We start from the raw sequence: 144,179 nt of genomic DNA, 5'->3' as shown, positions 1-144,179 counted from the left end.
GTAATCAGGGAGGCTGTCCATTGAACCTTAAAAGAACCTACTACATAAGGCCACTCTCCCAAGCCAAAGAGACATAGCAGCTCTATTGAACACATAGAAATCAGCACAGGGAGGCTATCAAAATGAGGAGAAAAAGAAACATGTCCCAAATAGAAGAACAAAACTCCAGAAAAAAAGAACTAAACAAAACGAAGACAAGCAATATGCCAGATTCAGAGTTCAAAATACTGCTTAGAAAGATGGTCAGCCTGACCAGGCGGTGACGTAGTGGATAGAGCATCGGACTGGGATGTGGAAGACCCAGGTCCGAGACCTGAGGTCGCCAGCTTGAGCCCAGCTCATCTGGTTTGAGCAAAAGCTCACCAGCTTGAGCCCAAGGTCGCTGGTTCGAGGAAGGGGTTACTCGGTCTGCTGAAGGCCCATGGTCAAGGCACATATGAGAAAGCAATCAATGAACAACTAAGGTGTTGCAATGCGCAATGAAAAACTAATGATTGATGCTTCTTATCTCTCCATTCCTGTCTGTCTGTCCCTCTCTATCCCTCTCTCTGACTCTCTCTGTGTCTCTGTAAAAAAAAAAAAAAAAAAAAAAGATGGTCAATCAACATAGGGGAAGAGCACACCTGTAAGGCCAGGAGCCACCATCATGGCCATTCACGTGCAGGGTCCCATTGGATTCGGGCAGATGGTTAAGAAATGGTGGAGTCGGAGGATAGTGAGCCATTCTGTTTATTGGTGTCTCACCAAGACAGGCAGACCACAAGAGAAGACAAGGGAAAAGCAGAAACCTGCTTTTCCCATGAAGGGCAAGGGATCAGGGAGGCCCCTGCAATGGTGATAGCAGGAAACGAGAGAGCGAGCCCCCGGTCTGTCCCCATTTTATAAAGTAAAATCAAAACCTTTAATCCAATATACAAATAAGGAAGTCTCTGATACAAAGTCACTTATCTGAGGCATAAGTGGGATTCCTCATAAGAGTGCACCACCCCCTATCATGCAACAGTCAAGGGTGTGGGGAAAAGCTTAGTTTTAAAACAAAGCCTTAGGCCAGGGGTCCCCAGACTTTTTACACAGGGGGCCATTTCACTGTCCCTCAGACTGTTGGAGGGCCGGACTATAAAAAAAACTATGAACAAATCCCTATGCACACTGCACATATCTTATTTTAAAGTAAAAATATAAAACGGGGACAAATACAATATTTAAAATAAAGAACAAGTAAATTTAAATCAACAAACTGACCAGTATTTCAATGGGAACTATGGGCCTGCTTTTGGCTAATGAGATGGTCAATGTCCGGTTCCATATTTGTCACTGCTAGCCGTAACAAGTGATATGACGTGCTTCCGGAGCCGTAATGTGTGCATCCAGTGTCACCGGAAGTAGTACTGTACGTGAGCAACTCAGCGCTTTGCGGCGCCGCCACATACAGTATTCCAGCAGCACAGGATGCGGATGCTCCTCTCACTGACCACCAATGAAAGAGGTGCCCCTTCCGGAAGTGCGGCGGGGGCCAGATAAATGGCCTCAGGGGGCCGCATGCGGCCCGCGGGCCATAGTTTGGGGACCCCTGCCTTAGGCTATAATAACTTTGGCAGCTTATAGTCTGTCTCCCACACCCAAAGTGAGCAAACATATATATCATATTTAAAAACTTATTTTACCAACAACACCCAATCAGAACAGCAAAAATAAAAAATAATTCCCCCAAAATGAGGATAGCATTAGGAGCGTCTGGGACAACTTCAAGTGTATCAACATTCGCATATCATGAGGTGCCGGAAAATTATAGCAAGAAACTGAAAACCTATTTTAAAAAAATAATGACAGAAATATTACCTAACTTGGTGAAGGCAATAGACATATAATTCCAGGAAGTACAGAGTCCCAAACAAAATAAATCCAAAGAGGTCCACACCAAGATACAGCATAATTAAAATGCAAAAGGTTAAAGACAAAGAGAGAATCTTAAAAGCAGCAAGAGAAAAGCAGTTAGTTATCTACAAGGGAGATCTCATAAGACTGTCAGATAACTTCTCAACAGAAACTTTACAGGCCAGAAGGGATTAACTTGAAATATTCAAAGCGACAAAAAAGCAAGGACCTACAACCAAGATTATTCCACCCAGAAAAGTTATCAGGTAGGTAGAGGACAGATAAAGAGCTTCCCAGACAAGAAAAACCTAGAGGAGTTCATCACCACCAAACTAGTATTACAAAAAATGGTAAAGGGTCTTCTTTAAAAGAAGAAGAAGAAAATATCAAAAACATGAACAAGAAAATGGCAATAAATACATATCTATCAACAATCAAATCTAAAAAACAATAAATAAATAAGCAGAACAGAAAGAGACTCATAGAAACAGAGAACAATTTGACAGTTGCCAGGTAGGAGGGCGTTGGCAGGGATGTGTGAAAAAGGTGAAGGAACTTAGAAGTAGAAACTGGTTGTTACAGAATAGCCATGGTGATGTAAGGTATAGCATAAGGACTATAGTCAACAGTATTCTAATAATTATGTATTGTGTCAGATGGGAATTAAGATTTATTGGGATGATCACTTAGTAACTTATATAATGTCTAATCACTGGTGTATACACCTGAAACTATTGTATGTCAACTCTAATTAAAAAAAATTAAAAATGATTAAAATAAACATTTTTTAAAGCATCCCAGGTGACCAAATTTAAATCTAAGCTACCCACCAAACATTTGTTTGCACAATGGTGATTACAGAAACTTTCATTCGCCAAAACCCCCCAAATCAAGCTGACAGTTCCTTGCTTTGTGCACCTAAAGGATTCTGAAGTACTGATAGATGCTTATATATAGATTCACTGGCCTCTTTTTATAGACTATAAATATGCAATTGTTAGTGTTTACAGGATAAAAAAATATTTTTTATTCATTTCACATTTTCCAAGTGCTTGGTTTAATGTTTGGCCCAAACTCTGGGTTTGAGAAAGTTTTATTATTCTTATTAACTTCTCTGTCTTCCAGAAATAAATAAGTTTCCATTAGTGTTTGGCCCAATCCCAGCAGGAAGCTGAGGTGCTGGGAAAAGTTTGGCTCTATGACATAAAATTTCTTTTCCCCAAATATTCAGAGCACCAGATTAGCTGACAACATATGGGCCAGAGATAAGAGAGCACCCATCAGGGTTTTGGTGTTTTGGTTTTATATAAAAAAAAAAAAAAAAAACCTTCAGAAATTTTTTTTTGAAGCTGATATTTTCAAAAAATATTCTTTGAATTTTTTAGAACATTTCAATCACTGTTTTTCAAGGGGAAGTTTGTGTAATTTATTTTCCCAACTGAATGGAAATCTGTGCTATTCAAACAACAAAGATTTTTTTTCTTTTGAAAGTTATTCATGTCCTGCTTCTAGGATTTCCAAGGGAATTCAATTTAAAGAATTTTTTTTTAACCAAGCAGGCAATAAGTTATACATGCTAAAGACAACTTAAACTCTGAGGTTCAGAAGGTTTATGTTTCCTTCAAAACGTGGAGCCCATTGCTTTCAGATGAGCTCCTTAAATTAACCAAATAAGTTGACCAGACCTACAGCCAAGTTTGTTTTATTTTTAAATTTATTTTTACTAGGTTTTCTTTTCTTTCTTTAGTGTCCTGTGGATAACGTACAAGGATTTGAATGCGAATGTGTCCCAAAACAGCAACAGAACAAACCCACATTTGGCATAAAGCTATCCTCACCATTTTTCAGATGTCAATTTTACTGCAATTCTTATACATTAAGAAAACTCTTCAGAGCTGCAGGTGTTATTATCCACATTTTAAATAAGAGAACACGCAGCTAAGTGTCAAACAGCTCAGTAGAGCCATGGCGACTCACATGAAGAACTGGGAAACCCAAGGCCTAACGGCACTCTACTTTGCAGCGGCTCTCAACTGTAGGTACGCAGAGCATCGCCTGGGACAGTCTCTGCAGACACGGGCTCTCAGGCTCTGCTTCTGGGCAGTGCGACTCAGTAGATCTTTCTCGGGCTCAGAAACCTGAATTTTTACCAACAATCCCAGATGGCTGTGGAGAAAATCATCCACATTGAATTAAATGAATCACATCCCCATTAAGACTACACCTGTTACTTCTCAACAGCTTCTAGAGAGGAAGCAAGATTCTATATAGCCACATCTCAGCTCCACCACCAATTACCACATGCTATAAATCAGAGTAAACCACTTTTCCTGTTTGGGTCCTGGTTTACCTGGCCTGTTAAAGGGAAGTGATTATGTTTTCCTTACTTCCAAGAATTGTTTCAAAGATCAAATTGCATGGTAGATACCATAATATTTATAACAGTAGATAGTGCTATTTAAAAAGAGAGTATTGGCCCTGGCTAGAAAGCTTAGTTGGTTAGAGGGCCGTCCCAATGCGCCAAGGTTGTGGGTTTGATCCTCAGTCAGGGCACATATAAAATCAACCAATGAGTGTATAAATAAGTGCAACAACAAAGTGATGTTTCTCCCTCTCCCTTTCTCGCTCTCTTCAATCAATAAATTAAAACATAAAAAAGAATATCAAAGCATATATTTTAACGACAAAGAACATAAAACACAAAGTTTATTTGGATGCTTTGATGTAGAGTTATCTGATTACAGTACTGCAAAGGACAGGTAGACTTCAGTCTACGTAAGCACTTCGACCTACTTAACCCTCATTCGTAACCACTGTGGAGTGTTATAAACCTTTCTTAATGCACACACACATGCATGCACACCTACTCCTCTACACACACACACACACACACACACACACACACACACACACACACGTCACATGGTTACCAATGCTAACTTTGTGGCAGGTTTCTCACTGTCTCCAATCTGAACATCACCAAAAAATAAAAGATAACATCTCTATTTAACACAATGCAGGTTTGCTAACACCCAGATACCTGCGTCAGCAGCTCTTCCACCATTCCCCATGGGCATCTCCAGACTCTAAGGTGGCTCCTTTCTCAGATATATGGACTTCCACTACTGTCTACGGTGGGAGAAAAGTCTTGAAACAATTGGTATGATAAAAGAGACTGACACCAAAAAGTCACAGCTTGATTTCATGGCACACCACATGGAATTTTTCTAAAAATAAAGAAACTTTAACATTTTCTTGTTATTTGGGGCTACAAAGCCATAAGCCTCCCACCTTGCCTGTGTCGACTTTGAAATGAGCAGACTGGCTGGAAAACAAGGACAATTTGCATGTGAAAAATAAACAAACAGAAGTCTTGCTGCGTACTGTGTCAAAAAAACTACTGATGTCTTTGTTTAGAAAGGGGCAGCAGTGAAGTGTAGCAAGTTAGAAACCCAGCACCTTTTCCTTTCTGCCTCCTAATACATACCAAGGTGGGCAAAAGTAGGTTTACAGTTGCACTGTGGCATTCTTTCAGTTATTAAAGCTAGAATAATAATCATCACCTGCATGTCTTTTTCCATACAAACAACTGTAAACCTACATTTGCCCACCCTGTATCTTACATGACAGGAACAGAGTGAAGAGTATGGCAGGGCACAGAAGGTCACTAAGATAGAAAGCTCCAGGTGCCTAGCAACAAGAAAAACTTGGAAGACAAGGATCTTGCCTCCAGGATAACCTTTCCTCCCCAAGCATATGGCTGGTCATGTGGCTTCAGACCCCCCACTTAGAGGAGAAACAAACAAGGAATCTGAAGAATAGCATTAATCACTGGGGATATCATCCAGGCCTCCATTGTGTGCCAGCTCCGGGCCCAGAAAGCAGCAAATGCAGATGGAGGATGTCATGGCTGAAATCAGGACCAGCTACATTGACTCATGACCACCTACCCTGGCAATGACCAATCAATGGAGACCAAAACCCTCAAAGAACACACCTGGAGAGCTGATGAATATTTAATTGAGATCTACCCCTGGGAGCTCCCCTAAGATTGACACCCCTCACTGTCACTAGGACTGAGGAGCAGCATGCTCTCCCTCCTGGGAGCGTGCCCAAGCCTTTCCCTCCTCCCTTCCCCTCTTCTTGTCCCACAGGCATGTAGCTCTTAAACCCTGAGGGTCCTCATGAGACTTGCAACCAAGGGACCAGTGGGCAGCAGCAGCTCCTCCTGGATTCTGTCTCCATGGCCCCCGTTACCTTGACTTTCCAGTGAGCCAGAGCAGCAACCCCACTTCATGAAGCTCTCCTTTTTTTTAAATTTTATTTTACTATTATTATTTTTTTTTTTTGTATTTTTCTGAAGCTGGAAATGGGGAGGCAGTCAGACAGACTCCCTCATGCACCTACAGGGATCGTCCCGCATGCCCACCAGGGGGCGATGCTCTGCCCATCTTGGAGCTTCGCTCTGCCGCAATCAGAGCCATTCTAGCGCCTGAGGCAGAGGCCACAGAGCCATCCTCAGCACCCAGGCAAACTTTGCTCCAGTGGAGCCTCGGCTGCGTGAGGGGAAGAGAGAGACAGAGAGGAAGGAGAGGGGGAGGGGTGGAGAAGCAGATGGGCACTTCTCCTGTGTGCCCTGGCCGGGAATTGAACCCGGAACTTCTGCACGCCAGGCCAATGCTCTACCACTGAGCCAACTGGCCAGGGCTGAAGCTCTCCTTTTGCTTCTCCTATTCTAGGTGGTTCCTTGTTTCACTGTCCCCGGCTTTAATAAACTTAATCTCAAAATCACCTGAACTCATGTTGTGAGATTTTTCCAGCACAATGTCAAGAACTCACATATTACCGGCTGGCCCTAGGCAGATCCGAAGGGCCATGTCCCCCGTCTGGTAATACCAGGACTCACTGATACTACGTTTTTAACTACTCTGATACTTATATCAGGCACACAACATCAACTTTCTTAAATAACGGTCTCGCCATATTCCCTGCACGTTATTCATTAAATCTCTTTTATATTCTATCACATCAAGTCTATATTCCTCTGTCTGGTATCCATTGCCTTATATAAACTTTTTTCTGTGTCAATTTCAATTATTCTTCAATTGTACTTCACCTCCTCATCCCCTCACCCTCATCTTTTAACGTGAACCTATTCATACACATTCACACATTCTACAAAGGTCACTCTCTTTAGTATCTCCCAATTCAGATACACTGATCTCTGCCTCCTTGTTTTCACTGACATTCAGATCAGTCAGAAAGTATCTAGTGAGACTCTGGGTGCTTAAGCAACCAGGCAAAGCTCGGTAGGGAAGGATTCTGAAATGTTAAGATTCAACATTAAGACTGGAGAAGTAACATAAGTCTCAAACGTGAATAGCAAGACATTTATTCACACACAGAGGGACACAATACATGCAGAAAAGACAGCTTATGTGGTCACGAAAGTCTGTTTTCTATTTCTCCTGCACACATATGTTTTTTGCACGTCCCAGCCTTCTTGCAGAAAGCGAGGCCATATGTCTGCATCCTGGCCAAAGAATTGGATCAGAAGTGACGTACGTCTCTTTGAGGCCTGACCCATAAAAGCTGACACTCACCTGCACTCTTTTCCATTCTCTACCTTCCACCAGATACAGAAGATCCAGACAAGATCCAACAGAACTCTCGGCAATACAATCTGATGGAAATACAATATGGTTGCATGTCAGATTTAAAATTTTCTAGTATCTATAAGATAATCAATTTAATGTGAAATTAATGTTAATAATGTGTTCTACTTAAACTAGTATATACAAAATATTGTCATTTTCCCCATATAATCAATTAAAGCTTATTAATTTAATATTTTCTATTCCTTCCATCACACTAAGTTTTCAAAATCCATATGTGTTTCACACATCCAGTACATCTCAGTTTATCAGTACATCACTTCTCAAGTGCTCAATAGCCACATGCAGGCGAGTGGTGACCATGTTGGACAGCATAGCTCTAGGGGATGGGAGAATTTCAAGATGGAAGAAGCTCTGAATCTGAATCACTTCATGAAAGGCCACCTTCAAAATACTATAAATTGTTATATGAGCAACACTCACACTTTGATTTTGTAAAGCTACTGTGATTTAAAGGTTTCTTATTACAACAGTTAGCCTACCTTACCTAATATATTCCTATAATACAAATATATCCCAGGCCATTTGGCTCAGTGAATAGAGCACTGGATCAGCGTATGGACATCTCAAGTCTGATTCCCTGTCAGGGCACACAGGAGAAGGGACCACCTGCTTTTCTCCCCCTCCCTCTCTCCCTCTTCCCCTCCCACAGCCAGTGGCTTGATTGGTTGGAATATCGGCCCCAGATGGGGGTTGCTGACTGGATCCTGGTCAGGGTGCATGTGGGAATCTGTCTCTCTATCTACCTTCCTCTCATTTTTAAAAAAGAAAACACAAATACATGTGCATGACAGTACACTTTCAGATATGGTTACCATTAAATCAATGGCACCATCAGGGAGCACTATGAGAGTCTAGAGGAGAAAAGATCACAGAAGGCTGGAGAAGCCCCGGGTGACTTAACAAAGGAAAATGGAATTTGAAAAAAGGAAAGCTAAAATAAACAAAATGGAGCAAGAAAGACATTCTGGGAATCAAAGAAAGAAAAAAAAAAAGCCTTGTGATATAGAATTGAATTTCACAACAAATTAATCAATCTAAGTAAAAGGTCCTTGGAAAAATAATGAAATTCTGGTAGAAGACATAATTTGAGAAATTACTGTGAGAAATTACTTAACTGACAGGCAAAGTGGATGTGAACTTTAAGTTTTCTATATAAAATGATCTCCTAATATCACCTTGTTATTCAAGAAATAGTTTTTTATTCCTATGCAAACTAGTCTAGTAAAACTGTTTCAATGAATTAAACCAGAGAAGACAGTTTAGAGACAGTTACAGCAGTTGTGGCAAAAGAAAACAAAGGCCTGAAGTAGAGAGTTTGAGAAACAGAAGGGTGAAGAAGAAAAGGAAGGCAGTTAGGATGTACCTATCACTCACCAAGTTCATTCACATTTAACCCTCAACATGTGATAAGGGTAATATCTACATTTTCACTAATGTAAAAGTTGGCTTAGAGAAGTGAACTAACACATTCCGTTTTCACACTAATAGGGGCTGGTCCTAGAATTTAAACCTAATTTTCTTACTCTTTCCCTTCTTGGAAGGAGAGCCATTCTGTACTGATAATCTGGCTTCAGTGGGTACCCACTTAGAAGAGAAAAAAAGTGATCAGAAAGCATAACAAGAGGAGGAACAGTTAGAAATATAAAGAAAATGGGAGAACAAAGTATTACTGGAGTCAGGGGGAGAATGAGAGCAAAGAAATAAACCTTTGGCTGTGAAGGCGAGAGGACTGAGAACAGCTTTCTTTGAACAGGCAGCAAGTGTGCTTCTTTGAAGACCCAAGGAAAATCAAGCAGAGGTCAGGGCTGATGATGTTAGGCACAAGAGGGATAATCAAGGAAAAACTCTCATGCCTTGTTTAGTCTTTATTGCTCTTTGTCTCCTGTAAACCCATCAAAGACTTCATAGTTTATGCTAGACTCAACAATCATCTATGGTGTGGTGAAAAGAGCAGAAAAGGAATAGATAACAGACACTTATAGAAGACCACAACTGCTGATAAATGGCCAGGTGAGCTTGGTCAAGTTTCCAAACTGTGCTAATCTTTAGCCAAACTGTGATAATCTTTAGGGCTTATCACATTCCATTGCTCTTTCGGCACAGGGTAGGACTTTACTTTCCTGTTTCCTCTGAGTAGAGGCATGGCCATGTGACTTATGTTAGCCAATGAAATATGAGCAAACATGACAAAGAAGCGTAAAAAGCCTCGATGTGATCCACCACATTTCCTTCCTCTGCCAAAGAAATCCTAAAAGCACGTGTTAGGATCAAGCTTCCATTAAGTTTGGTTCTTGAGTGGCAATTTTGAAAAGATTCTCCTTGCTAACCTAGACTGAGCTATAAGCATGAGCAAGAAACACATTTTTCCCATGTAAACCCTGAGATCTGAGATTGTTTGCTATTCTAGCACACCCTAACCTCTCCTGAATGCCTTAACAAACATTGTCATGTTCACTTTGAATTTCATCCTTAAGATGAGATGGTTGAAAAGGTTGGTTTTCTTTGATATTTTTAAAGCCAAGTAAGATTTAAAAATAGAATATTGCTCATTAGGTATAATACAGTGGTGAGGGAAAATGGGCTAATAATAATATAATAATTCATAAGTAAATAATAATACCAGAATAAACTCTGTGTTTCACATACTCACAACTATAAACTTCCTTTGCCAACCCCTGTATAGTAGAGGCACATTGATTTAAGCAGGGTAGGGTGCCCAGAGCATAAGAACTTCTGTTTTTACTAGGCATAGGTTCAAAATTACTGGAGTAAATAAGCTTTATACTGCTTTTAAAATCTGACAAGCTTATTCTCAATGAAAAGCATTATGTTAGGCACCATTAGAGATTCAAACATGAATATGACATCATGTCTACCACCAAAAATATTAAAATCTAATAATGAGCATTGAGCAAGAGTATAATAATAATACAAGGCAGAGTAAATATTATTACACACAATTTTCCAAACATATTTTGGCTACAGAACAATTTTAAGATGATATTGATTTGACAAGAGTACATCCAAACTAACACATGCCTGAATTTTGGTGATAGCCAAAGTGATATCATAGATAAATTCATTACTACAAGAAAATGTCAAAATGCAATTAGCTTGTTTTTAGAGGCTTATATCACAACAAATAACAAATTGGAGAAATTAATCTTTTAAAACTTTTATTAAGAATACCAGTGGCGCATTGGACAGAGCATCAGACTGGGATGCTGAGGATGCAAGTTTGAGACCCTGAGATTACCAGCTTGAATGCAGGCTCATCAAGTTTGAGCAAAGCTCACCAGCTTGGACTCAAAGTCGCTGGCTCACACAAGAGGTTACTCAATCTGCTGAAGGCCCATGGTCAAGGCACATATGAGAAAGCAATCAATGAACAACTAAGGTGTCGCAACAAAAAACTGATGATTGATGCTTCTCATCTCTCTCCATTCCTGTCTGTCTGTCCCTATCTATCCTTCTCTCTGTCTCTGTTAAAAAAAAAGAATACCATATATAATAGATTGAAATGATCAAACAAGATGTGCAACTCAGACCAATAATTATCAAATAGACATGTGCAGGCACTGGTTAGTTGGAAATTATTGCCTATAACCTATATGGTGCACAGATACAATGTCAGGTTTTCATGTGTCGACTGGTTACTCCAGAAACTTTTAATAATTACTTGGCTTAGTACAATTCTTAAGGAAAAATTACTTATAAAAATACAAAACACGCCTGACCAGGCGGTGGTGCAGTGGATAGAACGTTGGACTGGGATGCCGAGGACCCAGGTTCGAGACCCCGAGGTCGCCAGCTTGAGTGCGGGCTCATCTGGCTTGAGCAAATAAAAAATGCTCACCAGTTTAGACTCAAGGTCGCTGGCTCAAGCAAAGGGTTACTCAGTTTGCTGAAGGCCCGCAGTCAAGGCACATATGAGAAAGCAATCAATGAACAACTAAGGCGTCACAACGAAAAACTGATGATTGATGCTTCTCATCTCTCTCCATTCCTGTCTGTCTGTCCCTATCTATCCCTCTCTCTGACTCTCTCTGTCTGTCCCTGTAAATAAAAAAATAATAAAAAATAAAAAATAAATACAAAACACTTAATAAGTGCATCATTTGTCTTCCTATCTTTTAAAATATATTTTTAAGGAAAAAACATTGTTACTTGTGTTTTGGAAATCCTTCCCCATATACATGGGCTACATGAGGGTTGGGAAGAGGTAAAGATAAAATATTTATATGGAGAGAAAATGTTGCTTCATGAAGAAGGTAGCGTTTGAGCTAGGTATTAAAAGAAAAGATTTGTAAAAGACAACTACTTCTGGAAGAATAACACAGCATTATCCAAGGTACAGAGACTGGCATGGGCAGCAATGTTGTTTGGCCAGAATTTAAGACACATGAAATAGAGTGATGAGATTTAAAAGCTATAAAGATATCTTCACTTTAGAGCATAGAAGGCTATGAATGCCAAGATACAGACTTTGGACCCCATTCTGCAGACAATAGAGAGCCATTAACTATCGGTTTTGACCTGTCCAAGTGCCACTCAGCCTCGGGGGTCAAAGATCTTCAGCAGAGAAGCCTGCCAGAAAGCCAGCAAACAGCAAGTCAGACACATCAACAGTGAAGCTTGAATCATATACACTTCCTGCCTTGGCAGAAATGCCTGACTGTCCACCAGAAATCTATGCTCTTGCTTCCAGGGTGTGGAATTGTCACAGAGAGATGGTTGTCCAAGCAAAGACGACAATTCCCAGCCTCCCTTATATCAGGTGTGGCAGCAGGACGCGTTTCTGTCAATGGAATGTGAGCAAAAATGAGATGTGTCACTTTAGCCATGGTTGTTAAGAAGCAAGCACACCCCCTCTGCTGCCCACTGGCAAAAAGCAAAGGCCTCATAGTATCTAAGGGAAAGCGAAGTCACAAGGTATGAGGATCTTACGATCCCAAAGAATCAGAAAAAGGACCCCCCCCCATTAGCCAAGAATGTCTACATTGCACAGGTACCTGGAGGGGAAAGATTCTTTTACTATGTAAAGCCACTCAAATTTGGGGACATTTATTACAGAAATTAGCTTTGCTATATTTAATAGGGAAATGGTCCAGGATTCAGGAGGTTGCCATACAAAGACCTAGAGCTATTTTGCAGTGGGTTAATATTCAGGTGGTAGTTGCCACAGAGATTAATATCAGATGCTCCAAGAGGAGGTCCATGCTGTGAGGGTGCACAACATTTGGCAAAACTCTCATCGGTGAAAATGTGGGAAGCAGACAGAGTGATGACGCAGCCTTTAGGCGTGTATTAGTTATGTTATTGTGTGAGTCGGGAATAGAACGTGGTCTTCCTGGGTCTTCTGGATTAAGCTCTCTCACAGGTTGCAATTAAGGTGTCAGCCAGGGCCGCAGTGATCTGGAGGTTCAAGCTGGTCAGGGTCAGCTTCCAAACACATTTGGCGTTTCTGTAACAAAACAACACAAACTGGGTGGCTTGTAAAAAATCAAAATTTAAGGCTCTGGCCTGTTGACTCAATGTTAGAGTATTGGCACAGCTTGTTGATGTCCTGATCAGGGTTTGATTCCCAATCAGGGCACACAGGAGAAGCACCCATCTACTTCTCCACCCCTCCCCCTCTCCTTCCTCTCTGTCTCTCTCTTCCTCTCCTTCAGTCAAGGCTCCATTGGAGCAGAGTTGGCCCAGGCACTGAGGATGGCTCCTCTCTGCCTCAGGCACTAGAATGGCTTGGGTTCTAGTGGAGCAGCACCCCAGATGGGCAGAGCATCGCTCCCTGGTGGGCATGCCGGGTGGACCCTGGTCGGGCGCATCCTGGTCGGGCGCATGTGAGAGTCTCTCTGCCTCTCCACTTCTCACCTCAGAAAAATACAAAAACAAATAAATAAAAATAGAAATTTATTTCTCATAGTTCTGGAGGCTGAAAGTCCATGATCACCCCATTGTTTGTTCCATATTCTATTTTCTAGTCATAGAGTGTAGCGCATGTGTAAGAGGAGGGGATTACAGGAACTTTGGGAGCTGAGCTGCCAAGCAGAGGTATAAAGGGAGAACCTGGCAAACACAGTGTCAGCAGTGCCTTCTTCACAGTGTTACATGAAGAGCTCAGGCTTGTGTGAGCGCAGAAATGGGAAGAACTGAAGGAAGATCAGAATCTTGGGGGCTCCGTTTCCCTACTCCCAACCCTGTGCTATTGCTGCCATGCATTTACTTTATACATGTTATAACCCCACAGAGCATTGTGATTATACGTCTAAACAGTTATGTTTTAAGGTGATTTCAGTAACAAGAGAAAAAGAACTTGCGTTTATTCTTGTTGTTACCATTTCTAGTATTCTTCACTTCCTTATGTAGATGTATCTTTCACTTGATGTCGTTTCCCTTCTGCCCAAAGAACTTGCCACAATCTTCCCTCTAGAAGGGTTGACTGGTAATGAATTGTTCAACTGTTATTCTGTCTGATATATTTGGATACTCACATTAATGACCAAAGTTAATACAACACTCTCAAATGTAACTTTGTAAAAGATGCTCCTTGCTTTTGTTGTCTATAATTTTAAAGATTGGCAGTTTTTGCATTGCAAATATAGTTCTCACTGATTAAATTACCATTCTTATCACTGCTGCCATTCATTGAGCACGTACTATTTTCACAAGAGCACACTGAGAATTTAACATACAGTATCTCATCTCATTCTCGTAAGAAGGATGAGGTATTATTATTCGCACTTTACCTACAGGGAAACTGAAACTTAGATTGATTGTCATTGCACAAGTCTACAAGGCAGAGGAAACACTAAGCCTGTCTGAACTCAGGCCCCATGCTCTTAAGTCAATACCCACCACTCTCCTACTCTGTTGCCTTAAAGATTTTTCTTATTTTGATAGTTTATCAGGATGCTAATTGGGTGCGATTCTGGTTAACTGAGATATAGCATATCTTATTCATTTGTAAACATCTAAAATTTGGAATAATTGTATAATAGGTCTTCCAATTGATCTATAATTTCTGTTGGAAAGTGGATAGTCATGATGCAGCTGTAACTGCTTCTGCTTATACAACACTCTTTAATAAAATGAAATTTTGAAGAACGGGTATCTGTACTTTGAAAGAAAGTCCTGGCAACATTAGTGGGATAGTCCTTTAAGAAATACTAATCATCAAAACTTGTGTGTGTGTGTGTGTGTGTGTGTGTGTGTGTGTGTGTGTCAGAGACAGTGAGAGGGACAGACAGACAGGAAGAAAGAGAGATGACAAGAATCAATTCTTCATTGTGGCTCCTTAGTTGTTCATTGACTGCTTCCTCATATGTGCCTTGACTGGGGGGCTACAGCGGACCGAGTGACCCCTTGCTCAAGCCAGTGGCCTTGAGATCAAGCTGGTGGGAGCCTTGCTCAGTCCAAATGAGCCTGCGTTCAAGCTGGCGATGGCAGGGTTTCGAACCTGGGTCCTCTGTCTCCCAGTCCGACGCTCTATCCACGGCACCACCACCTGGTCAAGCAACTGTCACCAAAATTCTTGATGACATAGGGGACAGTATCATTTGGAAAAATACCAACATTGGCAAACCTGAGTTTAAAAGTGATTCCAAATAGAATAATAGATGCTGAGTGCAAAATAACTTTAAGAATATTTTGAACAATTCATTTTATTTATATTTTATATGCATGTCCAAGGATGATAAAATATATAAGATTTGTGTCTAAATAGATATTAAAACCTGCTTTCAATACATATAAAATATAAAATTTAAGTAATAAGTAAGTGTATTATAAATAATTAGCATTATGTTGTTCTTTCTTTGTAGTACCTGAAATGAAGGGACACTTGAATAATAAAAAATGTAGTATGTCATAGGACAAGATATTCTTTTTTTTTTTTTTTTTTTTTTATTTTATTTATTCATTTTAGAGAGAAGAGAGAGAGGGAGAGAAAGACAGAGAGAGAGAGGAGAGAGAGACAGGGGGGAGGAGCTGGAAGCATCAACTCCCATATGTGCCTTGACCAGGCAAGCCCAGGGTTTCGAACCAGCGACCTCAGCATTTCCAGGTCGACGCTTTATCCACTGCGCCACCACAGGTCAGGCACAACAAGATATTCTTTTGAGTTGTTTTTTCAAAATGTCTGTAGAGTTGATGGTAACTATATTCATTACATCCCTGAACACTTCAAGAAAGAGAACATGTTTCCCCAAGGTAAAGACTCAAGTTAGAATGTGGCCTCACCTGTGGTGGCACAGTGGATAAAGTGTTGACCTGGAATGCTGAGGTCGCTGGTTCAAGACCCTGGGCTTGCCCGATCAAGGCACATATGAGAAGCAAGGTGATGTTTCCTGTTTCCCCTTACCCCAACCTTTCTCTCTCTCTCTCTCTCTCTCTCTCTCTCTCTCTCTCTCTCTCACTCACTCCTTTCTCTAAAGTCAATAAAGGAAATCTATTTTAAAAAGAAAGAAAAAAAGAATTAATCTGTGGCTATCAAATATAACAAAGAAAATGACTGAATTAGGTCTGTTAAACTTGGCCTCATTAGAATTACACTAACCGTGATAAAAACTGTTGCTTCCCACAAAGCTGCTCTACCAAATTTGTTGTTTTTATTTTATTCTTTCTTGGTGACCTTTAAAGCAGGGAGAAAAGTGTAGACCAGGCTACTTAAATAATTGATATATTGATTCCTTTGCCCAACCAGCAGGCTTCTTAAGCATAAAATTTCCAAAACAAGAAGAAAACAAAAAAATTAGCCAAGAAAAATAAAACCCAGCTAAACGCAATTCCCTAAATAAAATACCTAACAAAGAGTGACCTATTACAATAGGTCTTTTGTCTCCATCAAAGCGGTCATCCTCGAATTGCTGAATTGAACTCCCAGAGATACACCTCAATATCTCTGGAGATATTGACCATGCAAGCTCCCAGCAGTATGTCAACAGAGAGTGGGGGGGGGGGGGGGGCTGGTGGTTTGCCCTGAGTACCAGCAATAATGATGTCTACAAAAAACCTTAAAACAATGATAAAACCAACTAAAAGTTAGTCTACTTTTTTATTATTATTATTACCATGTACCAACCACTCTAAACAATGTCAGTAATGCTCTTCCTATTAGAATGGGCTACTCCCACGTATCAACATCTCCCCTTGGTTCCCAACTGGATCATTAGAATGAAAAAAATAAAAAGAGGTTAAGCTGAAGATGTGTATGATAATAATAGATGTTTGCAGTAGGAGCTTGTCAATCATTCCAGGTACCCTCCTACAGAGACGTCGACTGATTCACAATATACAGAAATCCAAATATGCACAAGACGAGGGCTTCAAACAAGCTTTCCGTAAAGGCTTACCCAGCCACATCCAGAAGAAGAGTAATAAAATCATAATAACAAGCCTTTATGTAATGAAGGAATCAAATTAGACTTCTTCTTTCCTGCTGGACGGACACCATACCCAAAAGTGGAAGTAGATCTGTGCCTAGAGGATTGCTTGGCATCTGGATAATGAGACCAGAGCAGCAAAGCCACAGCCTTGGAGGCCATACAAATTGAAGAGCAACAAAATCATTGGTCAGGAACCAAGAAAAGTGAAAAAGCTAGTGATCTTTATACATACAATTTGTGTTCTTCCGGTCACTGGGGTTATGTATACAGTAGGCAGTCAGTGTTGAAAGCTATGTTTTATAGACTTTGTGGTGTGCCGGCTTTATTGTTGTTTTTTTCATTTGCCCCTCTGGAACCATGTGGGTAGACAGGTGTTAGGGTTAAAAATTCATATGGTATGTGATAGGATTTGGGTGAGGAAATGGAGCAGAAGGGATGGATATCTTAACAGCTTGTGGGGGTGTAGAAATGAAAAGGGAAGAGGGAGCTGTATTTTGCCTATTGAAAACAAAATTGCTGGAATATACAACTGTGCATCCTGGGGAATCCAAAAGGTCTATGTCTAAAGTTAAAAAGAAATAAGAAGTCAAAGGTAGGTTATAAGGAGGAAGAGACTGTGTAAAGTGGGGATTTTTTCATCCAAAGATTTTTCTAACTAATTAGCCCAAGGATAGATTAATTCCATTATTAATCAATAAATCAACATAAGACACAGAGAGAATGAAGGAAACAGACCCCTGTTGTAATTCTGTTTCTTACGATCCCTGCTGCATCTATTCATTTATTCAACAAACATTTATTGTGCTCTTAATATGTGCAAAAAAAATGTGCTAGGGACTGTAAAGAATGTAAACAGATTTTAAAAAATGGTATTCTCATTTAAGTAATAAGTAGGAAATGATAGAATAATAAAAACAGGTATAATTTTTGCAATCTTACATAAATATCTTTGGGTAGGTGTTTTATATAAATTTTTTTATAAAACTAATAATAATGACACAACAGGGAAGTATTTTTAATTCTCACTTGACAGGAAATTTGAGGCTCAGAGAGTTCCAAAGATCACTAAACTGGCACATAATGGAATCAAGATTGGAACTCAAATCTCCCTGCTCTTGGCTATATGAATGACAGCAAAGCACATGTAAGAAGCAGCAGCATCACAATATGAAATAATTAAAAGCTCAAAGGAAGAAGGTAAGTTCATTTTCAAACCATCTGTTTTTGCTACTTCCTTTCAAGTCTTTCTACATCACTAACATTAATTTTTCTTTTTCTACTTATTTAATCATTCATTTAACAAATATTGAGTGAGTACCTACTGTATACCTGGTGATATCTTAGTGTTGGGAAGCAGAGGCAAATACAGCACCGCCCTTGCCCTTAGGGAGCTTATATTCTAATGTGGTAGTCACACCAGCAAATATCAAACAAGTGTGATGACAGGGGTGAAATGTGCCATGAAGAAAAATAAAACAGTGTAGTGCTGACCGGTTGGCTCAGTGGTAGAGCATCAGCCCGGCATGTGGAAGTCCCAGAATTCCCAGCCAGGACATACAGGAGAAGAACCCATCTGCTTCTCCATCCTTCCCCCTCTCCTTCCTCTCTGTCTCTCTCGTCCCCTCCCACAGCCAAGGCTTCACTGGAGCAAAGTTGGCCCAGGTTCTGAGGATGGCTCCATGGTCTCCGCCTCAGGCGCTAGAATGGCTCCTGCAGCAGCAGACAATACCCCAGATGGGCAGACCATCGCCCCCTGGTGGGCATGCCAGGTGTATCCCCTTCAGGAGCATGCAGGAGTTTGTCTGCCTCCTCCACGATTCTCACTTCAAAAAAATACAAAAGAAAAAGAAAACAATGTAGAAATAGAGAAATGGTTCTATTATAGACCATTCAGGACAAATATTCAGAGGAGGTCTCTTGGATTAAATGACAGTGGAGGTGTTGTAATATAATGAATTATGCAAACAGAGGGAAACATCAGTTTAATTTTTTTATTGATTTTATAAAGAAAGAAAGGGGAGAGAGAGAGAGAAAGAGAGAGAAAGAGGAACATTGACCTGTTCCTGTATGTGCCCTGACCAGGGATTGAACCAGTAACTTTTGTGCTCAGACCGCCACTCTATTAACTGAGCTATTCAGCCAGGACAGATGAAAACACTAGTTTAAAGGTCTTGAGGCAGAACACAGAGAGTTCAGGGACTAGCAAAGGACCAGTGTGGCTACTTGAGAAGGAGAGATGAAAAGACTGGCAGAACTCGCCCTGGCCGGTTGGCTCAGTGGTAGAGCATCAGCCCGGCATGTGGAAGTCCCAGAATTCCCAGCCAGGGCACACAGGAGAAGCGCCCATCTGCTTCTCCACCCCTCCCCCTCTCCTTCCTCTCTGTCTCTCTCTTCCCCTCCCGCAGCCAAGGCTCCATTGGAACAGCGTTTGCCCTGGCGCTGAGGATGGCTCTGTGGCCTCTGCCTCAGGTGCTAGAATGGCTCTGATTGCGGCAGAGCAACGTCCCAAGATGGGCAGAGCATTGCCCCCTGGTGGGCTTGCCGGGTGGATCCCGGTGGGGCGCATGCGGGAGTCTGTCTGACTGCCTACCCGTTTCCAACTTCAGAGAAATACAAAAAAGAAAAAAAAATTACAAAAAAAAAAAAAGACTGGCAGAACAAGACGTCAAATAAAGATGGAATCAAATTAGATAGGAGCCAGATAATACATTCTTGTGGTCACAAAATTCTTTAATTTTATTTAGACCGTGATAAAAAGTTATTGGATAGTTTTGAGCATTAAAATAATATCACACAATGCACAACTTTTTTAAATCGCCATGGTTGTTACATGCAGAACAGGCTGCAGATGAGGAGGAGGCAGAATGAGAGGCAAAACTACCAGCTAGGAGATTATTGCAATTCGGGAAAGGATGACCTTTCAGTACGTGACTCTGGAATATGAGTTACTACATGGGAAAAGGGTAATTCTGGATCTCTAATTCTTATTTTTTTAAAAAAAAACTTCAGTTTGAGAAGGCTCATAAACTTCAATGTAAAAGCTTAAAAAAAGTTTTCTGGAATACAAGTAAATATAATCTTCAGATACTCAAAGATTTCTTAAAGGGAACAACAAAAAAAAAGAAACACTACCAAAAAAAACCAAAACAGTACCATAAAAGAAAAAATTAATAGTTGAGACTTTTTTAAAATTAAGAATATTAGGGCCTGACCTGTGGTGGCGCAGTGGATAAAGCGTCGACCTGGAACGCTGAGGTCGCCGGTTCGAAACCCTGGGCTTGCCCAGTCAAGGCATATATGGGAGTTGAAGCTTCCTGCTCCTCCCCTCCCTCTCTCCCCCCTTCTCTAAAATAAATAAATAAAATCTTTTTTAAAAAATTAAGAATATTAGTTCATCAAAAAGAGAAAAATAGGAGAGTGACAAGTAGATGCATGTACAAGGGTGGGCAGAAGGAGGCTTACAGTTGTCAATACTGGAAATAGAGTTAATAAAGCTATTATAATAATCATAACCTGCATGTCTTTTTCCCATATGAACAACTGTAAGCCTACTTTTGCCCGCCCCTGTATAATTCAGTAAATATAAGGAACCCCTACATAATAATAAGACAAAGAAAAATAACATAATCATAGAAGTGACATCTGATCATATTTGTCATAGTCTATTGTTTGCACACAAATCGCAGTCTCTACCAACACTCAAGATATTACACCAGGGCATAAATACCAGGAGACACAGATCACGGGGGGCTAGGGCTATTTTAGAGTCTTTCCATCACACAGTGCACTCCCGTCTTGCACAAAGGAAACACTCTAGACACACTATTCTCATATTATGTGTTTTTTTTAAGTTAATGATATATTTTGTCACTCCTTCCATAACAGGATAGAGAAATCTTTCCCATCCCGTTTTATAGCTTCAGAATACTCTTGTGTATGAATGTGCCATATTTCTTCATCAGTCCCCTATTCATGGGCATTTGGGTTATTTCCAGTCTTTTGCTATTACAAATAGTGTGGTAATGAATAGCTTTGTATATACATAATATCTATTCTTTTGTTTTGTTGAGTTTCACCAGCATATCGATGGGATAAATTTTTAGAAGTAATTTTGGGGGATTAATATATACTCAGTTTTATACTTTGGGGGTCTTTTAGGAATATCTTATAGTTTGCTATAATAATTTTTATATATTTCTTGTAAAGTTTGTGCCTAGATATTTTATTTTTGCCAGTGTAAAGGAAGTATATTTTCCCACTATTTCTTCCAAAATTATTTTTCTTCTGGTTATCTGAATAATTCCATTATTAAATTTGAATATATGTAGGTTATTGATGACTGAATGATATTTTAAATTTTTATTGCATTATGTTATTATTATTTGTAGTAGTAGTTCTATCAATTATAGTATTTTTGCTTTATCAGATAACCACATTTGTATGCAAAAAGAGAGTTTTATTTCTTCCTGTCACATTTTTATGTTTCTATTTGCTTTCACCTATGTAAAGGTATTGACTTATACTGTATTAAACAGTAGATAGAGGATATCCCTATTTTGTTTTGTTTTTTCCCCCGGCTTCAACAGAGAAAGAAAGCTCTAGTGTTATCCCATTAAGTAAGATGTTGACTCTTTAGGACTTTTTTGGACTTAGATATGTGTGTAAATAGATAAATATATAATCAAGTTAAGAAAGTAACTATGGATTTTAAGTTGATTGTGTATTTTTTACATTAATAACTTGAATTTTGTCAAATGTTTTTTTCTTGTCAAATAACATGTTTTTTCTCTCTCTTTAGCTCTATTCATATGTTGAATTGTATTAATGGTACTGCTTTTGAACAGCCCTTGCATTCCTGACATAAATTTCCCTTGGACATGATGCATTTTTAGCGCTCTTGGAATCTGTTTGCTAATATCTGCTTTATAAATTTGGCTTTGATATGCTATAGTTTTCCTTCTGGTACAATTTGGGTCAGGTTTTTGTATCAGTTTATGCTTATTTCATTAAAAGAATTAGGATGTTTTTCTACTTTTTACTATACTCAGAAAAAAGTATTGCTAGCTTTGGTATTATCTTTCCATATTGTGTCGAATTTTATACTTTGAAACTTGTAGTCATGCTTAGATTGGCAACTTGAGAAATGTGGTAGGAAAATATTACAAAGTTAGACTGTGCTGCTACTTCAATACGTGTTGTCAAAAGGGAGACTCATTAGACCGATATATCCCTTGAAAAGTAAGAAGATAACAGCAAGAATCTTTGTTACAAGAAACCTTTTTTTTTTTTTACCCTGAGCAAGAAATTCAAAAATGCTAAGGGCCATATTAATCATGCATTTTTCAGAATTTGCAAAAGCCTAGTAAGGCACTTTCAAGCCAAATAAAGGGTAAGAAAAATTAGGTGTGAGAGAGGAGGACTTGGGAGAAATTAAGTTGTGATATGGAAAGAGCCAGAGAAATGGGTGAGCATGATCTGACAGGTCTCTCCCAAACCCTTTCTGCAATGTACTGCAGCCTGACACAAGTAATCATTATCTACAGCATGAACGACGTCCACAGAATAAAAGCCCAGGGACAGGCACTAGAACCCCGTTCTTTCCTGATGATCTAAGGAACAGGCAAAGACTAAAGCCAATGTTAGGAGGATTAGGGAAATGGCAGAGTTCTGAATCCAGCTTCTAAGAAACAGAAATAACAAAAGAAAACTAGGGTGAAACTTCTGATGGCAGTCAATATTCAAGGACCATGACTAGAGAAGAACACCAAGAGTGATGGATAGCTGACAGTGTATAAAAGGAATTTGATAAACTAGCAGTTGATTAGAATTTTACAGGATTTGCATTGCCAAGGGAGTAAAAAAGAACAAAGAAAGGAAGGCCAGGTTAGGTAAACAAAGGCTTCTCCTTGTTCATTGCTCTAGCCTGGGCAATCAATTTTCCACGCGTTGCCCACCAATCCCCACAAAGCTCACAGACAGAGGCTAAAATGGTTCAGCTTCTAAAAGAGAAATTCCTCTCTATCTACTCTGTGTTCAAGGAACACCATAAACAAGGCCGAGTTTCCTGTTGGGCTCACCAAGAAACCAGTTCCCGGGCAAGGCAGGGACTCCTCATTCTTCCTGCCCTGGACGGCCTTAAGGACCATTCAATTTGTAATCAATTCACTGTCCAATCATGTGGATCTGCACCTGGACCCAATCTCAACAGAAAACATGCCGTCTGGAATTGGGACTAGATGCAGTAGCTAGAAGTGACAAGATGAGTCTCCCACTGGGGAGCAGTGAGTGCACCTTTTGCTGCAACTGGATGGTTCTTCAATCCTAAACAGAGAAAAGCACATGTGCACACCTGTCTGTGTGTCTCCACACAAGGGCTTAAGAAACCAGTAAGTCAAGTAGGGTAGATAGACTGTTATTTTATCTGTCTAGCAGCTCTTAATTCCCAAAAAGTATTATTTTTTTTTTCCAATGGAGACTCTAATAGTCTTGTTTACATAAGGCTAACCTTACCTCTTCCCTAGCCTCAGTGTTAAGAACTTAGGATACAGCAGTCAACGAAATCAACCAAATTTCTGGCTTCATGAAGCTCTCATGCTAGTCATTAGAGAAAGACAGCCAGCATGAAAACTAAGGTATATATGAAAATGATAAGTGTAAAAAAACAGGGAAAGAAACAACTATAAGGGAGATAGAAGTGATTATTTAATGAGTCAATAAATGTGTTTTTTTAAATAACATACATTGGACTTTTATGCACAATATACTCAATAATTTTGAAATAAAGATAAACACAGACAGAAAAATCATAATTACCATGAATAAGTTTTGCAAATGTGTTTCCCTCCTCTAAAGTTTTCCCCTACATCTGAAACCTAATCTAGTCAATACTAAAGATATTTTGAAGCTGATGTAATATATGCACCGAAATATGCCCTTTATTTTATCCAGAGATGTTGAAGTGATCGGCAAATATCCCAAAACTCCCTTTTCTTTGTGTGGAACTGTCAAAGCAGAATCAGTGACTTTTAAGTACCTTAAATCCATCTCTGCAGATCAGTTCTGCCTTTTCAGAAATATATTGTTCACACGTAATCATTTGGCTTCAAACCATGTGCAGAGGAAACAATAGAAGGAAAGCTTTGCCATGTAATCATTTTTAAAGAACATATTTTAATCCATATTCACAGAAGTTCATGAAGCTTTAAGAAGAAAAAAAAAAAAAGATTGTATGTCATCAGCTTAGCTCTACCAAATAAGAAAACTCATGCATTAAACATCGCAAAAGAAGTAATACAGCTTTAGTTCAATCTATAATTTGTGAGCTATCACAGAGATTCTGGCTTGGCACCACTCAGAAATGTTCGCTGAATGTCATTGTAAAGGTTTGGGAGGACTCTCCAAGGACCAATTAAAGGAAAGGAGAACTCGGCAAGATTGTTCACCAGGAGGAAAAAGCAAGGATAACGGTGCAGAATGGATATGGTTTTTTTAATTTTCGTGGTTTGCCTGTAAATAGGAAAATGCAAGCCAAACATAAATAATAGTAATAAACATCTCGTCCAGCTATTTGCTCATGATCATTAAGAAGGGATTTTAGGACACTCCATTCAGGCCTTGGCCCCTCTAATTTCCAGCAGCCTCTCCTCCCAAATACCAAGCTAAGCCATTGACTACATCATCACTGCTTCTCTACCATATGTGTGTACATTATCTATGTGTATGTATCCAACTTGTGTTCATTTCATTAACAAGCAGTATATGACAAAGACTAGAAATCAAAGATTCTTCTTTAAATACACAAACAGAAAATTCTTTTAAAAAAAACATTTTTTATCCACCTAAACTCATTACCAACCATCAAGTTTCATGTTATATGCTCTGCATGAATAATTGATGAATATTTTTAACCTCCTGTTTTAAAATTTTTTTATTGATTGATTTTAGTGAGAAAGGCAGGGAGAGAGAAACATCAATCTGTTTCTGTGTGTGCCCTGACCAGGGATTGAACTGGCAACCTTATTCTAGCCGCTCAAACAGTTCTGGGTAAATAATAGACACTCAAAGGTTAATTTAATTGTTAAATAAATGTTGACTAAATATTTAATTTTTAACTAATTGAATAATTGGACTTGTTAGACTATGTTCATGGAGGGGGGGGAGAGTCTTTCTTCTTTTTCATTATGTATTGTTTACCCAAACCTAGTTGATATTTTCAGAGATTGAAGGAGGAAGTTTCCAACTGAGTTTATTACTTATAATGCTGCTTTTACCTCATGAATTTCTGTAAGTCTGGAATATGAATGGAGAGTACCACAAAGGGAAGAAAGGCAGAATAGAAGGTAGGTGGGCTTTTTATTCCATGGATTTTAATTGTCTCAAAGATGAGGACCTTCTGTATTTTTCTATTTTCTACACAATGGCTGACAATCAACGATAAGTCTTTACTAATTCTGTGCTCTATTAAGAACAGGCAGAAATGCCTGACCTGTGGTGGTGCAGTGGATAAAGTGCATCGACCTGGAAATGCTGAGGTCGCCGGTTCGAAACCCTGGGCTTGCCTGGTCAAGGCACATATGGGAGTTGATGCTTCCAGCTCATCCCCCTTCTCTCTCTCTCTCTCTCTCTCTCTCTCTCTCTCTCTCCTCTCTAAAATGAATAAATTTAAAAAAAAAGAATTTAAAAAAAAAAAGAACAGGCAGAAATTTGGAGAGAATTTAAATCCCTTGTTGTGATTCTGTCCCCACCCTCTTTTTGCTTTTGCCTCGTTTTTTATTGCTGGGTTGCTGTTGTTCTTTCCTGGATTAACCTCTGAAATAGGCCAGAGCAATTTCTGTCCTCAAATGACAGAAGGCTGGAAAGTCACACAAAGTAGAGAAGTTCAGGACCAGAGCCTGTTAAAATACCGCCAAGTAAGAATTAGCGCAAGCCCTTGGGTTGAGTGAAGTCCTGGGCTGAAGGTGGTGCGGCGATGAAGCGGAAAGAGCCTTGGGCTGAGAGTAACCAGGCATGTCCTTCTGAGCAATTTGCCTTCCCTCTCGGAGAGCCAGCTCCCTTGTTTGCCAAATTAAGGGGTTGAATCATGTGTTTCATTCCAGCTCTGATTCCCTGTAATTCTCACCATTTCCCGAAAGCATATACTTTGCAATCATTACCAATACCGCAGGCACGCCAAATACTGGAGTAAGTCAGCAGTTTCTGAACAGATATATTTTTTCACTTTGCTGTGACCCCATTGACCGAGTTTCATTCAGTGTAAGTCATGAACACACTTTGTATGATGACTATAGAAATTGCCACAAATACTTTTTAATTATCATTTTACACGTCCTTCTAATTCAGTAGACCATGAGCTCCTCTGGGGCAGATGCTGTTTCTCAGTCATTTTTGAGTCCACAATGCACGACATTTTAGCATGAAAAACAATAAGCACTTTAAATAACTAACTTGAACAGTTTATCCAGGCTAGAGAAAAGCATGTGGAAGAAAAGCACGCTGACTGGTCTCCGCTTCTAATGTATGACCACAAGCCTCAGGAGTGGCCTCCCTGTTGTCTGGGAATCAGACTGTCTTTCCCTGGTCCATTCAGGCAACACTTGGAAATGTCTATTTCGGATTTGATTCCCTATCCTCAATCCTCCAACAGCTTCCATCTCCTGCTGGCTTCCAAAGAGAATGTCCACAAGACCCCACACGCGTTCCTATCAGCACTAGTACCCACATGATGTGTCTTCCTCCTACTATTAAGGACGAACTGTATATGCTCCTGGGCAAGTCAACCTCTCGGCTTGTACAGAAGGTGGCATTCTCTCACACCAACACAAGAACAAATCGCTCCTTCCATCATTCCTGCTCTCTGTTCAATCATGGTGTTCTCCCCCTTCCGCTGGATCTTTCGGTGTTATCTCTCTCATCTTAAACAAGAGACTATCTTTTCTTTTCTTTTTTTCTGAAGCTGGAAACGGGGAGAGACAGTCAGTCAGATTCCCGCATGCGCCCGACCAGGATCCACCCGGAACGCCCACCAGGGGCGACGCTCTGCCCACCAGGGGGCGATGAAGAGACTATCTTTTGACCCCACCGTATGCATTCATATTTTTGAATCTACTCCAATCAGACCTCCTCCTTTGCTATTGAATCTGCTCTTGTCCAAGTCAGCAATAAACTCCAAAGGCTAAAGTACAGTTGCAAATTACAGTCCTCATCCTGTGTATTTTCTGAGGTGCATAGTCTGCTGGCTACCCCCACCCCACCTCAGTGCATTCCTTCTCAAACCTCCTTTGCTGATCTCTCCTTGTCTTCCCAAACTCTAAACAGTGGTGGGCTCCCGGCTTTGGACTTCTGGTTTCTATCCCTGTATTTATATGAACCAGGCCCACAGGTTTTAAAAATCAGCAAAATGCTGATAATTCCAAAACGTATATCAAATTTATACCCAGAGGCCAACCTCTCCCCTCATATCTGAACTTGTACTTCCAATTGCTTCCTTAAATCTCCCCTCTGAGGGCTGGTAGGCTTTTCACACTCAGCATATCTCCAAAACAAAGTCAGAAACTTCTTCCTCAGTCTGTTCTTCTCTCAAGCTTTTGCATCATGAATGATCATAACTCGACAATTCCACTTGCTCAAGACAAAAACTGGAGTCATTCTTGATTTCTCTTAGAACCCTGTCTGTCATCAAATCCTATCAGATACAGCTTTAAAAGAGATCCATAACCCGAACACTTTTAACCACCTTCACCTTTGCCATCCATCGTCTCTCGCCTGAATTGCTGCAATAGCTAACTTCCTTCGCCTGTGCTTGCCTTGAGAAGCTCCCCGGCACAGCTACCACAGTGATCCTATTATGTCAAATTAGGTTTGAGTTCTGCAATTTTTTCTCATCTCACTCAAAGTAAAAGCACGAGAGAGAAAAAAAAAAGCCTCATCAAAATTATCAGGTCCCTTATAACTTCTCTGACCTACATTCCCCCTCGCTATGTGCCCTGCAGCCTCAAGGCCCCGTAGCTGTTCCCTGAGCACTTCAGATTACTTCCTAGTCAGGCCTTTGCACCTGCAGCTCCCTTTGCCTACAACACTCCTCTCCCAGGTGGCCTGCTCTCTTCCTGCTTCCTGCGGGTTTTTACTCAAATGTCAACTCAATGAGATCCTCCCTTTCCTCCCTATTTAAACTCTCAATTCCTCTCCACCAACCCCCAGCAGTCTCTAATCCCCTGTTTGGCTTGGCTCTGGGACATAGTAAGATCTTGATAAATGTATATATAATAAATGAATTGAAGAAAAAAGAGTAACAGTAACACACAGCTATACTAGAGATAATTTTTTAGAAATGGAACTTATTTTCAAATGTCTCGAATTGATTCATAAGACAATGACTAAGAGAGTCCTCTAACATCTTTCTATAATTAATAGATAAGCGTCATGGGTAATTAGACTATAAATGTTTTGGAAATAATTGGATGCTAATAACATACTTAAAATAGTTTGAAAAAGTTGCTCCTTAATAATATGAAATATTGTACATGAAAATTTTGCAGAAATAATGATTGTTCATCTTTGTCACAGACTTAAGCTAGAATTCTTTTCTCTAAGAGACATAGGAAAAAGAGGAAACATTTTTTTCTTTCAATTCCCTCAAGAGCCCTGACCAGGATCTTCTTGGCAACTCCATCTGGGGCCAATGTTCAAGTACTGAGCTATTTTTATCACCTGAGGCTGATGTGCTCCAATGGAGCTATTCTCAGTGCCCAGGCAACATGAAACCCAATCAAGCCACTGGCTGTGGGAGGGGAAGAGGGATAGAAAAGGAAAAGGGAGGGGTGAGAAGCAAATGATCACTTCTCCTGTGTATCCTGACCAGGAATAGAACCTGGGGCATGCATATGCTTGGTCAATGCTCTGTCCATTGAACCAACAACCAGGGCTAAGAGAAAGCAATTTATTTATTTATTTATTTATTTATTTATTTATTTATTTATTTATTTACAGAGACAGAAAGAGAGTCAGAGAGAGGAATAGATAGGGACAAACAGGAATAAAGAGAGATGAGAAACATCAATCATTAGTTTTTTGTTGTGACACCTTAGTTGTTCATTGATTGCTTTCTCATATGTGCCTTGATGGGGGGGGGGGGGCTACAGCAGACCAAGTAAACCCTTGCTTAGGCCAGCGACCTTGGGTCCAAGCTGGTGAGCTTTGCTCAAACCAGATGAGCCTGCGCTCAAGCTGGCAATGTCGGGGTCTCGAACCTGGGTCCTCCGCATCTCAGTTTGATGTTCTATCCACTGCACCACCACCTGGTCAGGCAAGAGAAAGCAATTTAAATGTAGTTTGAATTTACCAAATAAAGAGAAAAAGAAAAAATTATATAGCAATTCACTATCCAAACCATTTGTTATGTCATGATCAAAATACTTTCCTAAGAAATTTTTTTACGTGGGGGGGGCAGATAGACAGGGAGGGAGATAGATGAGAAGCATCAATTTTTCTTTGCAGCACCTTAGTTGTTCATTGATTGATTTCTCATATGTGCCTTGAAGGGGAGAGGCCTCTAGTCAAGCCAGTGACTCCTTGCTCAAGCCAGCGACCTTGGTCTTCAAGCCAGCAACCTTGGACTTCAAGCCAGTGACCATAGGGTCATGTTGATATTCCCACACTCAAGTCAGCAACCCTGCACTCAAGCTGCTGAGCTCACACTTGAGCTGGATAAACCGATGCTCAAGCCGGTGACCTTGGGGTTTTAAACCTGGGTCCTCAGCATTCCAGGCCAATGCTCTATCCTCTGTGCCACCACTTGATCAGGGTCCTAAGCAATTTTAAATGCTTATCCCAATTATATAACTTTTTTCAAGAAAGGGATTTGGTTAATAAGAAAAATACATCTTAAGACGTTCTTTTTTTCTTATTTTACTGTCTTTTAAGAAAGGAGATTTGATACTTTGGCATTGCCTTCATGAATTATCTTATTTAACTGCTTTTGCAGATGTTTAGTGTTTTACAGCATGGAGGATTTGAATAATAAAAGTCAGGAGCACAAAAACAGTTGAATTCCATTTTCTGCATCCTGGATATTAAAGAGTGACAGGGTGGTGACTCTGTTAACAACATCTTATTGCATCAGTAAACATTAAGTGAGAAGAAACACAATTATTTTTTTTAAAGGAAGAAGATGTTTGGCCACCTTCTGATGATTTATTAGCCTGGAGGGAAGCTTCTGAATAGAAACTGCTAGAATGACAGTGAAGAACTCAAGTTCATCAGAGTCTGGAGAGATTTCGGAAAACAAAGAAAGAGAGTTAAAAAAAAAAAAAAAAGAAAGAAAAGAACTCTGAAATTAGTTTGGAATCCAGAGGACTGAACTCTCCTGGTTTCAAATGAGTTATTGAACTGTCGTTGAGTTGCTCAAAATGAGGGTTGCTGGTTGAAATTTGGGGGAAACAGAAAGTGATGTGCTACTTTTGTTTGTTCCGGTGATTTACCCTTCCTCCACACAGTGTGTTACTTTCTTTCAAAGACGCTGCTGAATCTATTGTCTAGTAGATGGTTTTTCATCAAAGCCCCCTCCTCCTTCTTTTCAGAGTATTGTCCAGGGCTGTGTACAGGAAGATGAAAGGAAGGATATAAGGTCGATGGTCACAGGCAGAAATTAGCCACAGTTACAAAAATAAATTGTAGATGTCCAGTGGTTTTGACTTTTCTACTCTTTGAAGGTCTCCCTGGAGAGATGGGGAAGGGAGAAGAATGTCCCTTTAGTTCCTACAAGGTTTTCCTCTCTAGTTAGTTAAAAACCTGAGTGACAGAGAAGAGATGATCGAAGGCCCCTGCTGCGCCTACAAAAAAGAAATCAGTATAAGAACACTTTTACATAACCTTGCACAAAAACCATCATTATGTGTATATAACCTCTAGCTCCACCCAAAACCAGTTCCAATTAAAGTGGCAACGATTCTAAAAATCATGCTGAGGATCATTTATTATATCTTCAACCTCTGCAATAGTCCTTTTTCTGGATAGAAGAAATATAATTTCTCCTCTCTTCTTTCGGTTTTATTCCTGTGCATTTCCCCTGGTGGCTGAGGTAAAAGCCTTGAACTGTTGTATCAGCCTCCATTCCATGACAAACTGCCACATAATGACTGTCACATCCCATGTATTTTCATAGAAGGCTTAGAGCCTTTCTTAAGGATATAGAATATAAAATGTAAAAGTTATATTTGCCATCAGGATGCATGAAAATTGATTTTGCGAACTTATTAGTTTATTCTGTTTGTATTTGTGATAAGCCAAGAAAGGGGATGAAAATAAAATCGATCTAGCATGATGTTATGATAACATGACTGGTGTTAAACCCCCAGAGCCCAAACACAAGTTTATAAAAACTAGGCTGAAGGGACTAAACATATATAAGTAGTCGAGTTGACAAGGAAGACAGGCCAAGTGTGTTTGATGGTGGATGGGGAAGAAAGTTTGTATATATCTTGCTACTTTCTACTCATAACCTTTGGAAAGCCTACTTCATCACTTTGCAAACTATCCAACACATTCCCACTGAAACAGTGGGAAGTCAGATAAAACATAATTAACAGAACCTATCTTGAACTAAATTCCAGTCCCAACCCAATCTATATCTTAGATTTTCTCTGTTTTAGATTTTCTATAATTGTTAATAGGCCTGAATAAACATGAATTTCACATGACTACTGCCATGATATTTGCAGGTCCTCTCTTGTTTCTCTTGTGGCTGAAAGATGATTGTAGCTAAGCAGAAACACAACACACTTTCATTTGACAATTCACCGCCGCCACCAAACATCCACTCTAGCAAGGATATGCTTACAATCCACTTATTACATGACATTTGTCAGGGGTATTTCAAAAGCACCTATAATAGAGAGAGACACTCTCTCAATATGTCTTTGCATTGCCAAGCCAACAAAACCTTATTTTACTCTGAGTATCTTTACCATGGAGAGAACCTCAATTGATGCACTGTAATTTGACAGAAAACTTATTTTAAGAAAAAGTAAAGTCTCATTGAAGTACTGTGGCCTAAGCGCTACTGAATATTTCAGGTCAGCCAGAGTTCCTCTGAAGAGTGCACATCCCCAAAGAGGAGAAGGTCAAGGCCTGAGGTTTCAGAATAATTTTGGAGATTTTCCAAAAAGAGAGTTGGAAGCGAAAGTGAAAGTAGTATTTAACTCTGGTGTAGAATAGGAATTTCTCCCTGAAGAAAGGGTTTGGAGGAAATTTAACAATAATAATAATAATAATTGAAGTAATTAGAGAGATGGGAAAACCTTAAAAGAATAAAATTGAAGATGGCATCAAGGTTTGCAATTTATATGAAAGCTATAAACAAGGCTGATTAGACTTTTCACTGAGTCCAAACATTTTACAACCAGACCTAAACTGTGAAAGGAGATAGCTTTAGCCCTGTCCTCGTAGCTCAATTCATTAGAGCATCATTCAGATATGTCAAATTTGAGGGTTTGATCCCCAGTCAGGGCACCTACAACAGCCAAGCAATGAATATGTAAATGAGTGGAAAAATAAATCAATGTTTCTCTTTCTCTTTCTTCCTCTCTCTCTAAAATCCATAAGAAAATTTTTTTTTAATAATTTTGAAAAAATCAAAATAAAAGATATTTTTAGGATAAACAAATCACCAACATGACTGGTAAATTTATGATGCAGATCACATCGAGGAGTGGCATAAACTGGAACTTTCAATTATACATTGAAAAGATATTAAAATAATAAACCTTTAGCTAAAGAAAACCTCATATGTTTCTTAGCGTTTTAAAGTAAAACTAAATAAATATAATGATATTTTTACACCAAATACTATTTTACATTTCTGTCAGAGTGTCAGCACAGAGCACAATGGACTGTTTGTCTCACGCAAAGAGACATTTCTTTATTATATCAATGTCAAGAACAATGTCTGCCCATCTCTGAATCCTGAATCCAGCTAAGTCATTGTGGTCAAGTTACATAACCTCTCTAGCCCTTCATTTTCTTAGCTTTAAATTGGTAATAACTTGGTCTACCAAGTTATTGTGAAGCTTAAATAAGATACTCCATGTAAAGCATTTAGCACATTTTAGAAAATAGTGCTGAGTATCAACTGGTTTTAAGTATCATTCATAATAATGTAAAATAAGCAATTTATTCTCAAAATATCAGGAATAAGCCCAGTGTCTTTATTTTTATATGTTGTACAGTTTTATTTTTTCTTTATGCCTTTACTTTTTTTATTTTATTTTTTTATTACAGTTTTTGCATTAATGCCAGTTTGTATTTGTTTCAGGTGTACAGCACGGAGAATAGACATTCATACAGGTTACAAAGTATTCCCTCTGATAATTCAAGTGTCCACCTAGCACCATAGATAATTATTATAATATTGTTAACTATATTCCTTATGCTGTATTTTATATCCTCATGCCTACATTGTAACTGTCAGTTAGTCCTAGTGTTTTCATAATGATTCAATTATACTCTGGGATCAATGACTTTATCCATTTGTATAATCAGTCAGTGCCACAATAACGCTGCATAACAAAAAAATCTTGGTGGCTTAAATCAACAAATACTTATGTCTCTTATTTATGGAAATTGGATTTTGTTGGTCCCCAGGCAGAATCAGCCAGGCTTGGGTCTAATTTGGGGGCAAAGCTGAAGGGGCAATAGCCGCCAGGACACGTTCTCATGGTAACGGCAGAAAGTTCAAGAACAGAGCTATGAACAAGGGAAGCACATTTTAGTCTTCTATAACACTCCATGGGCCAACGCAAGCCAAAGCCAACGTTAAATAGGGCAGTAAAATGGACTCTGCTTTCAGTGGAAAAAGAGAGTGATTATGTTGAACAATAATCCTATCACACCAAATGATATCGACGGTGAGAAGCTTGAAAAAAGAAAGAGTATGAGAAGGGAGTCTTGCTATTGGGGACAAAATGGATAGACCTTGAGGGCATTATACTAAGTGAGATACCTCAGACAAAGGTAAATACCATATGATATCACTTATATGTGGAATGTAAAAAGCCAAACTTATAAAAACAGAGAATACAATGGTAATTATCAGGACCTGAGGAGTGGGGAAATGGGAGAGATGTTATGTAAGGATACAAAATTGTGTCCGGTAGATAAAAAGTTCTGGAGATCCGATGCACAGGATAGTGATTATAGTCAACGATATTATATTATAAACTTTAAAATGGCGAAGAGATTAGATCTTAATTGTTCTTACCCCCAAAAGATAAAAAGAATGATAATTACATGATAGAGGTGCTAGCTAATGCTAAGACAGTAATTATACTGTGATACGCAAATGTATCAAATCAACACGCAGACTCAACTTAAACTTACACAATGCTAATTATATTTTAATTTTTTTTTTAATGTGGGTAAAATATTCTTATTGTAAAGAAGATAGCCAGAAATTATACTTAAGATTTATTTTTTTACTTTAAAATGAACAAAGTCAAGTTTGACAAATTCAGAGAGAAAATAGGATGGGAACATCAAGCTATTCCCAAGATCCACTAGGCTCCAGCACCTAAAGCTTCTGGAAGGCAAATGGCATGATCTCAAAAGTCCACATCGCACTGACACATGAAAGTGGTCACATTGTGAATCACTCAAGGAATATGCTTTATCCACTAGTGTTCGTATGACTTTAATATTTATTAAAGCAAGGATCTGTGCTATCCAAGTCAATAGAGCCTGTTAGAACTGTGGCACGGCCTAATTTGCCTTGACTATAAAATACCATTCTAGAGTCTGTATATCAATAACAGCAACAACAGAAAACAACATCTCATCTGTTACCCTCTTCCCCGCCCCTGCCTCATTAAAAACTATTGGAAAGAAACAAAGTACTGAAGAAGATAAAAAGATGGAGGGATCCTATGCGCAGAAGCAAATGTATTGTGAGGGCTCTGGTCAATGACATCAGTTACTCTGTAAATGAATGGGAAGTCCTAATTCTGTTTTAGCTTAGAAATCTGATTATACTAGAGCTTGTAAGAAATCAGCTTTAATCCTCTTTTAAATGGCATTCAACAAGTTTGCTGCTGTACATGGGATGCATATAAATGTTCCTAATCAGATCCTTTCTAACTCACTTTCCTTCCACTGGACATTCTCAGAAATAATTCAAGACTGAACTCTGAAAATTGTTCCAATCTCGAATAACATATGTTTGAAGCATATTGTCTCTCTAACCAACAAATCACTCCCGAATCATTATTCAAAAGCAGATATCCTTGTAATTTAACAAAAAATTAAACATGAATTTTTTCCAACTTCTTATGTCGCATCTAAGCTACTCTCTGTATGTATCAGTGTCAGCTCAAAATGAAATTTAAATCCTCAGCATTGTCTACCCTAAAGAAGTGAGTTTTTCTTACTATTGTATGATCATAGCCAAGATTGCAAGGGTTGGGGCATAACTCAAGTTTTATTTTCTTCATATAGAGAAAAACTAACAGTTACTCCTCAAGCAGAACATCAGAAAAATGAAGATTGAAATAGAGTCCAACACCCCCTATTTCAGTCACAGATACCAGGAAAACATGGGAAAACCTACATCTTCATAAATTAGAGTTGAAAAACAAATAAGGCCCTGGCCGGTTGGCTCAGCGGTAGAGCGTCGGCCTGGCATGCAGGACTCCCGAGTTCGATTCCCGGCCAGGGCACACAGGAGAAGCGCCCATCTGCTTCTCCACCCCTCCCCCTCTCCTTCCTCTCTGCCTCTCTCTTCCCCTCCCCCAGCGAGGCTCCATTGGAGCAAATATGGCCCGGGCGCTGGGGTTGGCTCTGTGGCCTCTGCCTCAGGTGCTAGAATGGCTCTGGATGCAACAGAGCGACGCCCCCTGGTGGGCATGCCGGGTGGATCCCGGTCGGGTGCATGCGGAAGTCTGTCTGACTGCCTCCCCGTTTCCAGCTTTGGAAAATGGAAAAAAAAAAAGAAAAGAAAAGAAAAACAAATAATATTTTGCTGGTGCATTGATAAGCCTTTCTAAGAGGTTTTGCTGTTGGAATGTGCCTTTAAGCAGTATGAAATATATAATGAGTATGGCCTAAACTAAATCTATACAAGTGGTTGAATCCATGACTTGGAGATTTAAGGTGAAATATATACAAATTTATTAACCGTGTGTGGACCTTCTGAGACTTGAAACACCATTAATTTGTATTTATCTCTTTAATTAGACATAGACACTTATTTTAAGTGTTAAATGTTTTCATTTGCTCTACACCAGTATTAATTTTTTATCTTTTTAAAAAGATCAAGCTTATCACTGACAAATCAGTATTATGCTTAGAGTTGTCAGAACATCAATCATTGTTTTTTACTCCTAAGTATATATTTATATTTATATACATTATATATTATATATAGGACATAGATATGAAACATGTATCATGAAAAGTTAAAATGTGTGACTCCCAGTACTTTAATCTCATTCTTATATTTTAAGAACTCCTCACTCTGTAGGACTTGGTAGATCTGTGTTTCAGGGGAAGAAAAATAAAAGTCTAGATAAATGGCTTTCATGGCCTCTCTTATAGCTAAGCAAGACACACAAACCAGGTTTGGCCAGTCAGAGATTGCTGCTCCATGTTGATTCCTGGAGCCACTGAAACAAAACTCACAGGTGGTGGAAGATCAGTTGGAGGCAGTAACAATGATTCAGGATAGCTTCCAGTGCTCAGCCAGTAGAGATGCAGACTCAGCCTTGCCAGAATGGTTCTAAGGGGTCATTTATGCCTCAGATTCACACTTCTTTACCTTGCCTGTACTCCAAGCCAAATCATCCAATCTCTTGGCAATTCAGTGAGCCACTCAAAATCTATTCAATAACTTCCCTTCCTGCATAATCAACCAAAAGCAGTTTGGGTTGCTTATAACAATGAATCCTGACTAGTGCAGCATTTTATGAAGGATGGACACTAAGGTTTTGCAGGTCAGATATCAAGTTGTGAAATATACTAACTATAGTGTATGACAATCTTGGGGGTAACCATGGCATCTAATCTCCTAGTCAGAATTACCTAAACAAAAAAAAATAATAGCTGGTCACTCAAAATTAAAGTAAGTAAATAATGGACAGCTTTCTCTCGACATGCTTCTTCCACCATGACTCCCCTATTGACTCAATGGGCAACCTAGAGCTTGCTTACTTCTATTTAGTAATACAGAGCATAGATTTTGGGTTATGAGCGTAGATCTAATAGACTTAAAATCCATTCCTAAGATTATATTCTGTCTGCCCAGACATGTGGTCCCTGCAAACAGACTATAGCCTTCTTATGCTGGTAAATCTCAGCGAGCTTCCTCTAGGATCAAAAAGATTATTCTCCACCCTCTGCTCCCTTCCCTATGTCCCAGGAGGCTAAACCTGTAGACTATCATTTGGACTTCACAGCTATTTATTTCTCCCCTTGGATTTGTCAGGGGATGGCAACAATGATATAATGTTTTTGGTTGAAGCTGTGTTTCACCTTGTTTCTCCTTTTTAGGGACCCTTCGTTCTAACTGAGCTCCCAGCATTTTCTGATAATACTATTTCCTTGATTTTCTCCTTCAATCTTTGCAGTGGTCTTTTGCTGTTACTTTTTCTATGGTGTCTTATGATTGTTGTTCCTTAAGCAATTTAACATCCTTCTTTCTTTCAACCCTAGCCACATCTCTCTAAATAGTCCCTTTATGAAAACCTTATTATGTATGTCATCTAAGCTAGACTTTCTTTCCTGCCATAACCTTACTGACTGACATGGTAGTCCAAGGACAGGGGCTGAATCTTACTCATCTTTTAATTTCAGTGATTAACAAAGTTCACATCACACAAAAAGTTCTCAGATTACAATGGGACTGAACTCAGTATAAAATGAATGCTCCCAGACAGCTTCCATCTTCGAACTATAGACATCTGGTTTTCAATGAGCTCCCAAAACTCAATTTCACTGTAGTTCTTAGGACCCTTAGCATTGTGCCTGTAACTGGCATTACATAAAACAAGTGTGGAAATAAAAGACTAGCATATCTGTATACCTTAGACTAATCATTTCATTTCTCTAGGTTTTCTTTCCCTTGACAACAAAATTGACCTTAGAAAACTGAACTGATTATTTTATAGGCTAAACCATGGTACCAAAAAAATATAAGAACACAAAAGCTTCAGTGAGAGAGTAGTTTACTTCTCTCACATATAATAGTCCTGATAAAAAGTGGCTCACACCAGTGAGCAAGGCTGTTCAGTTTCATTTTTAACATTCCAAGTTCTTGCCATCTTGTTGCTCTTTTCCCTCTGGGGTAGTATCGTACTCTTCTTGGTCGAAGTTCAGTGATGACCACCATAGAAATAAGTAATCAAATGCACTGAAAATTCATAATTTCCTTTAAATTCTTTTCGATCTTTTCTTGTGGTAAAATGCACATAACATAAATTTTAATATCTTAATTTTTAGCATATATGTATGCAAGCATAACTATCATCCCTTTTCAGAATACAATTCATCTTGCAAAACTGAACTTCTGTACCTATCAAACCATAACGCCTTATGATCTCCTTATGCTGGGCTCTGATCACTGAGGAACAATTTTTTTTCCATTTTTCCGTTGCATGAGGTTTTAGAACTTTTTCTATATATTTCTGCATCGCTGATTCCAAATCTGAAATCCAGTTTTTGGTGCATGCTCTGGTTTTTATGCAATTTTAATTTCTTTTTTTTACAGTTAATGGCATGCATTGGTTTTTATTTATTTATTTTTTATTTTTATTTTTTACAGTTAATGGCATGCATTGGTTTTTAAATTGGAGTTAAAGGACAATGACTCTTGGATTGAACATAACAAGGCAATTAATGTTCTACAAACATCACTTTTACATAATTGTAGTTGTTTTTAAATGTAAAAAATAATTATCTGATAAAAACCCTCTTACTTTGTTTTAAGATTGAATCATGGCTTCTTCGAGTAGGCGTAAATGTAAGAATAGTCTTGACACCTTCTGTTATATATGTGGCTGTTACACACTTCAACGTCAAAGGCGCAATATTTCATCATTTGTGACACATGAATATATTACCTATTTTCAAGTTCCCCTTGGCAATCAAGACAAGAATTAGGCTCCTCATATTGTTTATCATAATTGTGAGGAAAAACTTTATGACTGGACAAAAGGAAAACGCAAAGGAATACCTTTTGGTATTCCCATGGTTTGGCATGAACCTAAGGACCACAGCAGTGACTGTTATTTCTGTCTGATCCATACAAAGGGCATCAGCAAGAAAAAAAGGCATATGATTGTATATCCTAATATTCCTTCAGCAATATGACCTATCCCACACTCTGAGACACTCCCGGTTCCAGTTTTCAATGGTCTTATTTCTTCTAAGGACGAAGAAAGTGAACATGGTGATCAAGTGTATTTTGATAAGATGTATGAGGAAATGGTTGTAGAATCTGAAGGGTCTTCTTCTGTTGCCAAGCAGTCATTAACCCCTCAGCAGTTTAGCCAACCCGAATTGAATGACTTAGTGGGAGATTTGGGCCTATCAAAGAAAGCAGTTGAGTTATTAGCCTCCAGGCTTCAAGAAAAGAATGTACTTCACCGGTCAGCTAAAGTATACCATTTCAGGAAGCATGAACAAATTTTTGTGAACTTTTTTTCCTAAGACAAACACTTTCTTTACTGTCATGATATCAGTAGTCTTCTACGCCAGCTAGGTGTTACCACTTACAGTCCAACAGAATGGTGGCTATTTCTTGACAGCTCTAAACGGAGTCTGAAATGTGTTCTCCTACACAACGGTAATGTTTATGCAGCGGTTCCAATTGGCCATCTGCAAGAAGATTATAATGACATAAAAATTGCCCTTTACTTACTGAAGTATGAGGAGCATAACTGGATCATTTGTGTGGATCTTAAAATGGTAAATTTCCTGCTAGGACAACAGAAAGGTTTCATGAAGTATCCTTGTTTTCTGTGTTTGTGGGACAGCCAAGCTCTGGAGAAACACTGGACACTGAAGGAGTGGCTGAAACGTGAAGCTCTGGAGGTAGAGATGCAAAATACTGTGAATGAACCTGTAGTTAATCGAGACAGCATCATTTTCCCCCCGCTTCACATCAAACTTGGCTTAATGAAGTAATTTGTTCAGGCTTTGAATAAAGAAAGTGAATGCTTTCAACATATTATTTCTGCTTTCCCACCTTGACTTTCAAGAAGATAAAAGCAGGTGTATTCAATGGACCTCAGGTTTGAACCTTCATACGTGATGAAGAATTTGCCAGGAAGATGAATAAGGAGGAGAAAGCAGCATGGCAGTCTTTTGTGGCAGTTACAAATAACTTCATTGGCAACAAAAAAGCAGAAAACTATGAACTTCTGGTTCAAAGGATGCTGTTGGCTTTCCACAACATTGGATGTAACATGAACATTAAGATTCACTTCCTAAATAGTCACCTTGATAAGTTTCCCAAAAATCTTGGAGCTGTTAGTGATGAGCAGGGAGAATGCTTTCATCAAGATCTGAAGACGATGGAAGAGTGTTATCAGGGGCGATGGGACAGAAATATGATGGCAGGTTATTTCTGGAGCATCAAACGAGATTGTCCTCAACAAGTACACAAACGCAAGAGCTACAAATGCAAATTTTTGCCTGAATAGAATTTAAATAAGTTTTAAGCAAATTTTATGATTAAAATAAGTGTTTTAATATGTTCTATTTCAAAATTATAGACACATTCTGATGTAATCATATCTTTTAGTGTATTTACTGCATTATATAAATTATTATATTTTCACAAAGATGATGCCCAAGAAGACATTTTACTTCATTATGTTAAACTAAATGTTGAAAATTTTACAATAAGATGAAAACCTAAAATCTTCACTTGCAAAAAAAACTGTAGCTTACAGAGAAAAACTAATGTTAGATTTGAGATCAGCACTCTCTAATTAGGTAAGAACAAGTGTTTTTGTGGATGCAACGAAAATTTTGTTCCCCAGTGTAATGACTCTTCTATAATCTGTAATTATAAATTAGGCTTTTTTATTTTTTCTTTTCCTTTAGATCTCATATTTGAGTGAGATTACACAGAATCTGTCTTATTTCACTTCTAATATTATCCAAGTTTATCCATGTTATCAAAATAGCAGTATTCCCTTCCCTGTAAAGTCTGAGTAATATTTCATTGTGTACATATACCACATTTTCTGTACCTATTCACACATTAATGAATATTTAGATTGTTTTCATATCTTGGCTATTGCACAATAAACACGAAACTACAGATATCTATTGAGGTAATGATCTCATTTCCTTTGGATATGTACCTAGAAATAAAATTGCTGGGTCATATAGTTCTAGTTTTAGTTTTTTAAAGAATCTCTATATAGTTTTCTATCATTGCTATAGCAATGGCTATGTGTGTGTATGTGTATTGCTTAACAAAACTCTGAGGAGATGAAACAAATAATCACAGACTCTGGAGTAAAACATTTAGGTTTGAATTCTAGCTCCTGCCCTTACTATATAGTCACCTTGGGCCAGTGACAGCCACTAAAAGCCAATTTTTCACCTATGAATTATGAACAACAATAATGCCTACTTCATGGAATTTTTTGTGATAAATAAAAAAGACCAAAAAAAGTAAAAAAAATAAAAAAAATAAAAAAGACAGTACCTGTATATACAAAGAAGTTAGGACAATATCAGTAATATAGTGTGTGCCAAATCAATCATTAAGAACTACATTTCTTTGTGTATCAAGGAAGGCAGGTTGGTGCGGAACACCATGATAGGCATGACCGTGATCAGTTGTTGGACTGAATAGCCTAAAAGTAGCAGTCTTAAACCTCATAAAGATAGCCATATTCTTTTGTTCACTTTCATCTGGACCGAGGGTGACCTAGGGACTTTAAAATCTCTAGTGGGGGGCTTCAAAGGAAAGACAAAAATACAAGTGTACAAAGATAGGAGGAAATGAAAAAAGGAATAAACATCTTGAACTACTTTAAAATTTGTAATGGAGAATATGCCAAAAGGCCAGCAATCACTTATTGCTTCTTCCCAACTTTAACATTTTTAGAACTCTATAGGACTTCTTGGGCTGAACAGGAAAATAAGAAGTGGCAAAGCAGTGCCCTAGCCTACAGTGTGGGAGCTTTTCCAGCTTGAGAAATTGTGCGATCTTGCTTCCCCACTTTCGCAGAAGTCTGTTAGTTAAAAAGGACCACTAAAGCCAGCCTACATTCAATAACAAGCAGCGCACGCACACACATACACACGACTTGATGGAAAGCGTGTAAAAGGTTTCAGGGACAAGTTTTAAGACCTCCGCACAATATATTATTAAATTTTTGGATTCAGGGCCTAGGTTTTCATATATGTATACTGAGTCAGGAACATACCACCTATTTTGAGATCTAAGACCACAGCTTAATTACTATTTTTAAATAGCTATTATAGAGCACATAACAAGTATTTTATAAATTATTATTTGTCCTTTACCTTAAATTCCCCTTTTTGAGTTTGTAAATATGTATCAAATGTGACAGAATATATTAGCAAAAAAAAAAAAATTGTCGTAGCAAGAGCTTTCTCAAAATAACTGTTAAAAATACAAATTAGATTTAAATGCTATGCATTTTATAGATGACAGATGATATTAAATAGTCTTGTAGATCATTTCTTTGAAAAACTTCTCTCATTATAACTACCAGCACATTAAAAATAATGCACTTGTTAAAAAAAAAAAACAATTCTTAAGCCTAAAAGCTGGTATAATCAATTTTATGGTGTGTGTGTATATATATATATATATATATATATATATATATATATATATTTGTATTTTTCAAATATATATATTTGTATTTTTCAGAATTTAGAAGTGGGGAGGCAGTCAGACAGACTTCCACATGCAACTGACCAGGATCCACCCGGCATGCCCACCAGGGAGCAATCGATGCTCTGCCCATCTGGGGCATTGCTTCATTGTGGCAAGAGCCATTCTAGCTCCTGAAGTGGAGGCCATGGAACCATCCTCAGTGCTTGGGGCTACTTTGCTCCAATGGATCCTTAGCTTTGAGAGGGGAAGAGAAAGACAGAGAGGAAGGAGAGAGGGAAGGGTAGCGAAGAAGATGGGTGCTTCTCCTGTGTGCCCTGACCAGGAATCGAACCTGGGACTTCTACATGCCAGGCTGACGCTCTACACTGAGCCAATTGGCCAGGGCCTGGTTCATATATTTTAATTGTTAATATTTAAATTAGAAGTTAATCACCTCAATTTATTTTAGATTAAGTCTAATATTTGGTTCTACTACTTGAAACAAACTCAATTTGCTAGTTCACTAACTTGAAACAAACTCAATTTACTGTTCAGTGATATGAATATTATCCTTATTTAGGGGACCTTTGAATTGTAAAGCTAGTCTGAAAATTATCAAGTTCAAACAAAATTCACCAAACATCACTGTAGACTCATGTTTTTGGTTTGATATGCTATGACCCACACTTCTGCCCTAATGTATTTCTCTTATCCAGTTATCATCCAAGTAGTCCCGTGGGAAGTTCAGGTTTATGCTTTGAATGTATCATTTCTTTCTGTAGAGCAAAGAAAACATGAGAGTTTCCTGGAAAGAAAAAAAGTTTTATGTGAAGGACAAAATGATAGCCACATCCTAAATAAAAGTGGGAAAATAAAGTTATATGTAAAAAAAGAATTAGAGGTTGAAATGTGAATACATTTTATAATTTTATAATTCAGGGACTTTGATTTTTAATGCTACATATTAATGCCTAGGCCATGACAATGTTGTTTTAGGATATTCTTCCTCACCAAGTCTAAGAAAACAAACCTACTATACCCTGTACTGCATTTCATGATATCACATGTTGTTACCCCATCTTGCCATTCAGTATAATTGGTTTTGTATTCTTAATTAACATTTTTTTTCTTATATGTGAATATTATTCCTCAACTACATTGGAAGTTCCCCAAATACTGAAAATTATGTTTTAGTCACTTTCTAATGCCTTTCTCCTATTTAATAAGTTATTTGCTATAAATATAATAGAGGGCGACTAATCATTTAATTGTTTAGTTTGAATTTAAATAAATTATTGAAAATCAACATGTTAAACTTACATCTAAAGAAGGATAAAACCTAGCATTGAATATCAGAATTATTTCAATTGTGTATAGCTAGTCTTTTCAAATTAAAACAAAACCTTGATGATAAATAAGTCATGACTCTGATTGACTACAAAAAACAATAATAATCACTTATGTTTTGATAAAGATTATTCTTTGGCAATAATAAGAGATAAAGGAGGTAGGCATAAAAGTAACAAATGAAGTGGAGATTGTCAGAAAAAAAGAAATAAAAGCTGAAATAATTGAAAAGCTCAAGTAATTGTGATGATTTCAGCTTTGATTGATAACAAAAAACTCTCATATTGTTTATCTCTGTATTAAAAACAACCTATAAAAAGACTGACTCAAAGAAAACTTTCAACTTAGATAAGAATGTCATGATAAAATATGGAATGAACGCTTTAGAAACTAAAAATGTTCACTGAGACTCATAGAAGCTCAGAGCATAAAGAAATCTTGAAGATGCCTAGTACACCTGCCTAATCTGAGAAAGCATCAGAGACCAAGAAATTATCTGTGGGTGTGAAAATTTGTGACTAAATCAGGAATAGAAGAAACCATTGAACTCTCTGTAAGTGCCCTTTTACCACAAAACACAGACATTCAACTGTCTATCATGAATAATAATGTCAATTAGTTCAATTGTAGATGCTGTTATTTTGAATCCCCTAAATAAAAATCTCTTCTATGGAATACCTCAAATTGTCCATTTATTATCTTTTTTCACCTCCTAAACAATATGTCCATAGGGCATAAACTGTTAACCTTCCCAATTGGTAGACAAAACATAATTGTAGTCATGCAATACATAATGAACAAAAGAAAAACCTGGATAGAAATGGACTCTCTTAATTCGAGGCTACTTTACATCAATAGATAAAGTTCGGACAATCAAGTGTTGACTTTATATTCAAACATCCTAATGTATTCTTAAAAATCAAGTCTACTAAAATGACCGCAAATTTTGATTTTTTTAAAAATAAATATATTTGCTTGTATTCTGGCTAAAGAAAGCAAGAATTAATTCAAATGAAGGGTTTCTTTCATTAACTTAGATTGTGACAAAAATAGGTAATCAAAAAATAATTTCAGAGAATATGAGTAAAAATCACAGAGTGCTCAGGGTAATTAATAAATATGTGTTTAATGAAACAAATTATTTTTCTAGATAGCATTGAGGCTTTCATCCTTTTAGACTGGGAGCCCACTGTCCGGTAAAGTTTTAAACACCTTATACAAAAATAAGTAGGAGCACCAAGATGTAAATTATTAGGGCCAGATGTAGATGTATATAATACAGAGAATGTGTGCTCCAGTAGTTCGGTGGGAGGCAAAATGCTTGGCTAGGGATGGGAGAAGGGATAGATCATATAACTGGACTGGACGTTGTTGCTATAACAGAGACTCCTCAGATGAAACTGAGAATGATTCTGCAATTAAGTCCTTTGAAGAGTAGTTTCCACTGTTTCCATATAGACAGCTTTTGAATGCGTGATGTAGGACAGCACTCCCAACTGAAGTGCAAAAATCCTTTTCAAAAAACACATTTTCCTTATCACCTCAAGATCAAATAATAAATAATAATAATAAATGCAGCTTGAGAAGGAAAAGCCACACTTCCGTGTATTCTTTTTTGTGTTTTACCTTAAAAGAAGCTTTGATATTTTTACACATCAGTCAGCATCCAGCTCGTTTCCGTGCTGGTGTGTTACCCTTCTCCCTCCGGACACTTGGGATATTAATATTCTCCTCTGTCACAATCAGCAAAAGCATTTACGCAAATACTGCAAATTAGATTAAACTGCGGTTCTGATGGAACCTTGTGACATACAGTTTCTTGCGAATTAAAGCCAAATGTACAAGCATTTAATGACTAATCCTTTTAGGTATTTGAATGCCCACACGAAGATTTATTGAGGAGAAAGGGAAAGCATATGCGGTTTTCCCGTTAGAGCCTGCCTGCGGGCGGAGGATTGAGCAGATTGGCTTTTTTCAAATTAATATTTCAGTTCTTTGTGTTTTGGCGGGCAGGTTGCACGTGGTCCTGGTACTGAACGGACAGATCCTTTCTCTTAGGCTGTGCGCTGGAGGCTGGCGGTCTATAAGGTAGTGCAGACCCTGGAGAGACAGGAGAGAAAGACGGAGGTGTGAGATCAAATGCTGACCCCCCTCCTTTCTGATACCCCACACAGTCATAGGCTGGCCTCCTCCAGAAATTAACCTACTGATCTATATTGGTAATTTTAGTCGTACTAGAAGCTTTCTCAGTTCAGCCACAAAAGGGGAGGAGAAAGCTTGTTAGAGCCTCCTCCCTCCCCTGGGCTTATTACAAACAACTTTCCTGATGCTAGGAGGAGACCTTTGAAGATAAAGGCAAGTTCCCTCGCATTTCAGGAATCCCTCCTGCAGATGGTAATGTTCTAACTAATGAAATCTCCCGGATCACTTTTGTTCTTAATGTTACAAAACCTCGTTGAACAAAGTAATATATGTGTGTACATACATATATGTGTGTATGTGTATAGAGATGAAAATTGATCTTGAAATTTTTTTTTCTATTTAATTCAATTACATAATGCTTTAAAACAAAGTTTGAACTTTGTTTTAAGGTTCATCTTGATGTAAGAAAAGATGTATGAAAAGAAAAGAAATGGGAAAATGTAATGAGCTAATCTTTTTGATGCATGTTCAACATCAGTGCTCATTTCCTCTGAATCTAGATCTCCTAAATAAAATACATTAAGCATATATCAAATAGCATACATTTGCGTTAAAGTAAAATCTAGAATATGCATTGGTATTTACATTTATCCCCTATGGTAAATATTATTATTTTTCTTCTTTTTCATTTGTCCCCTTCTTCTGGGCATATAGAAAGATTATACATTCTCCCTGCCCTATAGTTAAGCAGAGAAGAATAACTAGATCTAGCTAATGCATTTCTGGAACAAAGGACTTACTTACTTGTGCAAGAGCCTCCAGCCCTCTCCCCAACTCTACTTTTTGATAATGCAGAGATAAAGTTCTCACTAAATCCTTGAACCTCTAAATGGAGAACAGTCCTGGAGAGGTGTCGAAACCCACATGGATTGTGTGCTTGATGGAAATAAATTTATGTTGTGTTAAGCCACAGAGATTTTTGAGTTGATTATTACCACAGTGCAGTATGTCTTAATCTGATTAATAAACTCCTTTATAAGAAAAAATAGTCATCTGCTCATGGTCATAATTTTCATGAAACTGTATAGACCTATGTTATTCAACAGAATTAAAACCAAAGCCTCAAAAGTAATTTTAGATTTTCTTGTATCAATATTTTTAAAGATGATTTTACATTTAATAGAATATTAATCAATGTACCTAAAATGTTATAAATAACTTGACCTATGGTGGTGCAGTGGATTTAGTGTCAACCTGGAATGCTGAAGTAAGGCTGTTCAAAACCCTGGGCTTGCCAGGTCAAGGCACCTATAAGAAGCAACTACTATGAGTGGATACTTCCCGCTCCTCCCCCCTTCTCTCTTTCTTCTCTCTATGAAATCAGTAAATTAAATCTTTAAAAATAATACAAATTTAAAATTTAAAAATATATAATGTTATAAATATCAATAAAAATTATGAGGTATTTTACATTTCTTCATACTAAGTATTTAAAAATCAGGTGCATATTATAACACTTCTTAATTTGAAGTAGCTTCATTTTATTTATTCATTTTAGAGAGGCAAGGAGGAGAAGCGGAGAGAAAGAGAGAGAGAGAGAGAGAGAGAGAAAGAAAGGCAGGAGGAGAAGCAGGAGTCATTGACTCCCATATGTGCCTTGACCAGGCAAGCCTAAGGTTTTGAACCGGTGGCCTCAGCATTCCAGGTCAATGCTGTATCCACTGCTCCACCACAGGTCAGGCATGAAGTAATTTCATTTTAACTTGCTTATATCTTCTATCAAAGATTACCAAATGAGCACCTATGGTTGAAGAAATTGGATTCATAACTTGCAGTAATGAAGGGCACCTATCATTAGGAGCTTGAAACATTTCAATAAGCTGGTGTTAGAAAGGACTTGCTATGAGATTTGGACTTTAGTTGGGTGGTTTCAAGAATGGTCCAAGAAGCAGAGGTTAACAACTGCATTGTGTGCATTCAGAAAGAGAGGAGAACTTTATGATTGGGTACATCAATACACATTTTATAGAGAGGGAGAGTAAAGCTAGAGCTATAATTACTAAAGAAGGAGCAGTCACTCCTATTAGCCAGGAGATGAGTATATTTTGAAATTTGGGGCTTGGACAATGTTCATGTTTTGTCTGTGTTCAAACATGATTACAGTATAGTCTTATTTTCATCAGGATCTATCAGGGTCGCAGAGGGGTCCTATTGATGTTCTGCGAGGTGGTTGGTATTTAACAGAACACCAAACCTGCCTGTGAGTGTTAAGCCAGCCTGTAGCAACACCATAACCTAGCTAACAATATATTTCCAAATCCTGGATGTCATGGGCCATTTAGTTTTTTGGCTTCCCTTCCCCTCTTCAAAGTGCTTATATTAGTTGGCTAAGGCTTCTATAACATAATGTCAAAGACTGGATGGCTTAAACAACAGAAATTTATTTTCTTTCAGTTTTTGAGGCTTGAAGTTGAGGTATGGGCACAGTTGGTTTCTCCAAAGGCCTCTCTTCTTGGCCTGCAGATGGCCACCTCTTGCTATGTTCTCACATGGCCTTTTCTCTGTGCAATACACATTGCTTGTGCCTCTTCTTCTTCCTGTAAGGACATACATTATATTAGATTAGGGCCCCACCCTTATGACCTCATCTAATCCTAATTACCTCCTTAAAGGTCCCATCTCTGAATATAGTTACATTGGGGGTTAGGGCTGCAGTATACAAATGTTAACAGCACACAATTCAGTCCATAATAGTACTCAATATGCACATGTTCTTAGGCACTTCTGCATAAGACAGCCCAGTTATAGATGATTTGATCTGAGACTATGTCTGTTTGCTAGAGACTCACATTGAGTGGAAACATTTCTCAGTGGACGCAAAAAGTTTGTGCAAGTTGTACCGCTGGTAATGGAGCTCTGGATTGTCTTTGTTCTCTCTTTCAATATCTCCTTTCTGTGTAATGCAATGCATTGGTTTCATGGTAAAGAGTTCTGTAGTTAAATATTAAGATGGCCCAACTTTTGGCCCTGGGGTGGGGTTGCATAAGCAGTTAAATAAAGTAAGTGAAACATCTCCCTGTTCTTTAGCACTTCTTAATGTCCAATCAATGAATCACTTCGTAAGAATACATTTTATGGTGTCATAAGAACCTTAACTCTGTCATTCCAAGACACCTAACTGGCACTCTTCCTAGTCTAGTAAAAGTCATAATATAACCTCTGTCTCATATTAGATATACTAACTTGGGAGGAATAGGGTAAATTTCGATACATTTTTTTCCCTAATAGGCCAATGGTCTTATTTAAACATGGACGTATGAATAAGTTCCATGTACTCTGGAAAACACAGATTTTTGAGTGATCTTGGTTTGCTGATTTTGAAAGGGGAGAAAAAATATTAGAGTGAAAATTTAAAACCCCAGACATCTTTAAAGTTTGAGTTGTTTTGGCTACCATAATCTGCACAATGATGGTAAACAAGCACATTGACAAGTATACAATTTCTACATCACAAGGATTTTGAATTTTTCTGTCCACTCTATCTGAGACACATTTGACTTCATCAATTTAAAGTACACCTACATGATGCCTCTTAACACTCTGCATTATTATTCCTTCTCCACCACCAGAGTCTAGATAATTAGTGGAAGAGCTTCCTCCTTTATGTCAAAACTGAATGTAGCAGGGCAGAACACCTACATGTGCTTAGTTTTGTTACCATCTAAATTTCAGCATTCAGATTAGAGCACACTCCGAAAAGACTCATGCTGTTTCAACGTATTTAACCAGTGAAAGAAACCTGTTCTCCTTAACTACTGGCACATAAATATATGAGTAGGTAATGTTCAATCATACAAAGAACCTGACACTGTATTATTTATCAGAATGTCTGCATCCATTATGGATATTTCTAATATATGATACATATTTAATACATCATAGTCCATATGCGTTTTCAATATCCTGTACTAGAGAGAAGTGTCAATGCTAAAATTAGTCTCTGATTCCTCCGAAAAGGAGGGCTTAAGAGGTATCATTTTCATATCTGAAGATAGCAAAGGATGAACCCACACTGCCCCACTTCATTCATCTTCTTAAACGGACATTCCATGACATGCCCTACTCCTAGACATCGACAGGATACTCCGAAGGGGAAGAGACTCCAAGAGTCAATAGAGTGAGTTGTCCTCTTTTCTGTGGTCACTTCTTCAGTCAAGACTCTCTATATGAAGACAGAGAAAGGTACTGAGTGGTTGAAAAGGGAGAGGAGACTGACAGAGAGAGGATCACCAAAGGGCAAGAGTGGTGTTAGACTGTTTCCGGGACTGTAACCTTCATCCTCTGCAGAGATCATGAGTTTCCCTCATGGGTTTCAGGACACCAGGATGAAGAAGCTTGAGCAAAAGTTGTCCTTCTGAATCTGGACATCTAGAACACAGTCCTCTGACATGGAAATTAGCAGAATTGTCTACAGTAAAGACAGATAAACCAGAATTTGGTGTTGAAAAGGATAGGCCATGGAAGAGATCCAATACTCTTCATCACTATTAAGGCTACAAACCCAATGAGGGTGCTTGGCATACCAGTAGAAAAGTAATTTACAAAAGTAAATCATACCTAGTCATTTGAAAACACATTATCAATTACAAGTTGTTTCTCATGTATTTACCCTTATTTAACCCAACCTGGCTGTGAGAGTGAGTGAACAGAGTGGTTAAGTGACTTGTCTGAAGTCACAAAGCCAATCAGTGTCAGAATATGCATGTATTTCACAATCAGAGAGAAAGCAAAAGAGAGAAATTCTATCTAGCATTGTCTGATGCCCATATGGTGCCTAGAACCAGAAGTGACTTGGGAAGAAGGGGCTGCCGAAAATGGCAAGAAAACAATGTTTAATGGTCTGTCCTGTTGGGTAAGTAAGATGCATAATAAAGTACACATTTCTGGACAACATCCCTGGGCATTCCAGGCAGCAGACAGATGGAAGGAAACAAAGAAGTAAGGTAAATGATGGACCAGGAGTTTCAAAACAAAACTCTACAAGGGTAAGTAAAAGACGAACGTGAGGTCTAAATAGCGTTCACAGAGCAAGGAGATTCGACAAGATTACATAATGAAGTCAAGAAAGTGTAAAGGCAAACACCACTAGCACAGTCAAGCTGAAGAATAAAAGGGCAATTGCACCAGAGATTAAGATAAATAAAATTATAAGGCCTTGTTCCAGTACATAAGGAAGAAAAGGTCAATGGAAAAATAAACGAAACCTCTGACAGGCTGCTGGGGTAATTGACATTAGAGGCAGACAAAGCTCTTTCAGTTACAAAAAAAAAAAAAAGAGTAACTGAAGGACTTGGTTGCCTCAAAGCTCCACAGGACTGCTAGGAAGGAGAAGGGACAAGAGCTTGGCCTTGGTGACAAGACAGGTTAGGTAAGGTTAGAAGGTAAGGGAGGAGATAGTTCCGAGGTGACCAGAACTTGAAGTATTGCAGTTGGAGAAGTACCTCCCTCCCATCCCCCCCACCCCGCACCCGTCAGCCCCTTGTCACTGAGAAGATTCCCAGGATATTGAAGGGAGAATGAGATAAATCTTTGGGGAGTAAAAGGGAAGGAACTAAATCAGAACAGAATCTCAGGAAGGCACAGGGACTTGGGACTGAGAGTGGAGGGACAGCAAAGGGGGGGAGAGGAAGAGAAATAGAGAGAGACAGAGGGAGGGAAAGAGAGCAAAAGAGAGTAAGTGACATTGAAAGCGTTAAAAGAGCGAAATGTTAAGGAAGCCACGAGGAAATACGAATTAGCCTTATACAAAATGGAGTCTGAGTGGAAGAAGGAAGACTAAACTGCCCACCCGACCCCACCCCACCCCCGGGCCTGAATGAAAGGCTTTGTGTGAGTGGGTGCAGGCATCTAGTTCTAGCTCCAGCCGTGGTCTTGTCACTTGTGTAGTTGTATGACTTTATACGTCACACTTCAGCAAAGGGTAGGCTCTTTTGGCATCTATAGTCTCTCCCAGCCCTATTGACTCTGGTGCCATCTGTCCCAGGGCCTGGAAAATGGACCCTAGGGAAGCAAGGATGCCCTACTAATAACACCTCTCTCTCCAGTCGCCTCCTTAACAACCCCCTCCTTCCAAATAAAAATATTCAACATTTATTAAACACCTCCCTCGGGTCCAGGCTGCTGTACATATGCATATATACAATCTCTTAAGCCTCACAACAGCCAAAGGAGCTGGCAGTATTCTTTTTCCCATTTTACAAGTGAGAAAATTAACTTAACTCGCGCCAGGAGACCCGAGATTGAAGCTCAGACCCCGTGGTTCCAGATCCAGCGTTCCCTGTTGCCTAACTATTAACAACCTCGGCCGGGGCCCGGAGGCCCGCGCTGGATCCACAGAGCGCCAGGCGCTGCTGGGCTGGGCAGCGGGTGCAGGAGGCTGGCGGTCCCTGCTGCTCGCTCCTGAGGCCTGGCTCCGAGGGCGAGGGCGTGCTGCAGCCTCGGAGGGTCAGTGCCCGGCCAGCTGGAACCGCTGACTCCGGGGGCCGGAGACCCACCAGCCAGGGGAGCGGACGTGCTCTGGAGGCGCTGCACCCTGTCTGTCACCAGGAAGGAGAAAGGGGTCTTATCAGGGAAGCCGGCCGAGTTTGAGGCCGCCTGAGTCCGGAGGACTACTGCTCAAGGCAATTCCCTTCCTGCAAAAGAAACCAGACTAGGCCTCCATGTGTGTCTTTTCTGTTAGGCTTCTGGAAAGAAATAGAGACGTGGGCTAAGAGGAGGAAAAGTTAGACGCAGCAGCAGAGGTCAAGCAATGTCGTGGGAAAATATCTTGAATTTGAAGCCCAAATGACTGATTTCAAAGCACTGCGTCACCTTGGCGATCACTCATAGATATCTGTGCCTCATTTTCACGTGTGACTACGTGTTCTCGTTTGCACTAACACCTACTCATACCAGTACTAATGTGTCCTACACCTACCACATAGTACATACTTCGTAGGGTAGTTGGAAGGATAAAATGATATTCTGCTTGTTAAAGCCTGGCCCAGGACCTGGCGTCTAAGTGCTCAATAATTAGCTGTTGCTGTTACTTTGTTGTTATTTTCGCTCTACAAAAAGAATAATTACTCGTGTCCTCCCTGCTTGAGTTGTGGGGAGGAGTGTGATCAGGAGGAAATGAGTCAATACTTGTAAAAGTGCTAAAAAAAAAAAAAAGTGCTTAGTGAACTAACGCTCTGTGTACGACCTTTCGAAATGCGGACCAGTAAACTTTCAAAAACCCTGGAGCGCCTACAAGGTCAAACCGACAGGAGGATGGGAGAGGGGACAGAGCGCGGTCCTTTCGGAGGGAGCGCACGCAGTTCTTGGCTATATAGCGCACGTCTCCCCTGGAAGAGCAAGGCCTCAGCCAAAGAGAGGGCTTCTTGCCCCCGGGCGACCGCGCCCCCCTGGGCCTCCAGGTGAGCAGCCCCCGACGCCAGCCCGCCGAGGCAGCGGCTCAGCCCGGCCCAGGCTGCGGGGAGAGGGCGAGCGAGGCAGCGCGGAGCCCGCGGCCAACTCCGCAGCTGCTGCAGACGCGCGGGAAGTCTGTCCTCGCGGATGAGGGCCTCAGCTCCAACTTCTACTCTCATCAAAGAGAAGAAGACTTCAGAAGGCAGAGTTATCCCATTTAGTTTTTTGACTAATACGTTCGCCAGGCTTTTTCATTGCTGGCAAATGCATTTTCTCTGTTCAATTATGGAGTCCGTGTTGTTGCCTGTCGGCGACAAGGCTAAAGCGGAATACAGATCCCTGTGAGGCTTTCGCCAAACAGCCCAGAGGGCGGGATAGGGGTCGTCGTGCAGAAAGAGGTTTGACAAAAAAAACAAAAAACAAAAACGGGGGGGGGGGGGCTGGGGGTTAAAAAATCAATAGCAACCCTTAGACTGGAATGATTGGAGAGTTTGTCAGAATTTTTCATAAATATCCCAAAGTTCTTTTTAAACATGGTCTCTCCCCCCTTTTTGTAACTAAGTAACGTTTTATATCAAGTGGCTCTTCTGTTGCTGAAGGTGAAATGGGGGTGTTACTAAGAGGAAGACAAAGAGTAGAGTTGCCCAAATCATACCTGGAAAGGAGGAGGGACCTTTAGAAAGACACTGAGAGTCAGCATCTGCTCTGACTTCATAGGGGTAATAAAGGCAAGCAATTCCCTTAGGGAGGAGAGGGGGTCTGACCGCCAGGGCCTGCACAGGAGTACCTAGGCTGCCGTGCCTTTTCTCTTCCAATATTATAGTCTCTTTAACTGGGTCAAGTTTTTAGATTCCTGGCTCCTGCCCAACATTTTCCGAGTATTTGAAGTGCTCTCTCTCTTCACCTTGCCTAACAAGTAAACAGGAATGAAGCAGAGGTTGGGATACTGTGTGATGGACCCAGCATATCTGCCTTTCCGCTGCCTGAAGGATCGCCCCCATCCACCCACAGCAGCAGTAGCTGAAAGAGGTTAAGAAGTGCACGCCAGAGTAGGTCCTTGGATAAGAAGGTTTTTGCAGGTCATTAAAATCCTGAATCACTGGCCCCTGGAGAGAGAACCTGTGAGCTCCCTGTGGGGTTGGCTCTTGGATACTCCAGGTTGAGCTTGTCTAAGAAGTCTATCCAGGCCTATCCAGAGGCCAGGAGATTCACACAGAGACGGAAGTGTGCCTGGGGGCAGATAGAACCAGAACGCCACTAAGAAAGGAAACAACAGCCATTGGCTTTCTTTGAATACTCTAAGGGTACCTCTGCTCTCTCTGTGCTTCCCAAGCAAGCAGTGAAGGGATAGAAGCTTGGGAGCTTTAGGATAGGTACTGGTATTCAGATCCACACCTCTTATTTCTCTTTGTGGGGAAAAAGAAAACAAACAAACAATCCGCGGATGATATTGGATGGTCAATGCTCCACTGTTTTTCAGTACAAGCACCCTTTCAAAACCAGAGTCTTTGCAATCATGAAAGTTGTCCCTTGTTGTGCAAACTCCTGTCTGGTTTAGGGAACTGCATACCCCACTGGGGCAGAGCAGAGCAGAGCACACTGCATTTCGCTCTTAGGCAATGTAGGCACGTGCTCTCTTAAGGGTTCAATCACATCTCTGTCTTCCTTAAGGAAGAAGGAAGGTAGGAAGGAAGAAAGGAAGGGACAGAAGAAGGAAGGAAGGAGGGAAAGAAGAAAGAAAAAAGGAACGGAAGGACAGAAGAAGGGAGAAAAGAAGGAGGGAATGGAGGAAAGAAGAAAAAAAGGAAGGAAAGAAAGAAGAAAAAAGGAAGGAAAAAGAGAGGGAGGAAGGAAGACACTCTGGTTGACCCATGTATGTGAATATGCCTTAAGGAAATATTTTTGGTTGAAAATGCCCAAATAAGTACAATCCTTAACCACTCCACCTCACCTAGAATTAGGAAGGAAACTTTATGGGAAACATCTATTAGGCTATATAAAAACAAATTCACTTGGAAGAGCAAAAGAAATTTCAAGTAGGAATAAGGAGGATAAGGAAAATACATGTTTAATAAAACTGGTATTGGCTCTTGTTTACTGGTAATTGGCCATCAATCCCAACGTGCAATGGGTGACAAACCCTTTCAGTGGAGGCCCTTAAGAGCAGAGAAAAATGGGTTTGTATGGTGACCGCCTAGAGGCTCAAGAAAGGATCTGAACTTCCCGCACTAGCATCTGAACTGTAGGGAACAACTCAGAAACTCTCTTCTCTAGTTCTGGATTCTAACCAAAACAATAGTGATGGATACAAAGATCTCCCTGCAGATTCCTAAAGCAACTGCGCTACAAGAATCTTTCCTGGAGTGTGGAGCGTGGACTCAGAAGGCACGGAAGTGTGGGTGCCAAGGGAAACCCTCTCCAGCTTCTAGGGTGAGGGGCTGGCAGGGTCGCTCCCTTGTCTCGAGTAGGCGGGAGCCAGCCGGGCCTGGGGCTTAGGCGGGGATGCTCACTACCGGTTTTCCAAAAGAGGGAGCCCCAGGCGATTGTCACCAGTCTCCAACCCGCTTGGGCCAGTTAATTCAATTACGCCGCCCGCTGGAGAATGTGTGGCCAATTGCTCTCCGGGAAAGAGGCAAAACAGAGAAAGAGGAATTAGCCTTTGGGTCAAGCAGGATGGCACTTATTAATTGCTCAGGAGTATTAATTGGATGGGAAAGGGAGTTGGTGGGGGGAGGGAGTGTCTGTCAGAAACAAATTCCGCGTGCGCGCACATCACACACACACAGACTCCAAGCGCACCACACACCTGCCTCGATGAGTTTCTTTAGCGAAGAGGCGCGCTGAGCAACCCGAGAGCAGATGGAAGGGAGCGCTGACCAGTATGTGCATATGGCGCGGATGATTTCCCCAACTCTTCTTTCAGGGACAAACCGCTTTTATCCCCCCCCCCCCCCCAGTTGGTTGGGTGGAGTTTTCTTACAGCAGTTCAGACGCTGCTGTGGAAGCCCAGACAGCAGGGCGGGGTCAGAAGAGCTCTTCAGAAGGAGAGTAGATCCTGGCCAAGTAGATACCTACATTTAAAAAGATGCACTTGGCCTTCCGTGCTTCGTCTCCTCTAAATACAAGGTTTCGTGTTTTTTGTTTTCTCATTTGCATTACCTTTAATTTTCTCTAATTCCATAGGGGTTCAAGAAGCACAGTAAAGAAACCCCTAGACGCCTTTTATTTTGGTACCTTTAAGTCACTGGGGAAAACAGGGAGGAACTAGGGAGTGGAATGGAGAGGTACGATTGCCCGTTCTTGGGTGATGTCCCAAAGTATTCCGACTGACGAGACCTCCGGAGGTCTTTCTGTGGCTGTACTCAGCTCCAGGCCAGAGCTCATTACCGAGAGTACCAGAGGCTCGGGAGCTGAGTGTGGCTCATCTCCTGGACAGGGACAAACACATGGGCCAAATGTGCTGAGACAGCAGGCAGAGCAGGCGGCCACGCCGTCCCGAGCCTCCCGGTTGTTCCCAGGGGAGAGGATTTTGCGTCTGCCTCCTGGACCTAAGCCGAGGAGAGAAGGTCCCTTCGCCTTCAATGAAGATGTATCTGACATTAGAGGAGTTGGGGGAGGGGTTTGCAGCTTGTCTGAGAAGGGGCCATCCTTTTCCATTTAAGTTGGACTAACTTGGAAGCCAACATCATTCACAAAAAAAAAAAAAAAAAAAAGCGCCCCTGGCAATTCCCAATTCCCAAGATAACCCGCAGGCCCTACACATTCTTCTGGGGTGGGGAGGTTTCTTCCCTCGCAGGAACGGGGGTTCCTGGGGTAAGGTCGTGGGGGCAACCCCAGCTCCCACAGACGATTGCTCATGTCGTCTGTGGGTAGAACATAGAGGCCTCGCCCAGCCCTGACAAACAAACACAGAAGACTTCACTGCCCGTGTTTGGGGATTCAGCCCCTCAGGGCCAACCGCACTCATCTGACCCCTCCTCCTGAAAGACCGAGAGGGGCATTCACCTTCTTCCTCTTCATTGGCCTCTCAGTTTCCTGGCTTCATTAGACCAAAATATGGAATGTTCAGAAGTTGTGTGTGGGAGGGGATGCTTGCGCACCTTCAAAGGGGGAGTCAGTGTTGGTGACTGACCCTGGTACAGGTCCAGAGCATCACGGATCTACGTTTCCGACTCTGCATTTCAATTCTTGTCGTGTGCCTTTGTCCATTTATATAAAGCAAAGAGTACTGAGTGACAGCCCCAGTTAGCCTGCATGAGCAGATCCTAGTAAACCCTCCCAAACCTCAACCGGAAAAAAAAAAAAAAAAAAAAAAAAAAAGCCACATGCCTATTTGCCTGCGGCTTATTATTAAGACACCTTCTCAGTTTAAACACTTAAAAGCTAACCAAATGAAATGGCAATTAAGACTAAATTACCCCTTCTATCTCTGAGATGACTCTTCGGGGCCAGTCAGTTCTTCTGAGACAGACGGGGTCGGCGAGGGGATCTTTCAGAGCCTCAGTCTTGCCGGCAGGTAGCCACGCAGACCCCGCCCTCCAGGTGCTGGGCCACTTGGAACGGGAATCGAAATTGTGAACGAAGTGAAGCTCAACTACTCCTTGAAAGTCGAGAGACCCACAGAGGAGCTGGAGATGGGTGTGCACACTTTCCTTCTTGTCCTCTCTTTGTAAAATATAACTTTCAAACATTTAAGGGTTATTTGGGGTAACGGTGTGCAAACACCCGGTGCCACTGCTAAATGATCACCCCACGCCCCCATCCAGCACCGTTTCCAAAAGGGAAGGGAAACACAAAAGGGGGAAGAATATGTTGAGTTGGGGATCAAAAAAACAACGTTTTATCCAAACGTAGAATCTTGTCACATGTCTTTATTCTCTTGTATTTTTCTTAAATATATTGCCAGTTACACCGTTTCTTTATGATGGAAACTTGGGACTGTTCATCATGATTATTTATTTTAAAAACTGCCCAAAGTGTAAGCCACCATGGGTGTTGCCTTCCAGAGGAGCGAAAAGAACCCAAATTCGATGTAAATGTGGAAACAGCAGTATTGTTTCCACTTGGGTAAAAAGCATACACCCCAATCTGGACGAAATAGATTTGGGTGCTTGTGGCAAAAGGCAGCTTTCAGCATCCAGGGAGTGGAACCAATAGGAATGAGCACTTACTCGTGTAAAAAGGAAGCTTTAATTAATATATATTTCTATCTCTAATATGCACATATCGGGGCTAGATCTTTCTCTTCACCATAAAATGTGTGCGAATTCTCTCTGCAGAGATGGGTCCCCACCTCAGTCGGTATAGAAAAGCATGATAAAGGTTGGAAAAATGGATAAAAATGTTGAAAGAACCTCCAGTTCCTTATTAGGCGAAGATACAATATTTATTCCTTGTCTCCTGGGATAAATCTCTTCTGCCTATTGTCCTCCCAGTTCTCAGTGCTGATGCTTAATTTTCAAAACTTCTATATTACCAAGGGACCTACGACATCAGCCAAAGAAATACTCAGCAAGTACAAAATCTGTTCCAGGGAGCTGCTTTTGTGCAGAGGGAAAATTTTGTTCCTACAGGTTTTTAAGTGGGTACGAGGCAAGGAGCTATCTGATCCGGGCAGAGCTATTACAATTTAGATCTCTATCTATAGAACATTTTTTTTTTCCCTTAAAAAAAAAAAATTGGAAAATACAAGAAGTTTGGATTTTTTTTTCCCGATTCTTTTTTTGGAGGGGGAAATTGCATCGTAAGCTTTCGGAGAAACCCAACATGTCAACTACCTTTCCGGGACTAGTCCACGATGCCGAGGTATTATTACTTTTTTTTTTTTTTTTTTTTCTTGAGCGCGCGTGTGTGTGGCGGCGGCGGTGGCGGCGGCGGCGGCGGTGGCAGCTTCCCCTGTCTCTAATCTATATTGGACCGTTACGTTTAATTATAATCTGGCTTTCGGGAGAAGTTAAGGAAGGAAAGGGGAGAGAGTTCGTTATGACATCTGTCGCCAGGAAGGGCGACTCCGCCACGTTAAGAAACATTTGCTATAATGAGGGGGGAAAACATAATCGTAATAATAAAGAAAGGGAGGAGGTGATGAGGAGAAAGAGAGATAGATACGGGGAAAAGATACTCAGAAAGGCGCAGTAAAGAGACTGATGGGGGGCGGTAGGTGGACAGGGGGTGGGGGCGACGCGCCCCTTTTGGAATGGGCTTATTCTAGGAAAGTGAGCAGGAAGGGGGGTCGGATTCCTGGCCCCAAATGGATAAGAAAGTGAGCAAGTTGAACGATTTGCACAGACTGGATTTTTTTTTAAATATATGGACAATGATTGTGAACAGCTCTGGCGAAACATTTGGGCCTGGCCCGCGGCGGGGTCCCGGGCGGGGGTCCGGCTGGAGCCCGTGGGCGGCCTCGGTCCGCTCCCCGCCGCCCCGGAGCCGGAGCGAACCTGGCTCCCAGCGCCCAGCGCCCCGCGCGAGTCGGGCAGGGGCTGAGTGTGTGTGTGAGTGTGTGTGTGAGTGAGTGAGTGTGTGTGTGTGTGTGTGCGTGGTGTCACCCGCACCTATATAGGGTGGGGGATTTTTTCCGCTCTCGACTTTGAGGACGAGGCCGCCCACCCCCGGCCCGCCCGCTCGCAGAGGCTTCCTGGCGAAGGCGCAGCGCCGTGGCGGCGGCTCGGCCCGAGCCCTGAGCGCTCGCCCTCCTTGGAGAGCCACATACGGCTCCCGGCTCCGGGAAAGCAGCGCCTTGGTTGCAAAATGACAAACCTCAAGTTTTTCTGCTCTCCCTTTTCCCCCTCTTCCTTCCAGATACGTCACGACGGATCAAACAGCTACCGTTTGATGCAGCTCGGCTGTCTGGAGTCCGTAGCCAATTCCACTGTCGCCTACTCCTCCTCCTCTCCTCTGACTTACTCCACCACCGGCACCGAGTTCGCGTCCCCCTACTTCTCCACTAACCACCAGTACACCCCGCTGCACCACCAGTCCTTCCACTACGAGTTCCAGCACAGCCACCCGGCCGTCACCCCCGACGCCTACTCGCTGAACTCGCTGCACCACTCGCAGCAGTACTACCAGCAGATCCACCACGGGGAGCCCGCCGACTTCATTAACCTGCACAATGCGCGCGCGCTCAAGTCGTCCTGCCTGGACGAGCAGCGGCGGGAGCTGGGCTGCCTCGACGCCTACCGCCGCCACGACCTGTCCCTCATGAGTCATGGCTCCCAGTATGGAATGCACCCAGATCAAAGGCTCCTGCCAGGGCCCGGCCTGGGGCTGGCCGCCGCGGGAGCGGACGACTTGCAGGTAAATAAGCAGGCAGTGCATGTGTCTGCGCCCTCCCCTCCTCGCCTCCCCCTCCCGCGCTGTTAGTGCTCTGACTACAAACCGACTCTTCCTCTCTCTCCCTCTCTCTCTCTCTCTCTCTCTCTCTCTCTCTCTCTCTCTTTCATTTTCTCTCTCTCTCACACACACACACGCGCGCACGCACACGCACGCACGCACACATCACTTATGGAAAGTTATCAAAACAATTAGAAGAGGCGTGTGCCATTCGGTCCCTCTCATTGGATCAAGGCATTTCACCTGGACGCTCCGGAGTCCAGCAGCGGGGCTGCCACTTTCGGTGGTCTGCAAGGAAGCCTTTGTGAATCCACACGTCTACACCCGAGGGGATAAGGCGGGGGAGATCAAGGAGGCTTAGGTTGAGACAACTGGACTCAGAGTAAGACCCGATAAGTTGATGACCAATCGCTCCCTCGGTCTGGAGCTTTGATGGGTCTGTCCGCGTGTCTTTACCATTTGTCCCAACCTGAGCTGTGGGGAGCTTGTTAGGAACTGGGAGGGTGAGCTGGTTTGGGAACCTTGTGAGGACCCGGGACTCTAGCAGAAGTTTCACTAAAGGTACCAGATTGATGTAGAGAGCAAAGAATCGTACATGAAAACCTCAGAAACTGTATCTCAATGAGAGGATCCAGACAAGGCACTTTGCCAAGGTCCGGGGTTGGGCTTCGTTTTCTCCAGCTGAGGAGCGCCCAAATCTGCCACCCAGATGAGTTACAATTTTATTTTTCTTCTCCCACCCATTAACATTTTTGTAATATGTAACTCTTTAAGAAGAAGAAGGAAATGAAGAAATAAAGAAGGAGTGAGGGGCAGAGAAAAGAAATAGGGAGGAGGAAATGAGAAAAAGAAAGGGGAGAGGGAAACAAAATGAAAGAGGAAAAAAAAGAAGGAACGAAGGTACGAAAGAAAAACGAAATTCAGATACTGTTTAGGCTGCCACTCAATTAGATATCTCTTTCTTACATTCTTAATTCTTTTTTGCGTATTCTTTGCAACAATAGAATTTATGATTATGCAAGCTTATTGTTACAGCCTCATTTCAAACAAATAAACGCACATAGTCCTCCCCCACCCCCCAAAAATATCCAGAAGACAAGAAATTGCAACTTGTTTTGCCTGAAAGTGCAGCTCGCTCTACCTGAGTTCTTGCTTTTTTACTAGGCACAAAGCTGGCCACCTTCTCCACAGTCGTCACAAGGAAAGGCAAGATACTTAAAAAGCACAAGTTGGAGACGTCAGGAATCCCTTGTTGCGCACGGAAAATCTTTTTTCCTCATTTACCTCCAAGCAAGGGATCATTTTTAAATTAAAGTGAAAGCCCTTACTGTCCCAACAAAGAACCATAGCCACAAGATCGGCATACAAGAAAAAAGATTTGGCTCTATAAACCTTGACTTTCTACATTTATATTCACGAAATAATTTTATATGCTCAGGGTATTTCTACATTTTTCACAAGGACCCCTTACGTCTCAAGGTGGGGGGGGGGGAATCTGTCATTCAATGCTTAGTTCAACTAAAACCTATTTACTCCTTTTAATAGCCGCGTCTGCTGCCGATTTTTTTGTATCTGTACAAATTTTTTTTCTGTGCTAGGCACAAAGCCGGGCATTTTTCAAAAGAGGGGATTAAAACATTTGCAAGCACCAAACAAAGGGCGAATCCCATGCAAAAGAACACCGTAGTTTATCCAATTTTCAACTTAGTGCCATTCAACTGGTCATTTATGCAATGTCATCCGACCAAACAACATGTTTTACTTATGAAGGGGGAAAGTTTGTTAAGTAAAGAGTCCAAGGTTGGGTTTCGTCTAAGAAAATAAACATTGTAACGGTGCGCCAGAGGCGGGGAGGGGAAGGGCCCACTCCCTTAGAGAGCTGCGAGGCCTCTACCTTCTTCTACGTTTCAGATATTTTGAACATTCTTTTCCCCTCAGCCTGTGTGTTTTCTGTATTTTTAATCTTTTCCTATTTATTACTCATACTGAGGGACAGCTCATACTGAGAGAGCACTCCAATATGCTAGAATCAAATGAGGAGTATCATATATGATCTATTTATGCCTATGGACATATATATTATATATCATTTTAGGTATGTGTATATATGAAGCAAGCTGGAAATCTGGCTATTTTCTCCCACTCTTCCTGGACTTAGTTAACGGAATGAAAAGGAAAGAGAAAAAAAAAAAGTCATAGCTACTTTTAAAACGAGAAATGGGGAGGGGAGGTGTGGGAGAAACCCGTCTCTCTCCTTTTATTTCTTCCTTTTTAAAACATTCATCAGCATATGCCTCATTTCAAATGCAACAAATGTAAATATACTTTTCCCTGCACAGAATTTTAAGTGAAAGTCCAATGGTTTGGAGGGCGGTCTAAGTCTGCCTAACAGATGCAAACAGTCTTGTGGCTTCAGTTCCATCTTTGAGTCCCCTAAAAAGATTTGCTATGGCCAACAAAGGAAACTGTCACACCTTTTCCCATCACCGCTTTAATTTATGCTCGGTCTCCAAGTTGGGGTTTTTTTTTCATATTGATTTGATAATCACTTTAAGGCAGAACAGTTAAAATAAGAAAGAGCTCGTGAGTCGGTTGAAAAGGGGGCTCTTACAGGCCTGCCTCAATATGGTGAAAATGGGGAAGCAAAGGGAGCCAGGGTTGTAAAGGTTGTTTTGTAAAGTGGGTTTTTATTATGCACCGACTCTCTTCGCATTTACTTAACTCTTCACGGGCTGTTGGGTAGGTTAACACCCTTCAAGGCCTCTTTCATGTCCAATACCTCGTTTGTTTGTAAAGGAAAATGAGCCTTTAGCACATTTGGATTCAGAGGGGGGAAAAAAAGACACACAGAGAGAAATTTTTATTTTTCTTCATCAAAAATCAGCACACCCTTACCTCCTTCCCAGTTCAAATGAGCCTTCGATCCATCAGAAGCCTGAGGATCTACAGCGAGTGCACCTGCAGGTGGTTCCTTCTAAGACCTATTTTGGGCAGCATTATAGGACGCTCCTCCAACATGGGTAAAGCAGAATCTTCAGGAGATAACTTGAATCTTCCCCTTGAGATGGCTCCTCTGAGCCCTCCAGAAACCCACCGTGCCAACCCTGACGCACCTGTGGTGTAACGTGCTTCCTACAGAAACCGCCGTGGAAACTGTATATAAGCTATGTCAGATGTCTTGATGGGGGCTCAAAGGGTTTCTCGCTCTCTTTTGCCAAGATGAAAAGCACTCAGGCTCTTTACAGTGTAATATTGTATGGTGCTGTAAAATGCACACCTTAAGATTTATACAAATTTTAGATTGTGGTTTCCTGGCCAAAAAAAAAAAATTCTCCTTAAAACCCTGCATGCTGCCAAACTTGTTTCAGCTCAATGGTCCCTTACCAATGTCTAGTATGGGGTTATGTGAACATGAGGTTCAGGAATGGGACAGACTAAAAGGCCTAACTCATGTGGTCATGCCTATTAGTATCTGTCTGTGTGATTTCATTTATTTTTCTTTCATTAAGGGTTCCGTGGAAGCCCAATGTGGGCTTGTTCTCAATGGCCAAGGTGGAGTGATAAGAAGAGGTAAGTAACCACATGTTAAAACTAAACATTCTTTTCTCATCTATTACTTTGTTTTTGGTGATCTGGTGGTGGTTTTAAACATTTGATCCCTTGTCTCATGATTAGGAAAATAATGACTCTTGGCCAATTACTCTTGTCTCACAAACCTACATTAAAAAGCTCCCCTCTCTCCATCGAGGCTTGTACTTAGCCTGTGCCTTAAAGACCTGTGATAGAAAAGATTGGCTATTTCTCACCGAACAGTGACAGAATCAGTGTTCCAGACCCCCCTTCCCCAAGAGAAAAAATCCTTGTCACTCTCCCTTCCCCCAGCACCACATCCTGGAGCAGAATCTCTGGTCTTTTTTAGTTTTAAATGTGCCAGCCACAGGCTGCGTATTTGAGGCGATGGTGTTAGCTTGAGGCTTTGAAGGATTCTAATAAAGCCCAGATACGTGGAGGCTGCAAGGAGGCCTAATGAAACACCAACATTGTAGCTGCCCTTATTTTTCTAGGTGTCCTGAACATTTCTTTCTTTAAGGGAGGGTGAGAGAAGGAGGTGGTGTTAACTGTACCGGATAAAGCTTTCTTGTTCCCATCTGTTGAAGAAAACATCTGAATCCAGAGTTGCCCATGGAATTGGAAGGTGGGGGTAGTAGCAAGAAGAGAGAGCTGTTGATTTTGGCTCAGACACTCAAAGGGGCTGCATCTCAAATGTTCCACTTTGACAAAAGGTTTTGAACTATGACATTTTAAGGGCCTCAAGGCAGTGCAGATTTAGCTGGCTTCCCACTTAACTGTACCCAGAGCCTCTGAAGCTTATTTTCCTAGCAAGCTGAGTAACCCGAGGAGCACACAAGGCAAAGGGGGACCAGCTGTTCTTCCAACTTCATACGAATTAATAAGATGTGGCCTATTCATCAGGACTAATTCCAGCTCCAGGGCTGCAGTTTTCTTTAGTAACTGAACCACTAAAGACTGAGTCTTCTTATGGCACCAAATAAATGTCCTCCACTCCCTCTCCATCTCTTTCAAAGCTCATTTAAAGATTCCAAAGAAAGAAATGCATTGACAGACAGAAGTGGACTCTTTCAGGTTTAAACAGCAGGTTTCACAACCTGATGTCCAGTGTGAAACTCCATTTAAATCGAGGGGGAAAGAAAACAGAAAGCTTTTCTTTTCTAACTTGACTACTGTCATGGTGGATACTTGAAACTTCCGTTAAATGCAAAATAGCTATTTAATTCTGTTGTTTCACCCCATGAATATTTGACAAGTATTAAAAAAAAATACTAGTGTTGCTCCCAATGGTTTTTTTTTTAAACGAGCAATGTTAAGCCTGTCAGCCAGGCCAATACTCAGCCATATTGATATGACATGAAATAGGCCCAAGACTAGTGAAAATTGACATAAAATATACATCCTATTACGAGGAGGGGTAAAAAATACAGAGTGACAGAGAGGCCAGGTGAGAGGGGCTGATCCGGGTCTGTGGAGGACTGTGCACTAGGTGAGGCCCTGCACTCCGGACGCACAAAGACGTCGGTGGTGCTGAAGAACAGCGCCACTAATTCGCTCCAGGAGCCGGCTCCTTCCAGAGCTCGGCTTGCGCTACCGCGGTTTTTGCGTTCAGCTCCGCGCTTGATCACGTTCTCGTTTGCTTGGAAATTGCATCAGATCGTACAATAGCTGATAGAGGATGAAAATTTTTCGAGGTCGACGGTGGGAACTGGATGGGAGACGGCTGTGTAATCAGTTGAATTTTCGGGACACACCCCACACCATTCTCCCCCAAAGACCAACCCTTGGGTAACTATATACAAGATCGGAGGGAGCTGCGGTCCGTTGCTATCAGAGCCACAGAAACGGTCTTCCTTAGGTGATGTTTTATAGTTCTTGTAGAATTCGGTGCCGAGTCGCTTCTCCTGAAAGCGCTGAATCTACTATTTTAAACCAAATATTGATCTTTTAGTAGAACAGCGTGGCTCCAAAAAGAAAAGGGGAGCTAACTTGGGGAGGTTTGTCTATATTGTTTGACTAAACCGTCCACCCACTCTTCCCCTACTCTGCGAAGGAATCCAGAATTTAACTGCTGAGTATATTCCTTTTTTCTGTGTCATAGAGATAGGCCAATTAACTGGGGATGGCCCTGGAGACCGGGATGTGCTGTCTGTTTACTCTGAACCGATCAATGTTCATGACAATTTACAAATGGACAGCGAGGAGATCAGGGGAGTCTTGCATTAAACGGTGGTGTGTATCCTGCCAGAGCGCACCCAGCCCCCCCAACGCAAGTCTCTCGGTTTTCGGAGAAAAGCTAAGGAAGCTTCTTCTTATCTAGTGTCACGGTAGAGCACAGGATTCCTAATATCAATAGCTCTAGTCACCTTTGTTCTTCAAAAACCGTGAGGCTGTGAACTCGAGCTCTCTGCCATATCGCCATATTGTGTAATAGTTCAGATGGGAAGCCTGTTTCCCTCTAATCCATACTTTACAGGTAACTCTCCACATGAAACATCATTTCTTGTAAAGCACAAGTTTTCACCATGTTCCCTTTCCTGCTCAACTCTGGGATAAGCTTACGTTTCTAATGATTTCCAGAATTTATTGTGGGAGGAAAGAAGAAAGGTTTTTCACTTCTAAAGACCCTTGAGGAAAGAGAGATCCCTAAGTGCCCAGCATGAGTTCCCTAGGGAGGGGCTGTCCTAGATTGCAGCGGGGTGTGTGTGTGTGTGTGTGTGTGCGCGCGCGCGCGCGTTGGAGGAGAAGGAAATTCCAGTTTTAATTTGGCCACTTCTGTATATAAAGATCAAAATACCATTTCCCTGACTCACTTTGGTAAGTGGCAGTCACGTTGTTTTTGCCTATAATGAAGGCCCAATAGCCAGAGAAAGCGCGGAGGGGGCGGCAGCGAGGTAATTAGCACCTAGATAAAATATTTGCCACCGCCTCTGAGGTGCAGCTCCCTGCGCGCTCACTCTCGGTTAATGGTGTGCGCGATTTTGCCCGCAGCTCCGCCACTCCAACCATCAGAACCAATAATCTTTACTTTACCCTGTGCTCGGGTATCGATAGCTTCTCTCGCCTCCGGCGTCGGCTTTGATATGTTAATGTTTCTGAGTAGCAAATTCTGCAGAGATCATATTAATGTTGTACGTACAGAGTGGAGCTTTGCCTTCGTTGAATATTCAGATACCAGGTTTCAAAAGGCATCTCTTGAAGAAATGAGACTTCTATTTACAGGAGTCGTCTATGTTTTTAATCATTCAAAAAAAGAAAGGAAAACCCACTCTTCTCTTCCCCGGGAATCTTCTGAGACTCCTTTCTGGGCCCCTCCCCTTTGTCAAGGCGCTGGCCGCTTTCGTTCCTCGCGCTGAGAATTTAATAGTAGGAGAACAATGTTGGTGACGACGACGACGATGATGATGATGAAGGTAATAATAAGTGGATCCAGATTGGAATGGCAGGCGTAGGGGTTTAGAACAGGATAGAGGTAAAATGAGAAAACCCAATTTTTCCATATTTGGGTGGAAAGTGACACTTTGACCCTGGTCTTTTTTTGTGTGTGTGTGTGAAATCGGGATGGCAAACTCAAAAAAAAAAAAAAAAAAAAAAAGGAAGAAAAAAAAAATGAAAAAAGTGAAGAGGGGAAGAGCCCTTGTTTCACTTTGTGATCACTCTGCCTCGCAGCCCCAGGCTAATTTCAGAAGCTTAAACACCGCCATAGCCTCTGGGCCACGCGGAGAGGGAGCGCGCCGGCCGCGCGCGGGCTGGAGCGCTTTCCGGATTGCCCGTGGCTACACAAAATACAAACTACTTCGAATCAAAACATTTTGGGGGAATTAATATGATCTGAACTCTGCACGTTGTAAGAGAGCTGGAGTTGATCAGACCGCTTAGAGGTGACTGGCGCGCAGACGCGGAGGCATTTACGCTGTGGTACCAACATCGGCAGATCTGACTTAATTTTTTTTTTTTTAAATGCTTCGATGAAACGGAGCTTAGCCTCAGTCGCCCAATCCACCAATAAGAGAGTGGGTGGATCCGGCCGCCTTTCCCTCCTGCAGCCTCCCGGCTGCCCGCAGGCTGCTTGGGCCACAGGGTGCGTTTTCCTCCGCTGCTTCCGGTTCCTCCAGGCCCCCGGGCCTTGGAGAGGGTTAGCTAGAGAGCGCCTCTGGGTCTCTCAGCAGTTCGTGGGAGGAACCAGGTTGGAGGAGGGTGGGAAGACTCGTGCCTCTTCTTTTGTCAGAGCCCTTGGAATCTCTCTGTACTTGAATACCCAAAACTCATGTCTCTGGCTTATTTGTTGTGAAAAATAAAGCCGGAAATATACCTGCAGCCTCGCCTGCCTCGTGAGTCCCCAAATCCAGGTGCTGCAGATTCGAAATTCAATCATCTTTAAAAGAAGTCGAACCTTCGCGTTCCAAAAGCTGCAGACGCATGGTTGGTTGGAAATCTATTTGGCAGAGGTGGGAGCGCAGCCTTTGCACAGCCTGCGGCCTGCTCTCCAGTTCCCTTACCGCTGTGACAATCACCAGAAGCCCAAGCACTCTGCATTGGGAAATGGGGACTAAACCCCCCCCCCCCCACACACACACCATCACACACCCACCGCCACATTAAACTAGGAGGTCTCCCTTCGCAGAGCTCCTTTCCTTTTGTTCTGTCTTCAACCTGCCCTGGGAGGAGGCCTTTCAGACCTGGTCATCCAGTTATACCTGGGATTTCCTCCCCAGACCAGCGCAATTCGCTGCTCAAATATCATCCGAGGCCTATTTGATTACAATGAAGTCCCTATCCCTTTGTTATTTGATTACAATTAATACCTGCTGCGGGGGGCGTGGGGTGGGGTGGGGTGGGGTGGGGTGGGGAGGACTACATGGAGGAATTGGGATTGAGAAGGGCAAGAGGCTAGAGGGGAAACTGCGGAGAATGATCCTGTCCCACCCAGTTTAAAGGCGTTCCTCGAAGAAATGCACCAGCAGAACAAACTAGGACAGGAAACCCCTGTAATCGCTTACACATTTTTAATGTGTCAGAAAAAAAAAACACCAAAACAAAAGGAGCGATCACTGGAGATGAAGAAGGGGAGGAAAAAAAAAATCCCTGCCGTTTGTATTTCTTTCATTTGAATTGTAAACATCTGTTTGGCTGTAAGGCGAACACAGCATTTATTTTGCTCTCAAGATTTGGTCTAATTATGTCAACACCGAAGCGGCGGCGAGCGGGGCGGTGCTGAGGCTTTGGAGAGGCTGCGCGCACCTGCTCCGCGCCCGGAAGCCCGCCGTCAAGTATTGATCGCACCTGGAGAACGCGCGGGGCCTCTGGCCAGCACCCGCCCTGTTATTCGAGGGGGAGGAATCCAGAGGGGGCGCGTGGTTTAGAAACAGCTTTGGGGGCGCCAAGGAAGCAGCGGTTCCTTGGAGAGGACCGCGGCTGTTTCCTCAGTCCCAATAGCCTGGGATGAGAAGAGTAAATGGGTGTCCAGGCGTCAGCGCTAGGCTTTCTATCCCGTAGCCGCGCAAAAGGTGGGTGGGGATCTTGTCATGCTCCACAGCTCGCACCCAGTGACGTGGTAGTTATTTTACACGGTGGTGGGGTTGGGTGGCTTTTGCTCAGGGTGCTGAGCACGCGTGCATCCATTTCTTTTTGAACCTCCTCACAAACTGGGAAAATAGAGCAGCTGTGAGCGCCTCCATTTTTCGGAAGGCCAGACTGAATTCCGGATTTTATCCTCTAAAGTCGAATGGATCGCAAATTGGCCAACTTGCAACCCAATCCTCTTTCCACTCCCTCACGCCACGCGGTAACACAGGGCCAGACGTTACAGCCACGCCCCGAAGGATGCAGCCCCAACCTCTGCTTCTCCTGGTGGCCTGGGATCTAACAAGATCTGGCAGCTGGAGGATCGGAATCTAAACATTTTGTGCATGGTTTTGTCACACACACACACACACACAGTAAATCCTTGGCTGACTTATTCCTATAACAATGGCAAAGTTAAGCCCTTTTATGATAGTCATGTTTTAGCCTAGAGACCTTGAGTAGATAGTCCCTGATTTCTTATGCTGTTACTGTGGCTACCCATCCAAGTTTGCGACATCACTGGAAACGGGAAGCCATAACTTCCTATTCAAATTCCAGTTTCAAAAATAATGAACTTCATGGAAGTATTGCTTCTGTGCACTACGAATGGAAGAGATGTTTGTCCTCTAGAGAAGTTCTGTGTAAGGACCCTGCCTGTGGCACCAGAGACACTCCTACCGGGAGTCCTGGATCTAGACTGAGTATTATATCATTTCAGTAGGAGCTGGCACGCAGCACAGACACCGTGAGGAATTTCAACGATTGACACTCGGCATAGTTGATGCTTTCGTGACTTTCCTACTTTGAAACCTCATCATTGGCATCAGTAGTTTGGATCTCCTTAAAGAATTCCCAGCTCCTTGGAACCTTCTTTCCAACCGTGAAAAAAAAAAATCTGGTTGTCTTGACTTTGTAATTCTAAAAAATAATCCAGTGGGAAGAAAAATATCAGGTTCCCATGCTGCTGTAAACTTTACAAGTTGCCAAATCTTGAGCCAGTCCAAGAGAGTTCCCCAAGGCTGCAGCAATGCCAAGTATCAAAGCAACAGAAATTCCCTTTAAAGATGCCATGACATAAAAAAATAAAAGACTCTAGAGTTGATGGCTAATCTGAATACAAAATAAATCCTCTAGGCAATTTGTGTATGCATAAAGCCTACTCTTAATATGCAGCCTGTGTAGCTTACCTAATAAGTGCTTGTTTGAGTGTAAGCCAGAAGCCCAACCTGGATGTAGCAGAGTCTCCGAGCCCAGAGCGTTAGCACTTAGCTAGGTAGCAGATGCAGTGACTTCCCTGGGAGCAGCTGATTTTCAGCACGTGGGATTTCCCTTTGCCAAAGGGTGCTGCTTCCAACTGGAGAAAGCCCAATTTAACTCCTTTTACAAAAAATTATAACATTCTGCATCTCTTTAAATTGTGTTTTCAACCCACTATAGATTAGTAAAGATAGGAAAGGCCGTAAATTGTGTCCTTTCAGTTAGCAATCAGGGAAACAATGCATGCACAAACCATCTTCTTTCACTCATAATAAACTTGGAACCCATTGGGTGAGACCCTTATGCCCTCAGTTGTGTGCTGGCTAGTGTGCAAGAGAAGGAGCTTTATGTAAAAACACAAATTAGCTTACGATTCATAGTGACTGTGGATGGAGGCCCCTTTTCAGTAGAGAGCTGTGTGAATTTTGATTATTGACATTATTACTTCCTTCTTCAGGATTTTTGCTTCAGGTGACCTCACAATGACCTACTCCTAAAGTTATCAGGTTCACAATTCTCGCACTATGAGACTAAAACCCAGATTTACTGATATCTAGCTTACTTTCCTGTTTATCTCAACTTTTTTTTTTAAGGGGAGGGAGAGAGACAGAGAGAAAAGGAAGCATTTATTTGTTGTTCTATTTAGTTGTGCGTTCATTGGTTACTTCCTGTATGTGCCCTGACCAGGGATTGAACCCACAACCTTGGCATTTTGGGATGACACTCTACTGAGTTAACTGGCCAGGCCCTATCTCAACTTTTGAGAAGTGACTTACAAGTTGATTTTTTAAAATGCATTTTGTATCTATAGGTACAAAGTAAGAGCATAAAGAAAAGTATAATATTTTTGAGCCCAGAAATATGGGAAAATGTATTATTATTATTGTTATAATTTCCCCTTATCCACAATTTTATTTTCCATAGTTTAAATTACCCAAGGTCTACTGCAGTCTGAAAATATTAAATGGAAAATTCCAGAAATAAACAATTCATAAATTTTGAAGTGCATGTCACTCTCAGCAGTATGATGAAATCTTGTGCCATCCCACTCATTCCTGCCCGGGACATGAATCACTCCTTTCTGCAGTGTATCCCTGCCTCATAGGCTATCTGCCCATTAGTCACTTAGTTGCCTCGACAATCAGATTGACTGTCACAGCTTGTGTTCAGGTGACCCTTATTTTAATTAACAGTGGCTCCAGAAGTGCAAGAGTAGTGATGCTGGCAATCTGCATATGTCACAGAGAAGCAATAAAGTGTGTGAGTGTGTAGGGAAAAAACATGGTATGTACAAGGACAGTTTAGTACTATCTGTGGTTTCAGGCTTCCACAGAGGGTCTTAGGACATCTCCCTTGGGCATAAAGGGAGGACTATTGTATGATTATTTATTTTAAAATTCTCTCTGAGAATGCCAAATGGGGAAGCATGGGCTAATTTGTGTTTCTAGCTCCCGAGGAAGGCCTTTGCATGGTTTTACATGGTGTTGGCGACAAGTTTAATACCTGGGAAAGGATTTCAGTTTGACAATTGATACGATGGCCTCTTAGATTTTTAACTGAGGACAGGTTTCCAGGTACTAGCACTGGCAATGTTGCCGAGTGTACAGGACATGTCTTCCAGCCCAGAGAGGGATAGCTCCTCCGCTGTTCCCAATACCTTCTCTTCTGTCTTTGAGGCCCATGCAGGGTGATCACCAGCTAAGACTGCTTAGAGAGGCGACGGTGGTCCCAGCACTCTCAGGGGATATTCAGATGAGTGTAAGACAGCCAGGAGGGATTCCAGAAAGTGCAGGGGTAGACGCACTCTAAGAGCAGGGCGAGGTTAGCCTGTTCTCTCCACCCAGGGTCAAAAGCCTGTTTCCCTTTCAAACATCCTCCCACCTTGCTTAGCCACTGTGCCCAGAATCTGAATGCCAGAGACTCCACCCACCAAGCATTCTTTCTGAGCTGCTTAGTAGAGCAGGGCAGGGGCTATGTGGGAGCCAGCGTGGAGTCCTAGACCAGTGCTTCAAACGTCAGTGCACACATAAACCACCTAATGGTCTTTGAAAATGCAGGCTCTGACTTAGAAGGGCTGAGCTTAGGCCTGAGATTTCGCATTTCTAACAAACTCCTAGAAGATGCCAGTTGAGGCCCTGCCACCCTTGGAGTAAAGAGATTTGGGGTAACACTCTCCTGACCATCTTCTTCCTCTGCCTACTTTTTATTTTCCTTTTTCCTCATAGAACTTTACTTTTTTTCTGGAGCTGGGTCATGAGATAGCCGTTGACTGAAAACCTCAAAAGTGTGCTCAGAAAGGCAAATTTTGAATTTGACCTTGCCCCTGAATCTCAAAGGCTCTTTCCTTAGATTGCTCATAGGTTGTGGGGTGGTGGTACGGGTGCAGAGAGTGGCCTTAGATCTAGGGGCTATGCAGCCGTCATGTTAGCAGTGTGGATACTGGCTCAGGAATTTTGCAGTAAGGGAGGACTGAGCAGCAGGAAACTCTCCCCGATGATGATCATCTGGGGTCCTCCAGTCAACGTCAGCTGCGTGGGGTTAAGGAATGTCCTCTGTTGTTTGTGGAGGAGAGCCAAGCTCAGAGGGTTTTCTGCACCTTGGAGATAAGAGACGTCTGCTCCAGGGACAAAATTTCTTTGGTGATTCGGCTATTACAGTTATCTTTGCTTTATTCCCTAGTAGTAGTAATGACAATAACAATAACATTATTGGCCACCAACGTTTAATGTGTTACTGTTACTACATTTTAACTCATGTGTGTGTTTGACTGTGTGTGCTAGTCCTGAGGGCTGATGTAGGGTGCAGGGATTTGACCTACCATCCACCGACATGGGTGTGAAGTTTCCCGCAGTGGGCAAGTGATTCTTTGTAGCACCTGGCAACCAAGTCACTCTGGTGCCTATAGTGTGTGTATATATAGTGCATATATACAGCCAGCCCTGGATAAATAATGCCTACATTTTGTATAGCTAATTGGTGGAGTTAGGAGGTTTTAATTAATTGAAGCGTTTCTTGGTGTGGATAATGTAAAAATTAACACTGACGGATCCACCAACACGCCACAGGATGCTAATTTTCACAAAAATTAAAATAATCTCTCATAAACATTTCCTGTATGATATTTGAAAGACAAAAACCTTGAGTGGTATTTGAAAGGACATCTTCAGAGCAGCTTTCTGAGATGATTCAGCTAATGGATGTATAAGGAGAGTCGTGCCCTGCGTCTCCAGATCCTGAGATACTGTCTTTCTCGCCGCTACCTCCTCTCACTGTCCTCAACATACAACATACGCTTTCTTCCCAAGGTGCTACCTGTGTGGTCAACCCCACGGACTTGTTCTGCTCTGTCCCTGGCCGTCTGTCCCTTCTCAGCTCTACTTCCAAATACAAGGTGACCATCGCCGAGGTGAAGAGGCGCCTCTCCCCGCCCGAATGCCTCAATGCCTCGCTCTTGGGAGGCATTTTGAGAAGGTAAGATCAAGTTGTTTTCTGGCACTGAAAGCACTCCTTCATTCTCGGCCCTTACGTCTTCTGTCAGATGTTGAGTTCCGCAAGGGGTCAAGACTTCTCATCTTGTTCCTCAGAATGGGAACTTTCAGAACCTAGTTTTTGTTTGTTTTCCAACAGAGCCAAGTCGAAGAACGGGGGCCGCTGCCTGAGAGAGAAGCTGGACAGGCTCGGCCTGAACCTGCCCGCAGGGAGGCGGAAAGCAGCCAACGTCACCCTCCTCACGTCCTTAGTCGAAGGTATGGCTTTTGGGCTCTGCGGAGCCGCAAGGGAAGGTTAGCAACGCTTTGAAACTCCGGATTGTTAGATTATGCTGTTTCACTTTTGTCTATGCCACTGATTTTCAACCCTTTATTTTATTTTATTTTTATCTCATGGCACATATAAGCTAATTACTAAATTCTGTGGCACACCAAAAAAAAAAAAAAAAAAAAAAATAGTTTTTTGCTGATCTGACAAAAAAAAAAAGTATAATTTTGATTCATTCACACTGGATGGCTGTTGTTGTGTTGGCTGTTGTCATTTTTTTATTTGACAATCTGAGGGAAAAGAGGTCAATGTCCCTACTAAAGAGCCAGGTATCACATGTTTTAAAAAGTCTTGCAGCACACTGGCTGAAAATCGCTGCTCTATACCTTTAAGCAAGATAGTTAACAGTTACAGGTGATGTTTCCAATTAATTTTAACAATTATTAAATTGTAGCTAATATAAAACTCAGGTAATTCCTAATATTATTTAATTTACTGATTTTGGCAATAAGAGGAAGGAATACAAACATGGAAGATTTAGGCACTTTACCAAGTATACCTTTAATACCAGCAACACAAATTGACTATGCTATCGTCATTTTTATTGTTGTTTAGTTTAGAGTCCAGATAAATTGGACTTAATTTGTAATTCAGTGTAACATGATCTACAGGATAAATAATAATCCTTTATAAAGAGTTCACAGGAGTCTAGTCATGAGACCAAGCCTGAGAATGCATAATTTTAATCCGAGTAGACAGCTCCTGATGTATGGTAGAGTTCCATGGCTTTATGGTAGACAAGCTGAGTCACAGGAAGTTACAGTTCATCAGCGGGGCAGAGACAGAGATGAAAATGTATTCCCAGAAGTTATTTTTTCCCCATTTACCTTTTCCTTTTGTTTCTTCTATGAGGACTGAACTTTACATATTTGCATTCAATCTTATTTTAAGAAGAGATATTATTGCAGATTCATTTTTAACTCTATGGAGGAGCTTTTGAATGTCAAAGAAGAGTCTTTCCATAACACAGAATATAGTTTTGTTTTAAATATGAACAAAGAGGCTATTTGCCAAGACTCATTTAAAACACTTTTGTGACACCTACCTTGCATTGGTTGCTCACTCATCTATTAGACTCTATAGGAGGTAAAATATAGGTGAAACACGGGAACATTGTATTTTCCCATATTGTCAATACATACCATGTACTGGACAACCTTGTAAAGTAGTGTGTTCTTGCAATTTGTCTTGGCAAAGTTGCTTTGGTAATTCTGCTGTTAACAGTTTTCTTTGCTTTGTTCCCTAGTTGTAGTAATGATAACAACCACAACAATAATATAATTGGCCACAGATATTTAATAAGTATTACTATTACTATCGTCTATAGTTGTGTTGTATTTTCTTGTGTGTGTTGATACGAAGAGTTGACATATGGCAGTAGCTGACCAGTCATCCATCCATATGGTTTGGAGGAAACTGGAAGGGCAAAGTAGAAGAAAATGACTAAGGGGTTGATTATGATAGGAGACAGATTTCTGCTCAATTCGAGTCAAAACATCATTAAAATTATAGCTATTTAACAATAGAACAAAACGCTTGTTCAGGATATAACAAAAACCATATGGGTGATTCAAGTATCATATGCGTGGTGGGGCTTGCTTGGTTCTTAAACCCAACTCCACAATAGAATCAACTGAGATGTTTATTTAAAGTGCCTGGAATACAGTACACAGAGATGTATTATAGAGTTAGGCATCTGATACCTGTGTAATGACATTAACCAGTGTCATCCCAATAAAATCAATTAAAAATAATAATTAAAAAATAATAGAATAAAAATAAAACTGCTTGGGCCCCATTCGTTGACCAACTGAAACCAATCTCTGAGTGTATGGCCCAGGCATCTTTATCTTTTTAAGATACCCCAGTGATTCTGATATATAATGAGGTTTAAGGATCACTGGTCTAAATATTTTTTGAGATCCTGTCCACTGGATAGACGGACTATGAATTCTTATGAAATTCATGGTGTCTGTGAAAGTCCTGATCAGTACAAACTGAAAAGCCATAAAGGATACATTCACGGTTCTTAGTATTGATTTTCACAGTAGCCAAAAGCGCTGGAGTAGCCTGTGTGGGGATCATCGATTGATGCTAGCAGAGAGGATGCAGGTTAACTGTGTGAGATCCTGGGATGGTATCATGGTCTTGCCATCTCCTCTTTCAGCTGCCTCTCCTCACACAGAAGTGCCTACCTCATGTTTTATGCACTTGCCCTCTGCTCACAGAGGAGTCACATCAGCCTGCTCTATGAAACTTAAGATTTTCTTTTTCCCAGAAGCAACCTAATTGAATTAGATGTTTTTGAAGTCCTCAAGATATTTGTGATGCAGAGAAATCTATCTTTTATTGTAGTTTCCCAGTCACTTTAATGTAACTGAAGAAAAGAGATTTAGGGACAAAGGGACCTTTTCCATCCCTCAACTACCCACATGTTATATTGTGATCCTCAAACACACACTGTCTCACATACATACTAACAGGTGTTTTAAGTTTCAACACTATGTGCTATAATTTCTGATATTTTTATTCTATTCCATGTTTTTGCATTCTTTTAAAAGGCTGATTTTAAATCCACTGACATTATTTCAAGACTGTTGAGTCATGGGTCATGATTCACAGTTTAAAAAACTACAAGTTGTCTTAGGACATGAGGAAACTTAATATTTGAAGAACAAGGACATTCCATCTAAATTTAAATAAGCTTCCTTGTAGCCCCAGGATGACAAGAAAAGCTATTTCATTGTTTGAGACTCTTCTATTTATTTATATACCCACCTTTCAGGTGGGTTCGTGGTAACAACTGATGACTGTTTTCCAGGCAGCAAGATATCATGTGCTGCATTGGGCTCAGAGTCCTTGAAATTCTGAGGTGATGTCAGATGCAAACAGAAAAATGGTGACCCAACTCTGATTCATCACCTATGGTGATATTGAAACATTTCATGTTTTTCTTTAGCACTTTTGTGACCTTGATCCTTTCTATGCTAACAGGGTTCTAATACAATTATGTCAGGTTTGTTTTCCTTGCACAGTGTTCGGTGGTAAATTAAAACCACCACGTTTACCAGTTGGTGTGAATATAAAACTTTGAATTAACCATGTCTCTGGGTAATATTTTTCCTCCTCGTTGAAACATTTTGCAAGAGCCAGCACTATTTTAGATCTTTTTTTCAGAAATTCTAAAACTAGATTTCTAGTCATTAAATGTGGTCCATCAGCTTTCTTATATATAAGCCTATGGTTCTGTGATAAAGAATGCTTATTTTTCCCCCATTTTTAGATCAACATCTCCCCAATCTCTCACAGATTTTCCATATTAACTTATATGTGCATTTTAGTCATCAATATTTATATTAACTTTCTTAAATGTCCTTAAAACTGTTGACCGAAACTCTTACATTCTAGCTATAACTAGACTAGTTCTTTCTCATACATCTTGATGGTCCCAGACATTGCTGGGATCCAATCACACTTTCCTTCTCATTTTGATACAGTACCTGAGCACAAGAGAGATAATATCTGATTGGATTTTCCTCATATCAGCCTTAGAAAGAAATCTTATGGAGGTCCATCTTCTATGACTTTATAGTACTGTTTCTGCCCCTTTCTGGGGAAGATTTGAATAATCTTTGCCATTGTTGCAATTTTTTTCCTTTTTATTGAATGCATTGGGGGTGACAGTGATTAACAAAATTATATAGGTTTCAGGTGCACAATTCTATAAACACATCATCTGTACACTATATTGTATATTTACCACCCCAAGTCAAGTCTCCATCTATCACCACTTATTCCCCCTATACCCTTCCCTATGTCCTCCCCTTCCCTGGCAATCACCACACTGTTTTCTGTGTCCATGAGTTTTTTCCTTTTTTTCTTAAGCCCTCCACACCATTGTTGCAATTTTGATAGGAATCCCATAGAAAGAGTAGTGCGTGGAGACTATGCCAGCTCTTCATGGAGAGAGGACTGTATCTCATAAAAATCCAATCATCGAACAGTGTACCTTATCATGGGAATTAAAATTAGCAAGTGGACATATGTGAATTATCCTGTCACTAACATAACAGTAGTTTCATCATAATATTCCTAGATTTCCATGCTTGCTTTGGGTTTTCAATCATTTGGGGTTTTTTTATTATTATTTTATAATCTTCTCCCCTGTATTTTTTAAAGGAAATCCCAGTTTTATTCAAATATAAGTGGAAAAATTCTGCAATACATCATCTGTATATTGTATTGTGTGTTCCCCACCCCATGTTTCTTTTAAATTGGGTCTTTCTACTAATAGCTTCGTCCTAGCACTATCCTCAAATCAGCATATTAGAGTCATTATTTTAAAGCTTATTTTAAGGATTTATAAGCAAGGACTATTTAGTGTCAATTTAAAATATATTTAAATAATTTCCAACATTTCTGTTACAAATAAGATTGCATCTCATAACCAATGAGATGAAGAACTCAGAGATGACTGCCTTTTTTTCACTTGACAAATTAAAGGCCATAATTTGTGTGGGGAATATTTTGTTCACATAACATAGATATATTTGACCTAGAATTAGATGAGTATTGAATCCAGAGTCCCCTGAACATAATACTAGATTATATCCCCCCTTTTAAACCTATGTGTCTTCATTTAATGGGGTTTAAACATATACCTAACGGTTAGACCATTTTGTGTACCCCACCTTAACCTAAGCCTGCAGCTCTCATTTCCCATTGTTCATCACATCGCTGTTTTCTTCTTTGTCTATTCTTTAATCAGAGATATGGAACTCTCTGAGAAACACAGTGCATTAGAGTTGTTTAACCCAATGCACTGATCTTCCTGAGATCTTGGGATAACCCCAGACTCTTCTAGAGTGGAAACAATTCTGTCTTTAGAAAACATTCAGAGAATTTGACTAATATTATTGTCCTAGTTCTGATACTCTTTGCTATATATTTATTATTTATGAATTGGCAACTTCTGTAGCTTCTGCCCTGTATTCTACTCCAGAATAATCTTTGCAAACTTGGAAGAGTCAGTTATGTAGTCACTTCTGCCCACCTCTTGCTGGAGGGAAGTTTTGTTGACTCGAGAGTGGGGTGCTCTCCTGGGTCGGTTCTGCTGAGTTTGCAGAAGCTCATATAACATTGTCAGTTCTGCAAGCACAGTCTCAGTTCTTAAACACACATGTCTGGGCTTGCAGTTTGTCATGATTTGTGATCAAATTCTGTTTATATATGTTTTTTAAGGACAGTGTGGCACAGTGAGGGGTGAAATATACATGAGCAAAAGAAAGGGACCATTTACAAATCCTGTGTATGATCTCCATTCATGCTTTTCAAGTTTAAACCCTTGGTCACTGTTGCTTCCTTCTTTGGTTTCAGAATATGTGAGCCCTGATCCCACCCTACCCTTCTTGTCTCATGTGAGCTAGTGGAAGCACTTGCCGAAGTTATTTTCCCTTGGCCTGGTATGCTTCCCACCTCCAACAATATCACTGTTGAAATTTTGTCCGACTTTGAGCTAGTTACTTATCTCGACTGAGCTTCCTTTTCTTGATTAATAAATAAGAATTATGGCATCTGTTATGGTTAGAATAATGCAAGCTGTTGTAGCAGTTAAGTTTCCAAATTTTCAGTCACTTAACACAATAGAAGCTTATTTCTCTCTCATCGCAGTCTGATGGGATGTCCCTCCTTGGGTACTTTCCCTTCTCTCATGGTCTCATTCAGGGACCCAGAGTCCTTCCATCTTTAGCTCTGCCCTCCTTTAGTCTCTATTCTCTCAACTTACATTAAGGAAAGACACTGGTGAAAGCACACAGCTTCTTCACCACTTGGCCACATCACTACTGATCACACTCCTTAAGAACTAGTCACATGTCCATGCTTAATTCTGGAGGCAGGTATGAAGTATAGAAAATAGGGTCCTAGCTGGGCAGTGTTCTCTGCAACTACTCTATAGTATGTGAAGAAATAACAAGTCTTTGATGGTCTGGCACCCATCTCTGCTTTAACATCTGCACCATGTGTCTTTTGTAAGAAGAAATACATTCACATAGATAAACACTTGGTACAATGTGGTCCAAAGGCAGTAAAGATTCGTACCTGTCTTCTACTGAGTTTCTTTCTAAACATTATTTAATAATAAAAATTATTCAGAATCATAAAATTTTAGCTCTGGAAGAAAACAAAAGACTGAGTAGTCTAAAGCCATGAGGTCAAGCAGTTAAGAGTGTGCTTCTTTAGTCAAATAGCCTTGTTTGAACTCCCTTCCACCACTTGCTAGCTATGTGCTATAGCAAAATACACATAACCTCTCTGAGCATCAATGCCTTTATCTATAAAGTGGTGTTAATAATGGTTCCCTCTTCATAAGGGTGTTGTGAGAGTTACATCAGAATGTTTGGAAAGCACTTAATATGGTACACAGCACAAACTTGGTGCTCGAGAAATCTTTGTTATCATCATTCTCAAATGAGAAAACTAAGGCACATACAGCAAGATGAACTGCTTCGCACAGGATCATAAAATTGGGAGCATCAAGAATGACAACCCAGATCTCCTGGTTTGCAACCTCACAATGCATATTTCACTTGAATTTGCATTTTTGGCGTGGCTTATGAACAGTTGTATTGCTGAACTACTCTGACTTTAACTAAAGTATAACTGAGGGTTCGAAAGAAGTTATAAATTTATGGCCCTGTTTTTCACTACAGATTGGTTCTCCCCATTGCTAGTAATCATGGGCAAGTTTTTTTTTTTTAGCTTACTTCCATCCTCTAGTACAAGTTTTAATTTAAAAATCCATGCCTGACTGGTGGTGGTGCAGTGGATAGAGCGTCAACCCAGAGTGTGGAGGTCGCCGGTTCTAGCCTGAGGTTGCCAGCTCTGTGATTATGGAGTCGCAGGCTAGAGGCTGGAGTTGCAGTCTCAATCCCAAGGTCAAGCCCAAGGTTGCCAGTTTGATCCTCAGTCAATGCACCGCTGAGAAGCAATCAATGGGTGCACAATTACGTGGAACAACGAGTTGATGCTTCTCTGTCTCTCTCTCTTTCCCTTCCTTCCTCTTTTATTTTTTTTAAAGTGCTGATGAACTCTCTTCCAGTACTTAATCACTCAAAATTACTATAACATCACATCTTGCTGTTACCTCTTTTCTAGAATAATTATCAGTGTCTCTTTTACTTTCAATAGGGTGTCCATTTCATCAGTCAGTTAGAAGATTACCCTACAAACCCTTTTCCTTCCAGCCCAACCAAACCAACCAAAGGGAGGAGAAAGGAACGCTATTACCTAGTGCTGTTTCCCTTTCTCTTTCATTCCGAGCCTATGCATTCTCATTGCCAAGAAACCAAGGAAAAGAACAACCCCCTCGGCAATGAAGTCTTTCCTATAGAAGAGGTAATAGCAAGTGGAGGTGTATCAAGCTTGCTTGATACATAATTAGTCCCTAGCTTTTTACTTTAAGAAGTATTGTTCACTGCTTGAGGCTGGTAGGGCTTAAACACTAACACTTTTGTGAAGTATTTGTGATAATACATAAGACATGCATGCTCAGCATTGGTTACTCTTCTCATGGGATTGAGGTCAAAGCTGATAGGCTCACAGCCTTTTTACATGGGTACCAAAATGGGTGTGTATGGGCTGTGGAGCTTAAGGCTAGCTTCCAGAGACTCAGGGCAATTGTAGGTCTAAGAGGACTCTCATCCCAAAATAACTCCTCCACTGGCCATTCCAGACATCACGTTCCTACATTACCCTTCCTTTGGGATAAAAATGTTCAGCTTTCTTCTAAAACTGTACATGATATAAAAAAAGGGTAATAAATTGACTCTTTGTCATAGTAACTGGTGCTTATATAAGTCATATCACCTCGAACAACCCAATCACGAAGGGACCCTGGTATTCCCTTTTGCAACAAACACGCATCGAGTTGTGCATTTCAGAGCTGCCAATGGAATTGGGCTTGATAAAGTAAATGCTAGCAGAGCCTGTGTTATTCATTCAGTTCTTTGAATTGGCTTTCTTGGGGTGACATTGACTGATAAAATTATATAGGTTTCAGGTGTACCATTCTATATATATCATGTGTATGTTGCACTGTGTGTTCACCGTCCCAAGTCAAGTCTCCTTCTCTCACCATTTACTGTCCCTTCCCCTCTCCTACCTCCCCCACCCCCTTTCCCTCCTGTGATCATCATAGTGTTGTCTGTGCCTATGAGTTTTGTTTCCTTTGCTTAATCCCTTCATCTTTTTCATCCACCATCCCAGCCCTTTTCTCCTCTAAAAGCTGTCAACTCATTCATTTTAAAGTCTCAGAAAATGGCGTTCCCCCCCCCCCCATACTAATAGGTATTCCCTCATCTGTAAGTTTCTTATGCTTGGTCAGAGAATAGTTTCTATCTGAGAAACTCTGCTTTGATCATTGGTAATTAAATAATAACTGGATATTTTAATCTAGTAACTAGTTTTTATCAGAATTTTCAATGATTGGTTTTAGTGAAACAAGGATTTTATTATATAATACTGTGAACAAAGAGACACTTTCTTAGAGGACCTCTTAACTTATTTGCTTACTTCCTAATATTACCTACATCTAGGACTTCATTCATTTTGAGGAGGGAGAAAGGTGGAGGCAGAGGAAATAGGCTATTTCACATATGACTTTGAATCTGGAGTGTCCTTGAGCCCCTGCTTCTACGCTTGGTGGCTGACAAGAAAGGCAAATGTGGTCAAGCCAGTCTGGCTCAGTCCTGTCCTTTCCCCCTTTGGCCCAGCTCATTACCACTGTTGTAAATTATAATGCTCACTTAAAGATATATTTCTGCATTATTTTCCTTGTAATTTCATTTTCTTTATTCAATTATTTCTGTTCAAACGTTATGCCCAGTTTGAAGATGCTTTCAAACACCCAGTTCTGCTTTTTTCCAATATTCACACTTATCAACATTCATAGGTAATCTCACAAGATTGTGGACTATACTTATTGTATAATATTGATGTCTAACTCCTGCCGAATGGCAGCGCATGTTTTGGAATTGTTTGTGTTTTAATTTACCACAGATATTTGAGGTGAGAATTAAATCTAAGATTTGAATGAGTAGTTTTGCTTTTGGATTCATATAATTTGATATAGATAATTTATACAAATGGTAAAAAATTCAAACGTTACAAAAGAGTATATGGTGAAATATCTCCTCTTCTCTTTGTTCCTCAATCATTCAGTTCCCTTTCTGGAAGAAAATAAATGTCATTGGTTTCTCTGTTTCCTTCCAAAGATATTTGTTACATGCATGGGTTTTTACTATACATATTTTGCATGTTGAGTCTTTTTCACACCTTATATTAGTGTTCTTTCCCCCCCATGATTACAACTTGTCCATTCTTTAAAACACACATGATATTCCATTGAGTACATTATAATTTCTTTAACCAGTCCACCACTGAATAATATACAGATGTTTTCAATCTTTAGCTATTACAAATAACGCTGTGGAACGAGTAACCTCACACTTAAATGTAAATAATTCTGCAGATATGCAAGCACAGCTATTCAATAAATTCTTAGGGATGTGTTGGCAAGGTCAAAAGACAGTACATTTATAATATTAGAATATTATAGGGAAATTGTTCTCCATGGTAGTTGTAAATTTATTATCCCATCAGCAATGATATGACAGTACTTCCCTGTACTAGAGTTCAAGCAGAGTACTATCAACTTTCTGATCTTTGTTAATTTGATTTGGTAAAAACAACCAAACAAACAAAACTACCTATATTATATAGGAGGTTAAGTTTATTATATTCTTAAGAATATGTCATTCATGAGCTTTTCTATATATTTATTCACTTTGTCGTTATGGGGTAATTTTTAATATTTCTCTTATTTAATGTATACATACTCCTTATTTGCCAGAAAAATTGGCTGTTTGTCTCTGATATGAATTACAAAGTTTCCCTAGTCCTGCTTTGGTTTGTCTGTTTGCTGTTAAGAGTCTTTTGTTTCTTTGCTTATTCGTTCAGGTCTATGTTCTGCAGAACATTTCGATATGAATGTAATCATATTTCTGATATGTTTTATTTCATGGCTTATAGTTTTTATTATAATGCTTTAAAAGGCCTTTTTTATTCCAATATTATAAAAAATTTATCCCATGTTATCTTCTAACTACTTTGTAGTTCTATTTTTTATGTTTAAATCTTTGATCAGTCTGGACCATATCTTCTCATTGAATATATGTTATATCAATAGATCCAGTTTATCTGTATTTCCCCCTGATGGCCACCCAGTTGTCTCAACACCTTTTATTGATAATCCATCTCTTCCCTACTGATAGGAAGAGCGAACTCCATCTTACACAAAAATCTCCCTAAACACATATACTCTTTCAATAGACTGATGGCTTTGTTTCCCTAATAATGCTGCTTCAACTTCTACCACCACATCTTCCTTTTTGTTTCTAGAGTTTATACTTTATCAGTCAAACAAGGCAGTACTTCTCATGCAAGAGCCCAGAAGGAGGCCTGTATAGTTTGATATTAACTCTATAGAGACTGCCTTTCTTATACTTGGGAAAAATAGATAGTTAATCCCAACTAAATGCTTTCAAGTCACCTGAGGGTGGTGGTTGTCAACACTAGCTTGCGATTCCTGCAGGAGCTTTATTTTATTTTATTTTTTAAATTTTTTTATTTATTCATTTTTAGAGAGGAGAGAGAGGGTGAGAGAGAGACAGAGAAGAGAGAGAGACAGAGAGAGAGAAGAGGGAGGAGCTGGAAGCATCAACTCCCATATGTGCCTTGACCAGGCAAGCGCAGGGTTTTGAACCGGCAACCTCAGCATTCCAGGTCGACGCTTTATCCACTGTGCCACCACAGGTCAGGCATCCTGCAGGAGCTTTAAAAGATGCAGATGCCCTGGTTCCAAAGATGAACTGATATGTATTGGAACCCAGAATTTGTTTTTTAAACTTTCAGGTTATGGAAATAGCAAGGGTTGAAAAACACTGCCTTTAATTATAGCATATTAAGGGGTCCCACTAATATAACAATATACTCTACTTTTGATGGGTTTGCTATATATTTTTATCTTTGTAGCAATTCTTTTTTGCTCTAGTTTTTCACTATATGCTTTGGGAAGGGTGCCTTGCAAACTATGGTTATAACTAACCAATAAAATATTTGAAAGCTTTTTTTTTTTAAACAAATGTTTACCATTAAAATATGATATCTATTTTTTTAAAAAAAGAGGATGTTTACTGAGTACCTATTATGAATTAGGTGCTGTGCTAAGTGTAGAGTATAGAATGGGGGACAAAACTCTCACTTTTAAAAGCAAAATGTTGGCATTTAAACAAAATTATCATTAAATTAGGGGAAGTACCACATATTAAGGCATATTTCTGTATCATAGATTTATAGATAATGTTGTAGAGTACATATCTTTTAGAATAGTTTGAAAAATCTATGATAGATATATTAACTTTGTCCTTAAGCTCTAGGGTTTACTGGAGCTGAATATAATAAGATAATTTATTTAATATAATATCCATGTGTAAAAATATTCTCAAATTTGCTTTTTAATAGGTACTTTTTGGAATAATCCCTTATATAGACTTAAATGTGCTCTTGCCCAGTACCTGTAAGTAAGACTGAAATCATACATATGTGACCAGAATAGAACACATGTGAATTGCTGTTTCCATTTAATAATATTGGGTAGTGCAATATTAAGTGAAACCGAAATTGTTTAAGGCAATATTTAGAGTGACAGTTGGTAAGAATTATCTCGTGAGTAACAATGTAGAAATGTCCTTTAGTACAAATCAGTTTTAGGTTTTGATATTTAGTTGTCTAAAGTACTTTTTCCCCTAAAATACAATAATTTTAAAGGTAGAGAAAAGGCTTAAAGATTATATAAAAGGTTGAAAATTAGGTGTATTTATTTAAAAATGCATTCAGATCCGCTTCTGGTAAAATCATGTGGAAAGTAGAATATAAGTAAGATGAGCAGTTAGTTTTTCTCTGAAAATGTGTTCCCATTAACTGTCGATTTCTGGAATGCATTAATTATTGCCATTTAAATGTTTTCTAATAATTTTGCCTTAGTTTTTCACTTAGCTTTGCTTCTCAGTGTGAAATGTGACTAGCCTGAAACCAGGGAGCAAATTCTATTTTTCAGTTCTTTTTGTGTTCTGTAATTTCACTTGTGCTGGCTTTTAGAGAGAGTTATTCTCTACAAGTCACCAAGTGCTGCTGTTACTGCTGAGAAACAACACAGCCCTTAGCGGTGTCCTCTTCTTTAGAAATAGGGATAGCACTTCTGGGCACATAGAGCCTAAAGCCTTGCACTTAGAACACTCCTGTCCAAGCCTAACACTAACCCCCAAACATCCAGGCATCCTACTTCTAAAATATTTTTGAAATGATATGAAACACAATGGGTATACTTGTCAAAGTCAGTGTGTTGTTCAGTTATGTGTAAAAAAAAAAAAAAAGGAATAGAGGACTGGGTTGTCAAGTGACACCATGCATTGAAATAAAGGAATCGCTTAAAGCTGTTCTAAAAAAAAAGGAAGAACAACTAGGACCTCCCTCCTTATCTCACACAGAAATAAGGTGAAGGCAGCTGTACTTTCTGTATGGGAATAGAAGGGAAAATGTCTACAGATCACACTTTTTAGTACAGGTTACTGCACCTGCTTATGGTCCTCATGGGTACTCTGACCCTCCATGGACAGAGATGCTCTTAGAGCTTTCTTTTCACAAACCGGTCAAATCCCCAAGCAGTTTACTTATATGCTTTTCTGATCCTGACATTTCTATTTTTTTTAGCCTGCTGACTCTAAGACAGCTGAGGTAGAGGACTTAACTATAGATTTGTCATCGTTACTGAATGTCACATGTATTTTAATTCATGTATCCATTTATTCATTCCTCCTTGGGTCCTCACACACAAAGCTTTTGTGGCACGAAGTACACATTTTAACTACATATCAGAGTGTCTTCACTTGCCACTTCCTTTGATGTAGCATTGCTGTACATCCGGTAACAATGTTACATCTCAAGCAGGAGAAAGCAGTAAACAGAGCTAAGGAAGGAAGGGTCTGGCTGTCAGTGTAAATGTAAATAGCAGCTGTTCCATTCAAACTGTTTTTAAAAACGACCACACGGTGAGAGCTTTGCATAAAATGGGCCAGATCTGCAAGAAGCAGGTTTTAGCACTAAATTTAAGAGGCGTGCTGCTACCCTCCTGTTCTCACTGTTGCACTTCCTGCTATTGCACCAACAATAGGGGGGGAATATATATCTATGTCTACATTACAATGTTATTTAAATATCTATTTCTGTGTGCATATTGCAATAGGCAGATCTATCAATATGCATAACTAGACCTGCTGTACAAAGATGACACTGTGAATGGTGTTATTGTGTTAGCTGCAAAATACTAATGAGCCGTAAGGTCACGTGACTTTATCCTCAAATCAGGTGCCGTGGCCACTCTTTGATAGATATCTTTTATCTCCAATTTAGAATCTTCTGAATTCTCACCCTTCTGTTATTTTTCTAACAAAAGTAACCATCCTATATGGCATTGCAATGTCCTTTTTAAAAAATATCTTTGTGCCTTTTTTTTTTTTTTTGGCCAAATATGCACACATTTTTTTCTATACTTGGATAGGGTGATAAACTGCTAGTATTAAGTGCTTTAAAACTATTGCTTGTACATTGCAGCTTTAATCAGGACTGTGACACTTCAATCCACAACACTACCCAGACGAATAGGGACGCTTCCCATTTAGTTATGCCACCTTTCTATTTAAAGTGACGAAAAGCATGGCTGTTTTCTACCACATGGATGTAAAACCCCTAACAGAAAAGACCTGCCAGAGCACTGGAACACAGGATGGGTGTAGGGGAGCATGGTGGGAGAGTTCACCAAACACTGTCTGACTTAGCATGTTTGCCTCATTCTACTGTTTATATATTAAACTAGACTCTTTCAAGGTCTAGGACAGGGCTTCCCACATTGAAGGAATGAAAAAAAAGGTAAAGACTGAGTGAATGGATGAAATAAATGAATGACAACATTAGTCTCTATTGGTAACATAGATAAAAATTAAACACACGCATAAATACAAGGGATTAGTTTTAATGCTTGCTTAATATTTGTACACATTAAAACTTCAAATCAGGATACTAACTAATATCTGCATATACATTTACTTTTCTGTCAGATAAACCAGGGCAAGGACCCGACCAGTTTCTATTTACTCACTAGGTATAAATCATACAAATCAACCATCATCAAAGAGTTTTAGTCTTGTTTCTTCTTAATATACCTCAGGAAATACTTTTGAGATAAAGCTTTTAGGGAAAAAAAACTAAATATTGAACCTACTTAATTACATCATGCTGAAATCTTTAGGGAGATGTGTACTGAGGTTTATAATCTACTCTGAAATGCATCAAAAGTAATATGGATTGATGGATGGATAAAGGTAAAGAAAAATGAACAGATATGTAATAAAGCAAATTTAGTGTAACATTAAGGATGGACACAGGGGAATTCACTGTCAAAGTCTTTCAATTTTGCTATACATTTGAAATTTTTTATAATTAAAATGTTTGGGAAAAAAAAACATGTTACAACTGTATTTTATCCTGTTTCCTCTTAGGATATTTAGTTATAAAAAAAGCTAGATATCCAAGAATAATTTAAGATAAAATTACTTTTAATTTTATATTTCCTCAGCTTTAAACAACCCTAAAATGTTTTCCTGTTTTCTATTATTGGTAATTTTCTTTGTTATTCTTTATGAATATGAGTTTCCCAACCTGAAAGATGAATATTTCTTGTTTCTAGAGAAAAATAATATATTTACCAAGGAAAATATATGAAAGTTTTACTAATATTAAATAAGCCTATTTTATATAACTATAAACTATTATCATTAACCATTTTTACTTCTTCCTGGTATTAAATCATCCACTACTCTGTTATTCTATAAGCATAAAGCAGTATACAATCTATTGCATCTTAGACAGTTACTTTGGCTAATCACTAAACAAACATCTTGAGATTGAATCATCAAGCCTGACTTTTTACATTTTTTTCATGGCAAAATTTAGTTGATCTTGTGATTCTTGGATCACCTCTCCTTGGTTACCACCTTCTCTTCCATTGAACTTATGTGAAACATTTTATCTCTAACACTCATTTGATACTTGTAATACAATGGCTTGTATTATATATAATGTTAACATATGTCAATAAACATGTACAGATGATAGATAATGCTTCTATAGGTACAGTATAAATTATAAAGTGCTACTAAGTGTTTTTGCATTTGTTGTTATTGCTGCCCTTGTACTGGTAGGACTGTTCCCTTCCTGGAAGCAGGGTGATCTTTGGTGTCTTTTTATATCCTCCATTGCTCCTAGGCAGCGCTGCACCTTGAACAAAATAGAATCACTCTCTCTCTCTCTCTCTCTCTCTCTCTCTATATATATATATATATATATATATATGCACTGAAAGCTTGCTTTTCATATGTTTTAATGGTTGAGTAAGAGTTGGGATGGAACTTAATACAAAATACTGTTGTTTTCCAGACCAAAGTCCATCACCAAATCTTTATCAATAAACTATTTTTACCTCATTCCTTAAAAATTTTCATAATTAAAAATTTTAAGATTCTATAAAAGAACCAGTTATTTATTATTATATTATACTTAAGCACCATATATGTTACAATGTACTTGAGAAGCATTGTACAGAGTACTGTGAAGTATTTAATCCTACCATAAATCCTGATAATGCTACTATAATTGTACAATATACTCTCTTTAGCAACGTGATGGTTTGAAATTGATATAGTCTATTTATCTTGCTTTCCAAAGTGTTCCAACATCTTTGGAAAAGTTATTTGAACCCTTTGCCAGTATTTGGATAGGTCTCATGGAAAAGATAGCTGAATATTTCAGATATACAGAGAATAGGCTATAGGTTGAGCAGCAACAAAATGACTACATGGAGCTTTTCCCCAAGGGCATGCATGTGTAGAGTCTCAGATGTTGGTCTTGTCTAATGGTCAGAGACTCAGAGGGAGTCAAGACTCCGAGAATGTGGTCCTGGGTATTCCCCTCTATTCTCCAAATACCCCTACCTGGTAAGTAGCTTCTGTTTTTCAGTTTCTCCTCATCCTACCCCATCCTACTGGATCACCACAAAAGTCCTTTCCCTGGGATTATTTATAATGAATAAGAAAAATGACCCATCTGATCGCAGCCAGGAATGGGGCTTGAGGAACATATAAGGTGTTACTCTTACTGAGTTTGGTCCTTCCTGAGAAACTGATTTTTATTGTCTGCCAACAGGGGAGGCTTTGCACTTGGCTCGGGATTTTGGCTACACTTGTGAGACAGAGTTTCCAGCCAAAGCTGTAGGAGAACATCTTGCCAGACAACATATGGAACAGAAAGAACAGACAGCAAGAAAAAAGATGATCCTAGCGACCAAGTAAGCTGATCGGGGGAAGCCTCAATGTGCCTTTATCCTCAGTGTTTCCATTTTCCTTGAATGAAGGAAAATAGTCATAAAATATCAGTTCTTTAAAACAAGAGAGGTCTCATGCACCAGCAGCTAGATGCATTCAACAAGGACCCTCCACACCCCTCTTGCACCTACAGCAAGAATTACAAACTGCCCTTGGTTTGTGATGGAGCTATTGTTGACACTGATGGAAGTTCTTAGAAAACCTCTCCAAAACCTGCAGGAATTTGTAAGAGAATATCATATTTGGGAGATACTACTTCATGCAAATATACCTTTGGTTGTTATGTAATTTGACATAAGCCACTCATTATGCCTTAATAAGTGAGGATAAAGATCTTAAAACACTAACAATGTTAGGTAATGTGAAAACATTGAGGACCTAAGTGCATGAGAGATAACAGGGAGACCTCTGGGACCCAGGATAGCCATCAGTGACTATAAGTAAGAAAACAGTCCCTGTATCACCCACCTCCTGTGGTGATATTGTCAAAAAGAAAAGGTATAATGTATAAAAAAGCTTCTGAAACTTGGAGAAAAGTCTAATTAAAATTAAAATTAAAATAATGAGGGAAATAATGTAGAAAAAGGAAAACTTGCATAAGATGATTCAAATTTTCTCAAACTTGAAGTTCTTTGATAATTAATAAAAGAACTGCCATTTATTGTGTAAAAACCCTGCAGAAGCATAAAGAGTGCTACAAGTCATGTTCAAATTTTTTAAGAACTGTCTTTCAGGTAGTAGCTAATTCTTATTCTCTTATGTATATTAAAGTAAACCATTGCTACATATAGATCATTAATAATCTTAACTAACTTCCTAGGTCTATACTCAGATTTTAGAACTAATAGTCCCAGGTGGTTAAATTATCATTTATAAGTTAGTTTCTTACTTGGCAAAAACTTTTAAAGAGAAAGCATAAGGAAGATAGAAACCATGTTAGAAACATGGCCATTAAAAACTGATGAAAAAATGACAAGATGTTAGTTAGAATTTAAATGGGCTGAAAATGTGTAAAACCAGAAGTATATATTCCTTCTTCTGCTGACTTCTAATGTAACATAGATCTTTCTAAAGATTTCAGGTTTTACATAAGATACCTACTATCTAACAGACTTGCCCAAGATACTTGAGTCCTTTATTTAGGACTTGTGCTGCTTATGTCTGTGACTGAATGGGTTGAGGATATATTTATGCATTGCTCTATGAGAGTACCAGAAATTCTCTTAACTTGCCCCAAAGAGAAGGTAAACAAAAGGCAGGGACAAAGTAGAAAAGAAAAAAAAAAGAGATATAAAGGAAAGGGGAAAGAAATAGCAGAAAGAATAAAGACCAAGAGTTAGAGAAAGAAAATTATAAGACAGGTATAGTATTTGGATGTAAAATTTGGGGATAAACTCTATGCTGTGGAAGGTTCTGAACACTTCCAATGGAAAGGCTTATACCTAGACTCTCTGAATGGTTTATCTCCCCGGGGTCTCCACTAGTGTCAGTTTCTACTCTTTTCTTCTTCAAAATAGTTCCTTGACCCAGATAGGTCTTTATCCATCATCTTTTAGTTTCTCCAGAAGGAACTAAAAGTACCTGTAGTTAGTTTGGATCTTACAACAAGACTTGTTGTAAATCAAGAGGAATACACAATGCTAGAAGTTCGGTAGTATCTCCTAGGTGTTCTCAAAGCATAATGTCATTCTAGCTGGCAGATTCAAATGGATTTCCCAATATGTGTACCCATGTGACACAGCTGAATGACACTGCTGTCCCAACATACAAATAATCCAGAAGAAATCAACTTCATATTTTCTACCTCAAAATTACTTCATTGTGGTTTCAATGTATATATTCTAAGTCGTTCACCCCCTAACCCAGAGAGATCCTTCCTCTGGTTCTCCTTTCCCCAGGAATGGTTATACCTCTTTGCCACTACCACTTTGACCGCCATTACCATTCCAAACACAAATCCATTGTCTTGGGCACTTCTGTTACTCTGTTTCAGTGTTTGAGAGTCAGTGGATTCAAACTGGTGCTGAGGTTTTGTTTTCACAGAAATCAGTGTTAGAAGAACTTAAGGAAAGTAAGAGAATTACCTCTATCTTTGTCAAAGTTATGGTAAGACATCTATTTTAGAATGGTAGATTCCATTAGGGAGTCATAGTTTCCTTTATCTCCTGGGATCTAAGCCAGGTATATTATTTCAGGTGTATTTTGACCTTTGATTTTATAAAATATTGTAAAAACTTGTCAATCTTTTTGATTCTTCTGCCCATAGCTGAACATTTGCAGACCATTAAATGACAAGAAAAAATTGAGTTCAATAGTTTCAATGACCCTATTTTACATGAAATATATAGGCCATAAACATTTAAAAATTAGGAAAGAGTCTTTATAAGTTTTTTGTTTTTTGGTTGTTTATATCTATCCTGTTTTCTTATTAGGTAATATACAACAAGAATTAAGAATCAGAAACTATGCCGTCATAACAAACATATACGATACCAGTAGTCATCATTGTAAGAAGATAAAGTAGGAGTTATGCAGGAATCACATGTCTTTTCTGCAACGTGCCAATGGATTCAACACATGTGCTGGGTGGTTTCTAATTGTCCAATGGTAAAGCATTGGCTATTTTCAATTAAAATACTCAGAGTTGAAATTAAATAGCCTACATGGATATCCATTGCATTCTCACAGCTCACCTTGATTTACAAGACTGTGACAATTGTGTCAAAAATATGTCCAAGATTCAAAATTGCTGATGTGCATTGGCAGATTGGCTTCCATATTTCTCTTTTATCTCTCTGAATAACAGATTCAGTTGTATCTAATTATATTGCCAAGCATATAATTGTGTAAAGGCCCATTGATGAAGTGCTGTTAGCCTCCTGATTCCTCTTTATTTTTAGTGCTTTGTTGATTTACCAAAATACTTTGGTGTAATTAGATAGTTATTTATGAGGAAAGATAGCAACTGAGTCAGACAATTTTTGAAATCTAAAATGTACTAGACAAAACATTTATTTGATTTATGGAAACACATTTAAACCTCTTCATTAAATTTAGGACTAAATTTGATTAAAATTTGATCTACATAAAGGTAAAGCAGAATAGTTATCAAGTTTTAATTGAGTGCTTATCATATCATCAATCATCAAAAGGAGAAACATGAACTTTTAAATTTAGACATCAGCTAAAAATTACATCTTTAAGGAAAATGATATAAGTGATAAAGTTAGAACTTACGATTCATTGAAGACCAACTTGTGTTACATAATTTATAATGTGACATTTTTGTTTGAAGAAATAAGAATATTTCTTATTGTAGCTCATAGAAAACTTTAAGAATAAAACTAAGCATAAAAATAATAAATTTGTGTCATCATGAGATGATGATGATAAAAGCCTAAGAAATAGCTACAAAATTTTCATCTGTTTTTAAGTCTAGAAACTGTCTGAAGTCAGTGAGTTAGGAAGCAGAATCAAATATCAAAGACTGAGAATTCTGAAACTTCTCCTGATACAACTTTACATGTGGTATCAGTGGTAGTCAACCTGGTCCCTACCGCCCACTAGTGGGCATTCCAGCTTTCATGGTGGGCGGTAGCAGAGCAACCAAAGTATAAATAAAAAGATAGATTTAACTATAGTAAGTTGTTTTATAAAGATTTATTCTGCCAAAATCAGATATAAAGTACTTGGTAAGTAATTATTATTATATGCTCTAACTCGCTGTAACTCTGCTTTATAAATTTTATAAAGTAAAGTTACTTCCCTACTTTATAAATCACCATTACTGTGGAACCGGTGGGCAGTTAGAAAATTTTACTACTAACAGAGATATAAAAGTGGGTGGTAGGTATAAAAAGGTTGACTACCCTGTGTGGTATAGTTGAATTGCTTAGCTTAAGTTAAATTTTTTCACACTTCGCCTTTTCCTCATTTCTACATCAACTTTAAGTTTGTTGTAACTTACTGTATTGTTTATACAGTAAGGAAGTTGATTTGTTAACTTATAAATTAATTTACTCAATTATCCAAATAATTTCCTTATCATAACACAAAATCTGTGTTAGTGTTTTGATCTTCATTTTAATTTTTTTTTTTTGTATTTTTTTTTCTTTTTCTGAAGCTGGAAATGGGGAGAGACAGTCAGACAGACTCCCGCATGCGCCCAGCCAGGATCCACCAGGGGCGACGCTCTGCCCACCAGGGGCGACGATCTGCCCACCAGGAGGCGATGCTCTGCCCCTCCGGGCGTCGCTCTGCTGCAACCAGAGCCACTCTAGCGCCTGGGGCAGAGGCCAAGGAGCCATCCCCAGCACCCGGGCCACCTTTGCTCCAATGGAGCCTCGCTGCAGGAGGGGAAGAGAGAGACAGAGAGGAAGGAGAGGGGGAGGGGTGGAGAAGCAGATGGGCACTTCTCCTGTGTGCCCTGGCCGGAAATTGAACCCAGGACTTCTGCACACCAGGCTGACGCTCTACCACTGAGCCAACCGGCCAGGGCCGCATTTGAATTTTTTAATACATATATTTTCGTCTGATAGAAAATTTTAAAACTCTTTTTTAAACAACTCCAATATTCTGTTGTAATAATGAATCACATTAATTGCCTACCCAATAGTAATTCATTTTGCTAGTCTGAAAAATGATAGCACAAGTCTGTATTAAAAATTTTAGTTAGAAATTTCCTAAAAACAAAGATAATGTAGTCAACTATTAAATAACACAAATCACAACCAATAATGTTGCCCACAAACATTTTCATTTAATGCCATCAAACTCTTAGCTCACATTGTTATTCATCTATTACAAATAGGTTGTACAGGTCCTGGTCAGGTAGCTCAGTTGATTAGATTGTCATCCCCATATGCCAAGGTTGCGGGTTCGATCCCTGACCAGCGTGCATAAAAGAATCAACCAATGAATGCATAAATAAATGAAACAACAAATTGATGTCTCTCTCTCTCTATCTCTCTATCTCTCTCCCTCAAATCAATTTAATTTGATGCAGGTATATAACTAAACCTGAAAGTCAGCCAACTGACTATAAATCAGAACAGAAAAAAATGAAAAGATGAGATCAAATATTCTCAATGAAAGTACACACATGCCAATGTGAAAGCATGGCATGCTATATCTCAAAGACTCAGTCAAATGTTAGCAGGAATATAGAGAGGATCCTGCTTGCTTTAGAGCAAATAAGGACTTATCTCGTTTATTTCTTCCTCTCCCCATGGTCCTCTTATTTTTACTGTGTTCAAAATGAATGAGGCAAATCCTGTGAAATGAAGCAATATTTAAACACTGGCCATAAACCTGAGGCTCATTGTTCATTTAAAAAATCACAATGATCTTTGGAAGAGTTCAGTAAATTTTAGGCGTATAATAATAAACAAGAATCCACTGATTTTAACTCAGTGATAATTATTGATGCTTCAAGACATCTTGCCATTCTTTACTAGAATTTTTTGGTGTTTTTTCTTTGTTTTGATTTTTGTTTTTGTGACAGAGACTGAGACAGAGAGAGGGACAGACAAGAAGGGAGAGAGATGAGAAGCATCAATTCTTCATTGCAGCACCTTAGTTGTTCATTGACTGCATTCTCGTATGTGCCTTGACCGGGGGGCTACAGCAGACCAAGTGACCCCTTGCTCAAGCCAGAGACTTTAGGCTCAAGCCAATGACCATGGGTCATGTATATGATTCCACACTCAAACCAGCGACCCTGTGCTCAAGCTAGTGAGCCCACGCTCAAGCCAGATGAGCCCGCGCTCAAGCCGGCAACCTTGGGGTTTTGAATCTGGGTCCTCTGCATCCCAGTCTGACATTCTATCCACTGCGCCATCATTTTTCCAGGCAGTAGTTTTTTGTTAATGACACAAATGCTTTAAAGAGGAATTAGAGGCTGGGTTCATGCACTTGGAATAAATGTACTATTCTATGCTTTTCTTTGGCTGTATTGATAATTATAGTCAGGACTATATGATTACATTTGGTGATTACTCCTTGTAAATCCAGACAAATAAACCTAATTCCTATCATAGCCTTGAACATGTAGTGGCCTCACTTTATGTTTTTATTTTATTTTTTATTATTATTTTTTTTAGCGAGCGAGAGAGAGAGAGACAGACAGGGATGTACAGACAGGAAGGGAGAGAGATGAGAAGCATCAACTTGTTGTGGCACTTTAGTTGTTTATTGATTGCTTTCTCATATGGGCTTTGACTGGGTGGGCTCCAGCTAAGCCAGTGGCCCCTTGCTCAAGCCAGTGACCCTTGGGCTCAAGCCAGTGACCATGGGGTCATGTCTATGATCCCATGCTCTAGCCGGTGACTCTGCGCTCAAGCCAGATAAGCCCACACTTTAGCTGGCAACCTCGAAGTTTCAAACCTGGGTCATTAGGGTCCCAGGTCATCACTCTATCCACCATGTGGAGTGGCCTCACTTTAGAAGATACATTCTTTTGAGAAATTCCTGGGGAGTCCTTTACTTTACTCTTTAATTACTGTATTAAACTAGTATTTTGTTGTTGTTTTTTTAAAAAAACTTTGTGTTTTGCTTTTGTAGAAGTATATCATTTGGACTATGTATCACAAAGGCTTTACTGTTATGCATCATGTATAATAATGTGGTGATTTAAACTAAAACCAATGATTAGAAATCATAATCAGGCCCTGGCTGGTTGGCTCAGTGGTATAGCATCGGCCCAGCATGTGGAAGTCCCGAGTTCGATTCCCAGCCAGGGAACACAGAAGAAGGGCCCATCTGCTTCTGCACCCTTCCCCCTGTCTTTTCCCTCTATCTCTCTCTTCCCCTCCCGCAGCCAAGGCTCCACTGGAGCAAAGATGGCCTGAGCATTGAGGATGGCTCCACATCCTCCACCTCAGGCACTAGAATGGCTCCATTTACAATGTAGCAATGGCCCTGATGGGCAGAACATCGCCCCCTAGTGGGCTTGCTGGGTGGATCCCGGTCAGGTGCATGCAGAAGTCTGTCTTTGCGTCCCTGCTTCTCACTTCAGAAAAATACACACACACACACACACACACACACACACACACACACACACAAATCATAATCATTTAGAGTAAGGAAAGCAGCAAGAAAATGCTCTTAGATGGAACATGACAATCATTTTTGTGAAGCTCGTGGACTACATTGTGCAAAAGTAATGACATCAAATATTAAAATACAAAGTTAGTCCACATGGGTCTAAAATATAATGCAACATTGAGAAAAAAAGAATTTTCCAAAGTTGACTTGAATCATGGCTCTGAAATAAACCTCTAATTTGATTTAAACTTCTTTATAGATAGGGTATCATCCCAACATCACATTTTAAATGAAACAATAGTTATTCATTGTGATCCTTTTATATAGGTTTTTTCTTATCCTTAGGTTTACCTATGAATAGTCACCTTAAAGTTAACCTTGGTTTTATCAATGCCCCGGGACTGTTACTCATTAGAAAATTTGTGATCTTACCATGTTGAGGGCAAAGTTGCCACCGTGAACCTCATCTGTATGTTGTGGATGGAATTCCGCAGGTTGCTCTATGAAATTTTATCTAATCCTCCTGTAAAAACAAACAAACCTTTAATAAATTATAATGGGATGAACTTAAAGCCCTGTTTTAAGAGTTCAACGTTAGCTCTAAATCTTTTATTTCAGACAAATTTGTAAAGAATTCCAAGACCTCCTGAGCCAAGATAGATCACCCCTGGGCTCGTCCAGACCCACTCCAATTCTAGACCTGGACATCCAGAGACACTTAACACATTTCAGGTAAGACCGATTTTCTAATTGGTTCAGACTCTCTTTTAAAATTGTTAACATTGTCTTTAGTAACACAGACATTTTTGTATTTCTACCATAATTCCATTTAGAGATATGACATGTATTTATATGGTGACTGATGTTTTTTCATCCAAGCCTTTAAGACAGGGGTAGTCAACATTTTTATACCTACCGCCCACTTTTGTATCTCTGTTAGTAGTAACATTTTCTAACCGCCTACCGGTTCCTCAGTAATGGTGATTTATAAAGTAGGGAAGTAACTTTACTTTATAAAATTTATAAAGCAGAGTTACAACAAGTTAGAGCATATAATAATAATTACTTACCAAGTAATTTATATCTGATTTTTGCTAAGTTTGGCAGAATAAATCTTTATAAAATAACTTACTACAGTTAAATTTATCTTTTTATTTATACTTTGGTTGCTCCACTACCGCCCACCATGAAAGCTGGAACGCCCACTAGTGGGCGGTAAGGACCAGGTTGAGTACCAATGCTTTAAAATAAAATTGGAATTCAGTTTGGATAAGAACATTTAATATCTTTCTGCGATTATCAAGAATGTATGACTTTGAAAGTGGACACTATAATTGCAGATAATCACGTTTTTGTATTAGGAGTCTTAACTCCTTTAAATAGTTCTTTATCTTGATTAGGTAAATTTTTGAATGAACTGATCATATGACAGAAATTAATGAGTTATTATAGACTGATTTTCCAGGAGTATAATTTCTACACAACTAGAAACTGCAAATGGTTCCTAAATTATTCCACACAAACATGTTTAAAGTGCTAAGAATGTATTATTAAAGGCATATTTTGAATTTAATTTTTGAAAGACTTTGAAAAAGAATAGAATATTTTTTGTGGTTAACTTCTGCCCTGGATGCAATGTGAAAAACAGCATATAACTATTCAATGCCTTCCAATCTAAAACTTTAGAATTCTATGCCTATATGATATTCCTCATTAATATAAAAATATTTAATCTCTTTTAATTAATCATTTAGTTTAAAAACAATGCTAAGGAAAGAGCAATATACATAAGAATGTTGTGAGAGTAAAAAATAATACAAGTATATGTATTTGTTTTCAAATGTATTTATGATAGCCCTGGTGGGGTAGCTTGGCTGGTTAGAACACTGTCCTGATGTACAAAGGTTGGGGGTTCGATCCCCAGTCAGGGCACATACAGGAACAGATGCACATTTCTGTCTGTCTGTCTCTCTCTCTCCTTTCCTCTTTCTCCCTAAAATCAATCAATACATTTTTTTAAATGTATTAATGATATGACAGCATATCGCTTGTCATATTATAGGCATAAAATGAATGATAAACATTATTGTTATTGTTGTAATAAAACTGTGATGAACATAGTGGACAGTAAATTAAAAGAAACACAACAAAATGTATCACCTTTATCATTTCGAAGTGTGCAGCTCAGTTAAGTACATTCACATTGTTCTGTCACAGACCTTCAGGACTTTTTGTTTTGCAAACCAGAAACTATAGCCATTGAATGCCAGCTCCCCATTTCCTGCTTTCCCCACCCCCTGGCAGTGACCATTTCACTTTTTGTCCCTATGACTTTGGCTACTTTAGATGCCTCATTTAAAGAGAATTATACAGTATTTGTCTTTTTGTCACTGGCTTGTTTTACTTAGTATAATATCCTCAAGGTTCATCCATGTTATAGCGTGTGTTAAATTTTCTTTCATCTAAGACAGAATAATATTCCATTGTATATATATGCAACATTTTGCTTATCCCTTTATCCATCAGTGGACACATGGGTTCTTCCACCTCTTGGCTATAGCAAATAGTGCTGCTGTGAACATGGGTTCTACTTTCAAAATATACAGGGGGTTCTCGGGTTACGACAGTCTTGACATACATTGTTTCCAGTTTACAGTGCTCACTCTCGTAAAAACTTAAAAAAATTGAGACATGTTTCAGCTTATGCCGTTAGCATTGTACTTTTTTTTTTACATTCATTTTTTGTCATTTTTTCCTGTTACTACAGTACAGTGTACAGTACAGTATATTTATGTCCTTTTGCTGTGGCTTAGTTGTGTTTTTATGGTCTATCAGGGGTCCCCAAACTTTTTACACAGAGGGCCAGTTCACTGTCCCTCAGACCATTGGAGGGCCGCCACATACAGTGCTCCTCTCACTGACCACCAATGAAAGAGGTGCCCCTTCCGGAAGTGCGGCGGGGTGCCGGATAAATGGCCTCAGGGGGCCTCATGCGGCCCACGGGCCATAGTTTGGGGATGCCTGGAACTGTGTTAGGGTAGGTAAGTGACTTAGGCTCGGGTGTGTTTTGACTTACACCAAAACTTGGGTTATGTCACTGTCGTAGGAACAGAACTGTGTCATAGCCTGAGGACCCAAGTATACCCAAAAGTAGAATTACTATGTCATATTGTAAGTCTACTTGAGAAACTGCCATACTGTTTTCCATTGTGACTGCAACATTTCATATTCCCACCAACAGTGCCCATTATTTTATTTCATTCCTCCACATCTTGGACATCACTTGTTATTTACTTTTCTAAGTAGCTTTCCTAATGAGTGGGAGGTAACATTCCATTATGGTTTTCTTTTGCATATCCCTAATGATAAGTGATGGTAAGCATCTTTTCTTATGCGTGTTGTCCATTTCTACGTCATCTTTGGAGAAATATTCATTCATATCCTTTGCCCACTTTTTAATCTGCTTATTTGCTATTTTATTGTTGAGTTTTAGGGGTTCTTTATATATTCTGGATATTAACCCCATATTAGATGTATGATTTGTAAATATTTTCTTTCATTCTCTAAGTTGTTTTTTTATTCTGTTGATTATGTCCTTCAATGCACAGATGTTTTTGACATAGTTCAGCTCATCTATTTTTATTTGTGTTGCCTGTTCTGTGTCATATCCAGAAAATGCCTGCCAAGTCCAATGTCATAAAGCTTTTGGCCTACTATGTTTTCCTGTAGTAGTGTTATAGTTTTAGGTCTTATGTTTAGGTCTTTGATCCATTTTAGCTTAATTTTTATGTACAGTGTAAGATAAGAGTCCGACTTCATTCTTTTGCATGTCTTAAATTATATTAAGCTCTCACTTAACATCATTGAGAGGGTATGCAACTTTAAGCAAAATGGTAAATAATGGAAGTGATTTTTACCATAGGCCAATTAATAAAACGAGTTAAGGTCCTACGGTGTCTCATCAATGTTATAGCGAAACAAAGTTAGTTAAGGACCTGTTGTATATCCTCTTAAACAAAAGGCTTAAACAGTTTAAACATTTCCCATTAAAACCAGATTGAAGTCTCCTAATGTAGACTGAATTTAAGTGTGTATATTTATGTTTCTACTGTGTATGTATTCCAAGTAGCCTCAATAGATTCTGTTGTATAAATTTTTTTATTGATTGATTTTTAGAGAGAGAGAGGAAAACATTGATTTATTGTTCTGCTTATTTCTGCATTCATTGGTTGATTCTTGTATGTGCCCGGACCAGTAATCAAAACCATAACCTTAGTATATTAGGATGATGCACAAACCAACTGAGTTATCTAGCCAGGGCCTCAATAGATGATCTTAATAGAGCTGTAGAAGTCACCTTGTTGCCTGATCTTAAAAGAGACTCCACACTTTCTCAGTCTAGCCCTTAAGCCTGGCTTCACAGTGGACTCTCTCTAGGAGCTTTTGAAAAACCTTAAGAGCTTGAACACCCTTTTAAAGATCTGATTCAATGGGTCTAGAATTGCTCTTCGGCATCTGTTATTTTCAGACCTGAAGTCAATTCTGATGGTGAGGCAGCTTTAAGAATCACGGTGCTAGGATATTCCTAGACTATAACGCCCCTTCATTTTCCTTTTTGGAAGAAGAACAATTCTAACTCACCTTTAAAATGAAATTGAGAATAATATAAAGTTCTGTCCTGTACACTAACGCATTAAAAAGATTCGACATCTATTATTCTGCTAATAATCGGAGTAACGATGTTAGCATAACTGCCTACTGACAGTGGTAAATTTATTTTTTATTTTTTATTTATTTATTTTTTTGTATTTTTCTGAAGCTGGAAACAGGGAGAGACAGTCAGACAGGCTCCCGCATGCGCCCTACCGGGATCCACCTGGCACGCCCACCAGGGGGCGATGCTCTGCCCCTCTGGGGCGTTGCTCTGTTGCGACCAGAGCCACTCCAGCGCCTGGGGCAGAGGCCAAGGAGCCATCCCCAGCGCCCAGGCCATCTTTACTCCAATGGAGCCTCGGCTGCGGGAGGAGAAGAGAGAGACAGAGAGGAAGGAGAGGGGGAAGGATGGAGAAGCAGATGGGCGCTTCTCCTGTGTGCCCTGGCCGGGAATCGAACCCGGGACTTCTGCACACCAGGCCGACGCTCTACCACTGAGCTAACCGGCCAGGGCCGGTAAATTTAATTTTGATAGAAGCATAAGCCCAAGAGAAAACTGAGTTAGAACGGCAGCATACCACATCTAACTTTGAAAGCAGTCCATCGGCAGCGTCTGACTTTGCAGGTTTTGTGAGTGCTGGACGGGAAAGAAAGCAGGAGCACGACGGGGTGGGCGGAGAGGACCCTCCAAGTAGTAACATCAACTTGTGCTACTGGTTGATTGGGTCAAAATCTTCTTCCCAATGCAGACCACTGCATTGAGTCCTACCTTATGGGGCAGGTGATTTAGTACCTTAAGAACTGTGGCTTACTTCAGTGGACTGAATATTTAGAGGTAAAGCAAGGCAATGATCTGAACTTGATGGACAACTGTGTCCCATTTTCGGTGGTAGCTGACATGTCAGAGCTATAGAGAAAACTGCACACAGTGACCTCCTCATGGTTCAGAGCCTGGAAAGCTGCTGTTTCCCTCACAATGACAAGAGGCAGGTTTATTCATTATTTACAATTTACCGCGTACCATAAAACATGTGTCTTGCTGATGAGAACACAGCAGACACCACAACTCCTACTGGAATGGGGAAGAAAATGGACTGAACTCTGTGGGAGATCCCACAGATACAATTCCCAGGAACGGCGATAGCCAATCGATTAAGGTAGCCTGGGGCTCCAGGGACAGAACAGATTCAGCTAAGATAGCAATCCAGAGCCCTAACTTTCCAAAATGTTAAGATCTCCTCTTTGAGATCTCAGGAGATCTTAACAACTTCTCCCTTCATTGCCTCTTATGCTCTCATAATTGCATTGAATCCGAAATCCAGCATCTGATAACATGACCAAGGGGAGGCAGTTAGACTACCTTTAATACTCAGTTCAGAGAGAACAGCTTATTAGAAAAATGAGGAAATTTTCTTATTCAGTACTCACTTGGCAGCCCCAAATTCTATTGTTTCTAAAGTTTGACTGTGCTAATAGCGGGTGGCATGACAACTAAAGGATTGTCCCATGCTTTAGGAGCTTCTAATGTGAAGGACAGTTACATCCAAAGACTTACAGAGAGATTTTATAATAGCGAACGAAGCAGTGTCCAGGTAAATTACCTGGGGCAACCAAGGAAAGGCTTTTATTTTTCAATCCACAGTACTGAGCACATGTGTCCAATAAATATATGTTAATAATGCAGATTATGATGATATCTGTATTGGGTCTTAGATGATCCCTCTACTGATTCATTCCCTTTAGTTGTGTGCTAAAGAAATGAAATGATCAATATGCTTAATTCTCCTATTTGACTCAAAGAGTGTGCTGACATCACCCCTTAGAAATAGATCTTCCCACTACTCCCACAATGCTTTGAAAATAAGAAATGTACAGGCATTCCCAGATACCTGTGTGCCTGCTGGTGATCACATTTTTTCATTGATTCTCGCTGTTGAAAGCCCCCTTACACTCCCCATTCTTCTTCAATATTTGGATCTTCTGTTCAACAGCCCTGTCAAGTTGTCACCCATTCCAGGCTTGAGAACTTCCCATGATAGACTGCTCTTTGCCTGCCTAAGCATCCCGCCTCATCTCTGACAGCTCTATTAGAAATGCCTTTCTCCAGTGAGGCAACACCTGTCTCCCTAACATCCCCCTCCTCGGGGGCCTCACACAGTAAATCTGATCCTGTTTCCCTCCCAATTTCTAAAGACAACTCTGATTTTATTTTTCTCCTTCTGGGCTATTCATCCCCATTTTCTTTAGTTTTTCAGACATGTCATGCTTTCCAAGCAACTTAACTGATATCTTCTGAGTTCTGTGTGCTTGGCAACATGCTGAAGAAAGGATGCTTCTTTTTCACTTAAACGTGAGCATGTTTGGATCTCCCCCCGCCACCTCCTTGGGATGAGAAGGTGGCAGGGAAGGTAATCTGCAGTAAATAAATTTCTTAATCTTGCACAATTATTTTTTTTAGTGCCAGAAAAGAAATAAAGAAATTTCAATTAAATCTCCAATCCCCAAAGTAAACATCATAAAAATCAATTACACAACTAAGCATAGCATTTAAGAAATAAAATGATGAAGCCTCCTTCAGGATGTTCTGTCCAGTTCAAGGGAATACCTAAGCCCATTTTACTTAAGAAGTAAATAATGAGTAAATAATGAATGGAAATAGTGAGCCTGAATGGTGGGAAAAACAACAACAACAACCATGTTTTCCAAACTTAAGCTCCTTTATGTAAGGTTGAAATTAAACTTTAAAACTTAAACTCCAAAAGTGAGATCCATTCCCTGGTGCAAAGAAAAACATACTGGTCAGGTCTTACTCAGCAGTTAAGTAAGCAAGGGTAGTAGCCTGTATCTACAGAAAAGGAAAGAGTCGCCCTTAAAGTAAAACTTTCACTAGCAACAATGTCTACAAAAAAATAAATAAAACAGACCGCATTTCCACTTCCATAGCAGACAAACAATGCGCCTTATATGAATCTGCACTAAATGACTTACATTCATTTAACATTAAATAGGCAGTTAAAGAATTCAATCCGGTGCCAATATTTATTATACTTCTCAAATTGCCTGGCTCCAAGCCAAATGCTGCAGGAGATACATATGTAAAAGGAGATCATTTGAGAACATTTTAATGGATATTTTTAAGTTCAACACTTCGGAGATTTGTAATTCAAATAACAGAAAGCAGAGGCAAGTGTTTCTAATAACACGTTGCAGACATGGCTGACAATAATTACATGTGAATAACCGATTTGGGGGAATGCATATATAGGGGAAGAAATTTGGTAAATGTTTATTTAGATCATTTCTGGGGGTTTTTTGAACTACGGATTAGGGAACAGTTGCGGGGAGACAGCACAGGATCATGGGAAATGCTCAGGATGGATGTCAGGGGGCCGAGCTCAGGCAGGAACTGTGGATTTGGAGCAGGCGTTTCACCAGTCCAGCCTCCGTGTGATTATCTGATCATCAGTAAATTGGTGCAGTTAAGCTGGGTGACCCCTAAAGCTTCTTCGAAACCAGTGATGTTTTACCTCATTGTCGATTTCCTATTCCGTTTTAAATCATTATCTATGCTGTATTTCCATATGATCTCATTTCTTCTCTTTATGTTTTAGCCACTCATTAATTTAAAAAAGTCAAGTTAAGTATAATTTTGCTTAAGAAAGGACAAGAGTCCTGAGATTAGCATCTCCATTCCCTTATACTATAAAAAACATAAATGATGTAATAGGGAAAAATAAATAAATAATACAGATAAATGTAATAGGGATAAATGGCTCATTTATCCCCGAAAGCTCAATTCCCCTATGTAAAAAAAATAAAAAGGACATAGATGTCAAAAAAATTATCTTTACCTGCAAAAAATTGACATGGATGTGATCGACTCTGGTCACTTCTAATGTTTGTGCAATGACTGTATCCGTCATCTCCTTTTCTAATGAGCTGGATGGGAGTAAAATAAAATTTCAAGGACCTGTGTCCTTTTTTTTTTTTTTTTTTTTTTTTTTTTTTGTGGCAGAGACACAGAGAGGGACAGACAGCTAGGAAGGGAAAGAGATAAGAAGCATCAATCCTTTGTTGCGGTACCTTAGTTGTTCATTGATTGCTTTCTCATATGTGCCTTGACCAGGGGGCTGCAGCCAAGCCAGTGACCCTTTGCTCAAGCCAGTGACCTTGGTTCCAAGCTGGTGAGCTTTTGCTCAAACCAGGTGAGCCTGTGCTCAAGCAGGCGACCTCGGGGTTTCGAACCTGGGTCCTCCATGTCCCAGTCCAATGCTCTGTCCACTGCGCCACTGCCTGGTCAGGCAGGACCTGTGTCCTTTCGGGACCTCAGAGTAAGTGGCAAGAAGAGCAAGAGGAATGTGACCTCACGGAGTTGGAGAGGCAACATATCTCCCAATCTGGTGGAGATTCAGGGCAATCATAAACTCATTTATCCAAAGGGAGCTTCAGAGAGCACTAATCCCGTGAGACCATGACATGAGCCTTGAAAGTGACTCATGATCAAGTAGTTTTTGAATTAAGAAATCCTGACTATTATACTACTCTTGAAGTATGCCAGTGCACATTAGCATGTCAAAGGCTCCCGGAGCCCTGGGAATGGTGGAACCATTTTTGCATGGAATGAATACTTATTCCCCTGTTTTCAAAACTTGATCACAGAAACTGTCCCCCCCCCAAAAAAAAAAAAATGTTTATTAACATTCCATGAAACTTAGGTTCTGCAGAAGTTCTTGAGGAAAATGCAGGAGACAATTATTGTTTTCTTTTCCCAGAAAGGATAGTAGACATGGTGGTTAGGTGTTATTTTTTGGCACTAAGGGAACACATCCAACTCTCTAGCTGCATTTAAACTGTTTTTAGAATATGAATGTTTTGGACCCATTTCAAACCAAGTAAGTCAGCATCTCTGGTGTAGGACCCACACATTGGTATTTTTTAAAACAAGCTCCCTGAGTGATTCTGATAAATATTTAGGGTTGAGAACCCTACCAGCTAAAGGAAGTGCAGGACATTTTTTTGAGTGCTGTGAGAGCCTTGTGAATGAATCAATTTCAATTATTTCTAGCCTCCAAAGAACTATATACCTTAAATATGCTTCTTAAATAAACTGCATTTTACAATCACTTGGGACCATGGGATAATATAATCCATGGAGAAAATAAATACATTCAGCCTGTTTCCCATTTCCTCTATTCCCTCAACTGCTTCGGCTACAGTGGAGGGATGCCGGCAAGTTCAAGAGGATAGGACCCAGCTACTTTCCTGGGGGTGAGGTCTCCTTCCCTGGCCGGCATTCAGGGTCATGCTGCTTCAGAGAAATAGAGGGCGGCCTTATCCTCATAGCTCTGAAAAGAAGTTAGGTTTTGAAAAGAAACCCCACAACCCTTTGCTGGTGTTCCCCAAGGTCTGTTGCCCAGCCCCCTGCCCTCACAGCTGTTCTCATGAGTAAAAGAAGGCACTCTGCTGGCCACCACCAAAAACTAGTGGGGAGTTCAGACTGAGCCTGGGGCTGTATTTGGACCTAAACCTGCAGTAGCTGAATAATCCAGGAGGGAAGGAAAAGGAGATTTGTTTTCCCTTTAAATCTTGCTGCCTGCATGCCTCCCAGAGGCCAAAGGAAAGAACTGAAGTTGATGACAGTGGCATCTGTGTGCAATTTGGAGAATCAAAGATACACGCTAGCTAACACCCATTGGAATAATGCAACATAACAAAATAATAGGACTAACAGTTCGAACTATTCAAACATACAAGAAGAAGAAGTTTGCTTGTCAAACATTGTCCAGGTAGAAAGTTGAAATTTGACAAAATGAAATTTGCTTTTATTTGAATTACCTAAATGATGATATCAGTAGGCTATTTTCTCTTGATTTTCAGTCTTTGAGTTTGTAGCATAATAGTATCTCTTATGTCCATTAAATTTTTTTAACTTCTTTTTTATTATTGATTGATTGATTTTAGAGAGAAGGGGGTGGGGGGGTATCCATTTGTTGGTCCACTTAGTCGTGCATTCATTGGTTTGTGCCCTGACCAGGTACTGAACCCACAACCTTAGTGTTTCTCAGCAGCACTTTATTTTTTTTTAATTTTTTTAAAAGATTTTATTTATTCATTATAGAGAGGGGAGGGGGAGAGGAGCAGGAAGCATCAACTCCCATATGTGCCTTCACCAGGCAAGCCCAGGGTTTTGAACCAGCAACCTCAGCATTTCCAGGTTGACGCTTTATCCACTGCGCCACCACAGGTCAGGCCCTCAGCAGCACTTTAAGTGACTGAGCTAACAGGCCAGAGCTAAGAGTTTTGTGTATCAAAAGAAAGCTAGAAAAATCCAGCCCCTTGGCCTGACCTGTGGTGGCGCAGTGGATTACGCATTGACCTAGAACCCTGAGGTCGCTGGTTCAAAACCCTGGGCTTACCTGGTCAAGGCACATATGGGAGTTGATGCTTTCTGCTCCTTACCCCAACTCCTCCCTCTCTAAAATGAATAAATAAAAGAATAATCCAGCCACAGTTGGCAGACACAACTGAGTGACTAAGTCTTCAGGAGCAAATATTAATGAGGCTTTCATTTGCTTTCAATACTTATTAAATCAGTGTATGCTTAGTAGGTGGAAAGAATATACTAGAACCCAAGCCCAACTCTTTCTAAGATATAAAGAATCCAGGGGAAGATTCCACAGGAGTTTGCTTTAGGCTATGTTTTAGGAAATTGCTTTAGTAGTTCAATTTAAAGTAATTTAGACAAATTAATTAAAGTAATGATATAGCATCTCTGAAGGACAATTAGAGCAATATGGAAACAACTATGTAACATTTTGCTAGCATACAACAAAGCTAGTGAAATGTAAACCATATTTATATAGATTAAGAAAAGTAAAATAGCTCTTGTCCCTCTGGTAAATTGTCCATTCAGAATCCTGTATTAACTTCCATTTCAAATAAACACTGAAACTTTGGCAGTTTTAAAGATTAACACATAAGGCCTTGGCCCCAAGAAAGATTACCTTTAACCAAAGATCACAGGTGTGAAAAGAAGTTTGTGAAATTTCTATTGTATGGAAGTGTCTTGATATTCCTCATCATTAACATCACATACAGCCATGAGCCCCTTCATGATGGGGATACTTTCTGAGAAATACATCCTTAGGGGATTTTGTCACTTTGTGAACATCATAATTATAATGTACTTACACAAACCTAGATGATATAGTCTACTATATACCTAGGCTAGATGGTGCACCACCAACATATCTATGATCTGTCATTGACTGAAACATTGTTATGTGGCACATGAATGTAGTTTATAAGTATAAACACTGAGTTACAGATGGGGTGTCACTAACACATGATTAGCAAAACCACACAGGAAAAAAGAGGAAAAGATCATAATTTATTATCTTTCAAATAGCAGTCTCTTCTCTTTCATCCTCTATTACCCTTTTCATTTCTGAGTCTCAATTTCTTCATTTTTAACCCCACTGACAGAATACAGTGTGAACTGTTACAATATATTTTCCTTTCAAAAGTTAAAGTCTTATCAGAACTTATTCAGGTCAAGTCCTTTAGTCAAGAAGAGGTTAGGAAGCCTCCTTCTAAAAAGGCAAAAACGGTTTAAGTCCATAGGTTGTGCGCACACACACACACACACACACACACACACAATTTCTCTAGAAAAGGGAAGGGGAAAAGTCAAAAAGTAAAGCTTCACCTTTGGATCCAGCCACAGTTACTACTTTCGGGACTCAGCCAACTTGAAGGGATGGTTTATGTCACAGAAAGATGCTCGAGAGAATGTTAATTGGAAAGTCTATCAAATAGGAATTTTTATAACCATGAATAAGATTAAGAAGATGACTTAAATATAGGCTACATTTTTTCTACCATCAGGAGCCATAAACTATAGCAGTCTAGATTCTCAGCAGGTGATTATATTGCTCACAGTCAGTTGTCAGAACCTTCCTGCTCCTCAGGGTGAAATTAGTAATAGGAAAATGAAATCAATGAGCTGGAAACTAGTTAGAGAAAGAATCGTTCAAGGTACATATAACTAACTACTCAGCCTGACTAGCTATGATCCAAACTTCCAATTTTGACCCTTGCTTTTTTCAGTTTAGACTTACTGATTTGGTAAGACGTTTCCCTAAGAATTACTCTTGAGTCAGGCCTCTGTCTCAGTGAACTGCATGCGGATATGTTTTCCTTAATCTCCCCTAAATTTCACATCATTGATTTCGGCCCACCAACTAAGCTTTTTACCACATTAAGGTATTTCTGCACGTTGGTTCTGCTATCCAATGCAGGAATTTTCCTCTCTATTTTAATGCCAGCCATTAAGTTACAAATCCATGATGCCTTCATCCACACTGTCAATTAACATGTGGAACAGAGTGGAATTAATGAGAGCTTCGCAGCGGTCCTATGGAGATGTCCTTCAAGGTTGACAACTGCCTTTTAGTCCACACTGTGGGTTTTATTGTCCAACCAGCTGTGAGTCTTCCTACTCTTCTGTCTATCTAGCTCATGCCCCTAACTTATCACATGGTATTTTGAGACAATTTGTCAGATGCATTGCTAAAATTCTCCAGTAAATGTCATTGCTACTGCTCTAGTAAAATTTTTATAGGAGGAAATAATACAGATACTTTATTGGTTTCCTCGTTGAACCCAGGCAGCACTTCCGTGATCACCTCTATGTTTTTCTTTGTTTGTTTTTTTGTTTGTTTGTTTGTTTGTTTTTTGTATTTTTCCGAAGCTGGAAACGGGGAGAGACAGTCAGACAGACTCCCCCATGCGCCCAACCGGGATCCACCCGGCACGCCCACCAGGGGGCGATGTTCTGCCCCTCTGGGGCGTCGCTCTATTGCGACCAGAGCCACTCCAGCGCCCGGGGCAGAGGCCAAGGAGCCATCCTCAGTGCCCGGGCCATCTCTGCTCCAATGGAGCCTCAGGGAGGGGAAGAGAGAGACAGAGAGGAAGGAGAGGGGGAGGGGTGGAGAAGCAGATGGGCGCTTCTCCTGTGTGCCCTGGCCGGGAATCGAACCAGGGACCTCTTGTACGCCAGGCCGATGCTCTACCACTGAGCCAACCGGCCAGGGCCACCTCTATGTTTTTAACTGTTAACACTGCAGATTTGTAATAACTCATCCCATGAACAAATTGTGATAGATCCCTTCACTGTGACACAGCAATAAAAACATCAAAATGATTATGTGAAGTGAAAAGAGGCAGTCACAAAAGTCTAAAGACTTTATGATTCAGGTTAGACGACATGGGAGGGGGGGAATAGAACCAGTAAGGACAGAAGTTAGAGTGCTGATCTTCCTGGGAGAGGGAAGGAACACAGAATCACTTTATGGATAATGGCGATGAGTACATGACTCACGGGTTCATCAAAATCCAGTGAACAATATACCTAAAAAGGGTAAATATTATCATATGCAAATTCAAACTTAATAAGCCTGATTTTAAAAATATTTCATAAGGAATTTGTTAAAAGGCTATGTAAATGTAACTTAAAAACCTCAAGTTTCTAACATCTCTTTTCCCCCTTGCTTTGATTATGAAAGTATGTTTCACTGGTCCATCTCCCCACTTCCTCTCATCTCTCACGATTTCTCAAGATCACCTAACAACTTCAATGTCTCGGAAACACATTCCTGTGCTTTCTTAATCTTGAAATGGGGGTTTCCTGTGCTTAAAATAGTCTCAACTTCATTAATTAGATCGGGATAGTCAACCTTTTTATACCTACCGCCCACTTCTGTATCTCTGTTAGTAGTAAAATTTTCTAACCACCCACTGGTTCCATGGTAATGGTGATTTATAAAGTAGGGAAGTAACTTTACTTTATAAAATTTATTAAGCAGAGTGACAGCAAGTTAAAGTATATAATAATAATTACTTACCAAGTACTTTATGTCAGATTTTTGCTAAGTTTGGCAGAATAAATCTTTATAAAACAATTTACCATAGTTAAATCTATCTTTTTATTTATACTTTGGTTGCTCTGCTATCGCCCACCATGAAAGCTGGAATGCCCACTAGTGGGCAGTGGGAACTAGGTTGACTACCACTGAATTAGACTATTGACTATTTTAAGAAAGCAAAGCATCTTAATCACCATTTAATCTTTCATATGCAATCAGAGCACGAACTCACCCACGCCTTGGGCCTATGCCTTCATTCTTTTCTTCCCTCATTCTTGAAACATAACTTTAAAGCCTACTAGCTGGGGGAACCAAGGGAAGTTCGGCCTTTGTGAACTCAGTGCTTCCATACACTGAAGTCCCCACCCCTTCTCCCCGTGGCTGCTGCCCCTGGAGGGGACTGTTACCCAAATGCTGGCAGCAGACAAGGTCAGGTGGAGAGTAGGTTGATGACAGTCATGCCCCACCTCAGGCTTGTTTATTTTATTGTTTTGGCTTTTGTTTTGTGGTTTGTTTTCACTTTGTTTTAACACTTTTTGTATTTTTTTTCCTTTATGATTAGGCTCTAACTCTGATTACCAGTTAATAATAACAGCCCAAACCACAACTTTTTAGAGATACCTAGCATCTTCTTTACACTTACCTTAAACTCTGGTGGACTTGGACGATCACTCACGCTGTAAGGCACCCGCTCTTCTTCCTCACTTTGATGACTGAGGTCTTACCCTCCTGGGTCTCTTTTCTTCCCATGGTCCTCTCTCTGCTCAACTTCACATTGTTGGAGGGAATGTTTCTCATTTCTCCTCTGAATTCTACGTGAGCCCTCTCATCACTCAGGCAGGAGCACATCTTTCTTCAATCTCGTAATCAAGAGATCGGGGAAACTACCGCCTTTTTTTCAGTAGCATCCAAGGAACTTTGAAGGGTGATTGGACTTGGGTCAAAAAGAAGAAAGTGGGCAAACAAAGGTACACATCACAGATTTGGGGCATAAAGAGGACATATGCCTGAGATAAGCCTTTGGAAAAGGAGGTAACAGGACACTGGGTTACACAGGATGAAGGAAGGAGACCCAGGAAATGCAAATGTATTAAGAAATTGGATACAAGAGCCCTGGCCAGTTGGCTCAACAGTAGAGCGTCGGCCTGGTGTGCAGGAGTCCCGGGTTCGATTCCCGGCCAGGGCACACAGGAGAAGCGCCCATTTGCTTCTCCACCCCCCTCTTCCTCTCTGTCTCTCTCTTCCCCTCCCGCAGCCAAGGCTCCATTGGAGCAAAGATGGCCCGGGCACTGGGGACGGCTCCTTGGCCTCTGCCCCAGGCGCTAGAGTGGCTCTGGTTGCTGCAGAGCGACGCCCGGAGGGCAGAGCATTGCCCCCTGGTGGGCAGAGCGTCACCCCTGGTGGTTGGGCGCATGCGGGAGTCTGTCTGACTCTCTCTCCCCGTTTCCAGCTTCAGAAAAATACAAAAAAAAAAAAAAAAAAAAAAAGAAATTGGATACAACCTTTGTATCTTCTGCCACTACTAAGCGAAAACATTTTTAAATGTGGCGTAAAGATGAAAGAAACATCGCCAGTTGTCTCTTTCACTTGTCTCACTGAGGATAAAATTCTAGATGAATTTGAATTTAGATTTCCTAGATTTTGACTACCAACTTTAAACCATCATGGCTATTATTTAACCCCGGTAATATATGCTTATGAAATGCTCTCTGATGTTAATCTTATGAAAATATAAATATATATATGCAAATACCGAATATAACTTAAATATTAAGTCTGTGGTTAAATACTAATATTTTCTTTTATTTCTTTTGAGAGGGGGAGGGACAAACATGGACAGACAGGAAGGGAGAGAGATGAAAAACATCAACTTGTCGTTGTGGCACTTTAATTGCTCATTGATTGCTTTCTCAAATGTGCCTTGACGGGGGGAAGGGGGGGATGTTCTAGCCGAGCCAGTGCTCAAGCCAGCAAACTTGGCCTCAAGCCAGCAACCATGGGGTCATGTCTGTGATCCCATGCTCAAGCGACAACCCTGCACTCAAGCTGGTGAGCCTGTAGTCAAGCCGGATGATCCCCCACTCAAGTCAGCGACCTCAGGGCCTCAAACCTGGGTCCTCAGCATCCCAGGCCAATGATCTATACACTGCACCATTGCTTGGTCAGAAGAAAAACTAATATTTTATAAAGACAAAAGCAATATCCATTATTAAAGATTTTGGACTTTTGACTATGGTTTATTACCTTACAGAAGACCTTTTTTTTTTTTTTTTTTTTTTGGTCTATTTGTTTTCTGTCTAGGCCTGAAAATAAAATTTATCAGTTCTATTTTTTTGTATATTCTATATCAGGGACGGGGAACCTATGGCTCACGAGCCAGATGTGGTTCTTTTGATGGCTGCATCTGGCTCACGGACAAATCTTTAATAAAAATAATAATAATGTTAAAAATATAAAACATTCTCATGTATTACAATCCATTCGTTTCCTACCGCTCCTGTTCATGGTTGCGGGTGGCTGGAGCCAATCACAGCTGTCCTCCGGGACAACACCAAATTTTTATTGGATAATGCATAACGTACACGGGTCATTGTATGGCTCTCATGGAATTGCATTTTAAAATATGTGGCGTTCATGGCTCTCTCAGCCAAAAAGTTTCCTGACCCCTGTTCTATATTATTCCTTTTCTCCTTTCTTTATGTCACTAAGAGTGAGATATACACTGTTTTTCTGGGGTGGTTGGGCTAACAGAATGGCATAATATTCCCAGAAATTTTGAAATTATTCTGTGATTTTGTCCTTTTTTTCTGTGCTATTCTAATACAATATGAGATGACTTAAAATATTTGGATTCATAAACCTCACTAGAAACTGCTAGAATGGAGGCTTTCCTTTGCATTTAGCATCATCCTCTGCAGCATGCCACACGTGCTTCCCAATGTGCAGGCAGTGTTCCATTAAGGAGACTAAATAATTTACATGATGTTTTTCGTGTTGCATGATAATGGTTCAAGTAGTTACTTTTCTTTCTTTTTTTCTTTTTGTATTTTTCCGAAGTTAGAAGCAGGGAGGCAGTCGGACAGACTCCTGCATGCACCCGATAGGGATCCACCCAGCAGCACTTTAAGTGACTGAGCTAACAGGCCAGAGCTAAGAGTTTTGTGTATCAAAAGAAAGCTAGAAAAATCCAGCCCCTTGGGTGACCTGTGGTGGCACAGTGGATTACGCATTGACCTAGAACCCTGAGGTCGCTGGTTCAAAACCCTGGGCTTGCCTGGTCAAGGCATATATGGGAGTTGATGCTTTCTGCTCCTTACCCCAAGTCCTCTCTCTCTAAAATGAATAAATAAAAGAATAATCCAGCCACAGTTGGCAGACACAACTGAGTGACTAAGTCTTCAGGAGCAAATATTAATGAGGCTTTCATTTGCTTTCAATACTTATTAAATCAATGTATGCTTAGTAGGTGGAAAGAATATACTAGAACCCAAGCCCAACTATTTCTAAGATATCAAGATGCTCTGCCTGTCTGTTGCTCTGTTGTGGCCAGAGCCATTCTAGTGCCTGAGGCAGAGGCCCTGGAGCCGTCTTCAGTGCCCAGGTCAACTTTGCTCCAATGGAGCCTTGGAGAGAGAAAGAGAGGAAGGAGAGAGGGAAGGGTGGAGAAGCAGATGGGTGCTTCTCCTCTTTGCCCTGACTAGAAATCGAACTTGGGACTTCCACACACGAGGCTGACACTCTACCGCTGAGCCAACTGGCCAGCGCCAGTAGTTACTTTTCTTATGAGTATTCCACAATCAATTTTTGACCTCTCTGTTGAGCTTAGTGGTCTATTAATTTCCATAACCTTCTGTTCATGTCCTGCATTTTAAGAAGAGCGCCATAAATATTGATAATGAGGAGTTGTAACTTAGAGTTGGAAAGAACCCTGCAGCTGTTTTACTTAGACCATTGTCATCTTGCAAAACTATATAACTTCTTCCAAATCATGAAATGCCTCAGGTTAGAGCCAACGTGAAGATTTGGTACTCCTGGTTCTCAGTGCCGAGCAAAGATGACAGTGCCACCTGCTAATGATCAGATATACATTTAAGGAGTAAGAAAGGCCATCAGCCAAAAAGTGTAGCAGCTCAAGTACCTTTCTTTATGATTGACACTACTTCTCAATGTGGAGAATTAAAGCATTTACTGTATATACACCTAGCCACTCAGTACTTGATTTCTTAAAACACTGGTCTTAGACAGGAAAGTGAGCAAGAAGAACTAACATGTGTGCCCATAAGCCTGCTCACAGAATAAAGTTAGAGAAACTGACTGCCAACATAATGTGATTTCTAAAAGAAAAGGAATAGAACACACCCTCATCCTGAGAAGAACAGAAGCATGGAGGCAATACAGAATGTTAGATTTTTCAGGAAAATTATTGAACTTTTCTGGCATTAATTTTTTTTACCTACAAAGTGGAGATAATAATGCCTCCTTAGTGTTGGTGCCAGGATTCTATGTGGTGATACACAATAAAGTACTCTGGACAGTTCCTGCCCGCCATGTGGCCAGAACTCAAACATTGGCTATTAACTTTCATATTTAACCTGATCAAACTCAATTCTGCATATTCAGCTATAGATGTAGAAGGCAGTCACAACCAAGAGGACGTGGCAGTAGAGAGGAAAATAAAATCTGTCTAATGATGCAAGGAACCCTAAAACAGGAATAAAGCATGAAAAAAAGAAGTAGTTTGTACCCAGGGCCACGCACCCAGATTTCAATGGATAGCTTCCCCCAAATCTTTTTGTGGGTGCAGCCATGATTATTTTCCCCATCACTGTCATCAGTTTGATTTGTTGTCCAGACTGCCTGATAGATCCTAAAGCATATAGATTCCTCTCTCGTTATCTCACTGTCAAAATGGAGCAGACATCAGTATTTCTGCTCGGCAGTGCAAACTAATATGCTTGAACTACAGTAATGTCTTATATGACAAATTTGGTGTACATAGCAGCCCAAGCACTGACCCTTCTTGTTTTCTTAATAATTGCAAACTGAAGTCTTTTTCCTTTTTAATGTATGTTAATTATGACCTAGTCATAGGGCAAGCTTTGTAAAAGGTCCAGATGAAGGATGCTAACAACCTGTGCAGTATAATGAGGGACATGAAGAAAACTTTATTCTTACCATGAAAATCCCACAGCCAACAGTATCTATCATTAACTGATAGCTAGTATAGATACTATAGATCTGGCATTATTCTGAGCCTTTTAAATAAATTGTTATAAACAACAATTCCATGTGGTAGATATTATCTAAGGCATACCAGTAGGCTGCATTAAGCCTTATGTCCTTCATTTTCATTGTTTTTAAATATTATTATTTTTGTTGCCAAAGATTACATACCCTAAGAACGGTAATTAGCTAGTTAAAATATTATAGAGGATGGTTCTATTTGCTTTAAAAACCACCGAAGTCATAACTATAACAACCTAGAACTTAGAAGCAGTTAATAGTTTGGGGTTTTTTAAATTTTATTTTATTTATTCATTTTAGAAAGGAGAGAGAGAGGGAGAGAGAGATAGAGAGAGGAGAGACAGAGAGAGAGAAGGGGGGGAGGAGCAGGAAGCTTCAACTCCCATATGTGCCTTGACCAGGCAAGCCCAGGGTTTCGAACCGGCGACCTCAGCATTTCCAGGTCGACGCTTTATCCACTGCGCCAACACAGGTCAGGCGGGTTTTGTTTTTTTTTTAATATACAATATATACCATGTTGCATATATATTATAACATATGCATAATATATGTCAAAATTACTTATCTATTATTACAAGTATAAATTTGGAGAGCAATCTGGCAGTGTTACTTCAGAAACCCTTGACCAAGTGAAAAATCTGGGTGTCTTCTGTTCACAAGGGAGAGCGAATCTGCACTTATTTGTTCGACTAGAAATTCTGTTTGTCATGATTGGCAGGGCTTCCTATACTGAGGTTGCCATGACCCCCTACCTTTGCTCACTAGTTATGAATGTTAGTTAGTTAGCTTCTAAAACCCAAACACAAAGTTTTGGTTTAAATAAGATAGAATATATATTTGTCTCTCACTAAAGAGACTGGTGGTGTTTGGGTTCCTTTTATCTTGTTCCCTGCCCATTACCAAGGTAATTATCCTCATCTGCATAGCTGCATACCTATTTTGAGAGGACATCAAGGACACCCAATTTCCTTTTAAGCAAGAAGAAGATTGATACATTTCCCCTCATGTTTTGTGGTGGGAGGCTGAGTCCCGTGTTCAAAATGTAGCTGCAAGGGAAGCTTGAAAATAGAGTCTCCAGGTAGATGGCCATGTGCCCAGATAAAATTATTATTATGCAGTCTGAACCAGCGATGGCGCAGTGGGTAAAGTCTCAACTTGGAAAGCTGAGGTCGCTGGTTCAAAACCCTGGGCTTGCCTGGTCAAGGCACATATGGGAGTTGATGCTTCCTGCTCCTCCCCCTTTTCTTTCTCTCCTCTCTCTAAAATAAATAAACAAAAATTAAAAAAAAAAACACAAAAAAACTATTACTATTCAGAAGAGAAGGATGAAATCAGAGAAGCAGCCATCAGGAATATGCAGCCATTTTTTTTTCTTGTATTATCTATGCCCATACAAGTGGATAGCGTTCTTCAAAAAGAAATGATTCCCATTCATAGAAAGTTATATTTACTGACTTCCTTAATGAGATAGAGAATCAGAGTCAAGTCACGTGTTAAATATTCAGGCATACTAATAACTAATGCATGTCAAATCTTTCAATAACAAACCTTCTTCCAAATATATCCCAAATCTCTTACGGTTAAAGGCAATATACTGACTGGTGTTCTATGTTTTGCAATGCTTGGCAACACTTAGGAGCACAATAAATGTCTGTTAAATTGAGTGCTCTGGATTAAATAAATGGGGGATGTGTTGTCCTGTATCATACTGTAAGTTGTTCACCTCTTTTTCTCTACCGCTTCTCACTTCCAGTTTGATCACTCATGGCTTTGGGACTCCAGCAATATGTGCAGCCCTAAGCACTTTCCAAACGGTCCTCAGTGAAATGCTGAACTACTTGGAAAAACACACTACCCACAAAAACGGCGGCGCGGCAGATCCTGGCCAAGGACACGCCAACTCGGAGAAAGCCCCCCTGCGGAAAACTTCAGAGGCTGCCGTGAAAGAGGGCAAAACAGAAAAGACAGACTAGCTACATCAAACAGAATCTATTTCCAGAGAGTCTTGCTGCTGATATTTTTTCTAATATATATACCATTGAGGGTGATTAATCTTCAGTGGGCTAAACAAATCTCTACCCTCCCCTGAACCTACATAAAAAACAAAAATGGAAATGAAAAATGAAACAAAAAGGACAAAACCACAAAAAAAAGAGAAAAAAAAAAGGAAAACAGCAATGTAACCGTGTGATGAAATTGTCACCTTTTAATTTTATGTTATGATAAACTCCTTTTGTGCACGTAATTTATTGTTCTGAATTATCTACATCACAGTTTTAAGCACGCCTGGACTTTGCAGAGGCAACACATGCTTTTTTCACAATCTGACTGATGCACTTTCGTACCCAACTCTGTAGGTAGGGATCAGAAAGCATGACCCAGCTGGGATCCACGCTAGTCCTGAAAACTCTAATCTTTCTTCACTTAATTCCCAGTAACAAGAGTGCCTCTTTTCATTAAATAGACCAGTCTGGCAACCGACCCATCAATAAATACATTGGGAACTGAAAAGGGCAGTCATGAATCTTTGTCCTGTGAATTGACAGAAATTCTAAAAATTTGGTCATCCTCCCCCCCAGCCTATTTAACTACCAGTGCCTTGGTGGTATTTAAAAATTTCAGAAAACTCTGTCTCCTCTATGTATGACTATTTCCACCGCACTCTCAGTCCTTCTTTATTTTCCCCCAATAGCTAAGAAGATAATTGGCTTAATCTTGAAGAGATAAGATAATACACAAACTGTTCTTTCCACTGTCCTTATATGCCCAACCTAACAATTCAAGGAAACAGGCTGCGCTGAGTGGGTCAGGGCAGGGTGGAGCCGAGAAAGGGTAGCTTTGCCACTCCTGGGCTCCCGGTGGAAAGCACTGCGACTGTGTCACGTGGAAAAACGTGGGAACGAGAGCACGGATCTTTCCAGGAAGCCATGCTCTGTAGAGCCAGGAGAGGAGTCCGGCGGACTGCTGGAGGTCCACTGAAGTGCTGGTGGCAGATGATTGGATGATCAGAATGAGAACGCCCCTTTTCTACCTTTGTCCTTCTCTACCTGCCCAACAGCTGTGTTCTAAACATTTAGAAGCACAGAAGCATTCAGGTCTGTGTTCAATAAAAAAACAAAAATACAAAACAAAAAACTGAATGATCAGAGAAGACTTTTTGCTTTTAAGATGCTTCCTTTTTTTTATAGCTTGTTCTTACAATGTCATTGTCCTTTAGTTAAGACACTGAAAACAGGAGATTCTGGCTGCAAAGGCCGGAAGCTAATTGGGTGAAAGTCAGGACCATTGAAACTTGAAAGTGTCAAGAAACCTAACTGGTACCACTTTGTTTCTACTGTTAACATTTTCCAACTTCTAAGCAAGTAAAGATATAGGTCATCATCTACGAAAAAAAATATTTTAATAATGTGTGGACACCCGACCCTAAGTGTAGCATGAAAATATCATCCTCTTCCTAATGTATTTCAATTACTTTCACTAAGTGTCTGCCATCATAGAACCCCATGGGGATGTTAGCATTATTTTTAATTGGGAGAAAATTGCTCAAGATTTTTTATGTAAAGATCAGAAAAAAATATTTTTTACCTAAAAATCATTCTTAAAATTATTTGACCTTTATCTTCAGTCTTGTATAGAAAAGAAGAAACATAAACAATTTAAATTTTCTAGACTAAATTCAATCAGCGGAAGACACTACTAAGGAATTCTATAATAAGGGGGTTTTATAGTTACACAGTAGAAAAGCTTAAAATGAATGAATTCTGATTTCATATTTATCTAGATCATTTTTTAAAAATTTTACCATTATTCCAGGCTTTAATCATTTTTTTAATAAAATAGAATAAAGCTGCGATTCTGCTGCAATTCCAAATTTCATCACAAAATAAATTATTCCATTTTACATGAAATATTCTGTATTATAATATATACACATTAAAAATGATGACTATTTCAGTTTCATAAGTAGTAGGAAAGCTATATACCAGGTAATGTGGACCGCTAATATTTCCTTAATAAAATTTCCACATTAACTTTCTTTTATTCTTTTTATAATTAACAACGCATATGTATTTAATATGGCATTTTGATATGCATATCTGCTAGGTATTTAATGTAGTTATATACACATCAAATGTTCACCAATAATCAGATGAAAAATTAGATCTGGCTTATAGTACCAGCTTATTTCTCCACCCATAGTTGTGACTAGTTGGGATTCTTAACACCTCAAAGGGTGTTATAATTCATTAGCCTTGGAAACAAAGGTATAACAACAAATAATTACAGTGCATATTATTAACCAGGATTTGGGGTGTCTTAAGAGCCTTAAAGGGACAGCACCCATCATTTAACTTAACCAGCCACTAGGACATAAATGAATTGATGGACTGGTCATGTTTAGAGTCATTATTTATTATCATACTCTAATAAACATTGTTAAGATACCAACTTTTGCCTTGTATATAATAGGTACTCAACACTTTTTAAATAAATGAATAAATTAATGTGTGTGTGTTCTTTGTCCAAAATGGGCCAAAGGACTTTTACTTTTGATTCTTTAGTGCTTCAATCTGGCTTGCTCTTTCCATGGCAATTTATGGATAATTAATTTGAATAATGAAACATTTACACTATATTACATTAGTGGCAAGTAGATATAGTTAATACAGAACAATAAAGAAAATTAGATATGTGTCAGAATTTCAACAAAAGTCAAGTTATAATCATTATCTATATCGTAGTGTATAGTAACAGAAGGTAGCTCACAAAAATCTCCCTTATTCTGTGTTATAATAAGTAATAAATCAACAACAACAAAAAAGCTTTTTATATTAACTATTACTTGCCCAGAAAATTGTGCAAATCTTTCATAGTTACACAAAATTAAATAACGATTATCAATTTAAACTTGGGAAAGATTAGGTCAAATGCCTATAAAAAGAAATGTTTGTTTTAAGGGTGTTTTAATAATTTAAGAGGCACTTCTGTGGCGATTTCATTAGCATTACCATTTGACTTAAATGCAGTGGTTCTAGACAAATCAATGAAGGTTCTGAATTACTCTACTGTTTCTTCGCCACAAGGATCAGAGTGCTGGAGAGATGCCTCATCCATTCTCCTGCTTGGTTTTTTTCAGATGCTTCAAAAATAGGAATCATTATTTATGGCTTTGCAGTTCCTTTTTCCCTTTCTCCTTTTTACTGAAGGTATGTTCTCTTCAATGTCCAAGACATAACATAACCCTTTAGCTCTGATAAGCATCCTGACACTAGAGAGACAATGACAAGAATTTGACCTTTTGTCACCTGGTGCTTTTAAGGTAAATGCATCAGTAAATTATTCTTGTTAATAATGAGTAGAACAATATAATTTTACTTCCCTGTAATTTTTTTTTCTTCCGTGCTTCCTCAGAGGCATTTTAGACCAGTTGCGGTTTATAAAATGTATCAGAATGCTCCGCACCATGAGCAGGCCATCTGCTTACAAAAGTCAAGTCAACTTAGGTACCATGGCTCAGTGACGAAGAACATGGACTCTGAAGCCTAATTAGCTGGGATTAAATCACAGTACTTCTTACTGTGTGACCTTGGGCAAGTTGCTGAACCTCTCTTTGCTTCCATTTTTTCCTTCTGGAAAATGAGAGAAATAATGGATACCTACTTACAAAATTACTGTCAGAATCAAAGAGGTAATGTATCTGAAAGGGCCATAGTTAGTGCTACTTGTTAGCTATTGTCTTTAACTCTTAGACAAACTACTTGTTGTGTGAAGATACCAGCTTCTCTGCAGTTTATTTTGTCGAACCCCTTCTTCACAGCAGGCTCTGTCCTAGAGACTGAAGTCACAAAGTGGACTAGAGCATTTTCTTTGCAGGTTTTCAATAGTCTCCTATGAAGATCCGAGACGTTGGCATATGGTAAGTGTCGTGATGAAAACGTGCACAAGTTTCCCTGACACAAATCAGACCAGGGTCCAGGGAGTTGGGGGAGGGCGTGATAGGTAGCCAGGAGGACAGAAAATCAAGGAAACGGGTTGTGATCAGGGCATGAGAAGGTGAAAATCGGGAAGAAAGGGATTATATGGTTCTGAGTGAATTAAAAACATTTGGGGTAGGATGCTATTTTGAAAACTAACCATGCACCCTGTATTTCTGGTCATTCCAACCTTCCTCCTCTATGTTTGAGTGGCTAACATTCTGTCTGGTCTGCCTCAGGGCGGAACTGTGACCCAATGTAATGCAGGCAACAAGAGCTGAACTTTTCTACAGGTTTTCATCAGTTCCAAAATCCCAGGCCCTAAAGAGGACTTGAGTTTTAAGAACCTCTGTCTGGAGCGTTTTCCTTCACACACACAAACACACACACACACACACACACACACACACACACACACACTGGAGACCATAGTTCCTAGACTAGGGAAAGAAGGAGAAAATAAAAGATCAATTAAAGAAAGCTTAGCCATTATTGCCCCTCTCTGAGAAGGGGCCGTGTCCTGGGGGTCAGGGGGAGACAGAAGGAACCGCGTCCTCCCCTCAGAGAAAAGCCCAGGGACGAAGAACAGCCGGCAGAGTGAAGAAGCAGGAGCGATGTCTCTGGGAGGTGTTTCTAGGCAGATGGCTCTCAGACAACCTCATGGGGTTTCTCCCAAGGAGTTTATCTCAGCATGGCATGGAGAGACCAGGGTGGCATGGGTTCACGTAGCAAACAAAGGAGCAGCAATTCCTGCAACCCAGAGGGAGGCAGCAGCAAAAGCGTATTCCAGGAGCACCCTGGAGCAGCCCAGATCCCTGACGAGCATGCGGAGTGCCCGCAAACTGGACACAAGTACAGTCAGGAGAAACCTGAGATGTGCCAATCAATCAAAGACCAGGTGGGAATTCAGGTGTATCTGTTAGAATCCAATCGAGAGAGCAGAATCCTCTTCAGAGATTTCAAAGAGAAAGGATGTAATAAAGAGAATAGGTTTAACAGGTTTTGGAGACTGAACAAGCAAAAAGGAGACACTGAATCACCCAAATATTAGTAATTTGGAAAAAAATAATAGTGACCACTCCTATAAATGGGAAAACGAAAGGAGGGAGGTGACGTTGCTGCCTCTGCGAGTTTGGAGGAGCGCATCCTCCTCCCCACAGCTGTCATTCAGACCCGTGAGCCTGGCGCTGATGCGCCAGGGCATTGCTGCTGCTGGGAATGCACAAGAAGCTGGAGGCTGGAGCCGTGGCCTCGCTCTTCTGCTTGAGGAGTGCTAACAGGAGCTGGAAATGCGTGGAGCATCCTTTTCCCTTCCTTCTCCCCTCACATCCCCACCAGCGTCTTCCGTTGTCAGAACCTGATTAGAAGCCAGAAGGCAAAGGGTTGTGAGGAAGATGGTTTGCAGACTTCCAGGCCCAGCCTCTCAACAACTGCCAGCGTCAGTGATCAGATGAAGATTCAGGCCACGTGTTCCCCCGCACAACTTGGTGCTGTGTAAAGCCTTCCCGGCCCAACTCTGGGACGTAGATGCAACCCAAGAAGACCTTAAATGGACTGAGATCAAATTTCTGCCACATTTAAAAATGAGGTTCAAATACAGAAATAATGTCAGGTTATAGTAAAATACAGTGACATTTCTCATACATCCAAATCGGAAGACAGACATTCATACTACACTTAAAAACTATTTAGCTATTTCCCGTCTGTATCAAAAGGGATTAAGAAAGACCAAGACACTTAAGAAAATCTAAAATAACAATTAACCATAAATACAGAAAAGAATAAAAATAAGTAAACATGGACATGTGAGTTATTGCCAGAATCTAATGTAAGTTTTCAAAGCTATTCTTCCTCTAGCATGGTTTCCTTAATTATTTCTTTTATGTCAAGAGATATTTGAAGAATGCATACTAAAATGATATTTAAATTTATGTTTAGTCTTCCTTCCCAGTCCAATCATGATGTTCTTACTGTCAGTAAGAGCCAGTGCTGGGCATAAATATTAGGATCTCTTACCTTCTCACCACACACACTCTCCCTGGGCAATACCATCTTCTATCATCATTTCAACTAATATGTCTTTTCCTGTGGCAAAGACCAATAGCCATCTAACAAAGTCCATTAGGGTCTTTATCCTAGGCATATATGTATACCAGGTTTGGCAAACAAAAATAAACACAGGAAAAGGGCCAGATCTTAAATATGTTAGGCTATGCAGTTCCTACAGCCTCTGTTGCAACCGCTCAACTCTGCCACTACACTACCACAGGCCAGCAGCCATAGACAACAGGCGAACAGATGGACGTGCCTATTCCAGTAAGTGTATTTACAAAAATAGGCACTGGGCTGGATTGGTCCTCAGGGCTGTAGTATGGTACCCCACACCTGGATTAAATTTCCCAGCATGCCCTGCTGTTTGCGGCTATGGAGTTAAGTTCTCCCTAGAGGAGGGAGTGAGAGTGATATTCGCCACATTCAGATTTTACCAATCAGAAGCAGCCGTGCGGCCGCCTTCATATTACATTCTCTCCTGCCAGAGGCCTGAGATGACGACAAGGCTGGAGGACAAGGGTTCTCAGTGTTGGCACTACTGACTTTCTGGGCAGATACAGTAATTCCTTATTGTGAGGGGCTGTCCTGTGTGTTGTCAGACGTGGAGCGGATCCTTGACTTCTATGCACTAGATGCCAGTAGCATCCCTCCTAATTGTGACAAGCAAAATCACCTCCAGACATTGCCAAGTGTCTCCTGGGAGACAAAGTCACTCCCAGTTAAGAAATGCTGTCTCAGAGAGGACCGAAACACAAGAGAGGAAGTCCGCGGACACCTGAATGAACACACAGAAGTGCACGTTACTCTGAACTAAACTTCTATTTCTGTTAGACCTCTGGAATTGTGCGGTACCGGGGGTTGTATTGGTTACTGTTTGTTAGCCTAGCCCAACCTAATGCCGATGAATAACAAATCCCTGTCTTCATTCCAGAGCATTCTTCTGCACTCTAGGTGCAGGTCATCAGTTTCCTATGGGTATCTCCTTATGAAAAACGGCATCTTCGAACTGAACATACATCAAAATACAAATTCCTAATCAACCCCTTTCTTCGACCAACTCTTCTTCCTCCTGAGTTTTCTTATGTTAATGATGCCCTCCGACAGTCGCCCAAGACAGAAACCTGTAAGTCATCTAAAATGTTTTCCTCTCTCTGCCCCTCCCTACAGTTCATCACTAGGTTCTGACAAATTAATATTATAATCCTATCACAAATGATTTCTTAGGGCCTCGTGACTGACGATCTGAGGTGGCCATTCCCCTAGTTCAGGGCACCATCAGGTCATGACTGCAGGGCACCATCAGGTCTTGAGCCTAGCTGCCGTGCCTGCCTCCAGGCCTGCCCTTCATTATTCCAGTCACCAGACTGCACAGAGTCATTCTGAAATGTAGATCTGATTTGTACATCTCTAATAAAACTCTTCGTGGCTGGCTGTTGCCCTGAACTTAAAGTCTAACTCTTCCAGAGGACTGGCAGTATCCTCCGGACCTGGCCTGGCCTGTGCTCGCTCCCCCAGCCTCCTACAGCTTCATCTCGTGTCCTTGTTTCTCCCATCACTCTCCCTCCCCTCCAACCCCCACCAGCAACCGCCACCTACACACTCCCTGGTCCAGTCACACTAAGCTTCTTTGAATTACTGACATTCTCCATTATCTAAGACTTGGCCTGTGTAGTCCTTTATAGCTAAGAACATTATGTTCTACCTTACCTCCTTCACCAAACCAGCTCCTACTCATCTTAAAAATCACTAATTCAGTGCAACTCTGAGTTTTCTATCGCTGCATCACATATCACCACAAACTTAGTGGCTTAAATCAGCATCCAATTATTAGTGCGCATTTCTATAGGTCACAAGTCCAGCCAGGCTCAACCGGGTCTCTTCTTAGACTCTCATAAGGTTGAACTCAAGATAAGAATCAAGAATCAAGCCTGGCCAGTTAGCTCAATTGGTTACAGCATCATATCCACGGTTACAAATTCTATCCCCAGTCAGGGCACATACAAGAATCAACCAATGAATGCATAAATAAGTGAAACAACAAATCAATGTCTCTCTCTCTCTCTTCCTTTCCCTCTAAAAAAATCAATAAATTAAAAAAAAAAAAAGATACGAACCAGAATGGGCTGTCATCAGAAACCTTTAGGGAAGAATCCCCTTCTAAGTGCATTCGGGGGGTTGGCAAGGTTAATTTTCTTGTGGTTATAGAGCTAAGTTTCCCATTTCCTTGCCGGTTGTCAGCGAGAGGTCATTCAGAGCTCTGAGGTCTTTATCACATGGCCCCCTCCATGTCCAAAGTCAGTGACAGTGCATTGAAGTCAGCAAGCATGTCTTTGACTCTGCTTCTGGGTAGAGATAAAGCTTTGCTTTTAAAGGGATCACATGGTCAGATTGTGTCCATCTGGATGGTTTCCCTTTTAATTAAATAACTCAAAGTCAACAGATTAGTAGCAATAATTACATCAGCAGAGTTGCTTTGTTAGCTAAAGTAACATAATTATAAATGTGATGTCACACTCTATTCAGTCCCAGGGATGAGGTCGGAAATCCTGGGAATTCACCAGTAGAATTCTAGCTACCGCAAGGGTCTTCACTGAGTCCCTAAACTGGGTGCTTTTCTCTCCTTTATGCTCCCCTACCATCATTTATTCCAGTCATGTCACTCCTTAAAGACTTTGCAATAATTGTATGCTTAGTACAGATGTTCCCAGTATCCACAACAGTAAAATGAGGATAATTGTAGTATTGACATCAATAGATTGTTGTTATAAGGACTAAGTGAATTTTTCCATGCAAACCATAATAACATTGCCTAAGACATACTAAGGGCCCAACTGATGTTAGCTGTTAGTATTATTACAAATATTGGAATTACTAGTATTAAATATCATTAGGTTTTGAGGGAATTCAGGTACAGGGGTTCCTCAGGTTATAACCGTCTCAACATACAGTGCTTCGAGTTCATGACACTCCTATAAAAATTTTAAAAAATTGAGACGTGAGTGTTTTGGCTTACACCATTAGCATCACACTTATGGACTATGTTGGACTTACAGACTAGCTTGGAACAATTCTCTAAGAAGGAAGAGAGGCCTGCAACAGCTCCTGTACCCGCCACATCAGCGTCTCCTGCATGTTCCTTAGGCAATTCTGGTTCACCTGACCCAGTATCTCCAGCACCTTCTGCAGGTTCTCCTGCCTCTCCAGCTTCCTTCTCCCCATAGGTCACTCTCTCCCACCTTGCAATGCCCCTTCCAGTGTGCAAGCCAACCACAGGGATAAAGGAAAGGAATTTCTTTTCACACTCATTTTTTCTGTTACTACAGTTCAGTGGACAGTACAGCGTATTTAAACCCTTTTCCTTTTTCTGGGGCTTAGTTGTGTTTTTATGTCCTAGATTATGATTTTACACCTGTGTTAGGATAAGTATATGACTTAGGCTTTGGTGTGTTTCGACTTACACCAAAATTCAGGTATGTCACTGTCATAGGAACGGAACTGTGTCATAACCTGAGGACCTGCTGTATCTTGCCTATCACTGTAATCCCAGCAGCTAGCCCAGTGCTGACCTAGCATATCCCTACCTGGCTCGAATGAATGACAGGCAAATAAGTACAGAATTCAAGGGCAAACCCAAGGTCTGCAGTGTAATATTCTCTGAAAGAAATGGAGACACTCATACATTACGGAGAGCCCTAGAAGTATTTTCAGATTCACAGTGCCAAGTGAAAAGTAAAAGGCTCAAAATATCTCATGCATTAACACAGAGTCATTATCACACTCAATCTCCAATGCATAAATCCCGTAAGTACATTGTGAGAACTAAGGTTTTAAATAAAGGAATAATGGAAAAGTAATACTGACAACTTACTGTCTCATCTACAGCAAAGCATTCTTTGTACAGATCATTATATCCTCCAACAGCACTGAAATGGGCATGAACGCTTAGTGTTCCTTGTTACCCTAATTACCTATTGGAAGCCTGTTTACTAGCACAGTCAAGGTGGCTTTTTTGGAGAGTGGTTGAGGGGGTATGAGACAGCTTCATTTCCTTTCTGCCTTCATATAAGTTTTCTCTAATTAGTTCACTTCTATTTTATAGTGGACAAGTTTTTGTTTTCTTAATGAATGACAGAATTCCACTGGAAATCATAGTCTTTTATCCTAGAGTTTATAAAGATACTATAATGACATTGAGACAGAAGACAGTTGTAATGGTTTTATTGAAGGGTTTTGGGGAAGATTGCCCGTGACTTCCTTAGAACATGGAGGGAAAGCAGTACTATATGCAGAGAATACCATGTATAAGTAGTAGCCTGCTGCCTGGCTAAACTACCCTGTATTATAGTGTGTATTCAATAGTTCCATGGACACGTAACTCCTGGAACATGTAACGGTAACTGGGAATTCCAGATTCCTTTGCAAATTGATCAAGCTAAAATTCTTACCATCAGCAACAAATCATATTTACTCAAAAGAGACTTTCTTGAACCCAAGAATTTTAAAAATAAAATCCTCTCACAGAGTTTATCTGAATGAAAACCAATTAAATCCATTTATTCATTTGTTTTACAAAAAGTAGGTATTTAGAATTTACCTGGCAAGTTGGCTCAGTGGATAGAGTGTTAGCCGGGCATGCAGACATCCCAGGTTCAATCCTTGATCAGGGCACACATGAGAAGTGACCATCTGCTTTTCTTCCTCTCCCTCTGCCCCTTCTCCCTCTCTTCTCCTCTCATAGCCAATGACTTGGTTGGTCTAAGTGTCAGTCTCAGGCACTGAGGTTAGCTCAGTTGGTTCAAGCATCAGTCCCAGACAGGGGTTGCTGGGTAGATCCTGGTCAGGGTGCTTGTGAGACTCTGTCTCTCTAGTTCCCCTCTTCTCACTTAAGAAGAAAAATAAAGAGTTTAGCTTATGCAAATCACAAGGCCAAATATATAATAGAAGATGCTGAATAAATTCAGAACTAGAACTTTACATTTATTCAGTTCTTTGTTTTCATTGGTCTTGTTTTGTTGTTTTTTTATTTATATTAATTTCCAGTCTTAGATCTTGGAGTTCATGCTCATTTCTAGTGGCTATAAAAAGCAATTCTCATACATACTTATTTTTTTAGTAAGCCCTCCATCACAGGCTAGAAACACTGTATTGTATTTTATGCATTTATTTATGTTCCTAGATTCTTCAGAAATAAGATTTGATACTGCTTTAAAAATTTATACAAATAATAAATCACCATAAATTAGAAATAGCTGAAAAATAAAAAGGTAAATTAATGGTAGAGTGATAAAATAGAGCCAGAAATTAGGCTAATAAAAAGAGTTGTAAGTCTTTCCTACATACAGGTAGGTAACAAATTTAACACTAAGTTTTCTAATAGCCATTGCAAAATAAATGTTTATTCAATCTTGTGTTTATACCCAAGACTAAGCCAAAACAACTGTTCAGCGGAAATACAACTATTTTGGACGCTTAGATTAGGAACAAACAGTAAGTTTTCAAAAGAAGTTTGGTGAAAGAACTCTAAACAATGTTCTTTAAGCAGGTCAGAGTTTCTCAACCTTAGACAGATTGCCTAGGTAACCCTTTGCTGGGGAAGATGTCCTGTGCACTGAGGGTATGGAGCAGCAACTCCTGGACCGTCTCCGCTAGGTGATGGGAGCACCTTCTCCCAGCTGTGACAACAAAATTATCTTCAGACATTGCTAAATGTTCTCTGGAGGCTAAAATCTCACCCCACCCCCATCCTGTCCATTAAGAACCACTGTAGTAGGGCCCTGGCCAGTTGGCTCAGCGGTAGAGCGTCGGCCTGGCGTGCAGGAGACCCAGGTTCGATTCCCGGCCAGGGCACATAGGAGAAGCGCCCATTGGCTTCTCCACCCCCACCCCCTCCTTCCTCTCTGTCTCTCTCTTCCCCTCCCACAGCAGAGGCTCCATTGGAGCAAAGATGGTCCGGGCGCTGGGGATGGCTCCTTGGCCTCTGCCCCAGGCGCTAGAGTGGCTCTGGTCACGCCCCTGGTGGGCGTGCCGGGTGGATCCCGGTCGGGCGCATGCGGGAGTCTGTCTGACTGTCTCTCCCCATTTCCAGCTTCAGAGAAATAAAGAAAAAAGAAAAAAAAAAGAACTACTGTGGTAGGCAGGCAGACAGGAGCAGAGCAGGAACGATGGGCCAGGTGCAGAGGGTCACCAGGGCGGAGATCCCCCGGTGCCTAGCAGTGGGCAGAACTATAAGCCCTTGCACGACCACTACCTTAACCCTTTGAGTAGTACGAATGTTCTTGTACGTCCTCGTGCCTCCTGACCATCCGGAGTACGGTCATACATGTGTATGGCAACATTAAAACAAGACAAATGTATTATATGTTCTTCTTGCTTCCATAAATTGGTTATCGAACAAACAAGATTTTAAGTTAATAAAACTGGAACTGGAACTAATATCATTTTTTGAAAAAAAACATTCACTCCCGGGGGTCAGCGAGCATGAAAAAACTCACTACTCACAGGGTTAAGTACAGTATTAACCATGGGAGCCGACATCTAGGCTTCAGCTGTGTTTTAGCTCTAGGATCAGAAAAGAAGCAACACCAGACTCAGGACATCACGGCTGACATCAGGAGCAGCGGCCTTGACTAATGACCCCCTCCCCTGGTGTTGATCAGTGGACACCACAACTGTGAGGAGACACACCTGGAGAGCTGGTGACTGTACTATTGAGATCTTCCCCTGAGACCTCCAGATAAAAGCTTCCGTGCTGGGGGACCCAGTGCGGCCCCCTCCCTGGGGCACCCCGCGCCTTTCCCACCCCCCTCTGCCAGGCGCGTTTTCCTCGCCTCTCCTTCTCCTAAGCTCCAAGGGCCCTTCTGTTGCCTCTGTTACTTGTTTCCTGAGCCCGTTTCTTCTACAGCTCACTTCTTCTACCTCTCTGACTTTCTCAATAAACTTTCCTTCAGATTCAGAGCCCAGATTCAAACCAGACTCAAGGGCCGAGGCGGCTGAACCGAGGTCCGGTCTGACTCCACAGTCTGATGCCGGTTGCTGTTGTGCTGCCGACAGATCCAGCAAGGAGAACACTGCTGCTTAGATCAAGGACATGAGAGCAGAACAGAGTTCAGTGAACACAAGGCTCTTTTTGGTCAGAACAATAATCCAGTTACTCAGTCACCTCCTAGCCTAACAACTCCGAGTTATAGAGTAATGAACCGTTAGACATCACTCAGGACTTTAAGAAGACTGTTCCCCTCAGCTAATCCTCTGGTAGATACTGGATTGTAGTGACTTCAAGATTGTCCTTTTAGGTCAATGCTGTTGTGTTTTGTTTTGTTTTTTTTTTAAAGGAAAGTTTATTTTATTTTATTTTATTTTTAATTTTTATTTATTTATTTATTTATTCATTTTTAGAGAGGAGAGAGAGAGAGAGACAGAGAGGAGAGAGAGACAGGGGGAAGGAGCTGGAAGCATTAACTCCCATATGTGCCTTGACCAGGCAAGCCCAGGGTTTCAAACCAGCGACCTCAGCATTTCCAGGTCGACGCTTTATCCACTGCGCCACCACAGGGTCAGGCTCAATGCTGTTTTTGTTGTTTCGTGATTGCATCGATGGCCACAGATTTTCTGTCTCCCTGTCCCACACCCGTTGGTGATGCTCCCTCGTACCAACCCTGGGCTGAGACCTGTGGCCAATGGAAAAGTAACAAAGTTGATGCAAGGGGAGGCTTGAAAAAGTACTTGCTTGTTCTCTCTCTTTATCTCTCTCTCTCCCCCCCCCACCCCCCATTCTCCTCTTCTCTATCTCTCCCAGCCTCTGCCAAGAGGACAAATCCAGGCTAGCCCTCTGGAGAAGGAGGGATGAGCTACCAGCCCACATGCTTGGTGGCTGTCTGCTCATGCCAGCCTGCTCAGCAGCAAGGCCAATTGAGCAAGCTCAACCCGGGTCCACAGATCAGCCCAGACAACCCTTAGACTTACAAGAAATAACAAATGGTTGCTGTTTATGTCCACAAAGTTTGGCAGTGGTCTGTTACCTAGCAAGATGTGACACCGATGCCAGTTAAACATTGCTGTACCAGAAACAGGTTGACATCCCTTCTGAAAAATTGAGGGGCCAGTGGAGGACTTCTCACCTTTGCTCTGAGCAAGCTGACTGTGTCTCCCGAAAATGTTCCCTATTGTCACCAAAATCACTGGACCAATGATCGAAGGGGGGACACTGTCACACAGCCTAGCGAAACAAATGTTTTAGTAAGTTTTTACAGAATAAGTCAAACAAAATTTTCAGCCATGATTGAACAAACGTTGTCTTTCCATTCACAGGACACATATGCATTGATTCCCTTTTCTGACCTCAGCCTTGTGCTGGATGTGGAGCTACACAACGTAGACACACAAGGAGCTGGAGGAAGAGCTGCTCTAGGGGCCATGGACAAGGCTGGTTTAAAACAGAGCCTGGGACCAAATTATCTTGCTTGGTCACTTTCCAATGAGGTCCCTTCGTTATGCAAATATATACTTTGAATGGGATATAACCTGAAGCAAGTTACTCTTCAAAACTTGTTTTTCATATCTATAAAATGAGAACGATTATACAAGAGCACCGCCTTGCAGACTTGTTGTGAGGCTTTCCTGAATGAGTGCTTGTAATCTGCTTACCAGATTGCCGAGCACAGAGCAGGTCACTGCAGGGGTCTCAAACTCGAGGCCCGCTAAACAATTTTGTGCGGCCCGCAGACTAATCCACAAAGTTCAAGAAAAGTGTTGTGTAACAGTTGCCTTTTGTAGACCTAGTGCGGCCCGCCGAACGGCTGTGATCTTGCTCTGCGGCCCACATGCTGAGTTGAGTTTGAGACCCCTGCTTTAGAGGCAGGTTTGGAAAGAGTCAGGAGAACAGAGGGCGCTGGAATCAGACCGCTTCAGTTAGGATTTGGGCTCAATCATTTTCCTAGCTGTGTGCCCTGGGAAAGTTGTATAACCTCTCCAACACTCGTGGAAAGTAGAACAAATAACACTGTGTAAGGAGAATTCAAGAAGATAAATGTTATAAAGTACTTACCCTATGCCTGGCCCACAGTAAATTCATTCATCTATAATTTTATTTAAATTAATTGACAATACCAAAATATAAGTGCTATTATGAAGACAAAAATGACAGAGGTATAATCCAGACAAGGAGAGATAGGGCAAATCTTGGAGTTTATAGGAACTGTCAGAGGTCAGTGACGTTGTCATCCAATGAGCCATGGGCAGGAGAGCCAGGGATGAGGCTGCAGAAATGTTCGGATTACGTGGCTCCACTGAAAATCCCGTATTTCATTGTAAATGCAATAGGGAGCCAATGAGGATGTTTAATTCAGGGAGTGTGAAATCAACGGCGGTTTTTAGTCCCCAACACCTCTTCACGTTGGACCTTCAGAACTTCTGATCCTACTCCTTTGTCTTTTTTTCCTTCAGGCTCCCTGCTAGTTGAGAAACAGGTGGGTGACTGGGGGAGCTTAGAAATAAATGTTTTGAAATCTTGTTAGGAAGATGCTCCACTCCGCTAGCTATAAAGGAAATGCAAATTAAAACAATCTTATTAAGAACCAGGTGTGAGGCCCTGGCCGGTTGGCTCAGTGGTAGAGCGTCGGCCTGGCGTGCGGGGGACCCGGGTTCGATTCCCGGCCAGGGCACATAGGAGAAGCGCCCATTTGCTTCTCCACCCCCGCCCCCCCCCCCCTCCTTCCTCTCTGTCTCTCTCTTCCCCTCCCGCAGCCAGGGCTCCATTGGAGCAGAGATGGCCCGGGCGCTGGGGATGGCTCCTTGGCCTCTGCCCCAGGCGCTAGAGTGGCTCTGGTCGTGGCAGAGCGATGCCCTGGAGGGGCAGAGCATCGCCTCCTGGTGGGCAGAGCCTTGCCCCTGGTGGGCGTGCTGGGTGGATCCCGGTCGGGCGCATGCGGGAGTCTGTCTGACTGTCTCTCCCCGTTTCCAGCTTCAGAAAAATACAAAAAAAAAAAAAAAGAAAGAAAAAAAAAATGAAGAACCAGGTGTGTGCCTGTGCATCTTGGTAGACAAGGAGAGTTGGTAAGGCCCTAACAGGTGGCTTCAGGACTTGTCCTGCCCCTAGCACCCACCCTGACCCTCAGATGCAGAGGGGAGAAAGATAACCCTCATCTTCACAAACAAGGGAGGCTGGAGCCCTGAGTGAAGACAGCCAAGCAAAGATGCTCGCGGAGCCGCTCCTCACAGTGCCCAAGGTTTCTAATTGCCTGCTAGGAGGGCTGTTGACAGTGGGTCTCACAGCCAGTTGAATCTCAGGCATTCACCACATCCTGTTTTATCTTCAGTGTGGATGCTTTTGAAAGTGAGCTTGACATTTTAGATGTATTCCAAGTATTCGTGAAAACCAATAGTCATGTTTTTGAATTTTTTTTTAAAAAAATTGAGATATAATTAACATATAACATTCTATTAGTTTCAGGAGTGCAACATAATGATTAGATATTTGCCTATAAGAGAAATGATCCCCACAATAAGTCTAGTTAACACCCATCATCATGCATAGTCAAGGGTTTTGAACATATCCGTGGACTGAACTTAATTTTCCATACAGACAAGATCCACAATTTTCTTTCAGAGCGATGAGAAGAACAGTATGTTAACATGCTGTTTATGTGTCTTAAATAAAAAATGAATCTGGGCCTAATTAAGGGGAATCTCCATTCAAATGGATCATTGCAAGAAGGGAAGGGGGCCTGCTGCAACAGGAAGAACAATCCGACTGTAATAGCTGCAGGGTCCCCGGGGTCAAGCCGAAAAGTCCTTCCTTCACATGGAGCGGTAAGCAAAGCTAGAAGGAATCTGCTGTGGGGAGTGGATGGAGTAACAGGACCGTAAACCCAAGAATGGCTTTCTTCTCTGACGGCCATTCTTAGAGGGTCTGCTAAGGAGGGGTTGGACACTGGCTCTTGGTGAGGGTGAGTTCCAGTTCTGGGGGAGAGGGGGAAAGGAGCAGTTTAAGTAGTCTGCTCCAGTCAGCTATTTGGTTCAGATTAGTCAGGGGGTACAAACAAGTCACCTAATCATTTATGAGACAAGGAATGGGATCTTGGAGGGCTAATATTCACCAATGTCATAGGTCAGAAAGAGGGCATCTGGGTCTTATCTACATCCCCTGGGGAAGAGTGTCTCTTTGCAGTAAGCTCATCACAAAAGAGTGGACGGATTTCTTAACTGTTGCTATTTCCCTAGAACACAGGGCCCAGGTAAAGCTAAATGTTGTCACATGAATGAAGGTGTCCCCACAGTTGATACACATATAAACAGGAAAACTCTGAGATTGGCCTAAGGCGCTCCAGCCTATGAGATGTTAACTTTTAAAACTATGAATATACATATTTCCTGTGATGTCAGGAAATATAAACATTGATGACATCAGGGTAAAAATGCCAACCCTATCATATTTTAGAGATAAAAAGAAAAAGCTACTTCCATTTAAATCTTTAATATTTACTTAAGTTTAACATAAACGGAAAAGGCAGCCCTGACATGTCCTAGAAAGTGTAGCAAGCTTCAAGCAGTCATAGAACGGAGCACATAATGCCCCCACACCTCCCAGCCACTGTGAGTCCCTGTCCGCAGACACGACCAGACTCACGGACCTACTGCACGGAGACCAGCTATTCACAAAAGCTCTGCTGTGCAGACCCACTGAGGTATATGCCGGATATGCTGTTTCTAACGAAAAGAGCAAGCAAATGAAGTTTGAGTCTCCTTTTGGCCATGTGAGGATTTCGTGGCCCATGCTTTGAGAAAACAAAGATCAGCCTGTCAGGAGGCAATGCTCCATGGGTCTGAGGAGCCACTGAGCCATTTCACCCCCAGGTGTTGTAAAGTACCAAAGGCTACAAAATTAATATTAATATTTTAGGAGGCTTGGAGAACATTTTATTAATTTGGGTTAAGGTGTGCAGAGAAATTGTGAGACATAGTCTCTATACTGTGTGATTGGCATAAAACCAGGATGGCCCTTGCCATTGTATTGTAAATGAAAAGGGAAGGAAAGAATGGATTCCCTGACATTCCACCACACCTGTGGGGAAAGGAGTGAATGGCTAGCCAGGTGCAGGAAGGGAAAAGCCAAAATAAACCTTTTCTTATAACTATGAGCCATTTGCGGGCATTTGTCCCCACGGAAACTACCTCTCTTATGTAAATGCAGGTGGTTAATACGTCTGACTCTGGACAGAGAGATGGTGAATGAACACTAGAAAATATAGGAAGGCCTTTTAATATGTAAAGAGATATCTTTCTACCATTGTGTTGACTTGTAAATTTTGTTTTCTCCAAAATGATGTATGGTTTCAAATTGAACGTGGTCCTATCATGTTAAAGGACATATGACTATAACCAATAGCGGTAAGGGACTCCTAATTGCCATTTTTGCTTCTGTACTTCCCACTTACAAAACTATAAAAACTAAGTAAAACAAAGGGCCAGAGTTCTCTCCGTCAGATTTCTGTCAGAGTTCCCGCCGCTTGGCCAAGCTAGACAATAAAGCTTTAATGTGTAAACGACGGACCTTGCTCCTGTCTTCCATATTTCGGGTCCCTCCGAATTTGGATTAACAGGTCTTTTGTGTTTCTATATATCTTTGCACCGATGACTCTGATCTGAATGATCTCTTCAAGGATGTTTATATGGTAAACCATCATGGAAGGCGGACATGGTATCTCCCTCTGGAGCAGGGAATATCCATGCTTGTGTTTGCTGCCTTTTTTAGAAGAGTTGTGTTTCATAAGCCCAGGTTTTTGCTCTTCTGACACCACCTGTATGTGCAGGTATCAATTGACCGTCTTCACACTGTCCCGTGGGAACTGGGGACTGTGCCAGTGCTTACACTCTGGATCCTGCTATCACCGTAAGGAATAAACTCCTTTGTCTCTGACCCAGGAATCTTGTGCCCTTCCGCTGGCTTCGGCGGACCGGTGGCAGGCTCACTTGTTAACATTCCAGTAAGGTAGAATCTCAAACTCTTCGCAGTCTGGAAGAAACCATCCCCTAAGGAATTCTCTTCTAATTTATGCCTTCAAACGAACCTTCATGTGTGTGGAAATTTAATGCTTTGTTCACTGATATATCTCCATTACTCAAAACAGTGCCTGACATAAAGTGTTCACTTAAATATTGGTAAATAAATGAATGAAATTAAAAGTATTCTTTGGACGACACATGTTTAATACAGGGTCCTTACCCTCATCCAAAGAAAAAAAAGAAAAAGAAAGAAATTCTGCCATCTAAATTCTGCCTGACCCATGGTGGCACAGTGGATAAAGCATCAACCTGGAATGCAGAGGTTGCCGGTTCAAAACCCTGGGCTTGCCTGGTGAAGGCACATATGAAAGTTGATGCTTTCTGCTCCTCCCTCCTTCTCTCTCTCTCTCAAAATAATAACTAAGCCCTGGCCGTATAGCTGGGTTGGTTAGAGCATCGTCCTGAAGTCCAGAGGTTGCCAGTTAGATCCCGGGTCGGGGCACATACAGGAACAGCTTGATGTTTGTCTCTCTCTCTCTCTCTGTTTCCCTTTCTCTTTCGCTGAAATCAATAAATAAATTTTAAAAAAAAACAATAAATAAAACATTTTTAAATATAGAGTTTACAAAGTAGAAAATGACAGCCTGTACCAAAGAATATTCAAAAAATATATCTTAAAACTTAAAGCAATTCCATTTAAAGGAATATTGGTTTCCCACTACTTTCGTGACAAAATCCAAATACCTTAACAAGGCATGAGGACCCTTTAATTTGATTTGTTTGTTTGTTTGTTTTTGCTCACTAGCCTTCCTCTGGTCCCCGCACTCACCACATTCACTGAGACCTCCTGGGAAGATTCTGAACTATTTCCACAACCTGAGAGGACAAGTCCCACTATCTAGATCTGGCACATACTGGAATGCTCTCCACCCACCACCTTCCCCTTTACCTCTCACACCTGTGCATCCTCCGGGTCTTACTTTACATACCGCAGCCTTCGGTAAGCATTCTGTGGTGTCCCTCGCAGCTTCCGGAACTACCGTCTAAATCGCAGTGAGAGGCAATCAGACCACCTTCTCCTCCCACTCGCTTCATATTGTATTATTCTGATTTCTTCTTTTATAGCACTTATCACTATTAAAAATTATCTTCTTTATTTGTTTAATGGTTTATTTTCTGTCTCCATGGGAGTGAGGTACCTGACACAGAGTAGGTCGTTAATGAATACTACTCAACTCAACAAAGGCAACGTGGAGGGACATGGTGATTCTTTATTACATTTCTCCTTTCATTTATGAGCTCTGCTAGACTATAAAGTCTGCAAGAGAGAAGAGACCTCACCTGCCTTCTTTCTACAATGTTTGGGACAGCAGAAAACGTTGTTGATAAAGATTGTTCCACCGGACCACTCCAGCACGCAGTTAAGGGGAGCTACTTAGAGAATTTGGAGTTGGAAAAAAAAAAAACACGCGTGTAATACAATCCAGTCTCTTAGCCCTAAAAATAAGAATTGCTATCATGTTTGAGATGATAATAGACTTTAAATCTTATCCAGGATGGCTATTTGGAAATGCGTGGATGTGCCTTTGCTCAGCACACTCTTTCTATCTCTTCTGTTGTGGCCCGTTTTTCTCCTCTACTTGTTTCCCCGAATTCCAGCTTCAACGTCATCATGGCGAAGAAGCCGCCGAATGTCTCCCACGCCGGCACACCTCAAGGAGTTGTAATCTGGGAGAACATTTCGATTTCCCCACTCCCTCTACTTTCTATCTTCCTGATTGGAAATTAGCACAGACAGTGCTAACCACAGAGGGAGGAAGGCCAGGGCCTGCAGATGATAGAGGTGTGTGCAGGCGAGTGACAGGGTGGGAAAGTGTGATCAAACAGGTAGTAAGATCAAAGGGCCAGGACTGCAAGAACTTCCTGCATATCCTAACACGTTTATAGGTATGCCAGGAACAAACAAGGTTTACAAAAAAATAAATTAAAAAAAGTTATCGGTAGAGGTGGGGTTCTGGAAAAGAATCTCTGTCCTAAAAATGCTTTAAAGTTATTTTTAAATATTTCTTGAATGACTAATAAATAAACTAATAATTATGGAGCCCAAATTTATCTGACTACTAAATATTTTAGTAACTAGACGACACAGGTTCACCTTTTTAAACAAAGTGTCAGTCAGGCATAGGGGCAGATTGATCCCTATAACCCATTTCACAAAGAAATACAATATGGATAAAATATTATTTAAATAGGAAAGATAGTTAACAAAGGTACTTAAGAAGTACAGGATCATGGGTGATGAATGCCTTTGAGTAATACACCAATATCAATTTGGTGAAGAAAAAAGTTACAATGAGAAATAATTTTTTATTCCGATTCATAACAGGAATCCATGTCACCCCCTGTCTCCTCTAATTATTTTCTTTTTTTTTTTTTTTCACCAAACACTCTTACATTACTCTTTCTTGAAATACATCTGAACACTGTACTCCTTTCAAAATATCAGCGGTAGTTCCCAAGGTCTTGGTAAGCTAGAGAGTGTATTCTACTGCCCTCTGCTGGAAGACGGAGAGAGTTAGCACCCACCAACTAGATTGCTAGAACAAGTGGAGGAAATGGTTGTTCTCTCCACAATTGATTCAATAACTAGTTATGTATCACCTGACAGCCAATGTACCATCTAATATAGACAATAGAAAGATATGTGATCATTATAATGATACTGATTGATAGGTAGATGATAGATATAGATCATAGATCATAGATAGTTAGAATATTATTCAGAGACAAGACTGCAGTTAGATTACTTACAAAACTAAGTTAAACTTCAACAAACCTGCAAAATACAATGAGTCTAGTCCTTCAGAAATCATAAGCATTTGACAAGTTATAAACATGGAACAAGGTGTTGATTTTTTTTTGATTTTTTTATTTTTTGATAGAGGCAGAGAGAGTTAGAGAGAAAGACAGGAAGGAAGAGAAATAAGAAATATCAATTTTTCATTGTGGCATCTTAGTTCATTGATTGCTTGTTCATTGATTGCTTTCTCATATGTGCCTTGACCGGGGGGCTACAGCAGAGTGAGTGACCCCTTGCTCAAGCCAACAACCTTCGGCTCAAGCCAGCAACCATGGGGTCATGTCTGTGATCCCACACTCAAGCCAGTGACCCCGTGCTCAAGCTAGTGAGCCTTGCTCAAGCTGGATGAGCCCGCACTCAAGCCGGCAACCTCAGGGTTTCAAACTGTGTCCTCTGCATCCCAGTCCAACACTCTATCCTCTGTGCCACCCCCTGGTCAGGCAGAAGGTGTTGATTTTAACCAACGTTCAGATAATTGATGAACTGAAGCTGCTCAGTAGAGGGGAAAGATCTAGGTTAAAACAGAAAAATTGGGCCCTGGCCAGATAGCTCAGTTGGTTAGAGCATCATCTCAAAGCACAGAGGTTGCCCGTTTGAGCCCTGGTCAGGGCACCTACAGGAAGAGATTGATATTCCTGTCCCTCTCACTCCTTTCCTCTCTCTCTAAAATCAATAAACTAAACATTAAAATTTTTTTAAATAAAAAAAAACAGTAAAATTGGTGTCAAATAAATAAGAATAAATGAATGGGTAAAGAAGATCTTACCACAACAGTATAATTCTTTATTACATTTCTCTACACACTATGAGCCCTATTGGACTGTGAAGTCCATGAGAGCACTTAATAACAACATTCAGTAAATAATTGCATTGCTTTGTATCTTAGTCCATCCACCTTTAAAGTAAAAGTTTTATTCCTACATTACAAGCTTACTGAAGGTGTCAGACAGTGTGTGTGTTTGTGTGTGTGAATTCTCTTTAAATATGTACATTACATTTAACCTGATCATTTTATTGAATCAGAGCTTTAATTCAAAGTTGGCAGAAGGTTTATGTGAAATATAATGGCTTAAAATTTAATGGGTCCTACTTTGGATACATGTTGTAACCTCCCTTGCCAGGTTCTGTTGATGTTTGCTTTCATGTCTGAATGATGCATCCTGACTCACTGGAGTTCTGTTTGGGCCTGAATACTGGCTCAGCAATGTTATTCCAATCACTGGGCAAGGAACTAGCACGGCTTTCAGACTCAAACAAACTTGGATTTGAATCTCGGCTCCAACAGAAACATGTAATAACTGTTAGAGAAAACACTTGCATAATATGTAGCAGGTATAAGAGCCCCACACACGAGGGACCACTCATAATCCTCATTTACAGATAAGGAAACTAAGGCACAAGGAGTGTTAAGTAACTTTCACATACCCAAGCCACATAGTTAGTGGTGGAGTCAGGATTCAAGCCCAGGGTTCAAGGTTCTAGAATCCTTGCTCCTAAACCCTAACATTATGCCAGCTGTCTATGCTGAGTCATATTTTTCTCATTTATTAAATGTAGAGAAACTTAGCTTGCAAACATTGGGGGAATATTGGGGGAAACACATG

The 144,179-nt window shown here is 40.4% G+C and overlaps 1 protein-coding gene across 1 annotated transcript; it reads left to right on the top strand.

The window, feature by feature from the left end:
• Positions 1-59,489: 59,489 nt before the first annotated feature.
• Positions 59,490-120,662, top strand: TFAP2D (transcription factor AP-2 delta). The gene is made up of 8 exons (XM_066361389.1): positions 59,490-59,528; positions 60,525-61,022; positions 64,568-64,628; positions 74,756-74,921; positions 75,078-75,196; positions 91,641-91,782; positions 99,485-99,598; positions 120,443-120,662. Exons 1-8 carry the CDS (start codon positions 59,490-59,492, stop codon positions 120,660-120,662), a joined length of 1,359 nt encoding a protein of 452 aa, XP_066217486.1.
• Positions 120,663-144,179: the final 23,517 nt, after the last annotated feature.

This window comes from Saccopteryx leptura, chromosome 1 (assembly GCF_036850995.1).
Source record: "Saccopteryx leptura isolate mSacLep1 chromosome 1, mSacLep1_pri_phased_curated, whole genome shotgun sequence".
Taxonomy (NCBI): Eukaryota; Metazoa; Chordata; class Mammalia; order Chiroptera; family Emballonuridae; genus Saccopteryx; species Saccopteryx leptura.
Note: the sequence above shows the minus strand (reverse complement) of the source record. Positions and strands in the feature narration are given on the sequence as shown.

Excerpts from the sequence above, each read along its gene's own strand:
- TFAP2D (XM_066361389.1), top strand. The coding sequence starts at position 59,490 with ATGTCAACTACCTTTCCGGGACTAGTCCACGATGCCGAG. Across the intron at positions 64,629-74,755 it reads AGGTGGAGTGATAAGAAGAG|GTGCTACCTGTGTGGTCAAC; the intron begins GTAAGTAACCAC and ends TTTCTTCCCAAG. Across the intron at positions 99,599-120,442 it reads AGACACTTAACACATTTCAG|TTTGATCACTCATGGCTTTG; the intron begins GTAAGACCGATT and ends TCTCACTTCCAG.